The sequence below is a fragment of the Sciurus carolinensis genome, chromosome 4 (assembly GCF_902686445.1).
Source record: "Sciurus carolinensis chromosome 4, mSciCar1.2, whole genome shotgun sequence".
Taxonomy (NCBI): domain Eukaryota; kingdom Metazoa; phylum Chordata; class Mammalia; order Rodentia; family Sciuridae; genus Sciurus; species Sciurus carolinensis.
Genome location: NC_062216.1, coordinates 18,719,049 through 18,863,227, shown reverse-complemented (window position 1 = coordinate 18,863,227; position 144,179 = coordinate 18,719,049). Strand labels below are relative to the sequence as shown.

The window sequence follows — 144,179 nt, the reverse complement described above, 5'->3', positions numbered from 1 at the left end:
CAAAGCAATGGAACCAGCTGACCATGAACTGAAACCTCTGAAACTATGAGCCAAAAAAAATCTTTCCTTCTCTAAAGAAGGAAGAGACATTCCTTAGGTATTTTGCCCCAGCAATGGAAAGTTGACTAACACACCTATGATATCTGATAACCCATTACTTATGGCTTTTATCATGGTAAATTTCTATAACTGTTATTAGGGAGTGATCACTGAAGCATAGAAAAAATGGCATTCTAGTTTTAAGATTTCTAAAATTGTAGCTGTTGGCATAAACTTTCCAAATCAGAGCCAGGCTAACAAGTTTTATATTCTTGCTCCTCAACTTACTGCTCGTATGACCTTGAAAAGTATGAAAATAATATATCGCTATGTAACAAATTACCACAAGGTTGGCAGCTTTAAACATCACATATTCATTATCTCATGGTTTCTCTGATTCAGAAATCAGGGTATCACTTAACTAGGTTTCCTTCTTTGGGATTTTTTTTTTAAAGGCTGAAATCAAGGTGTTAGCTAGGGCTGTGGTCACATTTGAGACTGGACTGAGGAAAGTCCATTTTCAAGATCACGTGGTTGTCAGCAGAATTGAGTCCCTTGTGGATTCTTAGACAGAGGAAATCAGCTTCTTGATAGCTTTTAGCAAGACCCCTCTAGAACCCTTGCTGTGTGGGTATCTCCATATGGCAAGGTACTTCATCAAGGATAATATAAGAAAGAATCAATAGACAATCCTCACTACCTCAAAAAAAAAAAAATAGAGTTAGCTCGCAAGATGGAAGTGATCATCTTGTATAATATAATCAACTGAAGAGACATCCCACAACCTCTGCCATACAATGCTGTGGCACGAAGCAAGTCACAGGTCCTACTGCATAGGAAGCAAAGATAACAGAAGACCATTTAAGAGTCTGCCTGCCAAAATATGTCAATTTATTCAGGTATCTTTTTAATATGTAAAATAGACTATAAAAGATAGTAATAGTACCTAGTAGTACCTACTTAATAGATTTGAATTAAATCAGCAAATCCACTAATACATGTGTAAGTAATAGAACTTGCCTTGTATGTAATAAAATTTTATTAGTTTTATTTTTATTCTTGTGGTTCGAACTTAAACTAAATATTTGGTCACACTCAGACCCTCTTTCTTTGATTAAGCAGCTATGCATCATGTTTGCCTCTTTCCTAATTTAGAATAATGTTACTTAGCTATGAAGATCTGTTTGAATACAGTTCATCCATGTTTGCTTCATAAAACTCAATATTATATATTTATTCATTCTCCACCGCACTGCCATGCTTCATTTATAGAAATGGGTGTTTACATCTAGTTTTTATATGTATGCATGTTTCTACCTACAAGATAAATTATTTGATTGGATTTACTCTTGATTGTATCCCTACAAGGGTTAAAGTTCAATAAAGATTCATCATATTGAACCAAAAGTTAGACTTTGGTCAAAAATTTGGATATGATCAGAAAAAAAAGAAAAAATATTTCAGAAAGAATGATGGAACCAGTGTAAGTTGAGTAAGATACAAGAAATTTGTGTGAAAATTGTCTCAGGAGAAGGTAAGATTTATAAAACCTACTCTGCTCTGAGTGCTGGTTTATTCCAGTTTTCTTCTCTCACAAACTTCTTATTTCATAACACAAATCCCCTTACCAATTGGAAGACATTAACATTCATGCCTATCATGAAAGAACCTGTTATGCTTCATGCAAAACCTACAATAAGTTTTGACCAACATTTAACATAATAAATAAATTAGACAAGTTTATTTAGAAAACAGTGAAATGGTTCCTCTTGGTCATGTTTCTGAATATTTACCCACTTTTCTTCACTATTTCAAGCATCTAGAAATATTATATGGCCTTTCTCACCAAAAGGTACATGTCCAACCACTACCAAGGTAATCCTGGATCAGTCTCTTTGTCTCATTTAGAATCCCAAGCAGTTTTCAACTGATGATCTCAGGGTTATATGATATTCTTTTACATCAGTGCTAGGGTGTGAGATCCTGCCTCCCATCTCTTGGCTTTCCCCTAAGAAGAAAAGAAATTTGGATATTAGATAGCCACAAGACAAATATTCAGAATATTTTATTAATTTTAGACCTAGTATTTCTCTACAAGGTCACAAGACCCTTTGTTTCCAATGTTATATTACATTTTAATTTAAAGATTAAAATTTTAATTCAGTCCTTTAAGGTAGATAATTACAATTTTGTTAGTTTTATAAGAGTAAAAGCAATTAATGTGATATTGAAAATAGATTGCCAATTTATTTCTAAGTTCCCACAGAGAAGAAAATTTGTTTCTGATTGTAGCGTACTAAAAACTTAAACACAAACCAAACAGTTGGGATTGAATAGTAATACTCTAAAAACTGATGTAATAATAAATGTGTCTTCAGTCTTTAGAACTCTATTTTTAAAGTAAAGTTTTGAAGAAACGTTCCCAGAATAGTAGATTAAGGATGTACAAAATTTCATCACTCCATAGCAGCAGAACACAGGTACAAATCACAAAATTACCATTTCAGAACTCTGGAAACTAATCAATGGCTTGTGACAAGGTGTGAATTAAAGTCTTAAGTAACTAATGAGTAAAACAAGAACTCCCTTGGGAAATTTGAAAACACTGATCCTAAACAAACTGCTACATATAAATCAATAAATATGGAACATGTCTTATTTCATTCTCTGAAGTCAGTATTAACTCCAATATCTAAGCTAGCAAAGACGTTCTACACATAAAAAAGCTGCACAACCCTATCTCTTGTGAACTCAGGTGCAAAACTCAACTAGGTAAAAACAAACCAGGTCCCACAAAATATAAAAAGTATTAGGTACCATAACTAACCGATTTCTCCCAATTAGTGCAAGGTCAGTTAATATACAAAAATCAGTCAACATGATATATCCTATTAATAGAATAAAGAACAAACACGACATGATCATTTTAGAATTTGACAAAATCCAACCATTTTTTCACGATAAACTTAGAAGGAAAATGTTCCCAACCTGAAAAGGAGCATTTCTGAAAACTTCAGAGCTTGTTTTTTTTTTTTTTTTTTTTTTCATATTTCTTGTATTCCTGCATTGGGTCTCATGCATCTGTCAGAGTTTCTCTTCCACTCTTATGTGTGCGCCTTTTTAGAGCACATTCTTCACTTGCCAGAGTGTCCTATGGCGATCTGGACTGAGACCCCCTTTGTAGGTGTGGTGTTCAAAGCCTTTGTGTTACTTCTGCTTTTGCTATAGCAATGGATGTCTGTTAGGACCTGAGGGCTCATCCCTAGCCATTTCTACTTGGAGCCTGGTTATTAGTTTAGAGGTATCTCTCTCTCTCTCTCTCTCTCTCTCTCTCTCTCTCTCTCTCTCTTTCTCATTAAAGTATAGATGAGTGTCATTAATCTGTGTGTGCCAAGGTATGCTGTCTTTTTGTTGAACTCAGATCAGCGGGAAATTTTTACCATGAATTCGTAATGTCCTGTAGTTCCCCAGCACCTCACAAAACAAGGGGAAACAAACAATAGCAACAATCAGTGCAAACAATATACAGCATTAAACTAAATAGTTGGTTCCTACTATGACATCTACAATGTTAATTACCACAAGACAACAGAACTTGCCAACAGCAAAAACACCATGTAACCATGAACTATATCTAACATTAAAGCAAACAACAGGTGTCAACTATGTCACCCATAGCAGTAATAATTGCAGTAGTACTAATGATGGGGACAGGGGGTACACAAACCAATTAGTGCTGAAAGGTGGCAAGAATACATTTAATTAAGAGAAAAGAAAGTGAGATAGGAAGGTAGAAAAAGTGAACAGAGAGAATGCAGAAGAGAGGTAGGTGATGGTTATAAGGAAGGAGGAGGAAAAATAGGAGTAACAAAGTAAAGGGGGAGGGAATGCTTCATTTTCACAGTTGCCTATTTTTTATTTTTTAGCACTGGAGGTGAACCAGGGGTGTTTAACTGCTGAGTCACATCCCCAGCCCTTTTTATTCTTCGAGACAGGGTCTCAATAAGTTGCTTAGGGTCTCAATAAGTTGTTTAGTGCCTCACTAAGTTGCTGAGGCTGGCCTTGAACTTGAGATCCTACTGCCTTGGTTTCCCAAGTCACTGGGATTACAGGTGTCTGTCACTGTTTCTGGCTTTTCTTTCTTTATTTATTTTCAAATGCAGGATGGCTCAACAGATGATGCCTGGGTGGGGCCAGACAGGAGGGGCAGTGCGTAAGGCCAGGATGTGGACCATGGCCTGGTGGAGGGGGGACATGCTAATATGATACTGCCTATAACTCATAATTCACCAGCAAATGCCCCCAAAATATTGAAGTGGAGGAAATATTGGAGAGAACAAAAATGCCCACACAAAAACCTATATACAATGCTCACAGCAGAAATATCCAGAAGAGCCCAAAGATAGAAACAATCCAAATGCCTATCAACTGATACATGGATAGATGAAATGTGGTATACTCAAACATTGGATGATAATTTGTCAACAAAAGGAATCATTTATTGATAAAAAGGAATGAAGTACTGATTTATGCTACATAAAAGATGAACCTTGAAAACATTGTTAGGTAAAAGAAGTCAGTCAAAAAGGCTATGTATTGTATGTTACCATTTATATGAAACATCAGAATAGGCAAATGCACAGAAATAGAGGTAGATTTATTGTTTCTGAGGTTGGGGGAAAGAAAGTGGGGAGGGCCTACTAAAAGAGAAAGGGTTTTTTGGAGGTCTATTATAATGTTCTGAAATTACAGAGCAGTGATAGTGATCTTTCAACTTTTAATGTAGTATAAACTTGAGTAGATTAAATTTATGGTATATTAATTCTATTTCAATACAGTTGTTATTTTTTTAAAAATGAGTTGAACAATATTAAATATTTTTAAAGAGGAAGGGAAACATTTATACCTGTATCAGTCCATTTTACATGACTATAATAAAATACATGAAGTTGCATAACTTTATAAAGAAAAGAGGTTTATTTAGCTCACAGTTCTGGAGCCCAAGGTATGGTGCCAATATCAGTTCAGCTCTGGTAAAGGCATCAAGGCAGATAGTGAAAGTGCCTGTGAGAAGGAGAGATCACATGACCAGACAGGAAGTCAAGGAGAGTGATTCTGGGGCCAGACTTCCCTTCATAATGATCCTTCCCTGAGAGTTAACTTGGGGACCCATGAGAACTGCCCTTCCAAGGGCACACCCCCAATGACCCAAGGACCTCCTGCGAGTCCCCACCTTTTAAACATCTTACAGCATTCCAACACAACACTGAGGACTAAGCTCCCAACACTTTGGACCTTGACACTCAAACCATATCCAGCTGTAGCAATATCCCTGTGAAAAAAAATATTTTTGCTGAATACACCATACTTTTTAATTTTTAAATTGCCAAACATTTATCCAATCAGATCATTCCAATAATTGTGATCATTGCTTGTCCATATGATTATGTCTGAGCAATTTTAAAATTCATTTATTCTCTTAATTCTGCTGTATCAAAGTCAGTTATGCTTACCAAAATTGTCAGATTATATAGAACAAATGTGAAAACAGGCTGGAATCTATTCACTTTAGAAAAAGGTAGCACGACTTTCTATTTATTACTGGACCCACTGTTCAACTTAGATACATAATAACCTAAGTACATAACTTCTCTTGTAAGAATGCCCTCACTCTAAATTTCAAAATAAAAACACTTGCTAGGCAAGCACAGTGCTGCATGTCTGTAAACTCGGCAGATTAGGAGGCTGAGGCAGGAGGATTGCAAGTTCAAAGTCAGCCTCAGTCATTTAGTGAGGACCTAACTAACTTAACGAAGCCCGGTCTCAAAATAAAATAGAAAGGGCTGGGGATGTGGTCCAATGGTTAAGCACCCTGGGTTCAATCCCTGGTACCAAAAACAAAACAAAACAAGCAAACAAACAAAAAAAAATGCTTTGCCAGGAAGAAGGAAAAAGCAAGATAAGCTGCAGCATCAGAAAAAAAAAAACAATAAAAATGGTTTTGCCTCCACGTCACATTAGGTTGCTTTCTTTCTTTGAAAATAATTTAAGTGAAGTCTTTTTTAAAAAATCAGAAAACAAGTTCCTAAACATTTCTAAACTGGAAAAATAGTCGTGGACAGTTTGTTTCAAACATAATGAAATTCTGCTAGGTTATCCAATAATGATCCATTTATTTTTTAGCCACCTGGGAACTGTGGGTGGTGTGGGTTTTCCAACCATCTCTTGATTATGTCCTTGGAAAGGAATAGCAGGTGCCATGCCAGTGTTCCTTTGGTAGACTCTTAATGCCAACTAGACCAGGTTTGGTATCTCTGTTAATGTCATCCCTTACACTAACAAATTCAGCCGTGGTCATTAAATAGTATCTTGACACGTAATGATGGGGTTACTGCAGCATTCACAGAACTGTGGCCAGTACAATAGGACTGAAAATAAGGTGGCAGTAAGCTTGTTTTTTCCTCAGTTCTCTGAGCTGTGTAATCCACCGACAGGAGCAATGTGGTTGAACTCCTCCCTCTCCTAGAGTTCCATTAAAAATCAGGTTGCTGAAATATTTCAATACCAATGCATTTCAGTTACAGAGACTGAAGTGTAGGACTCACAATATCATCTCATTTGTTTTTTGAATACAATTAGTCTTAATCACTAGTCTACATATCCCACAGTGATTAATTTAATTAGCTACTTTTTAAATGTCGTAGATTCACCCAGAGGCCTTTGAATGATGAGCTTAACTTTAAAAAGTTAAGCAAAAAAGGAATAATAAATCCACTCTTCCCACCAGAATTTTAAAGTATGTCTTTGGTGTCTCTTAATTTTTATTTATACAATCCTAGAATAAGATAAGAGTAACTATATTTAAATATATACATAATTTATTTCTGAGTAAAAATAAAGCAGATCAATAAAGAAAACATTTTGTCTTTCTAGCCTAAATTTATTGAAAATTCAAATGTAAATTTATTTTCAAGTTTTTGAGCAAAGCTTAAAAGAGTCCATGACTCCAAAATTTAAAAAATCAATGGATACAGCTATCCATTGCTATATCCAATCCCACAATGATAACATATAATTAAAACATGTTCATACATTCATTCGATCACTCACTAATTAATAATCGTCTGTTATGTCAGATACTATATATGGGTCACACTGGCCGACTACATAATTTTTTTAATAATATTGATGATAATTGACATTGGAGGGCTTCTATGTGACAGGCACTGTCTATTCTATTCCAATTTTATAGATATGGAAACTGAAATACTAAGTGGCTAAGCCACTTGCCCAAAGTCACACGTTTACAAACGCAAAACTGAAATCCTAACTGAGGTAACCTGGTTCTCAAGCTCTCATGCTTTGCCAATTCACCATTTTTATTTCTTTAGATGTTTCTGTTTTTTCCCCTTAACCCTCTGTTTCTGGTTAAAGCATCCCTGGTTCCAGATCACATTACTGTCAGGGACGTCACAGAACCCTAGTCCCGCCTTCATTATCTGATCCTGTTTCTACCTTTTTCATGAGAATATTAAGACTCTCAATGGCATTTTGCAATTTTGTCAACTGAGTCATCATATTTGACCAGTTTGAGTAACTAGACAACACTACTCATCTTATCCTTCATTCACTCTGACAGTTAGTGATGTTGCTAGAAAACCATTTAATTTCCCAAGGGTTAGGATCATTTTAGTCACACATCTCAGACTAAGTCATGATCCTTTTCAAAAATAAAAAGCAAGAGATATCATAATCCGCAAGGCATATGTACCTCAATAAAAAAACATTTTCAGGGACTTGGTGGAAACTCCATTGTATCAAAAAGCAGGCAATACTTTAGATACTGTGAATGTGGGCATTTTTAATCAATGAAAATAAATGCACTTTTTGTTTCCACATGAAAGGGGAACACAAGTAAAAGGTATTAAATAAACATCACAATCATGATAGGAAATATCAGTATTTAAAAATGGTATAAATTTACAGATAGTTAATAATGGGTCTATTTCTTGGTTTTAATTCACTCTTCCTTTTGAAAATGAAATGATGTTTCAAAAACTGTTTAATCTACTCTGAAAGTATGAAGCTAACATTATTAACATCAAATATTTTCATGTCAGAAGATAAAGGGTGCAATCATGTTACCTTAACCCCAAAAGAACCTGGTGTCTTAGAGGAACCTGTCATCGATGTCCCTATAAGGTTGTTTGCTAGGACACAGCAGGGACAACCTTTCTGGAGCCTTATACTGGTGCACTTTCTATCACATTGGCTCTAGACTCCTCAGGAGTAAGAGAGATTACAAGGTCATCCCTACAACTTCCTTCCTCTCAGCACAGTTGTTCTAAAACCTGAGTATATGAGAATTACCAAAATACAGATTTCTGAGTTCTTTGTTTCAATGGTCAAAATTAGGATTAAGGAATCTGCACTTTAACAGTCATAACTGATGAGTCAGTTGCTAGTTCAAAGGCTGAAAGTGAGAAATACTCCCATATGCTAATTCTACTCCCATTTTTCTTTTATGTAGGCAAATTACAGGAATCATTAGATAAAGAGCATAATGACCAAACTTTGAAGTTTTGAGTAAATCCGTGGGCAACGCAGAACTAAAGGCAGAAGAGTTATTTAATTGCCAAGGCTACATTTTGAATATGAGTAGCTTGCTATAACCTGTTTTATCTTTTTTACTGCAATGTTTTTTTGTTGTTTTGTTTTGTTTTTCTCCTTTAAAATTGCAAACTAGGCTGGGAATTCAAAAGCAGTATTCTTTATAACATTTTCCATTCCTACCCAAACCCCAACAATTAGAAAAAAATGTGTTTCATGTTATTTTTGACATTGCTAATTTTTGTCACTGAAGGAAACTAGCAGTGAAAACAAATAAAATGGAAATTTTCAAAATTGAATCATCAAATTAAATGTAACTTCTGTTCTAGAAAAAGACAAGTGATTTTCAGAACTCTTTCTAAACTATTTGCTTAACATTTGTTTCTAATTCTTCTCTGTTGGGAGATTCATTTCTAGGTGCAATTAATAATTTAAAGTTGTTTCCTAGTTCACCTCAAAAAAAGTGGCCATCTTTGGAAATTTAACTCTTAAGTATATATGCTACTGTGGTAAAAGCAGACTTAAGAGTTTATTAAATGGTGTAATTACTTCTTAACATACCTGGTACTCTTTAAGTTATAAAACTTGAAATTGAGAATAATTATAAACTGCTTTCTTTGTTCATATAATATCTTTGTTTCTGACTTTTGTTAATTTATTTAAATCTGATTTAATTAATTGATTTATTATTTCTCAGAAATAATGAGGCTATATCTAACACTTTCAAACAATAAGTTCTTTAAGGCCATGTCTGTTCCATCTGTGTCATTTCTCCGTTGCATACATAAGGTTGTTTAACAGATATTTATGTAAGTTTAGGAGACATACAAGCAGCAATCAGGTTTTGAATTTTCTACTTCAGGCAAATTAGCTAACCTTTCATTTTATTCATCTGTAAAGCATGAATAATAATAATTTTATAAAAACTGCCTTTACAGAGTCAGTAATTGAATGAGATAATGTATTTAAAGCACTTTATATGGTGCTAAAATAATACTAAGTGTTCAGTTGAAGTTAGCTATTAATACATGAAGGAAAAATTATAAATTGTTTCTAATGGCCACATGTACATTATAATGGCAAGCTATAAGAAACCACCTAAATATATATCTAGTGGAAAGTGGTTGAAAAAATTATGATACACATACACACACAAAGGAATGCTCTTTCACCATGAAGAATGATAAAGTGCTTTATGTACTGATATGGAATTAACTGCAAGAAATGCTGATATTTAAAAGCAAAACAAAAATAGCACAATGTGTGTGTTATATGCATATATGTATATATAAACATAGATGATATATAAAACAGTGTGTGGGCTGGGATTGTGGCTCAGTGGTGGAGTGCTTGTCTAGCATGTGTGAGGCACTGGGCTAGATCCTGAGCACCACGTATGAAACTAAATAAAATAAAGTTATTATTTAAAAAAGTGTGTGTGTGTGTGTGTGTGTGTATATATATATATATATATATATATGTAACTTATGCACATTTACATATGCATTAACTATTTTTGTAAATACCCACACAAAAAGATTTTACTCTGCTGCCTGAAAGGAGGGGAATTTAGACCTTGGACATCTTGGACATAAGAGTAGGTGGGTGAATTTTCCCTGTATTCACATATGGTTTCTAAGTTTCGAAACAAATATATTATTTATCCAAAAATGACTAAATACAATTAAAATTCTTTTGAATAGCAAACAGGAAAGTGAGTTTAACCTAAGATCAGAAAAAGAAAATAATAATTGCTAAAGAATTACTAGTCATCCATGATAAAAGGACACATATTGTAGAATGACCTATTTATGGGAAAAATTTTAAGGTGTGTGTATGAAAACTAAACAAGTAAAAAAATTCTTTATTTCATATTAATAAGCTTATTTTTTCCTTGTGCTACTGTTGGAATAGTCATTGTTTTTTTTCATGCAAAAAACATCTTTGAAAATGCTTATAAACCTCAGTATTATTATACTATTTTTAAATAATCTATTGTCATATTTATAATACCATTTAACTAGTGAAAGTTGACCAAGAGTATTTGTGCATAAGAATTTTTCTTAAATATCTGTATTCCTCCTGTTCCATATGATTAAGAATGACTTGATTTTTAAGTTATTTATGAATAAGGAATAAGTTGTTACAAAATCCAATGTCAGAGTCCACTCAAATCAATGCTATGTTTCCTCTGATATACACTGTATATACATCTACAAGTGATATGCAAAGATAATTTCAGGAATATATTATTTAATCATTTAAAAAAATAAATCAACATTTTAAAAAATTTAAGAATAGTATAAATCAAAGTCACTGCAAGAATTGTTGGCTTGAGTAACCATGAGTTTGTATTTGAGACTTGTTATATAATTGCAAATGAATTCTGTTTGTGCTAGAAAAACATTCTAATAAGAAAATATTCCTTTCTTCTTGTAAGCAAGATTAGTCATATAATAGAGACATTGTATGTTGAGACTAAAAAGTGATGCTGCTTATCATAAGTGAATGGAAAAATAGGTTAATATAATTTTTAAAGTGTTCTTTAATTATGGGTTTTTGTGTGGGAGAGGAAACAGCTTTTCATACACATCAAAGACATTGAGCTTATCTCAAAAAAATCAAGTATATTAAATTAATTAGCATATGTAGGAAACACTTTACTTGTTCCTGGAAGCAGTTTAATCAATTCTGTTTAACTCTAAAAACATCACATAGTAGGAAAAGATCTCTTAAGCCAGATACAATCATACTCCCAAGGACAAATGTTTTTACATTTGACTATCGAATTAACAAATTTTTTGTATTAAAAAGGATGTTAACACCGAAGTTGAAACAAAAACGTATAGATTCACTTAAAGCCCTTTAATTCATGCCTGGCTCATCATAAGAATTCAATATTTGTTGACATTGTCAGGTAATTTTGGGCAATAGAATCTGAAATCTAAACTCATGGGAAAGGAAAGTCATATCTTTCTTCACTTGTATTTAATCGAACTAGTTATTCAAAAAAGTACATATATTTTAAGTACAGCCTAAGGAATTTCCACAAGATGAGCATGCCTACCTGGACCAAGAAATAAAGCATTATCTGATTTTAGAAACTCCCTCACACCCCAACCTAATTGTCACCCTCTTCTTTACTTTCCAGAGGAGCCACTATTTGACATTTAACAGCAGCGTTCAATTTTGTGTAGGTTTGAATTTTCTATGAATATAATCATAAACGGTATTCATTTACATTAGGCTCGTATTTTCGGTAAAAATTTGCCCCAGACTTAGCAGCTTGAACCAACACAGATTTATCATCTTGCATTTCCCACTGGTCAGTAGTCCTGCATGGCTGGAGACTTTATTCAGAGTCTCATGTGCCAAAGCTGGTTTTGAACTGGTGATCCTTCTGACTCAACCTCCTGAGCTGCTGGGATTACAGACCACCTCACCTGGATTATGGAAATAATTCTGAGAGCCTTTGATTTTAACCAAAAATATTTTCTTCTAGCTGTCCCTTTCAGGTTTTCTCACTCTTTCATTATCTTTGTGCTAGTTCATGCCTTTATAAGTTGTAGGTACTTGAAAACAATGCAAAGATTTTCCCCATAGAAATTTTATTTTACTAGGTAGAATAGAATTGATTACTGCTTGTGAATAGAGGTATTATGCATCTACTTGTAAATTTATTTCAGCATTCCTTATTGCCTACATATGCATGGTTCTTTGAATTTTCCTTTGAAATTGGTTATAGCAGCTCACTGATTCCATCATCACTTATTGAATTGAATAAAATCTTTGATGTGTATCATGTTATAATCCCATGGGTCTTAATTTTACCTTTTAAAACGAATCTATTCTTTAGCACAAGTTATAATACTTTATTTTGTATCATATGTATGCCTATTTTATAGAAACTAGGACAAATTACTATTCAATTGGATTCAAAGATTTAAGCATATTCTAAATTTTATTTAGGTACATTTGGAGTCATTTCTGTGATTGATTTGTTCCTACATCCTTGGACAGGAATGAAATTAAATTTTAAGTTACTATTGTGATGAACAACAAAGTCTGTTTTATGATATCCATGCATCCATAAGGCAACAAAAATATACATTTAATCATAGAATTTGATTCCCTCATTTTGATAATTTTGTTACACTTGTGACAAAATCCCAGGTTCATAACCCACCCCACTCTTCCTTTTCTGAAAGTTTTCCACATTCCAGAGATACTTCTATTTTCAACCTCTGAAACACAACTTGTATATTCCTAAATTCAGAATCTTTGTACATGCTATTGGTTCTATCTGGAAAGTCTTTACTACCTATAATTCTCCCTTTTATTACTTCCTATCTCCCTTCCTTTCCTTATCTTTACTTTTTTTACCCTTTCTTTCCTTTCCTATTCTCCCACGTCTCCTTTATGCATTCCTATTCAGTCTTCAGATTTTAATTCATGTTCCTCCCCCTCCAACAAACTTTATTTAAACTCAATATTCTGGGTTAAGGCTAGCATTTAGGAAAGAAGACCAATTTTTGTTTTGTTTCTTGCAGTGCTGGGGATTGAAACTGTGCATGCTAGGAAAGCATTCCCATAGCCCAGAAGACCAAATATCACATAGTATATTTCAGAACAAGCATATATAATTAGGAAAACCCATATCTAGTATGTTTTTTAAAAGAACAGTATACACAGGATAAACTTTCTTATATGATTCTTAATTATGGCTCTGAATAAGGATGCAACCTGAGCCTATTACTATTTATATTAAATATTTAAATATAAAAATATAATTTTATATAATAATATAAAATTTAGAATATGCTTAAATCTTTGAATCCAATTGAATAGTAATTTGTCCTAGTTTCTATAAAATAGGCATACATATGATATAAAATAAAGTATTATAACTTGTGCTAAAGAATAGATTAGTTTTAAAAGGTTGAAATATTTCTCTAAAAATAATACTGCAAAGATTGTGTATTTCACAATTTATGTTGTCATAGGTTATTCCTTAATTATGGCACTTACAACAAAACTTGACATACCTTTATGTCTTTCTCTCTGTGATCTCTTTAAATTGAAATGTAATAGAAGGTTTTTAATGCTTCAATAGTGATTGAGGATGCTTAAAGTCAATGTTTTTAAAAAATATTTTTGGTAGTATGGCCATTTTGACAATATTAATTCTGCCTATCCAGGAACATGGGAGATCTTTCCATCTTCTAAGGTGTTCCTTAATTTCTTTCTTTAGTGTTCTGTAGTTCTCATTGTAGAGGTCTTTCACCTCTTTTGTGAGATTGATTCCCAAGTATTTTATTTTTTTCGAGGCTATTGTGAATGGAGTAGTTTTCCTAACTTCTTTTTCTGAAGATTCATCACTTATGTATAAAAATGCATTGGATTTATGAGCATTGATCTTGTATCCTGCTACTTTACTGAATTCACTTATGAGTTCTAAGAGTTTTCTGGTGGAATTTCCTGGTTCCTCTAAGTATATAATCATGTCATCAGCAAATAGGGATAGTTTGAGTTCTTCTTTTCCAATTCGTATCCCTTTAATTTCTTTGGTCTGTCTAATTGCTCTGGCTAGAGTTTCAAGGACGATATTGAATAGGAGTGGTGAGAGAGGGCATCCCTGCCTTGTTCCAGATTTTAGGGGGAATGCTTTCAGTTTTTCACCATTAAGAATAATATTAGCCATGGGCTTAGCATAGATGGCCTTTACAATGTTAAGGAACGTTCCCACTATCCCTATTTTTTCTAGTGTTTTGAGCATGAAGGGGTGCTGTATTTTATCAAATGCTTTTTCTGCATCTATTGAAATAATCATGTGATTCTTGACTTTAAGTCTGTTGATATGGTGAATTACATTTATTGATTTCCTGATGTTGAACCAACCTTGCATCCCTGGGATGAAACCCACTTGATCATGGTGCACTATCTTTTTAATACATTTTTGTATGCGATTTGCTAAAATTTTGTTGAGAATTTTTGCGTCGATGTTCATTAAGGATATTGGTCTGAAATTTTCTTTCCTCGATGTGTCTCTGTCTGGTTTAGGTATCAGGGTGATATTGGCTTCGTAGAATGAGTTTGGGAGGGTTCCCTCCTCTTCTATTTCATGGAATACTTTGAAAAGTATTGGAATGAGCTCTTCTTTAAAGGTTTTGTAGAACTCGGCTGAGAAACCATCAGGTCCTGGACTTTTCTTTGTTGGTAGGCTTTTGATGACTTCTTCTATTTCATTACTTGAAATTGGTTTATTTAAATTGTGTATGTCCTCCTCGTTTAGTTTAGGCAATTCATAGGTCTCTAGAAACTTGTTGATATCTTCGAAATTTTCTATTTTGTTGGAATATAGATTTTCAAAATAGCTTCTAATTATGTTTTGTATTTCAGTCGTGTCTCTAGTAATAAAAGAAATGCAAATCAAAACCACCCTAAGATTCCATCTCACCCCAATCAGAATGGCGATTATCAAGAACACAAGCAACAACAGGTGTTGGCGAGGATGTGGGGAAAAAGGTACACTCATACATTGCTGGTGGGGTTGCAAATTAGTGCAACCACTCTGGAAGGCAGTATGGAGATTCCTTAAAAAACTTGGAATGGAACTACCATTTGACCCAGCTATCCCACTCCTTGGCCTATACCCAAAGGACTTAAAATCAGCATACTACAGAGATACAGCCACATCAATGTTCATTGCTGCTCAATTCACCATAGCCAGATTGTGGAACCAACCTAGATGCCCTTCAGTTGATGAATGGATAAAGAAACGGTGGCATATATATACAATGGAATATTACTCAGCCATAAAGAATGATAAAATTATGGCATTTGCAAGCAAATGGACGAAATTGGAGAATATCATGCTAAGTGAGATAAGCCAATCTCAAAAAACCAAAGGAAGAATGATCTCGCTGATAAGTGGATGATGATACATAATGGGGCGTGGGAGGGGTTAGTTTTAGGGTTAGAGTGAGGGTTAGGGAGGGGGGCAAGAATGGGGGAAGGAAGGACTGTATAGAGGGAAAAGAGGGATGGGAGGGGTGGGGGGAAGGGGAAAAAAATAACAGGATGAATCAACCAACATCACCCTATGTAAACGTATGATTACACAAATGGTATGCCTTTACTCTATGTACAAACAGAGAAAGTACATGTATCCCATTTGTTCACAATAAAAAAAAAAATCTAAAAAAAAATATTTTTAAGTGAGGAGGGTCCCCAAAATAAGAATATTTGCCAGTCTTGAAACAATATTTGATTTACTGGATGCAGGTATCATGAGTTCTGAGGTGGAGTGCATTAGGTTTGAGATATCTACTAATTGATGTGCAGTAAAGACCATTAATTGTCCTTTATATTTTCTTGCTCAAGACATTAACTATCCACTAAATATTCTTCCACTTAGTCTATAATGTGAGTCACTGCTGGTAAGGAGATGCACACTCAGGGATTTCATTTCCCAACCCATTTCATCTAGATGAGGCCATATCATTAGTTTTGATCAATGGTAAATAAAACATGGTGCTAGGTGCCATTTCCAGGCAAAGTACCTTTTTTCTATGATGTTTAGGTGACTCCACAGGCAACCTTTCACTTTGTAAGTTGTGTAATCATTTGTCACACAGATTTCCATGCTGGCTTCCAGCATGGAACACAATAACTGCTGATTATTGTGTTATAAAATAATTTTTTAAAAAGGTAAAATTATAACTCATACAGATGTAAAATTGAACACACAGTAAGATTTCATTTTACTCATTTAATGAGGTAACTATGCAGATGTTATAATGAGTTTAAAGGAAAGGTCCAAAATGCACAAATAAATATGAAGTAAAAGAAATGCTGAAATAAATTGAAAATGGAGGCAGAACTGTTTTTTGAGGGAGAGGAAGGAGGCTGGAAAATCAATTAAATCTCTACCAGGATATAACTTACAAGTACATCAGTTACTACAATAAAAGAATTATAAAATAGACAACAAAATGTGAGAATCAGATAACCCAGAATGATTGATATTTAGGCACTGGACGACTTTCCACTAAAAGACAAATTGTGTGGAAAGAGATGAATCAGAAGCCAGTCTGCTGCTTAATGCTCTTATTTCAGCCAAGTAACAACAGCTTACACAAATATGTTTTAAATTGTTTTAAGTTGTTTTTATTTTAAACATATTGTCTTTATTAGGTTCATTAATAAACTAAGATATACATTACTTCAAGTTTTTCTGAAATATTTTGAGAATTACATTTCTACATACAGGTAATTTATTTTCTTTTTATCATCTGCCTTTACTTTTCATATTTAAAAAAATTCTATGAGGAAGTTAATAGAATTTTGTACCAAAGATATCCATGGGAAAAAAGGTTAAGATCCTCTGCTGTATGAGAAAATAATTGGGAAGGCATGTTAGTAATGTGAGTTGGTTGTTATTGGCTATGTTTGGCAGTGTATTAAAAGAAAGAGATATGCTTAGATCCAAATTGACCAATTTGCAAGAAGATTGAAAGTGAATAGAATCCAGAGAGCGAGGATATTTCAGAACTGGAAAAATTTCCGATACCAAACAATCTTGTAACTGAAAAAGATTGAGTAGTAGAGGCTCATTAAATACGTGAATTTAATATCCAAGCATATTGTTTTACATTTCCTCTAAGTGACTACTACCAAGTTAAAAAAGAAAAGCATTGGATCAAGAAAATATAAATAAAACTGATCTGAGAAGTACAATCTAAAAACAAAATTTGGGTATGGCTTCAGTACATGCAACTGGAAACAAATCAGTAGCCTAAAACGTTTTGATAAATCATATTACTAAAGAAAACATAGTGCTGAACACTTGTAATACTAGAAGGCTGAGGCAAATTCAAGGAGACAGTCTTAGCAATTTAGTGAGATTCGCTCTCAAAATAAAAAACTAAAACGACTGAGGATCGGAGCTCAATGGAAATGTGTGCCTGGGTTCAATCTCCACTACCAAACAATAACAATAAAACCCTTTGTAGTCTATTTTTGACTCACTAAAACATCCACTGAGCTCTCAAACTTGCAAAAACAGGAAGAAGACTGCACAAGAAGTCCACCCGCAAGGAAGGGCAGGTATTTCCAAATCCAATCAGATGTGGCCATCAAGATGATGGGCCAGAGAGAACATCTTTGAAGACATTGTGGCCCATGGAGACAGGGTCATGGAAGACAATGAACAAATAAATTCTTCCTGGAAAGCAGGATTAGACTCTGAGTAAGAAATTTCTCTCCTTACGTAAATAAAAGAACTCACAATGCCTACCTAACCTTTAGGTTTTCATCATTACTATGGACCCACAGTAACTGCTAGTCTCCCATTCTTTCCTTGTCAGAATGTGAGCTTTTGTTGTAGGTTTTCGCCTGCCTCATCACCATGTATTGAATGTTTTCATGTATACAGTAGATAGATAACTCTTCTGTTAGTTCATATGTTTCAGAGCACAAAGAACCATATCCACCATTTCTAGAGAGACTTGTTCTTCACCAAGAGATACTAGTCTCTTCACTGGATGCAGGAGATGTATGAAATTTTTAGTAATAATCTTCAAAAAGCAGTGACTATATTTTGTATATAAGAAAGGGTTTGGACATTTATCTGGTGGTAAGAAAGCAGTATGTGGCAGAGATGGCCAACAGTTCATCCAAGGTTTGTACTCCTCTTAGTATAATATAGTCATTGCTAGTGAGTAGCTTTTCAGCTAGAGATAATATTTCCCAGGTTGTACTGAAACCGCATGGGGCCAATTGACTAGTTTTTACCAATGGAATAGTGAAGAACACGTTGTGTGCTATTTTGGGCAGAGGAGACCCAGATATACATATCCTTTTTGTACTCTTTACTCCCTATCAACTGAATGCAGGATATCCTCAGGTCTCTGATAAGGGTGAAAACATAAGAAAAAAGGAGTCTAGGACTTCTACCATGATGAAGGATGCCTGTGGAAACACCCCAAAATGTACCATTTCTATAAATGGAAAGTAAACATTTGAAATTTGGAAGGTTAGTTTGTTGAGGTAGCTAATGTTGCTCCAACTAATAAATTACACAAGAGAAGATCTTAGGCAGTTAGATGAGTCTAGAGCTCAGAAAAGAGGTTGAGGCAAGACACATATATGTAAAAGTTAATATATACAACGTTTTCAAAGGCACACAACTAGAGTGGGTATTCATGAGAACTATAATCAAGCATCAGCTCTGAGAGTTCCAACATTAGAGTTTAGTTAGAAAAATTGAACTATTCAAAGGATCCTGAGACTGGCTGTGAAGCAGCAAACAAACAGAGAAGCAACAGAAAGTTGTGTTCCAGAAACAGGAAGTAAATTATTTCAAGAAGCAGAGAGTGGTCAGTGGCATCTAACACTGCTGAGAGCCCCAGCAAGATATAAGATTAATACTCAGTCCACTGCATTTAATAACTCTGAAAACCATTTGAAAAAAAAATAATGTCACTAAATTCAATGGGAAGAGAAGCCCAGCTTGAGTAGTTGGAGAATAAATGGGAAAGAAGACAACCAAAAAGACAAAGTCAAAGGGAGTAACTAGGATGGGAAGCAAAATGAAGGGAAGACAATATTGAGGTAGACAGGTGTTCTGAGGAGGATAGGAAGGACCCATTAGGAAGAGGGGGCTGCAGGAGAGAGAGGAAGAGGAGACATGATCCAGTGTGTTATGGCTGGGTTGACTTTTGAAGGGAGCTGACACTTATTCCTTTGTGTCAGGAAGAAAAATACATACAATATGAATATGGATACATGTAGTTTTGTTGATTTACTGATTATTTTTGGTTTAGAGGATTTTTAAAATGTGGAGAAGTAATCACTAAAGAGAATGAAGAAAGGCCCATGAGAACTTATGAAATGGTCATCTCAGAAAGGGTAAAATTAAAACTTCTAGTCCAAAATGAAAGGATTTCAAGGCACTTCTAAATAGCAGTTTGATTCAGTTATGACTTTTTTTTCATTACAGTGTTATTTATTAGTGGGTGGCAGGTGAGCAATTGGATTAGATAAGTATAGTACAAAAAAGTCATACTGCAGAATATTATACAGATTAAATATTTTTTTTGAAAATATGATTTACAACATGGAAAAATGCTTCAATAAAATGTGTTTACTAATTGCAACATGATTAAAACCCCAAAATATTTTTAAAGTATTTATTGAAGCAATACTAAAAAGACATAGACAAAGTATTAAGAGTAGTAACCTGTAAAGTAATAGAATCCTTGAAAGATTGTCTTGACTTTATTCTTCAACTTTTGAACTTTATTTTATTTTACCTTCAGTTTTGTTGTTGTTGTTTGTTTTTGTTTTTAATTGGACTACATACCCACTGAAGTCTGTGCTCTTTTTATTTTTTTGTTGTTTTGAATAATTTATTTATTTTGATTCATTGTACACAAATGGGGTAAAACTTGTTTCTCTGGTTGTGCATGAAGTAGAGTCAGACCATTTGTGTAATCATACATGTACATAGGGTAATGATGTTTGTCTCATTCTGTTCTTTTTCCTTTCCCCAACCCCTCCCACACCTCTTTTTCCTCTATACAATCCATCCTTCCTCCATTCTTGCCTCCCTCCTACCCCCCATTATGCATCATCATTTGCTTATCAGAGAGATCATTCATCCTTTGGTTTTTTGGGATTGCTTTATCTCACTTAGCATGATATTCTCAACTCCATCCATTTGCCTGAAAATGCCATAATTTTATTCTTCTTTATGGCTGAGTAATATTCCATTGTGTTTATATACCACAGTTTTTTTATCCATTCATCAACTGAAGGGCATCTAGGTTGGTTCCACAATCTAGCTATTGTGAATTGAGCAGCTATGAACATTGATGTGGCTGCATTACTGAAGTACACTGATTTTAAGTCCTTTGGGTATAGGCCAAGGAGTGGGATAACTGGGTCAAATGGTGGTTCCACTCCAGGTTTTCTAAGGAATCTCCAGAGTGGTTGCACTAATTTGCAAACCCAACAGCAATGTATGAGTGTACCTTTTTCCCTACATCCAACACCTATTGTTGCCATTGTAATTGGGGTAAGGTGAAATCTTAGGGTAGTTTTGATTTGCATTTCTCTTTTTACTAGAGATGTAGAACATTTTTTCATATATCTGTTCATTGCTTGTAGATCTTCTTCTGTGAAGTGTCTGCTCATTTCCTTAGCCCAGTTATTGATTGGGTTATTTGCATTCTTGGTGTAGAGTTTTTCGAGTTCTTTATAGATTCTGGAGATTAGCACTCTATCTGAAGTATGTGTGACAAAGATTTTCTCCCACTCTGTAGGTTCTCTCTTCACATTACTGATAGTTTCCTTTGCTGAGAAAAAGCTTTTTAGTTTGAATCTATCCCAATTATTGATTCCTGCATTTATTTCTTGTGCTTTAGAAGTCATGTTAAGGAAGTCTGATCCTAAGCTGGCATGATGAAGATTTGGACCTCCATTTTCTTCTATAAGATGCAGGGTCTCTGGTCTGATTCCAAGGTCCTTGATCCATTTTGAGTCGAGCGTTGTGCAGGATGACAGATAGGGTTTAGTTTCATTTTGCTGCATATGGATTTCCAGTTTTCCCAGCACCATTTGTTGAAGAAGCTATCTTTTCTCCACTGTATGTTTTTGGTATCTTTATCTAATATGAGATAACTGGATTTATGTGGATTTTTCTGTGTCCTCTATTCTGTACCATTGGTCTAACTGCTTATTTTGATGCCACTACCATGCTGTTTTTGTTACTATTGCTCTGTAGTATAGTTTAAAGTCTGGTATTGTGATACCACTTGCTTTGCTCTTCCTGCTAAGGATTGTTTTAGCTATTCTGGGTCTCTTATTTTTCCAGATGAATTTCATGATTGCTTGCTCTATTTCTATGAGATACGTCACTGGGATTTTAATTGGAATTGCATTGAATTTGTATAGCACTTTTGATAGTATGGCCATTTTGACAATATTAATTCTGCCTATCCAAGAACATGGGAGATCTTTCCATCTTCTAAGGTTTTCTTTAATTTCTTTCTTTAGTGTTCTGTAGTTCTCATTGTAGAGGTCTTTCACCTCTTTTGTGAGATTGATTCCCAAGTATTTTATTTTTTTGAGGCTATTTGTGAATGGGGTAGTTTTCCTAAATTCTCTTTCTGAAGATTCATCACTTATGAATAAAAATGCATTAGATTTATGAGCATTGATTTTATATCCTGCTACTTTACTGAATTAATTTATGAGTTCTAGATGTTTTCTGGTGGAATTTTTTGGCTTCTCTGAATATAGAATCATGTCCTCAGCAAATAGGAATAGTTTGAGTTCTTCTTTTCCTATTCGTATACTTTTAATTTATTTGGTCTGTCTAATTGCTCTGACTAGAGTTTGAAGGACAGCATTGAATAGAAGTGGTAAAAAAGGGCATCCCTGCCTTGTTCCAGTTTTTAGGGGGAATACTTTCAGTTTTTCTCTATTTAGAATGATATTGGTCATGGGCTTAGAATAGATAGCCGTTATAATGTTGAGGAATGTTCCTACTATTCCTATTTTTTCTAGTGTTTTCAGCATGAAAGGGTGCAATATTTTATCAAATGCTTTTTCTGCATCTATTAAAATAATCATGTGATTCTTAATTTTAAGTCTGTTGATATGGTGAATTACATTTATTGATTTCCGGATGTTGAACCAACCTTGCATCCCCGGGATAAAACCCACTTGATCGTGGCACACTATCTTTTTAATAAGTTTTTGTGTGTTATTTGCTAAAATTCTGTTAAGAATTTTTGTGTCTATGTTCATTAGGGATATTGGTCTGAAATTTTCTTTCCTTGATGTGTGTCTGTCTAGTTTTGGTATCAGGGTGATACTGGCTTCATAGAATGAATTTGGAAGGGTTCCCTCCTCTTGCGTTTCATAGAACATTTTGAGGAGTATTGGAATGAGCTCTTCTTTGAAGGTCTTGTAGAACTCAGCTGAGAATCCATCTGGTCCTGGACTTTCCTTTGTTGGTAGGCTTTTGATGACTTCTATTTCATTGCTTAAAGTTGATCTATTTAAATTGTGTATGTCCTCCTGATTCAGTTTGGGTGGATCATGTGTATCTAGAAACCTGTTGATATCTTCAAGATTTTCTATTTTTTTGGAGTCTAGATTTTCAAAATACCTAATTATGTTTTGTATTTCCATAGGGTCTATTGTGATATTTCCTTTTTCATCCCAAATTTTAGTAATTTGAGTTTTCTCTCTCCTTCTCTTTGTTAGTGTGGCTAAGGGTTTATCAATTTTGTTTATTTTTTAAAGAACCAACTATTTATTTTGTCAATTCTTTTGATTGTTTCTTTTGTTTCAATTTCATTGATTTCAGCTCTTATTTTAATTATTTCCTATCTTCTACTCCTCCTGGTGTTGTTCTGTTCTTCTTTTTCTAGGACTTTGAGCTGTAGTGTTAGGTCATTTATTTGTTGATTTTTCTTTTATTCAATGTGCTCCATGAAATGAATTTTCCTCTTAGTACTGCTTTGATAGTGTCCCAGCACTATCTTTGTTTTATCTTTGTTCTTGTTTACCTCTAAGAATTTTTTTTATTTCCCTCCTGATGTCTTCCGTAATCCACGTATCATTCAATAGCATATTATTTAATCTCTAGGTGTTGGAGTAGTTTCTGTTTTTTATTTTGTCATTGATTTATAATTTCATTCCATTATGATCTGATAGAATACAAGTTAGTATCTCTATCTTTTTGCATTTGCTAACATTAGCTTTGTGGCATATCATATGGTCTATTTTAGAGAAGGATCCATGTGCTGCTGAGAAGAAAGTGTATTCGCTCATTGATAAATGGAATATTCTATATATGTCTGTTAGGTCTAAATTATCGATTGCATTATTGAGATCTATGGATTCTTTGTTCAATTTTTGTTTGGAAGATCTGTCCAGTGGTGACAAAGGTGTATTAAAGTAACCTAGTATTATTGTGGTCTATTTGGTTCCTGGAATTGAGAAGGATTTGTTTGACATACATGGATAAGCCATTGTTTGGGGCATAAATATTTGTGATTGTTATGTCTTCCTGATTCATGTTTCCCTTAAGCAGTATGAAATGTCCTTCTTTATTCCTTCTGACTAACTTTGGCTTGCAGTCCACTTTTATATGATATGAGGATAGATATCCTCACTTTTTTACTGAGTCCATGTGCATGGTACCTTTTTCCTATCTTTTCACCTTTTGTCTGTGGGTATCTTTTTCAAGTCTCTTGAAAGCAGCATATTGTTGTGTCTTTCTTTTTAATCCAATCTGCGAGTCTGTGTCTTTTGATTGATGAGTTCAGTCCATTAATATTCAGGGTTATTATTGAGATATGATTTGTATTCTGGGTCATTTTTGCTTATTTTTGGTTTTTAACTTGGTATCTCCTTTATTTGGCTATTCCTTTAAGGTAGTTTCTCCCTTTGCTGACTTACATCATTGTTTTTCATATCTTTCTCATGGAATATTTTGCTGAGAATGTTCTGTAGTGCCAGTTTTCTATTTGTAAATTCTTTTAGCTTTTGTTTATCATGGAAGGATTTTATTTTGTTGTCAAATATGAAGGTAAGTTTTTCTGAGCATAACATTCTTGGTTGGCATCCATTTTCTTTCAGAGCTTGAAAAATGCTATTCCAGGCACTTCTAGCTTTTAGGGTCTGGGTTGAGAAATCTGCTGATATCTGTATTGGTTTCCCCCTGAATGTAATTTGATTTTTTTTTTCTCGCAGCCTTTAAAATTCTATCTTTATTTTGAATGTTAGGTATTTTCATTATAATGTGCTTTGGTGTGGGTCTGTTGTAATTTTGTACATTTTGTGTCCTATAAGCCTCTTGTATTTGAATTTCCATTTCATTCTTCATATTTGGGAAATTTTCTGATATTATTTCATTGAATAGATTGTTCATTCCTTTGGTTTGTTTCTCTGTGCCTTCCTCAATCCCAATAATTCTTAAATTTGGCCTTTTCATGATATCCCTTAATTCTTGGAGATTCTGTTCATGATTTCTTACCATCTTCTCTGTTTGGTCAACTTTGTTTTCAAGATTAAGTATTTTGTCTCCAATGTCTGAGGTTCTGTCTTCCTGGTGTTCTATCCTATCGGTTATGCTTTCTATGGAGCTTTTAATTTGGTTTATTGTTTCCTTCATTTCAAGAATTTATGTTTGTTTTTTTTCAGAATCTGTATCTTTTTATTGAAGTGATCCTTTGCTTCCTGCATTTGCTCTTTTAACTGTTGATTGGTGAGATCATTCAATACTTGCATTTGCTCTCTTATCTCATCATTTGCTTCTCTGATCATTTTAATTATGTACATTCTGAACTCCCTTTCAGACATGTCTTCTGCCATGCTGTCATTGGGTTTTATTGATGTAGCATCTAGGTTTGTTTGGGACACTTTCTTCCCTTGTTTTCTCATATTGTTCAGGTATCTTCCCCTCTAGGAGTGCAAATCTGAGGTATTGCAGTGTCCCTGCAGGTTTCCAATAACTCACTTCCTAGTCTTCAGTAACCTGATGTCTTGGAGGAACTTGATAATGCAGTGACCCAAAAAGGATGCTGGCCCCCTGGGATGGTGGCCTCCAGGTGGGGTGTATCCCCTGTTTGTTGGCAGAGGTGCCTCCACGTGTTGACATATGGTCACCCGCAGGGGCACTAGACTGCGAGCTGGGGCCTTGCTGGTCTGGGCCTGGGTCTCTGGGCCTATCCCCCACCCCCGGCAGGGAAGTCTTGCCCAGTGGCTCTGCACTGGGCCTGGCTCTTTGGGCCTACCTCCCTGGCAGGGACAGTTATGATTTTATAGCATGTAATCATTCAATCACAAGTTATATGGTCATATATATTTTTTCTTTTACGCTGTAAATGGAGCAAAGATAGCTGGATTCAACAAAGGGTGTGATTTGTTTTTTTCTAGTGAGTTTATGAGTGAGAGTAAGTGAAAGATTTCTGGGATATTTGCATGAAAGTGATATGATGGCCATTGAGTATGAGTAACTAGGATATGAAGAAAGGAGGAAATTGTGATATTGAAAAGGTAGATTGGGTGAAATCAAAGAGTTGGAGCAGACTGGACTATTAGAGTAATTGAACTGGCAGAAGCTACCAAAGTTCAGTGAGCAGGTCACAGTGTGAGATGCATGAAATAGGAATTTCTGTGATAATTCAGTTACAGGTAATGAGAGGGCCTATGGTAGGAGTGGCTGGAAAAGGTGGTAGAGAAAATTGAAGAAAATGGAATGCGAGAAGCCAGTTTATTCACCCTGGCAATGAGCAGCAAAAGACAAGGATTTCAACACATCGGTGAATGAAGGAGATTGATCCAGAGAATAGTCTGTGACAGAAAAGAAGTTGTTGGATGGCATGTTAAGAAGATAAGCTTCAAAGAAACCATGATTTTGAAGGAAGAAGCAACAATAAGAAGGAAGTTCACTAATCCTCATACTTTGACTTGTGGCACATGCACAATGGAGACAAGACATGCTTTGTATTTTTAGTACTGTCTTGTACATTTGGGCTTCAAAACTAAAGAGAGTGGAATAAAATCTGGATATTAACCAAATAATCTTCCTTCAAAAATTTCTCATATGGTACCCTGTACCCCTTTCCCACGTGGAGCTTCTTTCAGAGCACAACTTATCTCAAAAAATGGATTCACTATAGGACCTTGTTTTAGTCAGCTTTTTCGCTGCTGTGACTAAAAGATCTGACCAGAACAATTTTAAAGGAGAAAAGTCTATTTGGGGGCTCACAGTTTCAGAGGTCTTAGTCCATAGAAGGCAGCTCCATTCCTCAGGGCTTGAGGTGAGGCAGAACATCATGGCAGAAGAGTGTGGCAGAGGGAAGCAGCTTGCATCATCAGGAAGGAGAGAGAGAGAGAAAGAGAGAGAGAGAGAGAGAGAGAGAGATAGAGAGATAGAGAGAGAGTCTACACTCTCCAGATACAAAATGTATACCCCAAAGCTACACACCAATTCCCAACTCCTCCAGTCGCACCCTACAACTTCAATTAATCCCATCAGGGATTAATTCACTGATTGGGTTAAGACTCTTACAACCCAATCATGTCTCCTCTGAACCTTCGTGTGTTGTCTCACATGTGAGTTTTTGGGGGACACCTCACATCCGAACCATAACAGACCTGAACACAGATTTTTTATAATATACTCTCAAAATTTATGTATGCAAATTATCTTGAAAGAAAAGTATGTGGTTTGGAAAAACTAAGCTTCTCAGACCAATGACAAGATTTGGAAAACTGTATGGTAATATAAGAATCTAATTTCCTGTGTAGACTTGGTGAAGATTTTTATAAGCAGGGACTTTTATTTCTGGCAATAAAGAGTTTAAGTGTTCAGAGAAACCTTTCCAGTATAGCACATATAAAATGCTAGAGGTATTTTTGAAACATTTTTTAACATTAAAAAAATGAAAAATTTTCATAGAATGAAAACAATAACAAAGTAAAAATCTACACTGGACCCGAGAGGTAAAGTTGGAAATTGTGTGCCTTGGGTCTGGTGCTTCCCCTCACTCGCCTCTTCCCTTACTGCTTTTTCTATCTTCCTTCCTTCCCACCCTCCCACTCTTTTTTTTCCCTTCCTTTGCTATCTATTTCTTCTCAAGCTTCTAGATTTTTTTTTCAGATTGGATTTCTCTTATTTCTAAATCTCCCAATTTCTTTCATCCTTTATATTCTGTGTACATGGCTAATTTGTGCTGTTTTTGCTGCTGGTGTCTTTTCAGCATCAAGGAAACATCATTGATGTACCCTTCTGGATCAACTAAATCCATTAAAAACTTTCATTGAGTTTGTTTTGTTCTTTTATAATGTAAAAAACTATAATTAATTTTTAGCATTGTCATAAATACTTTTGCAGTTATTTCTTTTGAAGTATCTATGATGAATTCTTTTATCTGAAGATATTAGGTAATGAAACTTCCATCACTGATAGCTGCTCCAATATTCTGCCACCTTATTCTGTACTATTCATTTTGCTACATTTATTCATTTGACTGGAGGCATTTCTTTTATTTGTGCTCTTTTGGATATGCATCTTTCTGCATTCATCTTTAATTCCAGTATTTCTTGCATGCAGAGGTTTTATACTTGTAGGCTCAGTAAGGAGAAAGCGTTATGCATTACTATTATGTGAATACCTTCTTGGAAGTGCTTTCATCTTATTCTGTATGATACTACTTCTAATACACTGGGAATCTGTTGTATTTCTCTAATAGTAAATACCATAAAATATCAACTACCCTGATTTAATAATTAACACACTGTAGGTGAGCATCAAACTATAATGTTATACTATATAAATAAGTACAAATTCATGTCAATTAAAAAAATTCTTTTTAAAAAAATGTAAGATGCAAAAAAGCAAGAGTAAAAAGTAAAATCTATTTAAACAGTATCTTTATATTTACATTCTGAAGTTCTACTTTATTCAGATGCCTATTATGTTAATCAGTTTCAAAACATAAAAATTTCAGACTATAATTCCAAACACCCTAAGGTCCAGGAACAGATTTGTCCTCAGTATTTGCTCCTACATTAGACTTAATCCAGCTGAAATTGCCTGCTGAAAAAGACATTTCCTGCTTCTGATGAGCACTGCAGAATTCCTGTTATGGGGGGAGATGGAAAGGAGTTAAATATCTTACATAAATTTTTTTCAAGTTCTGAAATGTATAGTAGTGTATTGAAAGCTGAATTTTTAAGGAACGTACCTAGCTGCTTTCTAGACTTCATTTAAAGATTCATAAAGATCAAAATTAAAAGGTACAGAAGTCCAAGGGTAATATTTTTGCTGTCATGAGCAAAACACACAGAAAATGGTGCTGTAAAAGCATTCTCTAGTTAGACACAGATTGGTTAGTCTATTGTTAAGCACATACTTATTCATTACACTCCTTACCTCCTCAGAAGAAAGACACCTCCTTGTCCTGTCTGATACTGGTCTTCTCCATGGAACTTGTTTTTGTCAATGGAATGTGGGTGGAAGTGATAGTGTGCACATGTTAATTCAGATCTTAAAAGTCATTGTCTATTTCTATGTATTCCTCTTGACAATTCAGACTTCTTCCACTTTTTGGACTCCAGAATAAACATATATAGGTTAGAGCCACCTCTGACACAAACCTACAAATTGATTCACATGATCTTTAGTGGGAAAAATAAATATTCATTTTTATGACATAGCAATTACAGATTGTTTTATGTGCAGTCCAAACTGACTAATGTAAATACCTAAAAATTAATCAGAGTGCTCGGTATATTCTCCTTGGACATTCTGTTAGATATAAATTAGCCCCTTCTAGCAGGGCATAGTGGTGCATGCCTGTAATCCCAGCAGCTATGGAGGCTAAGGCAGGAAGATCACAAGTTCAACACCAACCTTAGCAACTTAGTGAGACCCTCAGCAACTTAGTAAACCTTGTCTCAAAATAAAATATAAAAGGGCTGAGGATGTGACTCAGTGGTTAAGTGCTCCTAGGTTCAATCCCTGGTACCACAAAAAAAGTAAATGAATAAAAATAAAGTAAAATAAATAAATAAATAAAACAAAACAAAAGCTTATCCCCTTCAACACTGGAATTTAATATATGTTGTTTCTTAAGATTTACTTGTCTTATTCATAGCTGCCTACCCATTCTTTCTCAAAATCTAGTGTCTTCTGACCCTCCTCACTGTTCATTTTACATCTGCTTCACTCAAGGTACATTTTTATATTTGCTTAAGTTCTATATTTCTGAAGACACAGGTATTATAGTGAGGGGATTCTGCTAAAATACTTGAAATCATATATATTTGGAGCAACTGACTAGCTTAAATGAGAGAAAAGAAAATATAAACACGATGACTAACAAATAAAAAGATGATAGAATTGAACACAAACATATCAGTTATTAACTTAAATAAAATTGAACTGATTTCTTCAATTACAAGGCAAAGATTACCATATTGGAAAACAGTAAAAACAAAGTCAACTGTATACTGCTTCCAAGATATTCTCATAAAATATAAAAGGTTAAGGATAGTTAAGAAGAAAGGTATTGAAAGAATACACCATGTAAATATTACCAAAAAGGTTTGTATGACTATATTAAAATAAAACTAGTAGACTTCTAGGCAAAAATCCACAAAATCTTAGTGTAAATAATATTACACATACACACATCTCTCTCATATAAATATTATAAATAATTTTTATAAAGATAGTTACTACAATGTGATATTGGTGAAACAATATCACATTGTAGTAACTACAATAGAATAAAGATCACTGAAAGGCATCCACAAATATATAAACACCAGATTTATGGTTTAGATAGACATCTTGAGGAAGAAAAGCAAATAGTATAGACTACCAAATGGAAGCTTAACTGCATGATAAAACCAGATATTAATTAATAATAATGTGTAAAGAATTTACAAAAAGAAATGTAGTTTGAATTCTTAATACAGAATTTCTAAATTTAATTGAAAAAAATGAATATTCCTCTAAAATAAAAGTTCAACTAAAACAATTTCCCTCCTAAGATCCTAAATTGTCCCGTAGCTAGGAGAAGCTCAGCTGAGTTTCAAGGAGAAGAAAATGGTTAGAAATCCAGGCCAGCCATCAACACAGTGTCTGGTGACAACATGAGGGTCGTGAAGTTGAGGTTCAGGGATAAGAAATAGGATTCCGTCAAGGCCAATACGTGCAGTTATACAGTCTGTGAACACAAAGGTATCCAGCAATGGAGTCAGTGAGGGCTAAATTCCAATCCTGTGAGTCTCAAATCCTAGTTTTTCTTCCCACAGAGGGTAACTTTTTCTAATTCACTCAAAAATATTATGTAGACTAGTGATAGTTATGCAATTACAGTAATCAGCAACACAGACGTGGCCACAACCGTGGTGGACACATGGGTAGAGTTTTTGGCATGATTGTGAGAACAAGGCAGCAGCCAGGTGATTAAATTTAGTCATGAAGTCAGAATGAGAGGAGCAACCCTGCTTGTCCTATAGTCTCTCAGATCTCCCTTCTCAATTACTTCTCATTATGGACAGATTTGCTCCCCAGTCCTGGGGCAAGGGCAGTGCTGAAGGCAGGATTCAAATGGCTCCAAATCAAGTATAAAATAAAGGGAGAGAATAATCAAAGAAGTCATTATGTCATGTTCCAGTTTGCCTTCGCTCCAAAACTCCAGATTAATGGACAACAAAACATTTTGCTACTTGCCTGTTGACTTTCTCAAATCCATTCTTCATATCAGTACCATATCATATCTGCCTCAGCTATCAATTCTTTGCTGAGAACCTTCTGCTGACTCCCCACTATATGTACATGGAATAAATCTTAAAGTGGCTTACAGATGCATACATGACATGATGCACTCATATTTCTTGAACTCATATTTTATTCTGTTCTCCACATCTCAAGTTATATTCTGTAACCACAAACCAAGTGTCCCAGAATTTTCTAAGCAGTTCTGTTTTCCTAAAATGCCAAATTTGCTCCCACTTCTTCAAATCTTACCTTATATCCACTGCCTTTGTGTTGGCAATACTACCCATCTATATCTTCTCAATTCCCTTCAGTTTTGCTCATTCCTTCATAAAGTATCTATATAATATTCACTAAGTCATATTCACTACACTCAAAGCTGGAGATAGAGAAATAAAAAATAGGCAAAGTCTTTGACTTAAGACTCCTTTCAGTTCATTTGGGAAATCTAACAATGAAATTACAATCATATGTCATGACCACTACACCAGCACAAGGTATTATCACTATTTGGTTTTTGCTTTTTCTTCTACTGAAGTATAAATTCTCTGTTTTATGGTCTCTGTATCTCTACTATCTAGTGTACTCTAAGTATACACATTGTGATAGATGTTCCAAACATATTTGAATTAAACTGTTCTGCCTCTGTTGTCTCCTCCTCATGGATTCCTGTTCTTGCTAGTGAGGCCAGTTTTCTCATTTTCTTTTGATCACATTGTCTCCTGCTCACAACTCTCTGGAAGCTTTTATAAATTCCTTAGGTTAATTTACAAAGCTTTTTATTTTATCAATCCTCATGATCTTATAACTTCATTTCCTTCCATTATCTTCTGGAACAGGTGTTTGCTTTTTGGATACACTGAATTTGAGATGCCTCTTAAACATGCAAGATGAGATGTGAAGTAGGTGGTCGAATATGAGCCTGAAGTTCAGTGAGGGGAATTGAAAGTGGAATGAAGTGGACATGTGAGTAGGTAATTCCTTCCTAATAATGATTTTCCTTCCTTTCATGCATTAACTTTCTATTGGTAATGTATTCTAAGGTTTTATGGAAAGTCTTTTTGGAGGGGGGGGATTCTGCAAGCTCCAGTGTTCTCCAAATACTTCTAAAATTAGTGACAAACATAAGACTTCTGAACAAATAAGTTTTATTTTTTAAGAGTTTTTTCTCACAATGAATCTGGGGAAAATCTAACTATTTTGAAGTAATTACCATCAAATAACCACTGTTTTGAGCATGAATCTTTGGGAAAAATTTGTCTGAATCATATTTTACTCTAATTTTTCTTTTCACTAGCATCTAATCTAAGCTACTAAAGAGGTAAGAGCAGATTTTAGTTCTAAAGAGAACACATGCAAAGCACAGATTTGTAATAATTACAGTTAAAAATAAAGAAAAAGAAAGAATAATGTACTGATTAAATAAATATATGACATGGAAACTGATTCTATTTGTGACCAGGAGTGTCTTCAAGATCCAGTAATACAAAGGAAATAAACTTACAACTGTCTTCTTAAGTGTACCCTCAAGCTAGGATTTAACAAAGATGCTGGTGAATTATTATTATCCTTTTTAAGTATCACAATCCAACAGAAAGATTTCAGAGGACTAAACATTTCTTCAAATGCTACATCTTTTTCTAGAAATGTATTTCTGAGTACATTTTCTTTCTGCTACTCTTCCCTCCTTTTCTAATTTTTTTTTCTGTCATTTCTTTTACTCTTTAACTGTCACTGGAGTCATAGACAGTTTCAGATATAGTGGGAAAATGAGAGTAGTTTGACAATAGAGAATCAGTGGGAGAAAAAAAAAAGGCACATCAACTAATCCCTAAGAATTTTTTAAAAATTTGTTAATTTTTTTTATTTTGATTAAAGCAGAGTGAAAATAATAAGTTTTCTGACCTTAAAAGCTTAAGTTTGCATGCAAGAATTCCTTGCCATTTAATTGACCAGAGTGGCTGCTGGGTATCTGGTTTTGAACAGGATAACCTAGTAATTGAACTTTTTCTATGAGGAAGGATCCCTTGCAGGAAGCTCTGCTGATTCCTTGTCATGCTGGGATACGAGAGTCTCTACTTAGGCTGGAATCCTCTTGTGCCTTAAATCAAACCTTTCTAGGGAGTAGCCATGTAGCTACTCCCTCCGAAGGCCCTGTCACCTCCCCTTGAAAGTCCTGTCACCTCCCCATTCTATCTACTCATGAAACACAGATGGCTTTTTTCCTCCCTCCAGTCCTTAGGGAAAGGTTTTCCAGCTCCAGCAACTTCCTCCATCTGGCTACTTGATGCAATTTTGGTCTTGGAGTAGGAGTACCAGGAATATTCTACTTCAGAGTTAATATTCTGTCAAACAATTGCATTTCTCCATTCAAAACATAAACTGAATAAGCTTTAATTTGTTAATGACATCACTTGTCTGCACTCAAGCAGTGTAATTTAATGTGTACTATAGATTTTTGTTAGACATGTTTGTATCATGTCTTTCTAAAATGTAATCAGCAAATTTTCATCAAGCCTGTTTGGAAATGTTCTTAGAGTCACACAGAAAGTTAATGGCCAAAATTTTAAAATGCACCTAGAAATATTGGCAATTTACTTTTTGTTGAATTTGTGCATGGAAAATTTGCACTATTATTCATATCAAACTCCATTGGTGGAAGCAGATATTGCTTATTTCAGTGTAACTGACCAAATCAAATTTTAAAAACTGTTAATGTCATTTTTAGATATAAATTAGCAAAATCTTTTTTTATGTGAATCTAATATAATTATTTTGGGGAACTATTAGCATTTTAAATATATTCCGATTATCATTTTCTAAATGCAATAATTATAGATTTTCTCAGGAAAAACATCCATTACTACAATTTCAAGGGATACCTATATTTTGTGCATTTAAAAAGAAAATTACATGTTTCTGAAGGTAGAATAAGTTCATACTTGTAGCCACAGGGTTTTCTAGCACTAGAAGGGATAACTTTACACATCTTAAAAGCTAAAAATATGTAAAATTCTCTGAAGTATCTGCTTGAATGAAGGTTAAAGACTTTTGCAAGTGAAAGAAAAATTAGGTAAGGTAAGTTGTGAGACCAATCCCTACATGAATTTTGTAGTCCATGACCTAATGGCCAGAAGGGAGGATTAGATGGTGAAACCAAAGTTTCTGAATATCTGCAGATTTATATCTCTTACCCTCCTATCTCAAAATTGCAATTGGAAATAACCTCAGTTCTCAGATCTCTGGAGATGATATTTAAACTTGTGTCAAGCCTCTTTGCAGGTTTAGTTTTCTCCATGACCTTTTAGCATACTATAAACTGTACTTATTTATCTTGTTTTTTGTTTGTCCTCTCTCTTAAAACCCATGAGAGCAGGCATTTTTCCTTACTTTGCTCATCATACTATAAAGAGTGGCCAGAACAGTGTTTGATACATGGTAGATATGCAGGAAATATCTGCTGATTGAATGAATAAGGAAGAGAGGTAGTGAACTGAGTTAGATATTATTTTCTCATAGGTAAGAAACATCCTTTAATCACAGGAATAAGATGGATTAAGTATTTAAAGATATAAGAGAAACAATATGTTAGAATTAATACTTTTGTGTTCAGAAGGAAAGTGTACATCAAGGTCTTACATTTTAGTAATTTTAACAAGAATTTGGTTTACTAGAATGAAAGTCTCATTATTTAAATTTAATATGTAAAGCTGGATAATTTAGACTGGTGGTTTTTAATATAAAGTATTACTAATTTGTGCATACTGTTAGGACAACTAGAGAACTTAAGAATCACTTAAGAATTAAATCTATTACATTTATAAGAGTTATGTAAGTAATCAGACAGGATCTATTTGAAGAAAACTGCAGTACTTAAGAAGGAAATCTAATACATTAAACTCATAAATACAACTTGAAATTGTGAATGTATTTAATTGTTTAAACAGTTATAAACATTATCCAAAGTTCTCTTAAAAGTGTTTATTACTTATAACTCAGCTACCTGGGAGTCTGAGAATGGAAGATGGCAAGTTTGAGGCCAGTTTGGGCAACTCTATATAGTTAGTCTAATTTGACAGTTCATGGCATTGCTACTAGATATAATTTTTTAAAAAGAAAAAAGTTGCTATAATGTAAATGCATTTAAGTTTAAAAAAATTGAAGCAATCAGTATTCTAAATATCATCTATCAAACATATACATTATTCTCTCATTGTTATTTTCATCAATTTAAGAAAGTTTCAAAGAGTAGATAGAATATAATAAATAAAACATTGATAAAGAAATAATACTATGTTGATTAATGAATAGCTTTAATATATTGAAAAAAGATATAGTAGGAAATTATTAAACACTCCTCAAATTTCTATTTTTCCCAATTTAATCTAATTTATTACTATATGTTTGCATTTTCCATAATACTGTAGAGAGATAACAATAGCAATATATTTTTCTTTCCAAGTCTAAACATGAAATTTATTTATGTTTCTATTATACACCTTATAACAGAGCCTAAAGGTAATTTTATGCAATCATTTTAACCACCACCTATCACAGGAAGTCAGGTATGGAAAATTCTCATTCTTCTGGTTGTACATGATGTAGACTCACATCAGTCATGCAGGCATATATATACATAGGGTAATAATGTCAGAGAATGCAATCTTTTTCTAGAAAAAAATAAGTTATTATGAAAATACTATAAGCTTAATTTGGCACAGATTTCAGATATACAAACCTTTGAAAATTATTTTAAGCCCTAAAGTCAAATAATTGCCAGAACCAAAATCAATCTATTCTGATTTTTAACCTGAGCTAATGTGTTATTTGCATTCTGTTCTTCTTAATGTTTTCCTCTAATTAAAATTCTGTCAAAATTTCAGAGATGATTCCCTTGCTCCACTTGATATTGGTAGGAATACAGATGGAATATTGTACTCAGTTTGAGATTTAATGTTTCAGTAGAACATTGAAAATCTGGAGAATAATTTTGTTTGCATGCATCCACTCACTCATGCATATGTCAAATACTTACAGAGCATTTGCATGGACCAGGGAACATTAAGTGGGGGGATATCTTCTTTAGGACTTTGAAATCTATTGCAATTTTGAAAAGTTCACTTATTGTCCCCTGAGATGACCTCCAAATGTGTAAAAATCATTAAAAATATTACTTGAGTTTGTGAAATCATGAAATTGAACAAACTAGCTCTAGAGCTTTAAAGAGGAAACTATCACCTATAGAGCTTGCTTAACCACAGAAAGCTATATTTAACTTCACAGGCTACTTTGCAGTTCTTAGATGCCATAAAATTCTGTTGCCTTAGCTAGAACTGGTGTTTGCAGGAAAATTACAAAAAGAAATTTCATGCATATGACACTGACTTCTGGTAAAAATTTAAAGACCATATCATAAAAACTAAGTGATTTGGCTCCCCAGTATTATTGAGGGGGGTGCAAAGGGCAAGTATTCCATTTCTAGGTCAGAATTTATTTGATACTTTAATTGCTATGGCACCAAAATTTATGATCACTAAGATACAGAAACTAAACAAATGTTATAACTCCCTATGGTCCTATTGGAAAAAAGGAAAAAAAAAGTACTTTCAGTAATTCTAAACCTAACTTAGAACTAGAAGTTCTGGACAAAAATAAAATAAAATCTATTTGAAGCTGCAAGAAAGCTGCCAAATGACAGATTTGTGAGACCAAGATCCCAGAGCAAATGGAAGTTTTGAGAGGTGAACCCAGGATCTGCAAATTCCAAAGTGACGACTGAGGCTGTAAAACTTTATGGACACATGAAATTCCAGTGACAGAAAACGAGTAAACACTGCAAGTTTTATGCTAGGAACCTGAAGCATCCCATACTAAGAATCAAGAGTAAATCAGAAATAAGGCCCAAATTAGAATCATCTCAGTTGCAGATAAGAGTTAAATGATTTGGGATTCATAGCACTTCAGTAAAAGAAGCAAAAGTAAAATCTCTCTATGGAAAAATAATATCATCTTGAGATTCAAAATATCTATAATTTTCATATATAGTTTCTAACATTAAATGAAAAATCATCAGGCATTCTAGAAGACAATAATTAATCAAACACCAAGGGAAAAATAACCAGGAGATCCAGTAATGTAATTATTAGACATAAATTTGTAAATAACTATGATTAATATATTCAAGATGTTAAAGGATAATATAGTCATCTTGGCAGAGAAATGTAAATCACAAAAAACCAAAAGGAAATTTTGCACTGAAAAATATAGTAGTCAAGTTAAAGAACTCAATGAATAGGCTTAGCAGGCTGAACAAAATTGAAAAGAGAATAAATGAATTGAAATATAGATCAGAATAAAAAATGTCCAGATTGAAGTATGAAAGACCAAAAAGATAGAAAAAATATAAAAGAGAGAGGGAAAAGAGGACAATAGAGGAATGTGAAGCCTCTATAACTTATGGCTGAAGACATTAAATACAGTCAAATTCATAACCACAGTGACAAACTTCATCTTGAAAAGTGGTTTACTGGTCCTATGACCTAATATAACAACGGGTCTGGTTTTTAACAAAAGAATTACAAAGTATGCTAAAAGACAAGAAAAAATCAGTCTGAAGAGACAAAACAAACATCGGAATTAAATTTAGATGTGACATAGATCATGAAATTATGAGATAGGGAATTTAAAATACTGTGATTAATATATTGAATGCTCTGGTGGAAAAATAGACAATATGCAAGACCAGATGGACAGGAAAGAAGAAAGATGAAAGCGAAGCTCTATAAGAAAGAATCAAAAAGATGTGTCAAAAATAAAACACTGAAACAGAAATGAAGGGTGCTTTTCATGGGCTTGTCAATAAACTGGATGTGAGAAGATCAATGTACTTGAAGAAAGATTGATAGAAATTCCTCAAAATAAAATGCCAAGAGGAGAAAGAGCAAACATACAAAAACAGAATAAAACACCATGGGAACTGTCTGGGAAAAACAGACTTGGTAATGTAAAATATATGGATTGACCCTGGACCCCTCATTCCATTTCTAGGTTTGTCTTCGGTTCTTTATAACAAAATATTCTGCGGGAAGAACAATGGTATGGCAAAACACACTGCACAGAAATATCCTGCAACACACTTGCGTTTAAGTGGGACTTGGTGGATTTATGACATATCATCTGTTTTTAGCTAAAATACCTCAAATAATATGTACAGGTGACTTAAAGAGAGTACCATAAAAATAACAACAACAACAACAAAACTCTGGGTCTGATAGTGATACCAGTAAAGTAAGCAAGAGAGTAACAAGAAGACAGCTGAGCTGAACACCTCCATTGCTCCTGAGTGCCCTTCTGTAAACTCTACTACAAAAGGATGAACGGTAGCAGTCTAATAGGTCTTATGAAGTAAGGCAACAATGTCCAAAATTATCAAGAAGGCTCACTAGCATTCGTAATTTAACTTATTCTAAATATACAATGTGTAGTCTTACCTTATGCTTTTGTGATATCTCTTTTTCAGCTATCATAGTCATGAAAATTAACTGTCAAAATAAACTTGAAGGTCTGTAAAATATATAATTAAGAAATGGAAATAATGCCTATCTGGATATTTTATAATATTAAGGCATATTTGTTATACTTTTATATTAATATTCTTGTGGTTTATTTAATAAATACATATGTTTAAGAAATATATTGAAATATGTACAGATTAAATTATAAGACATCTAGAATTCATTTCAAATAATCCAGGGCAGTGGTCAGGGAGTCTAGAAAAACCAAGAAATCTATAAGCTGATAGGGACTGAAATGGATGAAGAGTACAGAGGGTCTTGCAGTATTTGCTCTACTTTTAAAATTTTCCACAATTCAACAGGGAAAACCTATTAGTCTCATCTTTAGTTTACTGTATTAGAGTGTTGACACACTATTTTCAAAGTAATAAAGTACATTCAACAGCATTGCTCTCATTAAATTAGTAAACTGATAGTTATTTTATGTTAACTACCTCAATTTAGCTATTCTACAAGGTATACATATCAAACATGATGTGTACATGGTAAATATATACAACATTTATTTATCAATTAAAAAGTTAGAAAATAAGCCTTGTATGGTGGTGTATTACTGTAATCCCAGAGGTTCAGAAGGCTGAGGCAGGAGGATCATGAGTCCAAAGCCAGTCTCAGAAACTTAGTCAGGTCCTAAGTAACCTAGCAAGGTCCTAAGCAACTTAGCAAGACCTATATTTAAATGGACTTGGGATGTGGCTCAGTGGTTAAGTGTCCCTGGGTTAAATCCCTGGCACAAAGAAAAGAAAATTAGAAAACTTTTGTCTACAGAAATTGTGATATGTAACTATGCATTTGGTTTCAGAACAGAGTTCATTAGCAACCAATTTTTTATTGCAGTTACAAGTACTTGGAAAGTCTAGTATTGCCATGAAAATAATTATTTCTTTGAACTACATTGAAAAGTGCTTATCAAATTTATTAAACATTTTGAAAAATGAAAATACCCTGAATGTGTTCAGAAAAAATCAAAATTGTTTTTATGACTAATTAAAATTTTTGCATTGCTTTAAAATTTGTATTATATTAATAGTATGTTTTATTTCACCTAAACTTTCACTTAAAATTTATCATGTTGTTACAAAATGAAAAAGAATTTAAAAAAATAAATTTATCAGGCTCTCATTTTTACTTTTGTTGTGAATTTTAATTCACTTAATATAATTTCAATGTAATGTACTCATGTAACTAACAAGTAACTGAATCTGCATGTTTTGGAGATGCATGCAAATCATTTTCTGATGAGAGGCACACACATTCAAAAACAAAACAAAACTGGAGATCACTACTCTAGAAGGTATTAATTCACCATGCAGTGCAATATTTATATTGCAATTTATATTCCTGTCAATATTCTCTCAGCCTCTGTTGAGAAATACTCTAGTGCTGTTTTAAACTCACCACCTTGTGAGTTTAAAAGAATCTGGCTACATTGTTGAATTGTGCTGCTTGCAGTAAATAACCAAATGAGCAAACATTTTTTAAACTGGCACATCCTGATAGAAGGTGAAAAATGGATGAACTACTCTCATATGCAGGCATGATTGGGAAGTATTGAGGAGTTAATCACATGATCCCTGAAAAATGCAAAATGCTCTTGTCTAATTTTATCAGAGCACCAGACTTTCCTTGACAAATAGACTGCAGAGCCAATTAGGCCAAAGTACCACTTCCTCACTCTATCATTCAAGTATTACCTTTCCAATGATGCATATAGTAAATAATCCACTGATTACCATCATCATTTAATTCAGAGACCTTGACATATTTGAATTTAGAATATAGAGGGAAAATAAAGCATTTCCTATAAGAACTTTCCTTCAATCATCAGGAAATCTCAACAAAACAGGGTGGAAATAATTTTCTCTGATCCAGCAAACAAACCACAAACATCTGTTTTACAGTTTCTTTCCCAAATCAGAAGGGTTGACAGCTGCTACATTCTAATTGGCTATTTCATTATAAAACTATTCAACGATTGATTGACCTCTGTTTAACTTTGATATTGCTTCATTCAAAAGAAAATATTTTTTTCTGGGAAAAGCAAAATCAATTTTAGTGTCCCCAAGACTGAATTATAGACAGCAAATAGAAATACCAAAATTGGCCTGTAAACTACATTTTAGAAAAAGGGGGAAATTAACCCTGGCTTCAGACAAAACTGAAGATAAACAAAAATCAAGAGTAAGAAATGTGTTGAATGCATTACCTTCGAATCCACCCTCTGTTAAAGCCGTTCCAACAAAAACCTCAGTGCCTTAATACCGTCTCTCTTGTGCCTTTGTGCCTGCTATTCCTGTCTCAGTTCAGCATAGGTGAGCCGAGTGGGTGGCAGCCCTGTTCACAGCACTGCGCTGGTGGTGCAGAGGATGTCTAAGATTAAGCAGAGATTCTGAAGCAGTATCAGCCAAGATAGTTCTGAGATGTGCGGCTGGATAAAAAGACAACATTTAATAGGGACAATAACAAAAGGGTTAAAAGATATGTGCCCATGAGTGCAAAATCTGAGGAGATATAATTGAAAAAAATTATAAGAGGTTGCTAGAAGAATAAAGAGTTAAACAAAGAAGGCTACAGAGTTTGATTTGGGTGTAGCAGTTCAACATGTCTCTGAGAGTCCTTCTAAGTGGATCCTGCCTCTGCTAACTGGAGGCTGACATGCAAGGCACAGTCACCCTCCCGTCTATTCCTTGATCCCTCCGCAGTAGCCATAGATGTGCTGGGTTTGGTCTGTGAAGAGGAGGGGAACAGGTCGTTGGTGTGCTGCTCAAGGCATTGAAGCTGAGTGTCAGAACTGACCTGGAATAGAATGTACGAGGCAATTTTCAAAACATTTATCATGTGTCAGTCAGGTTTTCATCGTTGTGAAATACCTGACAAGAAAAACTTAGAGGAGGAAAAGTTGATTTGGGACTCACAGTTTCAGAGGACCAGTTTGTGGTTAGTGGACTGACTCCATTGCTCTTCCTTCAGTCATGCACCGCCTGCCTATAGTTACTGTCACAGGAAAAGAGCTGTCTCCAGAGAAGGGTCCAAGGAGTTCCTAGAGAGAAGGGGAAATTCAACCCAGAACCAGGGGGGTTCTTGGCATACATGTTGAAAAAGAAATTCAGTACATGCCAGTCAAAGGCATAGACAGATGTTTTTTTGGGAAAGTAGAAACCACATTTAAGGGACAATAAGGTATATCTCAAGAGTGAGAAGGCCTGTCTTGAGCTGGGAGTCCAGTATTTATAGAAGGGTTGTATTAGGGGCAGGATTGGAGCCAGGATGCAACCGAACAATTCTGTGCCAGTTTTCCCTGCATTTATGTATTTCTCTCATCTTACAAGGATATGGGTTGAGAGACTGTTGCTCAAGATTATATATATGCTTTCTTCATCTCAGTATTTTTCTGTCTTTATCCTAAATTGCTATTTCAGTTACCACTCACTTGGTCATTCAAATTATTAATCCATCAGATGGATTAATTTGCTAATTGGATCATAGCTCTCAAGATCTATTTATTTTACCTACCTCTGAACATTCCGACATTGCCTAACATGTGCTTTTCAGGAGACACCTAATGTCCAAACCATAATGCAAAGTATAAAGTGAGGAAAAAAAGATCAATATGCAATATGGCAGGTTTTAAGCAAGAAAGTGATGAGATTAATACTGTATCACTGCTGTGGGTCACTTTGCACTAGTTTGTGTCTTTGTTCAAATCATTGTCTGCTCTCAGAGAAGCATTATTTTTAGCAAAGTTTTATGGGGTTCTTGACTTTGCTGTAAGGGTGTGCTACTGTGGTAACTATTCCAGGTTTCGATGGACAGATGGTCAGGGATGTCTGGAGGCTATGACTGTGTAATTGCTACTTTGAACATGGACTGATGCCATGTAATTTCAAAAACAGCTTCACTTTTGTCTTCTACCATTCCACTGGGAGCAATCTTTATCTGTGAAAACTTAATACCTCTTATTTTGATTATCCTTTGCGGGGGCAGGGCAGGCAAAACATATTCTATGGCTTTTGTGAAAATGAAATGAAAACTAGCCAAAAAACATTAGAGTTAAAACAGAAAGACAAATTGGTCACTTGGACATTTGCTTTACAATGCATAGTTCCTTTTGAAAACTCATCATCTTCCGTAGGACTTAAAGCCAAAAACAGACTGATCTCAAAGTTTAATATCCAACATGGGATGAATTTGAAAATCAGTGCTAGCCACAATCACACAGAGATGAAAAACATAATAACTATGTTATTATGGACAGGACTGTCCATAGCAAACTCTGAAGGGTGCTGACCTTAAAAGAAACATCTGACAGTATTTGTGAAGGAAGTTAAAGATTTGAAATGGAACAGTCCAATATGGTAGCTGCTGCAGCAGAATAGTCTTTTGAGTCTAGATAGATTTGTCCATTTAGTCCCTGTATTAGTTGGAATCGTCAGGCCTTATCTGGAAGAACATATAAATGTAAAGTAATTAACATTAGATAAAAATAGAATTTAGTTTCTCAATTGCCTTAGTCATAATTCAAGTTCTCAATAGTTAATGTGGCTAGTGGTTACTACATTGGGGATGAATGTACAGAACATCCCATGATTGCAGAGGTTTCAATAGGATAATACTAATCTGGAATGTTGTCTTTGGAGAATGTTTTATTATATGGGTTATTTGTTTTTGAAGAGGTGGAGTATTGTTATTCATTACTGAAAATTTATTTTGTATGTAGTTTGCTCTTTCTAGTCTCTGGTCTTAAATGATGGACTTTTGGGTAGCCGATAAATAACATTCCTTTATTCTCCTCCTGAGTACCAAGCAGTTTGGAAATATGACTCAAGCATTAGTTGGATGGGAGAAAATTTACCTTAATTACTGATAAAACTGATTAGAGAATTTTGTTTTAAATCTGTAGCAAAATGGACATCTATGATTAGACAGGTTTGCCTGCTCAGTCACTGTTTCAGCTAGAATCTTCATGCTTCCTCTGGAGGAACATAAAAAATATTTACCAGCTGTATAACCTTGGGAAATTCATTAAACTTCTGTTATGGTTTAGATGAGATTTCCTCCAAACACTCATGTGAAAGATGATGCAAGAATGCTCAGAAGTGAAATGATTATGAGAGCTATAACCTAATCAGTGGATTAATCTACTAATGTGGATTAATTGTGTGGTAACTGTAGGTAGGTAGGTGGAGCTAGAGGAAGTAGGTCACTGGGGATATGCCTATGGGGTTTATATTTTGTCCCTGTGAATGGAGCGTTCTCTCTCTCTGATCCCAAGTTGCCATGTCCTGCACTGCTTTTCTCTGCCATGATCTTCCACCATGATGTTCTGCCTCACCTCCAGCCCAGAGCTCTGGGTTTGGCCAACCATGGAATGAACCTCTTAAATCATGAGTCAAAATAAATGCTTCCTCCTCCTAAGTTGTTCTTGTCAGGTCTTTTGTTCATAGCAGCAAAGCAAAAAATGACCTTTCTGAGCTTGAACTTCTGTAACTGTAAAATGGGGTTAATAATTATATCTACTTTAAAGTTTTATGGAAAGAAGTTAGTAAATTTACACAGTGCTTAGAACAACAGTACCTGGAGTATGCACGTGTACACATGCACACACGCGCACACACAAATGCTATTTATGTACCTTACTTGTAGGGCATCCAAGTTACACGGATATTTAGTCTGTTCTGCTTAGTTTCACTGGTCCAGCACTTCAACTACTTTTACACAGGTATAGATTCATTTTATTTTCAGCACTGTGCTAGTCTAGGGATATTTCTCTCCCTCACATAGCCACTAGGGCTAAGTTCTTAAACTTTAATATACATGCAAATTATATGGGAAATCTCATTAAAATGCAGATTTTGATGTCAAAGGTCCGGGGCTAAGGCCTGAGATTCTGCATTTGAACATGTTTCCATATGATGCAAAGCTGCTCATCTGCCACAGCATTTTTAAGTAGCAAAGCACTACACAATAGTGAAAAATGGTTTTAAAAAGTTATCAGGTCCTTTTTTCTATTTTGTAAAATTTCTCAATCTTTAGAATATATAGAGATTGGTAAACTTAAACGTATGTTCTCACAAACTTTATTTTTGAACTTTAAAGAATATGTTATTTTACATGTTCACTTTGAAATGTGACTTGGACTTTAACTCACAATTTAATTCACTGTAAATTCTCTTTTAATTTTAGTGATCCTATAAGCTACTCAGTCTTTCGACGGGTTTTGTTAGATTTAGCCTTAGGCTAAAGACTTCAGGCTAAGTTTAGTAGCTGTTAGAAATAATGCAGTAGACAGGCAGGCTCTGAAATACTGGAGGTAAATTCAGGACATTTTGGAACATTCAAGCACTTAGAAAAAATACCCATTGTAAAAAGAGTGACCTATTTTGAAGCTAGGCATAGGTATAACTATTCTTATTCTGCAATCCAGAGACCATACCCACTTCATAAACAAATATTTTTATCTGCAACTATAGTCTTTCTTATATAATCAGATTAATTTAAATTGGATGGACAAATTAAATATTTTCTGTATCTTTATGTGTAAGGCATCTTCCTTGCTGCAGTTGTACCATAAAGCTATTATTTGTTTTCTTTCTTTCATTCTTCTATTCAAAAACCTTTATAGAATTTATTATGATTCTGGGAGCTGAAGAAACAGCTGAAATTCAGACAAAATTCCGGGATTCATGAGACTTAATTTATGGGAAAACAGAGACAATGAAGAAAGAAATAAATACAACAACTTGAAAATAAGTACTATTTAAAAGGAAACAATGAACCTAATTTAGAGAGTAGTATTGGAGGACTCTTAGATTGGGTATTCTGGAAAGCTCTCTTTAGAGTGTTATATTTGAGTAGAGATAAGAGTAAAAGAAAATAAAGAGTAAATAAGCCATGTTATTATGAGAAGAGAGAAAACCTAAGTGAAAATGCCACATGAAAATAATAAACTTAGTGAGTTGAAGGGTGATCAGGACCCATAAATTTATGGAAATAAAGGAGAGCAAGATGGTAAAAGATAGAAGGGGAAGTAGCCTCCACCTCAGGTAGAGCTTTGAAAACCAAAGCTGGGAGTCTGAATTTTATTTCAACTGTTATTTCAAATATTTAGGGTTTGAAGCATGAAATTAAATGATCCTATTTATTTTCCTATATGAAGTTTTCCTACTTTCTCTGATTAACAAATTCATGGTTCTTTTTTGAAGTCCCAGCTCAAATATCACATTTGTTGTAAAGTCTTCTTCCAGGTTGCAGAAGCAGCGGGCAGGGGATGGGGTGGTCCCAGTTTACTTTCCCAGGGGCCCTTCTCCCCTTTGGTTCCATTTGAGTCAAAGTTGAATCTTAGTGGCTGTGATCCTCACTCGGTTTGTAATGGTCTTATAAGATGAAAAGTGGGAATATCAGCAGCCAGGACCAGGTAACAGAAAGGGGGTCAGATGACTAACTTACATACATCCTTCACCATGATCGAATTCTCAGGTTTGGGCGATCCTTCCCCCTTCTTATTCCAGTATTTTGGACTTTCTTTGATAAAGGGATAAACCTTCTCTTAAGGTTCATGGAAGATTCATCTGTTTGGCGGTAGCTTTGTCTCCTGGAAATCCCTGGGGCCAGTTTGTATCATATTACTACGTGAAGTGTATTATGGGCCTGTTAGATGCTTGAGTGGGCTTTATGACTATCATTAATCTTATAGTCATGACATGTTTCTAGTAGTATACTGTACCTTCCTTAGCTTTCCCAGTACCTTCTTTTTCATTGTTCCCATGTGTACTCTGCTCTACATGCCTCTAATATAGTACGTATTACTTGTTTTACAATTTCTCTTTTCTATTCAATAGCTTAGTTTCTTAAGGGCAAGGGCTATGATTTATTTACCTGCCTATATGCACAGTTCATATGCTTAAATTATCCCTGAATTTTTTTCTGGTCTTAACCCTTCTATTGAATTCCAATCTGTTTTTAAATGTCCAATGGCACACAAATGACTGTCCAGTTTTTACTCAAACTCAAATTCATGTGCTCATTATCTCTTACGAACGTCTCCATTTTTATTGTTAATACCGACTTTCTAGTTTCATTGATCATAAATTTCAGAGTATGTTGATTCTATCCAGACGTTTAGAATTTCCTTTCCTCTTATTTCATAAGTTCAACCCTTGGTCCAGACTTCTATTACTTAATTCCTGGAAAAGCAACAGACTTTTTGTTGCCTAGAGGGTCCTTCCAACTAAAATTTCTTCCCTCCTCAAATCTGTACTGCTTATTTCTGCAAGGTCATTGTCAATGAAATATTATTTAATTCTTATATTCATGCATTGTTCAATTTTTAACTTTTTTCCATACTAAATATACACATGACATGACATTCTCCTCTATACAAACTTATTTAATGCTCTACGAACTAAATGAGATAGTATTTTACTTTCCATGTTCTGAATAAGGATATAAAGATTTAGGTATGTTAGGTTACCTTGAGGTCAGTTACACCAACACCCACCTGGTAAAACAGAAATTTAAACAGTTATAATTATCTGGGAACTCTTGGTTTTACTCAATCACAGCAATAGTATGTACTATTTCAAACTTAAATTTCTTCTTCACTTAGGAGGATTTCCATGATACAGCTCACCAACCCTGCTTACCTTCTCATCTTCTATTTCATACCTCAAATTTCTTTCTAGTTATCTCCTGTATATTTACCTTTTTTACTTTAGTACTAGATTGTAAATTCCTTAAAATTAGGATTATGTAGTCACTTGACTCTACCAGTATGTTCCACATCCACAAATTCAATCAACAAATGCTTGAAAATATTTTTAAAATTTTGTCTACACTGAATGTTTTGTCACTGTCTAAAAAATATGGTACTATAATAATTAACATGTTTGTTTTGATATTTAAGTAATCTAGAGATATTTAAAGTATACAGGGAGACTGCATAGATTACATGTAACTATTACACCATTTTATGTAAGGAACTTGAGCATCCTCAAAATTTGATATTGGCCCTTGGGACCAATTCCCCTTGGACACCAAAGGTTGACTCATTATATTTTGCCTTAAATTTCTGTGAAGGTTCTACTATGGATGATCCACAATAAATCCTCTACGAATAATTTATAAAATCTTTAGCACAGTGCTTGCTATTATATGCATGCTTAGCAAATTGTACCAATGATTATTACTTGAGTAACAGACACATCAAATTGAAGATCTAATAGGAAACCAGAAAATTCTGTCTTCCTCAGTGGTAAAAACTCTTTGCTTTCTCTCCTTACAATCCAAACTAAAGGTGTCCCAGGAAATACTGGGACTAAAGGTTTCCCAGGTTAATGTCATCCCATCTTTTCCAAGCAGAGTCAACTACAATACGAACATCCACATAACATGAGAAAGCAACAAAATCTCACTGTTATTAATATGTGGGGAGCGCTTTGGAAAAAAGAGAAACGGAATAATTGAAAGTTTGGTTTTTTTGTTTGTTTCCAGCACTGGGAATTGAACCCAGGGACACTTTAACACTAAGCCACATCTCCAGCCCTTTTTATTTTTTGCGACAGGGTCTCCCTAATTGCTGTGGCCGACTTTCAAATTGTGATCCTCTGGCCTCAGTCTTCTGAGTCCCTGGGATTAGAGGCGTGCACCACTGCGCCCGGCTTATTTATTTATTTATTTGGATGTATGAGAAATGTGCTTTTTATCTATAGATCCACCAATCTAACTTCAATGAAATCACCAGAAGGGTCTTCTCAAGACTTCCTGGTTTAAGATGGCATGGTGACAACCACCTGTCATCACAACTACTGGGGAGGCTGAAGCAGGAGAGTCGAAAGTTGGAGGCCAGCCTCAGCAATTTTGCGAGGCCCTAAGCAATCTGGCGAGATCCTTGGGTGGCTGGGTAGTAAAGCGTCTGGGGTCAATCCGTAGTTCTGGGGGGCGGGAGGCAAACAAAAACAAAAAACATCCTGGTTTAGGATTCTACTGCACAGAACGCAGTACTCTCCAGAAACTTCTCCTGTTCCATAATCCCTGCTTCAAATCGGCGCTCCGAGTAAACTGGCTCAGACCCAGGTAGAGAAAGTCCTGCCTTCTGCCCTTTCTGGTGAGCTGAAGTTCTGGCAGCAACGAAAGCTACGGACGACGGCCTAGTTCTCCAGAGCCCGGGAGGCCCGCCCCGCCGAGAGCGCAGTCGCGCGGTCGCGTCACGTTACGTCACACGCTCTCCCGGAAGTGCCGCCGAGTGACGCCGGGGGCGTGTCTTCAGGCTTCTCCGCGTGTAGTTACCTGTGGAACGCGGGAGGTTTGGCCCGAGCACGCTGTTGTCGTCCGCCCAGGGAGTTTGATTTTCTTTGGAGGGAGTCGTGAGCTTGTCCGCAGGCCCGGAACTTGGCGGCCCTCTCGGTGGCTGGCGCGGCGCGATGGAGGTGGTGGAGGCTGCCGCCGCTCAGCTGGAAACTCTGAAATTCAGTGGCACGGGCTCTGGGGTTGGCCAGGGTCCGGAGGGGCCGTCTCTGGACTCAGCTCCTGCGGTAGGGTCGCAGCCGCCGCTGCAGTCGCAGGACGGGTGCCCAGACAGTGTGCGGGCGGTGGAGGCTGAGCCTGCTGCGGAGCAGCCACCGCAGCCTGCCCTGAGCGCGGAGGCGGGCGGAAGCCCCGCGCCCCAGCCTGCGCCTGAACTGCTGCGCTGCGCGGCCGCTGATGCAGGCCCCGCAGCCCCAGGGCGGGCGCACACCCCGCACTCCTTGGAGACCTCGGACTCGGACTCGGATTCGGACTCTGACAGGTGGAGTGCCTACGAGCCCAGGAGCTGCGGGGATAGGGCTTGCGTGACTGGCGTGGGGAGCGCCACCTCGATCCAGAGGGTGCTGGGTTGGGCTTAGAGGGCGGCGAGTAGCTGGTAGTCAGGGCGCACGTGTTGACCTGGAGTTCGCACTGCCCATTGCTCATCGCCATTCATTGCAGATCGCTTAGTTCTGACAGTGCTCACTTCCTTTCTAAATTTGGTGTCCAAAAAGGCTTTATGTATAGGGAGTATAATTTTCAGTTAGAATGTAGAAATTTGTGGTTGTTTCTTTTAACTCTGGTTTGGCATGTACCGTTGTGGCTATAACTTTTGAGTTTGGTGTCAGGTCTGAATTATAGGGTGTTTTTTTTATTATTATTATTTGTATGTGTGTGTTTGTTTTAATCAAGTTTAGCGTGTAGTCTTGGTTTTTGGATCAGATGAAATGAGGATCAATAAGAGTGTTTTGTGTGTTCTGAAGTTGGTTCCTGACAATTGTGTTAATTTGTAGAATCCATGTAGGGAGCACAAGTTCATGAAATTAACTAAACAGTTATTTAGGCTTTTTTTTGTGCTCCTAATTTGTTTTATAAGATAACCCCTCCCTGTGTCTTGTGGGAGAAGACTTAATATGTGGGTTGTTATTAAACCTCTTTGAACATTATCTACAAATATTTGAGTAATTGGGGACCAGTACTGAGGACACACAGTGAGGAGGAAACGAGTTTCAGGGAAATGTAACTAAGAGTAGTGGGTATGGAGAAGAGTGAAGAATTTGAATAGAGCAGGAAGGAATAAATAGAGAAGAGGGGCAAGTAAGACAGCTATAAACAAGGCAGGATATTTTGGCAGTTCTAAGATTATAATCATGGGATTTTAGAGTTCCTGTCACTGGTAAAATGAAGTAAGTGCTAGATGATCTGGGGTCAAGTTTGAAAGCAGGCAATGAGGTATGTCATCCCAATAAGAGAACAACAATATTAGGACACTACTTCTGAGCCTTTGTGGATGATGGAAGAGGGTACCAAATATTTGAAAAAGTAAAAAGCGGTACAACCATTGACCTGTACTAGTTAGACAATGTTTTGACACATGTACATGGTCTTTGGTTTCAGTAACCCAGCGTGGTTTTCAAAGAATTGTGGTAGAGTACTAATAGACTAATAGAAGCAGTTTTAGAAATACCCTGGGAGCTAGGTAAGGAAGTAAATTTGGTGAGTAGGGAGTGGTTTCAGAGGAGACAATATTGGAGTTGAAACTATAAAGAAAATTTTTTTGGGTTGAAGGAATTTCAGAAAGGAAAATAGCTCAAACAGTGGCGTGTTGTGAAAATGTAAGGGCTTGTGGAAAGTTATATGAGTTTTTATGATAAATATGGGCTCCACATGTGGAATGGTGGGAAATGAGATTGTGGAGGTTACCAGGAACCTAATTGCCAAGGGCTCTTTAAGATCTCATGCTAAGGAGCATGACTTTTATCGTGGATACAGTACAGATTTACAGAACTTTTTTTTTTCTCCTTTTTTCCCTGTATTTTTAATTGGTGTATTACAGTCATACATACCAATAGGATTTGTTGTTACATATTTGTACATGCACATAATACACGATAATTTGGCCATTATCACTTCCCAGTACTTTTCCCATCCACCCCACCTCCCACCCCTTGGTTCCTTTCCTCTACTGATCTCCCTTTGATTTTCATGGGAGCCCCACTTTTCTGTTTTGTATTTTTCCTCTGTAGTTTCTATATATGAGAGAAAAGTATGACCTTACCTTTAGTTTGACTTATTTTCACTTAACATAATGGTCTCTAGTTCTATCCATTTTCTAGCAAATGACATAACTTCATTTTTTGTTATGGTTGAATAAAACTCCGTAGTGTATATATGTCCATTTTCTTTATCCATTCATCCATCGAGGGACACCTAGGCTGGTTCCATAGATTTGACTATTATGAATTGTGCTGCTATAAACATGGGTATGTATGTATCATAGTAGTATGATGACTTTAATTCTTAGGATAAATAAGGAGAAGCGGTATAGCTGGGTCATATAGTGGTTCCATGCCTAGTCTTTTGATGAACCTTTATACTGATTTTGATAGTGTTTGTACTATTTTACAATATTCCACCAACATGTCAAAGTGTTCCTTTTCTCTACATCCTCTCCAGCATTTAGTATTATTTGTGTTCTTGGTGACTGTCATTCTAACTGGTGTAAGATAAAATCTCAGTAGATTTTTGATTTGCATTTCCCTAATGGCTAACAAGTTGAATTTTTTCATATATTTGTTGGTCATTTGTATTTCTTCTTTTGAGAATTGTCTTTAATTTGTGTGTTATCATTTATAAATTGGGTTATTTGAGTTTTTTGGTGTGAAGTTTTTCTGCGCTCTTATGTATTCTAGATATTAATCCTCTGTCAAAAGAGTACAGATATTTTCTCCCATTCTGTAGGTTCTCTCTTCATATTCCTAATTGTTTCCCTTGCTGTCCAGAAACTTTTAATTTGATGCCATCCCATTTATTAACTCTTGGAATTATTTCCTGAGCTCTAGGTGTCCTCTTGAGAAAGTCTTTGCCTGTGCATATATGCTAGAGAGTTGACCCTATGTTTTCTTCTAGGAGTTGCTTCATTTCTGATCTAATGCCTAGGTTCCATCCATTTCGAGTTGATTTTTGTGCAGGGTGAGAGATACAGATTTAGTTTCTTTCTTTCTTTCTTTTTAACATATGGATAACCAGTTTCCCCAGCAACATTTGTTAAAAAGACTATCTTTTCTCTCAGTGTATGTTTTGGGTACCTTTGTCAAGGATCAGATGACTATAGATACATGGGTTTATTTCTGTGTTTCTGTACCATTGATCTATGTGTCTGTTTTTTATGCCAGTACATGCAGTTGTTACCATAGCTCTGTAGTGTAATTTGAAGTCAGGTATTGTGATGCCTCTAACATTGCTTTTTTGGCTTAGAATGGCTTTGCTATTCTGTGTCTTATTCTTCCAAATGAATTTCGGACTGCTCTGTGAAAAATGTCATTGACTTTTATCTTGGATACAGTATAAGTTTTAGAAAAACTTTTTTAAACTTTCCATATGATTGACTGTTTTCTTAGTGAAAAGTGGAAGAAACTGGGCACAGTGATGCCATGCTTGTAATCCCTGCTACTTGGAAGACAGACAGGAGGATCACAAGCTCAAGGCCAGCGTGGGCCACTTGACACCTGTCCCAAATAAGAGGGGAAGGAAATGCAATTCAGTGCTTCTGGATTAATCCCCAACACACACACACACACACACTAGTACAAACCAGTACAACCACCACCTTGATTTAACAGTTATTAACATTTTGTAACTGTTCAATATGTTGCTGAACCATTTTCAAGTGGTTAATAGACATCATGAGACTTTAAATATCAGCATGTGTTCTTGAAGGGAAACAGTCTCATAAATACAATACTGTTATAAAATACTAATACATACAATACTATAATATATAAAATTAATAATTCTCTCTTATCTAATGTACAGCCATAAACAATTCTTTAAAAGCAAGAGCATGAACTGATTAGGATGAAGAATCATAAAAATTCTAAAAATAACAGCAGTGGGTTAAAGGTTGATTATTGTAGAGAAAGTTTGCTCAACTATTAGAGAAGACAAGTTTCCCCAGCAGTCTAAGGAAAAAAGAACTCTTTACTGGCAACTAATCAGTCTGGTCATTGGTGACCAATAAAGGTGCTTTGCTTAGAGCACCCCTTTAGGCAGTGATTGTCACTTGCTTAACTGTATTCAGGACAGACATGGACATGTGACCTATTGTAAGTAAGAGGATCTGGGGTATAGCAGGGATTTGAAATGTTATTGGTATAATACAGACTACTTCTCATTGTAGTAAGCTTTGAAATACTAACTTTTGAATTAGACTTGCAATAGTAAGTAGGTTAAATTAGTTGAATGATCTTATTTTAATAGCATTATAAAAATATTTGACCCACGTTTTCAACTTTTTCCTCCCTGTACAGTGAAACAGATTCAGATAGTTCAAGCTCCTCCTCTTCCTCATCATCTTCCTCATCATCTTCCTCTACTTCTCATACATCACTTCCTCCAGTGCTGTCAGATGGAGATGATGATTTACAAGTTGAGAAAGAAAATAAGAATTTTCCTCTTAAAACAAAAGATGAATTACTTCTTAACGTAAGTACTTATATTTGTTAAATTTAATTTTCATGTTTTAAAATACATTATTATGGTACTGATATTGGTTGTTTGGCCTATGTCTTTTCCATAAATTTGAAATCTGTTCCCAATTTATTGAGCATGTTTGTGCCATGCTTTGACTTTCTTACATAAAAGAGAGGAATGATTTGGATAATTTCTGAGGTTGCTTCTAACTTTGACATTTGTCGATGTTGGGACATCAACTTCATTCTGGTGCTTTATGTTTTTTCACTTGGTTTGGAAGACATTTCTGTGTGAGGGCGTATCTCGGGGATAAAGCACTTGTGTAGCATGTGCAAGCCCCCCTGGGTTTGATCCCTAACACTACAAAAAGAAAAAAAAAAAAAGGTACTTCTGATGTAGATTTATTTACAGACTTGCTTTGTGTTTTGTCCACAAGTCTGAAAATTTTCCTCAGTAGCAATTGACATCTTTTTAATTGGTTGTTTTTCTATAGGTAGAAAGCAAAATTCAATAGGTTAAGCTTTTTAGGATTTCCATTCACTTGAAATTTTAGAGTTTTTTTAAATTACAGTTGGAGAAAACTTGTTTTTTCTGGAATGGTATATATTGGTGCTTTATAAATTTGATTGACACAGTTTCTCTTGTGAGATTATATCCTCTTAAACTGTAAGCTGTCCCTAGGAGGATGATAGTAGTCTGGTTGAAACATACAACAACCCAAGAGGAAAGTCGCAGAATTTCAGAATGTAGACTAAATTGCTGCATGTTTTTACTCCATTCATCCATATACTTTAGTTATTATTGATGCTATTTAAAAATTTAATGATCACTATTCATAATTATTATGTAACAAATCAATAAAGATAATTAAATGTTAGATTTCAAAAAATGTAAAAGCCTAAAGGCAGTCAAGGTACCTTTTTCAGGACTGGATTCTGCCAATATTTGTTAATTTTTTCTCAAAATAAAAACTTTCCAATCTCATTTATGCTTTATGCATTGAAAACCTTTGCATTGGGACATATTTTCACGCTACACAATGTGTTGATATCTTTTAATGGTCTTTTACGCAAAGCTCCCAATTTATGTAATTAATTTCTGAAAGTATCGTTTCATCTTTTGGAAGTTCCTTCTTAGTGTATAAAAACCAACAAATAAAAGACCAGAATATTTTGTAAATGCATTCATGTCATTGTCTTATTTTTCTTATTAGGTCTGGAATTCTTACCTTGGGAATCCCTAGAAATTTATGCAGAATTGTTACCATATCTGCTTAAGTATTTTTCTAGATAGAGTGCCCATATTTTCACCAAAATTCATAAAGGGTCTATGGCCACAAAAAGGCTTGGATATTCTTTGAGGACTGAGTTCATATCTGATCTTTGTGTTTCCTCTGTACCCAGTAGAGCATTTTACAGATAATAGGGTCTAAGTGAAAAGTGCTAATGATTATAGAATGAGTATCTGAATAGGCATCTTACATTTGTTCATTCGTCTAAAATTACTGCACACCTGCCATATGCCAGATGCTGTTAATAAGACTGGTTCAGTTTCTGCTTTCGTAGTATCTAATGGATACTGGCACAAATTTAATTGCCAGAAGTGCTGTTGAATTGTGTCAGTGTGTGTTCAGCTCATCAAAAGATTCCATCTTTACTAGAAAAATGTGTTTATAGATTTTAAAACTTGGAACAGTGAACTGGTCTTTTCCTTTTTGGGTTACTTCCAAGGAATCTTTGGGTAGGATAGAAGAAACAATTACAGTTTTTAATTTTGAATTCTTAATTAGCCATTCACTTTATGTTTACAAGTTTAGAAAGTTTCTAGTCCTTTTACCAATCTGCTGCTAGAAATAGATGGGAGAGTATGAGTTCCTGGGGATGCTCAAAATCTGACTCAGGGTCCTGAAAGAATATATTAGGGTTCCTTCAGGAATTCAGCTCTGAAGCTCAAGGGAGGAGGATTACTTGGTCCTGAATACCAAGAGTGGTATGGCTACAAGTTCTCAGGGTCTTTAGGACTCTGCCTCTTTTTGTGTTGCTCTTTAGGGCAGTTTGGCCACTAATGTTAATATGTGCAAGTCACGGGGAAGACTTACTAGCTTCCTGGGGGCCTGATACACAGCCTTGAACAAAGCATTGAGGTCAGTGGAATGAGTATTTGGATTGCTTGGGCATAAGTCTCCTGTTTGTGTAGGTTACTGTGTAGGAGAGTGTGAGATCCTGTGTAGGAAAGTGGAAGATTGAAAGAACTCATGGGCTAGTGAGAGAGGGTGGGAACGCCTGAGAGCCAGTTGACAGGAAGGGAGTGTGAATGTGTGTATTTTGAGGCGGGTGGGGGTACGTGTTACCTGCCCCATATAAACCATATGGAATGGTTTCTCTCTCATAGGAAAAGGAAGGCTTATATCCATTGTAGGAGAAGCTGGGTAGTCAGCATATTAGTTATACTCTCTAGAGGGAAGTACTTAGAAGTGATCATGATGTTTGACTTATGTTAGACTCTTATGGTTGCAAGGAAGAGACTCAGATTACTTCAGGAGAACACAAGGGTTTACTGCAAACTTGCTTGGGTGGGAAAACCCTGCGGACTAAGGCAGCTATTAGTACTGGTCACACTGTTCCTTTTAAGTGCCTCTTAAACATTCTTGTTCACTGAGTGTCATTCTTTCGTTATTGACTGGGTTCCTCTATTTACCTGCAGATTCATCTTTTTAAATTCTAACTTTCTGGATTTCAGTGTCCCTGGCTCTAAATTAGGTACCTTTTACGTTGAACTTTCCCATGACTGACTAGCTTCATATTCTTGGCTGACTTTGGAACAGTCCTATTACTTAGATTTGTTCTTTTAGTTAAAGGACACCCCCCTTCCTGGAAGCGGCCCCTCTTTTGCTAACTGGCTCTGCCTGCTGTTGAAGGTGCTGTTGTGGTCCGGACTCTTGATGTAGCACTTGCCTTTCAGGAGCTGCTGGCTCTGTGCAGTCTTATTAATTTAACGACCTCAGGAAAGTCAGAAGAAAATGAATGAACTATCCTTGCCATGTTGTCTTTACTAAAAGTTATACGTAAATTAAAATGCTACAGTTAGTAAATAGCAATTTTAGAGTTTGTAATTAGACCCTCAGGGATCTTTAGGACTTTGACATGTGCAATTTAACTGTTTCATGCCCTCATTTTTCTGAAGTGTGTCTCATCTCCTAGGCATTTTTCTGTAGTTATTTAGAGATGCTAAGCTTCATTTTACCTTCATTTATTCTACTCATCCAGCAGGAATGTTGCTTTTTAGGGTCTGTTTCTTCTTTCTTTTTATTAATTTTTTTTTTTTTTTATGTTTACAGACTGCATTTTCATTCATTGTACACAAATGGGGTACATCTTTTCATTCTATGGTCGTGCATGATGTAGATTCATACCATTCATGTAATCATACGTGTACATAGGGTAATGATGTCTGTCTCCATTCCACCATTTTTTATACCACCCCCCTCTCATTTCCATCTATGTAATCTAAAGTTCCTCCATTCTTCTCACACTCCCCACCCCCCACCCCCATTATAGATCATCCTCCACTTATCAGGGAAAACATTCGGCCTTTGGTTTTTTTGGGATTGGCTTATTTCACTTAGCATGATATTCTTCAGTTCCATCCATTTACCTGCAGATGCCATAATATTCTTCTTCTTTATGACTGAATAATATTCCATTGTGTATATATACCACAGTTTCTTTATCCATTCTCTGTTGAAGGGCATCTAGGTTGGTTCCACAATCTAAATATTGTGAATTGAGCTGCTATAAACATTGACGTGGCTGTGTTACTGTAGTTCGCTGATTTTAGGTCTTTGGGTATAAACCAAGGAGTAGGATAACTGGGTCAAAAGGTGGGTCCATTCCAAGTTTTCTGAGAATTCTCCACACTGCTTTCCAGAGTGGCTGCACCAATTTGCAACTCCACCAGCCATGTAAAAGTGTGCTTTTTTCCCCACATCCATGCCAATATCTGTTATTGTTTGTGTTCTTGAAAATAGCCATTCTAATTGGAGTAAGATGAAATCTAAGAGTTGTTTTAATTTGCATCTCTCTAATTACTAGAGATGTTGAATACTTTTTCATATTATTTATTAATTGCCTGTATGTCTTCTGTAAAGTGTCCAGTTCCTTGGCCCATTTATTGATTGGGTTCTTTGTATTTTTGGTGTAAAGTTTTGTAAGTTCTTTATAAATTTTGAAGACTAGTGCTCTATCTGAAGTGTGTGTGGAAAAGATTTTCTCCCACTTTGTAGGCTTTCTTTATACATTATTGATTATATCCTTTGCTGAGAAAAAGCTTTTTAGTTTGAATTCATCCCATTTATTGATTCTTGCTTTGATTTCTTGTGCTTTGGAAGTCTTACTAAGGAAGTCTGATCCTAAGCCAACATGATGAAGATTTGGGCCTACTTTTTCTTCTATTAGGTGCAGTGTATCTGGTCTGATTCCTAAGTCCTTGATCCATTTTGAGTTGAGTTTTGTGCAGTTCGAGAGACTGAGGTTTAATTTCATTTTACTGCATATGGATTTCCAGTTTTGCCAGCATCCTTTGTTGAACAGGCTATCTTTTCTCCATTGTATGTTTTTGACTCCTTTGTCTAGTATGAGGTAACTATATTTTTGTGGGTTTGTCTCTGTGTCTTCTATTCTGTACCATTGTTCTGCCTGTCTATTTTGATGCCAATACCATGCCGTTTTTGTTACTATTGCTCTGTAGTATAGTTTAAGGTCTGGTATTGTGATACCTCCTGCTTCACTTTTTCTGCTCAGGATTGTTTTGGCTATTCGAAGTCTCTTATCCTTCCTGATGAAGTTCATGATTGCTTTCTTTATTTCTATGAGGAATGTCATTGGGATTTTAATTGAAGTTGCATCAATAGACTTAAAGTTAAGAATCATATGATTAGTTAAATAGATGCTGAGAAAGCAAATTTGATAAAATATAGCACCCCTTCATGCTTAAAACACTAGAAAAAATAGGAATAGTAGGAACATACTTCAACATTGTAAAGGCTATCTATGCTAAGCCCACAGCCAAAGTCATTCTAAATAGAGAAAAACTGAAAACATTCCCTCTAAAAACTGGAACAAGACATGGATGCCCTCTTTCACCACTCCTATTCAACATCGTCCTTGAAACATTAGCCAGAGCAATTAGACCAAAGAAATTAAAGGGATATGAATAGGAAAAGAAGAACTCAAGCTGTCCCTGTTTGCCGATGACATGATTCTATATTTAGACAATCCAAAAAACTCCACTACAAAACTTCTAGAACTCATAAATGAATTCAGCAAAGTGGTAGAATATTAAATCAGTACACATAAATCTAATGCATTTCTATTCATAAGTGATAAATCCTCTGAAAGGGAAATTAAGAAAACCATTCACAATAGCCTCAAAAAAAATAAAATACTTGGGAATCAGTCTAACAAAAGAGGTGAAAGACCTCTACAATGAAAACTACAGAACAGTAAAGAAGGAAATTGAAGAAAACCTTAGAAGATGTAAAAATCTCACATGTTCTTGGATAGGCAGAATTATTATCATCAAAATGGCCATACTACCTAAGGTGCTATACAGCGTCTGTGTCTTTAAAGTTTTTTCATTGTTAGAGAGTTAGAGCCCAAGAATCTAATTGCATTTAGGTTAAGTATCCCTAATTTGAAGATGTACAGTCTGAGACTTTTTGAATGTCAGTGTGACACCACCACCACCATGAGACTTTGAATGTCAAAACTACATCATGAAACTTTGGTTCACATGCAAAATTATTGAAAATATTGTATAAAACTGTCTTTAAGCTACATGTGTAAGGTGTGTATGAAACAAATGAATTTTGTCTTTAATTTTGCTTTCCATTCCTAGGATACCTCATGATGTATATGCAAATATTCTAAAATCTGAAAAAATATCTGAAACACTTCTGGTACCGATCATTTCAGAGGAGTGGTACTTATTCTATACTAACTGTACAGATTTTTTATTATAGATACATAGGAGCTACAGTGAAATAATTTTAAGATTGTTCTTTTAAAATTAAACCTTACATGAAATCCTCCCTGCCTTGCTTGTAACCAGATATTGTCTTCTCAAGAAGATCTGATTGTAACTCAATTAAAAGAAAAAAAGAAAAAAAAAAAAGAGGAGGTGGTGAGGGGAATGGGGGGGGGAAGAGGAATTAGTGAGTCACAAAGGCATTGAAAAAGGAGTCTTAATTTACTCTCTTCATTTATATAATGTGGTGTTAGATTTAACCAAGTGGAATTGTTCTTTTAATCATAAACTTTTCTTTAGTACTGAGGTTTATGGATAACCTGCAGTATAACACGTAAGGCAACACATATTACAGCTTTGGACTTACATTAGATTATATAGAATTTATTCAGTGTTTAATGAATTTAAAAATTAGGTTCTTTTTAAAGTTTTTATCAGCAGTTTATGCCCTGAATTCTTCATTCAAATATATCAAATGTAACTGAAAATTTTGAATCATAAAAGCATTTGTGCTTGTGATATTCCTAAGTCTTAACCAGAAGTGAATTTTATAAATCATGTCTATTGTTTTCTTTTCTGAAAACTTGAAAGACTTTACCTACTATTTTAAAATTATGACTGCCATGCTTACGGGAATAAAAAAAAGGATAATAATGCGTATTTATATATATAATATAGGATAATGAAAAATTTAATTCTGGAAGTAATTTGTGAGAAATTTTATTTTCATAATTTATGGATTACCTGTTAAACAAGAAGTATACTTTATATATTAGAGTTATGTAATATATTCTCTTGCCCATGATACAGCATAGATATACATTCTAAAACATCCTGATAATGGGCATTAGGAAATATCTTGGGTCACCTCACGTGGTTACAAGTTTCGTTGAAATATTTCATATCTACTTGATCTCCTAGTGCTGTGAAATTGTATTTTACTTTGCTCTGCACCTAATTTTTTTGTGGGGCGATACTGGGGATTGACCTCAGGGGCACTTAACCACTGAACCACATCCCCAGCCCTGTTTTGTATTTTTTTTAGAGACAGGATCTCACTGAGTTGCTTACTGCCTCACTCTTGCTGAATCTGGCTTTGAAACTCAATCCTTCTGTCTCAGCCTCCTGAGCTGCTGGGATTACAGGTGTGTGCCTCCTGGCTTGCATCTAACATTGATTGAATGTGTTGTTTTCAAGAACAGATATCTTTTTTCTAAGGTTTGTTCTAAATGCAAGCTTCTTTCAATTTAAGCTTTTTGTGACTACAAGTAAATTTGGAATTTACAGTCTATCCTAGAATGTGTTGGTACTGTTAACATTCTTCTCAAATGCCTGATATTTAGACAATGGCATATATATTTGAGATTGTTTTTTCATTGATACTTTGTGCTCTTCATTACTCATTTTTTTTTTTTTTTTTTTTTTTTTTTGCCGTGCTGGGGATCAAACCCAGGGCCTTATGCTTGCAAGGCAAGCACTCTACCAACTGAGCTATCTCCCCAGCCCTACTCATATATTTTAAAAAATAAAATTTTGTTCTTCATTGTACAACACTTTCTAAAAAGTTTATGTGAAACATGGATGATCTCTTTAACTTTCAAATAAGTACTGTTTTATTCAGTAGAGTGTCCATATATGTCTTGTGTATACACATTATATAATTATTTTATTTTATTTTTTTTTCAAATTTAGGTTTCTTCTTTTATTTATTTATTTATTTTTTTATTTTTTTTACGTTTACATAGGGTAATGATGTTTATTTTATTTTTCCCCTCCCCCCACCCCTCCCACCCCTCTTTTCCCTCTACACAGTCCTTCTTTCCTTCATTCTTACCGCTCTCCTTAGCCTAACCCTAAACCTAACCCTAAACCTAATGCTAGCCCGTCCCACCCCCCATTATATGTCCTCATCCGCTTATCAGCGAGATCATTCGTCCTTTAGTTTTTTGAGATTGGCTTATCTCACTTAGCATGATATTCTCCAATTTCGACCATTTGCCTACAAATGCCATAATTTTATCATTCTTCATTGCGGAGTAATATTCCATTGTATAAATATGCCACAGTTTCTTTATTCATTCATCAACTGAAGGGCATCTAGGTTGGTTCCACAATCTGGCTATGGTGAATTGAGCAGCAATGAACATTGATGTGGCTGTATCTCTGTAGTATGCTGATTTAAGTCCTTTGGGTATAGGCCAAGGAGTGGGATAGCTGGGTCAAATGGTGTTTCCATTCCAAGCTTTCTGAGGAATCTCCACACTGCTTTCCAGAGTGGCTGCACTAATTTGCAACCCCACCAGCAATGTATGAGTGTTCCTTTTTCACCACATCCTCGCCAACACCTATTGTTGCTTGTATTCTTGATAATCGCCATTCTAATTGGGGTGAGATGAAATCTTAGGGTAGTTTTGATTTGCATTTCCCTTATTACTAGGGATGTTGAACATTTTTTCATATATCTGGTGATTACTTGTACATCTTCTTCTGTGAAGTGTCTATTCATTTCCTTAGCCCATTTGTTGATTGGATTATTTGTATTCTTCGTGTAGAGTTTTTTGAGTTCTTTATAGATTCTGGAAATTAGCGCTCTATCTGAGGTATGGTTGGCAAAGATATTCTCCCATTCTGTAGGCTCTCTCTTCACATTTCTGATAGTTTCCTTTGCTGAGAGAAAGCTTTTTAGTTTGAATCTATCCCAGTTGTTGATTCTTGCTTTTATTTCTTGTGCTATGGGAGTCCTGTTAAGGAAGTCTGATCCTAAGCCAACGAGTTGAAGATTTGGACCTACTTTTTCTTCTATAAGACGCAGGGTCTCTGGTCTGATTCCAAGGTCCTTGATCCATTTTGAGTTGAGTTTTGTGTAGGGTGAGAGATAGGGGTTTAATTTCATTCTATTGCATATGGTTTTCCAGTTTTCCCAGCACCATTTGTTGAAGAGGCTATCTTTTCTCCATTGCATATTGTTGGAACCTTTGTCTAGTATGAGAAAATTGTATTTATTTGGGTTTGTGTCCATGTCCTCTATTCTGTACCATTGATCTACCTTGTCGGGGTTTCCAGGACCCCCAGCCTTGGGCATGGTCAAGATGGCGCCTGACGCTGAGCCAAAAGCGGCCAGCTATACAGTAAACAACCAGCGAATTCCAATGATTGGCTAGTTAACGATGTGACTAGAGCATGCCCCCCTCGTGTACCTATCCTATGCTTGCAGCTGTCCCCGTTTACCTCGTGTACTCTCCCCTGATTGGTTGAAGTATATATAAGCCTGGTGGGTGGGAGAGTAGAGAGGCAGAAGCGGAAGAAGAGGCGAAGGCTGAAGCTGAGGCGGAAGCTGGGAGAAGCTGAGAGAAGAGAAGCTGGGAGTGCGCGGAAGCTAGGAGTAAGGGAAGTGTAGGAGAGGGACTGTACATAATAAACTTCCAAAGCTTCAGACGTTTGTCGTGTCTCTCTCTGCGGGCAGAGGGAGCGCGATAACTGGTGCCGAAACCCGGGACATGAAGGGAAGATGAAGGCCTTATAAAAGAAAACAAGGTAAGATATTTGAAAAATTTTTTTTTTGTATACAAGTTAAACCGGTTATAAAAAAGTTAAAGGGTATCAGGATACGCTATCGGCAGTCCTGGGGACACGCAGAGTGCGGTCCGGTTGAAAGGTATCGGGACGCGCCATCAGCGGTCCTGACGCGTAGAACGCGGGTTAAAAGGTATCGGGATCCTGACGCGTAGAACGCGCGTCAAAAGGTATCGGGATACGCCATCAGCGGTCCTGACGCGTGGAACGCGGGTTAAAAGGTATCGGGATACGCCATCAGCGGTCCTGACGCGTGGAACGCGGTCTAATTAAAGTGAAAGTAGAAACACGTTTGAAGCGGTCCAATTAGGGTGTAGGTAGTACGTGAAAAGCCGCTATAAAAATTCTAATGCACACTTGATAGTTTTCCTTTCAGTAATCTCGTTGCTCCTGGCAGCTAGGCCACTGTTTGATTTTGTAACTGCCATAATTAAAGCTATTCAAATTAGTAACAATGGGGTCTGAAACGTCTAAATTCAGAATGCAGCAACCCCTCAGGGAGTTATTAAAAAACCATGGGGCGCCATTAAAGGAAAAAACAGCTAAAGTATTTCTTGATACTGTGGAAAGGATTTCCCCTTGGTTTTTGGATGAGGGCCTTTTGAATACCCTACAGTGGGAACAGCTGGGGAAAGACCTTCGTATAGCGGATAGGCAAAATCCTTTGCCAGTAGGCACTATGGCTATTTGGTCTCTTATTAAATCCTGTCTGCAAGATAAAAACAAAAAACCTTCACTCACCGAGCCTTTAGCTGAGGGAAGACAGGTTTTGGAAGAAATAAAAGAGGAACGCTCATATCTTTCTCAAAATTCAGAAAAAGGAACTAACTCAGATGAGGAACTATCGGAAGGGGAATTATCAGGGGAGGAACTGGAAAAAAGAGTACAAAGATTAAGACTAGATAAAAAGCCCCCTCTAGTGCCCGTGTTGCCTAGTGCACCTCCCATAAATAGGGAACCCCCTCATGAAGCGTCCGGTTTCGGGTTACGCTCAGAATGGAGTCATCTTGGATCTGTAGCGTATCCTGTTTTTGAGGATGCTCAAAATCAAAGATTCCACCAACCCTTAGACTTTAAAATAGTGAAACAGTTAAAAGAAGCAGTTAGCACATATGGTCCTCAGTCAGCTTTTACTATAGCCTTAGTAGATACCTTGACATCATTAAACTTAGTGCCCCAGGACTGGACTACTCTTGCTAGGGCCGCTCTGTCTGGGGGACAGTACCTTATGTGGAAAACATCATGGCAAGAAATATCTATGGATACCGCCCGCCGAAATGCAGCAGCGGGGAATCCCCAAGTCGATAGGGACATGCTTATGGGCGTAGGACCTTATGAAACCCTTCAGGCACAGCTTAATTATCATCCAGCAGTCTATGCGCAAATTGCCATGGCTGCAACCAAGGCCTGGAAAACATTACAAGGAGCAGGAGATTTGCAGGGCCAGTTGTCAAAGGTAACTCAAGGGAATAGTGAGCCCTATGCGGATTTTGTCGATAGGCTAATTCAAACAGCATCACGCATCTTCGGAGATGCAGAGTAAGCCATGCCCCTAGTAAAACAGTTGGCTTACGAACAAGCTAACAGGTGGTGTAGGGAGGCCATAAGACCATGGAGAAACAAAGACTTGTCCGCCTACTTAAAAGTGTGTAGAGATGTAAATGATACTTCGGCGCAGAGCAGTGCCTTTGTAGCAGCCATAGACAGGCAAACCACCTTGTTGTCTGCTGCACTTGCACAAGCCCAGGGGAGGTTCCCTTCAAGAACTAATAAAGAGCCTTTAGGATCATGTTTTGTGTGCGGACAGAAGGGACATCTAAAAGCCACTTGTCCAAACAAAAGGCCACCCTTTGCCCGGGGTGGGAACATCTATACAAAGAATAACCTGGGAACCGGACCTGGGCTATGTCCAAGATGCAGAAGAGGAAGTCATTGGAATAGTGCCTGTCAGCCTATTAGAGATAGGGAGGATAATTTCCTAGGGTTGAATCCTAAACTTCAAAAAAACGGGAGACAGGGCCCTCCCCAGGGCCCGCAACAAATATACGGGGTAATTCAACAAGTTCCCCGACGGTGGTATCCTCCCACAGAGAAGGGGAGCGCAGAGCCACCTCAGGAAGTGCCGGATTGGACATCTGTGCCACCTCCAGACTCGTACTAACCCCAGATATGGGGGTGCAGATGATTGATACTGATTGGCATGAAAAAATCCCACAGAACAGTGTAGGACTATTACTAGGTAGAGGTTCCTCAACACTAAAAGGACTTATAGTACACCCAGGGGTTATTGATCCTGATTTCACTGGACAAATAAAAGCCTTGGTCTCTTCACCAAAAGGAATTACGGTCATCTCTCCAGGGGATCGCATTGCACAAATGCTTATATTGCCCAGTCGACATTCTTTGTGGCCCAGTAAAAATACAAATAAAAGACAAGGAGGTTTTGGATCAACAGGAACCACTTTAATAAACCTTACTATGGATATGGGACAGAGGCCCCTCCTAAAATTAAAAGTGGGAAATATGGAATTTACAGGTTTATTAGATACGGGAGCAGACAAAAGTATTATTAGCGCAATGGTCTGGCCAAAGCACTGGCCATTGATCACAGCAGCTCAGAGCTTGAGAGGCTTAGGAGTAGCAGAAAGCCCCAATCAAAGTGCTTCCTCATTATCGTGGAAAGATACAGAGGGACACACAGGAATATTTCAGCCATATGTCTGTAATGTTCCTATTAGCCTATGGGGACGAGACGTCCTGCAGCAAATGGATATGAAACTCACCACTGATCAGACTTACCAAGGGACTCCTGTAAGAAATATGTTACAAAATATGAACTATGATGATAAAAAAGGATTAGGAAAACATAGTCAAGGATCTACCCAACCACTGCCTTTTCTTCCACCAAAAAATGATTCTCATGGATTGGGTTTTTCCTAGGGGCCACTGATAAACCATCAATCCCTATAATATGGAAAGATGATAAGCCTCGCTGGATTCCACAGTGGCCCCTAACAAAAGAGAAGCTAGAGGCAGCTCATAAGTTAGTACAAGAGCAGGTACAAGCAGGTCATTTACAACATTCTACCTCCCCTTGGAATACTCCAATATTCTTAACAAAGAAAAAATCAGGAAAATGGAGGTTATTACATGATTTAAGAGCCATAAACGAACAAATGTACCCTACGGGACCCATCCAATGTGGACTCCCTCTTGTCACTGCACTACCAAAAAATTGGCCTACTATTATTCTGGATTTAAAAGATTGCTTTTTCTCTATACCCTTACACAAAAATGATTGTTGGAGATTTGCTTTTACTTTGCCCTCTCTTAATCACACTCAGCCTGACCAGAGATTCGAATGGACCGTGTTGCCTCAAGGTATGGCTAACAGTCCTACTATATGTCAAATATACGTAGATAAAGCGTTAACAACTACTAGACAAAAGTTTAAGAGATTGTTGATTTATCATTATATGGATGACATACTTATTTGCCATCCAGAAAAAGAAGTTTTGTTAGAAGCATTACAATTTATCACTCAAACATTAGAAAAGAGAGGACTAACGATAGCTCCTGAAAAATTACAATTAGAGGAGATCCAAGAATATCTGGGTACAAGGCTCACTGCTACTACAGTCAGACCAACAAGGTTGACCATCAGGACAGATCAATTGAATACCTTGAACGATTTTCAGAAACTCTTAGGTGACATTAACTGGATCAGATCCTATTTAAAATTATCCACAGGGGAATTAAAACCTTTATTCGATATATTAAAAGGTAATCCTGACTTGAATTCCCCTAGGAAACTTACTCCCGAAGCACGGATATCCTTACAGCTAGTAGAGAATAGACTTCAGCAGTGTTACGTTGATCGTTGTGATCCTACTCAACCATTAAGTTTAATCATAATCTCAGAGAAGCATACCCCTTTTGGCATAGTTTGGCAAGGAGGACCTCTGCAAAGTATAAATCTCCCTAGCTCTCCGGCTAAAACATTGCAATCATATCCCCAAGCTATTGCTCAGGTAATATTCAAGGGAATAGAATCATGCATTACTGTTTTTGGAATCCATCCGTCTATTATTATAACTCCTTATTCCACTCAGCAAATTAAATGGCTAATTAATAATGATGATGATTGGTCAGTATTATATTGTTCCACTTCAGCTCAGTTCGATAACCATTATCCCCAACATCCCTGGATTCAATTCTGTAAAAATACTCCCATAGTTTTTCCAAAAGTGACTAGTGTCCAGCCTCTTAAAGACTGTGTAACCATTTTTACTGATGGCTCCAAAAATGGAGTAGGTGCAGTACTTATCAGTAAACAACTTCACACCATAATAGTTCCACCCAACTCCGCACAGGTTACTGAACTTGCAGCTGTAATATTAGCCTTTAAATTAGCAGATAATCAGCCATTCAATCTTCTATCTGATAGCTTATATATCGTTAACGCTTTACAGGTTCTTGAAACGGTACCTCATATTTCTTCCATGTCCACGGTAGCTTCTTATTTTACTACGCTACAAAACCTTATCCTACAGCATAAACATCTATTCTATGTAGGACATATTAGAGCTCATTCTAATTTACCAGGACCTTTGGCCAATGCTAATGACTTGGTAGATATGGCCACCAAATCGATCTTTGTTTTTTCCATAGAGGAACAAGCAAAACTCTTTCATGAAAAATTCCATGTAAATTCCACTACTTTGAGCAGAAAATTTCCTATATCTAAATGTATGGCTCGACAAATAGTAAAAAATTGTCAACATTGTGCTCCTTTAATCCCAGTACAATCCTTTGGAGTTAACCCCAGGGGATTGCTGCCTGGTCATATTTGGCAGATGGATGTAACCCATATTTCTGAATTTGGTACTGTTAAGTAAATACATGTGTCAGTAGACACTGCTTCAGGGGTCATTATGGCTTCTGCTCATTCTGGAGAAAAGGTAAAAGATGTCATTCAACACTGCCTACAAGCATTTGCTGGCTGGGGCATACCTAAAGTTATTAAAACAGATAATGGTCCTGCTTATACTTCCAAAAGCTTCCAGTTGTTTTTACAAACATTTAACATCCAATCAGTCACTGGCATCCCCTATAATCCTCAAGGACAGGGCATTGTAGAAAGAGCACATCTTACTTTAAAAAATTGTCTAAATAAACAAAAAGGGGGAATAGGAGCCTCCTACAAGTCTCCTAAAGATAAACTTAATTTAGTTCTTTTCATTCTAAATTTCTTAACTCTGGATAGGGACGGCTATTCTGCAGCTGATCGACATTATAATCCCCATAATACTCCTCAAGTATGGGCAAAATGGAAAGATATCCTGACAGGTTGTTGGAAAGGACCGGATCCAGTCCTTCGTTGGGTCCGAGGGTCTGTTTGTATTTTCCCACAGGATCAACAGACTCCAGTCTGGATTCCAGAAAGGCTAATCAGAGTTTTACAGCATGCAAGTGATGCTGCTCCTCCTCGCAATGGCGAGTCTGAGCCTTCCTCCAATAACAAAAACTCAGACGGAAAGGCAAACCCGGAACCTATGGGCCATTGTTAGCCTGGCCATATTTTTCACTTCTAACTAACACATTTTTTATCCTTCCTTTCTTGCTTTTCACCAATTCCTCTACAAGCCTGTCAATTCTACTGATGATTTTTCAGGTCGTGCTGTTTTTGGTGACAAGGATATCTCTAGTCTTTCTTTGCTTTAACAGGAGGAATTTCTGCACTTTGCCGTTGGAATCATACTACAAATCAGACCCAGAGTAGAGCAACTCGTTCTGCTGACCCTAGCTGTAATATTGCTTTTCCTCCCACGTCAACTTGTGTATTTCCTCCCTTTTATGTTTCTACCAACTAACATTTCTAATAACACCTCTTAACTGTTCACTAACCGTGTGCTATCTCTCACAATACTGGAATGGTTCTTTTGCCACCCGTGCAATTTGCACATTTCTATCTTCCTACCAGTCCTAGTTTCTGTTGCAGATGTAGAATTGCCAGTGCTATTGTCGAGAAGCAGGAGAGGCTTTGACATTGCAACAGCCGTGATCATTGTCATCACAGTCCTTGCAGTAGCAGCATTGACACAACCATAACAACGATCATTTGGTCGAAGATACAGCTGCAGCCTTACAGACCATAGAGACTCTATCAGAAGTGGACTCACTATAAGAACAAGTGAATACCTTGCAAGAACTTTTGGGACTGGGATGCGTTTATTCCCTGAGAGCTGTTTTGTGTTGCCCGTATTGTAACTCTACTGGGATGTATACTGTTTCTGTATTTAATATGGCTATATGGTTTTTCTTCTGTTTATAGATTTGTCAAACAGCGGGCAGGCTTAGGAGCTATGGTGGTACTCCTCTGCCTTGGCCCTCCTTCTCTTCATTCGTTTTGGCATGCATCTACGAGCTAGCCAATAGAGAGATCAAATTATCTTTCATCAGGCCATGACCGCCCTAAAGGCCGACAGCCCCCCATTAGTATGGCTCTTGATGCTGGACCGGTAGTCAAAGACGGGTAATGAAGGAGGTGGCTGTGTACCAACCTAAGACAGGAGCTGCAGCATGCTCTGCAGGCTCTGATGACGGGTAAGGACATATGCTGACCACTCAGCCTAAGACAGACACGGTCCCGAGCCTTAGTTTAATAGTAAAGAAGGGGGATCTGTCGGGGTTTCCAGGACCCCCAGCCTTGGGCATGGTCAAGATGGCGCCTGACGCTGAGCCAAAAGCGGCCAGCTATACAGTAAACAACCAGCGAATTCCAATGATTGGCTAGTTAACGATGTAACTAGAGCATGCCCCCCTCGTGTACCTATCCTATGCTTGCAGCTGTCCGCGTTTACCTCGTGTACTCTCCCCTGATTGGTTGAAGTATATATAAGCCTGGTGGGTGGGAGAGTAAAGAGGCAGAAGCGGAAGAAGCGGCGGGGGCGGAGGCTGAAGCTGAGCTGGAAGCTGGGAGTGCGCGGAAGCTGGGAGTAAGAAGAAGCTGAGAGAAGAGAAGCTGGGATGTGCGCGGAAGCTGGGAGTAAGAGAAGTGTAGGAGAGGGACTGTGCATAATAAACTTCCAAAGCTTCAGACATTTGTCGTGTCTCTCTCTGCGGCCAGAGGGAGCGCGATACTACCTGTCTATTTTGGTACCAATACCATGCCGTTTTTGTTACTATTGCTTTGTAGTAGAGTTGAAGATCTGGTATTGCAATACCCCCTGCTTCGCTCTTGCTACTGAGGATTGCTTTAGCTATTCTAGGTTGTTTATTCTTCCAGATGAATTTCATAATTGCTTGCTCTATTTCTGCAAGGTACATCATTGGGATTTTATTGGAATTGCATTGAATCTGTATAGCACTTTAGGTAGTATGGCCATTTTTGACGATATTAATTCTGCCTATCCAGGAACATGGGAGATCTTTCCATCTTCTAAGGTGTTCTTTAATTTCTTTCTTTAGTGTTCTGTAGTTCTCATTGTAGAGGTCTTTCACCTCTTTTGTGAGATTGATTCCCAAGTATTTTATTTTTTTCGATGCTATTGTGAATGGGGGTAGTTTTCCTAATTTCTCTTTCTGAAGATTCATCACTTATGTATAAAAATGCATGGATTTATGAGCATTGATCTTGTAACCTGCTACTTTACTGAATTCACTTATGAGTTCTAAAAGTTTTCTGGTGGAATTTCCAGGTTCCTCTAAATATATAATCATGTCATCAGCGAACAGGGATAGTTTGAGTTCTTCTTTTCCTATTCGTATCCCTTAAATTTCTTTGGTTTGTCTGATTGCTCTGGCTAGAGTCTCAAGGACGATGTTGAATAGAAGCGGTGAAAGAGGGCATCCCTGCCTTGTTCCAGTTTTTAGGGGGAACGCTTTCAGTTTTTCACCATTTAGAATGATATTAGCCATGGGCTTAGCGTCGATTGCCTTTATAATGTTTAGGAATGTTCCCACTACCCCAATTTTTCTAGTGTTTTGAGCATGAAGGGATGCTGTATTTTATCAAATGCTTTTTTCTGCATCTATTGAAATAATCATGTGATTCTTAACTTAAAGTCTGTTGATATGGTGAATGACATTTATTGATTTCCGAATGTTGAACCAACCTTGCATCCCTGGGATAAAACCCACTTGATCGTGGTGCACTATCTTTTTAATATATATTTGTATGCGCTTTGCTAAAATTTTGTTGAGAATTTTTGCATCGATGTTCATTAAGGATATTGGTCTGAAATTTCTTTCCTCGATGTGTGTCTGTCTGGTTTAGGTATCAGGGTGATATTGGCTTCATAGAACGAGTTTGGGAGAGTTACCCCTCTTCTATTTCATGGAATAGTTTGAGGAGTATTGGAATGAGCTCTTCTTTAAAGGTTTGTAGAACTCGGCTGAGAACCCATCTGGTCCTGGACTTTTCTTTGTTGGTAGGCTTTTGATGACCTCTTCTATTTCATTGCTTGAAATTGGTTTATTTAAGTTGTGTATGTTCTCCTCGTTCAGTTTAGGTAGTTCATATGTCTCTAGAAATTTGTTGATGTCTTCGAGGTTTTTCTGTTTTGTTGGAGTATAGATTTTCAAAATAGCTTCTAATTATGTTTTGTATTTCACTCGTGTCTGTTGTGATGTTTCCTTGTTCATTCCGAATTTTAGTAATTTGAGTTTTCTCCCTCTTTCTCTTTGTTAGTGTGGCTAAGGGTTTATCAATTTATTTATTTTTTCAAAGAACCAACTATTTATTTTGTTAATTTTTCCGATTGTTTCTTTTGTTTCGATTTCGTTGATTTCGGCTCTGATTTTAACTATTCCTGTCTTCTACTACTTTTGGTATTGGTCTGCTCTTCTTTTTCTAGTGCTTTGAGCTGTAGTGTTAAGTCATTTATTTGTTGATTTCTACTTCTTTTTTTGAATGCACCCCATGAAATAAATCTTCCTCTAAGTACTGCTTTCATAGTGTCCCAGAGATTTTGATATGATGTGTCTTTGTTCTCGTTACTTCTAAGAATTTTTTTATTTCCCTCCTGATGTCTTCTGTTATCCATTCATCATATAATACTGTATTATTAGTCTCCAGGTATTGGAGAAGTTTCTGGTTTTTATTCTGTCATTTATTTCTAATTTCAATCCATTATGATCTGATAGAGTACAAGGTAGTATCTCTATCTTCTTGTATTTGCTAATAGTAGCTTTGTGGCATAAAATATGGTCTATTTAGAGAAGGATCCATGTGCTGCTGAGAAGAAAGTGTATTCGTTCTTTGTTGGATGGTATATTCTATATATGTCTGTTAAGTCTAAATTGCTGATTGTGTTGTTGAGATCTATAGTTTCTTTATTCAATTTTTGTTTGGACGATCTATCCAGTGGTGAGAGAGGTGTGTTAAAATCGCCTAGTATTATTGTGTTGTGGTCTATTTGATTTCTGGAATTGAGAAGGATTTGTTTGACGTATGTGGATGAGCCAATGTTCAGGGCATAGATATTTATGATTGTAATGTCTTGCTGATTTATGCTTCCCTTAAGCAGCATGTAATGTCCTTCTTTATCCCTTTTGACTAGTTTTGGTTCGAAGTCCACATTATCTGAGATGAGGATGGATACTCCAGCTTTTTTGCTGTGTCCGTGTGCATGGTATGTTTTTCCCCCTCCTTTCACCTTTAGTCTATGGGTGTCTCTTTCTATGAGATGAGTCTCTTGCAGGCAGCATATTGTTGGATTTTTCTTTTCAATCCAATCTGCCAGTCTGTGTCTTTTGATTGATGAATTCAGGCCATTAACATTCAGGGTTATTATTGTGATATGATTTGTATTCCCAGTCATTGACTCATATTTGTTTTTGACATGATTTGGTTTCTCCTTTATTGGCTATTCCTTTAGGCTAGCGCCTCCTGTTGTTGATTTGCATCATGTTTTTCATCTCTTCCTCATGGAATATTTGCTGAGAATATTCTGTAATGCTGGCTTTCTTTTTGTAAATTCCTTTAGCTTTTGTTTATCATGGAGGATCTTATTTCATCGTCAAATTTGAAGGTAAGTTTTGCTGGGTATAAGATTCTTGGTTGGGCATCCGTTTTCTTTCAGGGCTTGGTATATGTTGTTCCAGGCCCTTCTAGCTTTTAGGGTCTGGATTGAAAATCTGCTGATATTCTTATTGGTTTCCCTCTGAATGTAATGTTGATTCTTTTCTCTCGCGGCCTTAAAATTCTGTCTTTATTTGTATGTTAGGTATTTTCATAATAATGTCCTTGGTGTGGGTTCTGTTGTAATTTTGTATGTTTGGAGTTCTATAAGCCTCTTGTACTTGGTTTTCCATTTCATTCTTCAGATTTGGGAAATTTTCTGATATTAATTCATTGAATAGATTGTTCATTCCTTTGGTTTGTTCTCTAAGCCTTCCTCAATCCCAATAATTCTTAAATTGGCCTTTTCATGATATCCATAATTCTTGTAGATTCTGTTCATGATTTCTTACCATCTTTTCTGTGTGGCCAACTTTGCTTTCAAGATTAAATAATTTGTCTTCAATGTCTGAGGTTCTGTCTTCCAGTGTTCTATCCTATTGGTTATGCTTTCTGTGGAGTTTTTAACTTGGTTTATTGTTTCCTTCATTCAAGGATTTCAGTTTGGTTTTTTTTCAGTATCTCTAACTCTTTATTGAAATGATCTCTTGCTTCCCATATTTGGTCTTTTAACTGTTGATTGGTGCGATCATTTAATGCCTGCATTTGCTCTTTCATCTCCTCCTTCAATGCCTGCATTTGCTCTTTCATCTCCTCATTAGCTTCCCTGATCGTTTTAATTACGTACATTCTGAACTCCCTTTCTGACATTTCTTCTGCTGTGCTGTCATTGGGTTTTATTGATGTAGTATCTAGGTTTGTTTGGGACATTTTCTTCCCTTGTTTTCTCATATTGGTCAGTTGTCAGTGGGACCCTGAGATATTGCAGTTTTCCGCTATTGGCTTATAGTGTCCCGGTAGATTCCAGTGTTTCACCTCCCAGCCTTCAGTAGCCTGATGTCTTGGAGGAATCTGATAAAGCAGCTCATCCGAAGAAAACTGCTCCTAGCCCCCTACTGGTTCCACGGTTTGGAACTGGCTCTGTGCGGAAATGCTCTCACTGTGGGCCTGCACCGTGCAGCTGGCCGTGTGGGAGGAGCCCACCGCCAGAGTGTGGAAGGCTACCTTGGGAAGACTCTAGCTGCCCTGCCCGGCTCCAATAAGCCACCTCTATCTGGGCTGCCACCCAGGCAAGCTTTACTCAGTGGCAGACTCACCCGTGGCTGTATTTCAGTCCAAGTCTCTCAATGCCTCCCTTCTTAACTCCTGGGTTCTGGAGCGACTGGGTTGCAGTCTCCCTCTAGGCCGCCATCTTGGATTGCCCCGTGAAGAGAGCCTGCAGCCTGAGTGGGCAGAGCCGCCTGAAGAGGTCTTTGGCTGCCCTGCCCTGATCCCAGAGGCTGCTTGCGGATCGAGGCTCTCCGCTGGTTCTTTGCCGGAGTACGCTGCGCTGTAGGGGCTCCGGGACTCGGAGCTTGTTCTGGTCAGAAAGGCTCTCACTAGCGGGCCAGTTCCGTTCCGAGAACCTGGAGAAGCTGGCTGCGTGGGCGGGGCCCACCGCCGGAGTGCGCAGGGCTGCCTGTGGATGACTCTAGCTGCCCTGCCCGGCTCCGATAAGCCACCTCTATCTGGGCCTGCCACCCAGGCCGAGCTTTACCCAGTGGGCAGACTCACCCATGGCTCTATTTCAGTCCGAGTCTCTCAATGCCTCCCCTTCTTAACTCCTGGGTTCTGGAGCGACTGGGGGTGCAGTCTCCCTCTAGGCCGCCATCTTGGATTGCCCCACATTATATAATTATTACTATGGAAACGTTCCATATTTTAGATTCCTCCATTCTCTGGTAGATTTTAATGCGTGAGTTCTCTTGTTTGCCGTAGAGGATAAAGACAAATGTCATTTAAAAGAGTGTGTAACTGGATGGTGAGCATACATATTTAAGTTGAAAGAAAAGTAACACCAGAGTTAATGCATAATGTCAAAAAGGACAATAGACACCATAGGATCAAGTGGAAGGGGTAGTGATTTGCACTGCAGAGATTAAGGCATGAGGGCTTGAACTGAGATTGGAAGATGGATAGGCTTTGGTTGGAAGGTGACAGTGAAAGAGCATGTTAACTTGCCAAGGAAAGACCAGTTTTGTCACATGACAGTTGTATTCCTAATGTCATTTAACATCGTAGGATCCCAGAGAATGTTTATTTGTTCATTCATTTATCTCCATGCAGCTAATATTTTCAGTTCTAACCAAGCACTTTTTTCACCTTTCACCTTTTAAGAAATTTGGGCTAATGAATGTGGCATTTTGCAGTTACTTGGAGGTGATTTCTCTAAGTGATATATAAATCAGTGTCTTAGAATTGATGAAATATAAACTCCCCACTTAATGTAAAAGGTATACTTAGAGTTAAATTTACTGTTGGATTTTTTTTTTCCTTATTGAAATGGACTGTAATTTTATTTTAGCTTTTTATTTGAGTCCGTTTTTGAAGATATTTTTATAAACATTTCTATGACTAACTTTAGAAAAACAGGATGGAAACATGTTCATAAAGTGAAAAATACAAGACATTTCAGAGAATTATGATTTTAATGTTTTAGGTGAAAATATTTAATGGACCATCTACATTTAATGTCAGAGACAATAGGGTAATAAATGAGGGCAAATTAATGTTATTGGTGATAGCTACAGAAATAGCTGCATTCTATAGAGACTTGTAAACTTACTCTTCCCTGGAGAAGTTGAAGAATTAGTAATTAAATATATTAAATGTGGTCAACTTGACACAAAGTGTACAGACCTAATTCCATTCTTTTTTCCAATGTGTCTTACCAGCTATAGGAAAAAAAAAAATTCCAATCATGGATCTCAATACTCCAGGGATGGGATCCTACTTTCCAACTATATCTGAAAAGTGAAGGCTCACCTAATAGTATCAGGTAATTGGCTGCCATGTGCATGTCCTCTATTCTTGGGTAATAAGAGAAAAAGTGGCTAGATAATTTTATTCCATCTTCCCCACTTTTCTCAATTCTTCCCAAATGAATATCCAAAAGGATTATTTTCCATTTGGAATGTTTGATTCCTTTTCCTACCACTCTGTGCTGCCCTTATTCTGCTCTCATGAGTACAAACCCTAATTCATGTTCTTTAGATATTTTGCTTTAGAAGATAACAAATTACTGATTTTTTTTTTTCCGTGCCCAGTTGGTAAGCCTTCAGAAGAGCTAGAGAAGTCAAGACCAAATTGTAAAGTATAAATGTCATTTTCTCAGAATGCCTCTTTGTACATAGTATCTCCTGTTTTTGTGCTGGAGGTTTTAGATACTTGTTTTGTGATTGGCATGTCTGTAATTCACTTTTCAATAGGAGGATTTTTAATGTTGTATACTACTTATTTGAATATTTTACTTAACTGAGTAACCTTGTAGCCCATACAATATTTAGAGTTGAGAATTAATCATATTTTTATAGCACAGACTTTGATTACTCTTTCATGTATGTTCCAAAATTGTGGCTAAGATCTTAAGTTTTTTTTTTTTTTTTTTTTTTTTTTGATGCCATAGTTATGGTGTCTTATCACAGAATTATAGTATTATTTGTTCAAGTCTGGCATATAATTTTTTTTATTAATTATACTGTCTTTCTATTCCTGCACTTCAACATTTTAAAAATGGTATCAGCATTTGTACTGTTTAGAACTTCTGCTAAATTTCTTCATTTTCATGATAAGGAAACGTACCAGAAAATAAATCACTTTCCTTGAGGACACAGAGAGGAGAAGCAGATTCATCATAGCAAACAACACTTCAGATTTTCATGGTTTTAGTAACAGTGTTCATAGCAACATTGGATTCTGGTCATTTGAACTTTCTCATTATTTAGTTTTTGAATAACAGTATGTAGCCTATTTTGTCAAGATGAAGGATATATGTATCAGTTTTCTTAAATTTATTTACTTGGATCAGATTACCTCTTTAAAAGTCTGTTGACTAGGAAATACATTATGCATTTCTTTAGTATGTTGAATTTTGGTATTTCATTTACTGAGGGCTGTGATATGTCTGACAATTTTTATTTCCATGTTTCCTTTTTTTTTTTTTGCTGACAATGTTAATGAGATTTTTTCTTCTTTTCCATGACTGTTTTTTTGTTATTACATAAAGAAGTATTGGGTGACTATGTTCAGAAAAAAATTTTTTCTGTTCTTTGACTTTGAACCAGTGAACCACTTATAATACTAATTTTAAATGATAGTGTAACATTTATTTCTAGTTGCAGATAATGCACATTTAGAACAAGTGTAGTTGTATTTTAATTTTCAGAAACAAGATATTATAGATGTATCTCAGATCTTTATTTCCCAAGTGAAGTATTTAGGTTAGTATTAAGACTTAGGATACATGTTATAGTGTTATCTTAAAATTATAACTGCATTAATGGCTGGAAGTACATTGATGCTGTTGATGCCTTTACATGTTGTGTAATGATGGACTCTTGATGTGTGAGAATGTGTAGCAGTGCTTATAGATCTTCAGTGATGGAATGGTTCCATGTCCATGTTCTATTATATTAATACCAGCTCTGGTGAGCACTTCAAATGTGGCAAGTGTGACTGGAGACTGAATTTTAATTAATTAAATTTACAAATGTAGTTAGTGTCTAGAATTGGATATGTAAAATAAAAGGTGTCTTTTTCCATTCATTTATCCTTTTCACAAGAGTTGTAGGGTAATCTACATTAATACTTTAATCTCCCTAACCTTCATTAAATCAACTTTTCTTGTCTTTTTATTTTGAACATACTTGGTTTTTTGCTCATTAACTAATGAAGGTGTTCTATCCCAGGCCTCCTTCTTCATCTCTGCCTTCAAATTTTTCAGTATATCAGTATCCCTCTTAATTCTGATTCTTTAAATCCTGGGTGCAGTGTCAAAATGGTAATGTCCCTCAGTATGTGATCTGGCCATTTCTCATTATTGGTATCTGTGGTTCTCTTCTCTGTCACATGTACACCTCCTTTTCAGACATATGGAGAAGCAAAGTGATTGATTTTTATTTCCTTTAAAGGAGATTATGTGGCTGAGAGATTTACTTATTATTGTACCAGGGGAAGCTGCTGTGTTATCAGAGAGCATGTGTTAATCTAATAATTGTAATAATGTTTGCTACTGCCAACCGGAGGTATCTGTGCATCAATCCTAGGCAGTTAATCTTCCCTGGATGCCTGCCTTTTAATTTTATTTTGAAAAGGTGAGTTCAGGTCTTTTTTCATTCCTTGAAAAGTCTGTATTGAATTATATTTCTATTTTCTGATTTCTTTCTCTAAAAGTCTGAAAAAGACTGATTTCTGAAATTTATTAGCTTGGTCTGATATGGTCAGTTCATTTAATCGATATATAAGGGATATCTACTACTATGCGCCAGCTATCTTCCTGGTGCTATTAGAATAAGTACAACTGACTGGGTCCTAGTTATTGTTGAATTTATGTCTAGTTAGGGAAATGGACAACTAAGTACGTAACAAATGAAATGTTTAAACAATAAGATGTTTTGATAAAGAAAAGCAGCAGGATAATTTGGTAAAGAGTAACTAGGCTTGGAGATTGTCCAGTTACTTTAAATTTAAAGTTAGGGAAAAGATGGTGACATTTAGCATCCAAGCGTTGACACAAGATTTGATATGGTAATCCAAGGAACTTTCCCTTTGAATCTTGCAGAGAGATCTGAACATTCTGCATCTTCTAAAGTTTTGTATCTTTGGATCTGTCAAAAATCATCTTGAAAGCATACCTCCTGGTTGAATTCCTGTTGATGGAGTTTGGAATATTTTACTCTCTTTGTTGTTCTCTCCTAGTATGCTCATTTAAAGTAAACAAATAGATCTGTCTTCCTTTAATTCAGTCCCCCAAATATCTGCCATTTTCAAAGCAAATATGTACTGCTTGACTTTCTAGGACTTTCAAGCAAATTCTGTAATAGGCTCACAACTTGGTATTATACAAAGCTGGTTTCATTTACTTATCTCTGATGTGGTTCTTGTACAATATTTAGTTCATTATATATCTTTTGTGTTCTGCAGAGTATTTGGAGTGGAGATTTTATTCTTAGCACTTTTCTAGGTAGGCTGCTACCATGCCTTTGCTGGTTTGTTTAGGAGTGCTTAGGAAACTATATACATTCCTATTACAGGCTTCTGGGTTACTCAACTGGAATTGAAAGTATGGTGGTGATCACAGAGAGCAGTGTCTATGTCTGTTTTTTTTTTTTCTGAGTTTGATTCTACATGAAATGAGAAGTCCTCCCTATTTTGTGGCCAAAACTTCATTCTTCTAATACATAGTATCAGAAACAAGGTAGCAACAGGAATAATGGGGCCTGCCAAATGCTGTCCCTGCCTCATCACAAATATTCTGTCTTTATACATCTTTTTTTTTTTCTTCTTTACGCAGGTATTCCTTAGAACAGAATATCAGGACTTCATTAGACCCTGTAGACTGAGCTGCTCAGCCTACAGAAAATTATGTTATAATGATCTCAAACGATAAAAAGACAATTGATAAAATTCAGTGCTTTAAAAGAAACTGTGCTAAATAGGAATAGATGTATACTCTCTCAACATTGAGCCGAGATTCCAAAGAGAAAAATTTTAGAAGGGCAAATAAATGTTATGTCAGGTGATCAGTGTACAACTACACAGTAAAGTTCAGTGTTAAAATCATATAGATATTTATGTTTTGGTATACAAAGATATGCAGGTTATGATAGGTGTAAGAATGGTAGCTTGCATTACAATATGGATATTTTAAGTTAAAAACATTTTCAATTTAGAAATGTGGTTTGTTTGCATAATAAATATATTTGAAAGTTGAAAAATACACATACTGATAATAGTAGATGTCCAAAGGGGTGGATTTGGGTAGATGAAAAGGATAAAGTAGGGAAATTCATCCTTTTTACTTTGATTCTTCCTGTACTACTTGAGTTTTTCTTAAAAGCAAAAACAAAAACAACCCAAACAGGAACAGTATTTCTTTTTATAATTTAAACTGCAAAAACCAACCCAAAACAGTTGCAAAGTTTAGATTTGTATTAAAGCATAAAGATTGTATTACATGGGCCTTTATTCTTAGTAATAAAAATTCAAAACCTAGAAACTTCTCTGTGGTTAAATAACACTTATTTATTTGGAAATAATATTGATTTTGTGCATATGGTATGCTCTGCCAGTTCAGAAGTTTTCAAAAACCATGTAACAGCACTTTCTCTTGGAGTCTTCCCTACCCTTCTGCCTGAACACACCTGACTTGATTTAACCAATAGGTTTTTGTCAAAATCCATAAATAAATAATGAGAATTATTAAATGTCTTTTGCCACTTGTAAGAGGTGTCACTGTCAGAACTATAGTATCACAGTTGTCCTGTAAAATATCATTGAAGCTATCCTCTCTGTAGTCCCCCAACAGTATAGTTCTCCAGTCAGTTTAACAAGACGTGTGGGGTTTCTTTAGCTGAAAATATCTTCAAGAAGGCTGTTCCATGTCTGATACATACACAGACCATTTTCAAACAAGGATCTTGCCCAGAAAATCTTTCCATATTTAAATATGTTAAAGTGGCAAGTGGTTGTTCTCTCCCTGCAGGTTAAAACAAATTATTTCCTTCAACACAGGCAGGCTCTTAACTGTACAGGGGCAAGTTACTGACTTGACTTCTACATTGTAGAAATTAGTGTGACTCTTTGTAAAGGATCCTGATTTTAAAAATGGCATGGCCCAGAAGCAAATATTTCAGATGTGTATTTCTCAGATCTGGTTAAATTTTGTTGTTGTGTTTTTGAAAACTTGTCTCAAAGTTTCCACAAGGGAATATGATCACTCTTGGTAAGTTCATCTTCAGTACACTTTGTGTTATTTAGGGTTTCCATCTTTTTCAACATTGCTCTAAAAGTCCTCCCAGACTAACTCCTAACATGCCATTGGTAGGATCTTTGCACTTTCAGAACTTCTTTAGGAAAAAACCTCATTCCAGGAGTTAATATAATTTGGCAAAGGTCAAGAATAAAAAACTCTGTTTTTTAAATTTAATGGTTAGTGGCAGTTTTATTTCTTAGATTCTCTTCAACTTCATCTCTATTCAATATTTAGTTTCTATAGCAACTGAGATAGTTTTAGCTGGTCAAAAAAGAGAAATTTTTTAAAAATTTATTTTATTTTTAAAAATAAGAATTTATTTTTTAATTTACAGACGATACCAACCTCACAGCTCTCTCAGGCTACATTCTGTTTCCAAGAATTCTGTGTTTAACTGACAGGTTTCATTGCCTTTTTTTTTCCCGAAGAGGCAAGATGATCACCTCTTCTCCATACAGCCCCAGAAAAGATTGTAGGCTGCTATTGTAGGCTGCTATTTAGTCACAGTTGATATTAATCAAGTTGAAAAGACACTCAGAGAACTCTCTAGAGGAATTGCAATTGCTAGTAGAGTTATTTCTCTCCTAGTGGAATATCTCAGGGTTCATTAATAATAATAGCTTTGTTTGTGTGTCTCTTGTTGAAGTGTGATTGGAAAAGTCTGGAATGGTATTTATTTCTGTACTCTAACTAGATTAGATGTAGGGTGTATATTAGACCTGTGGAGATTCTTTTGTCACTTAAATTGGAGAAGTGCCATCAGAAGTCCATGAAGCCAGTAAAAAGGATAACACAAAGAGATGTTTTAAGTGCTTGACGTGACATCTTCAGAAATGTATATAACATTTTAAATGGAAAATGTTTTTCTTTTATAAGTTGTTGAAGTTGGAGTAAGATTAATGCTCTTTTTAAATATTATAGGAGTTGCCTACTGTTGAAGAACTGACTATTATTCTTCCTGAAGATATTGAATTAAAGCCTCTTGGAATGGTTTCAAGTATAATTGAACAATTAGGTATGTAAATAATTTTATTAACAATGTTACTTGTGCCCAAGCTTACACTAATAATTAAATTAAGGTCTTCATGGCTAACAAGCTTTTTTTGTTTTATAATTATTTTATAATTATTTTACTGACATACTGTCTTCAGAATTATCTTTGATTTTTTAGTTTTGTATTGCCACTATAACAGATAACTGCAAATGTAGTGACTTACAATAGCACAAAATTTTATATTTATTATGGTTATTATATCTGTTTTTGGCAGTACTGGGGGTTGAACTCAGGCCCCGAAGCTTGCTATGCAAACTCCACCACTGAGCTACATTCCCAGCTCTTTTTATTCCTTTATCTTGAGACAGGATCTAGTTAAGTTGCTGAGCCTGGCCTAGAGCTTGCGATCCTCCTGCCTCAGCTTCTAGAATAGGCATCTGCTGCTATGCCTAGCTCAGATTTATCTTTCAGTTCTTGTAGACCACACATCTATTTGAGGCTTTGGATCTCTTACTGGGCTAAAATTCGGTGCCCAGCAGGGCTGAACTGCTTTTTGTAGACTCTTGGGGACAATCCATTTCCTTGTTCCTTTTGGCTTTTAAACTTAGCCTATATTTTTTAGATCATGGGCTATCTTCCTTCATCCTCAAAGCAATTGGTGTGGCGTCTTTGTTTGACCCTTTGTCCATTATTCCATCTCTTTCTGACCATACCCTGGGAAGGTTCTCTTCTTTTAAGGACCTCCTTGGATTAGGCCTACCTTTGTAATCCATGGCAATATCCCCCTTCTCAAGGTTCTTAAATTTAATCCCATCTGTAAAATCTCTGTTCAAATGAAGGAGGGTATTTATAGGTTTGGGAATTAGAACATGAGAATATCTTTGGGGGGAGTCATTCTGTCTACCACCTTAAAATTTTACCATACAGCATGTAAATTGGAAAGTGTTGTGATGTAATATGGATATTAATGACATGAAATATGAAGAGAACTGGATGGTTTAGATATGTTTGGCTCAAAGTTGTGAGGAAGGCGTATGAGAGTCTTGAAGTTCATGTGGGTACCATTAACTCATAATGAAATTGGGAATAGAATGCAGAGCTGACAAAGTCATAGGATTTTAAATTGTGAGAAGAGAGCCCAAGAGCCCTCTTAGTTTAGAGAATCTAAAGGGCCACAGAAAAATTCAAGTCACTTGCTCTTAAGATCAGTTGTCTAAATCATTGGTTGAAATAGGACTCCATCTTTTGACCTTTTTAACATATCAATCAGTGTTTTAAAAATTAATTTTGTAGTTTTAAGTTTATTAATTAAAATTTGGGTTACTAAAACTCTATTCATTGTTCCCAAGTCATCATGTGTACTAGTTTTAAGTTTACCTTGTGGTTCTTAATAATCTAAATAGATAAATCAAACAGATAATTACTTTCTAATAGTATGAGTTGAGCATTTATTAGTTTTGATGTTTGTAGACAGATAATAGGTCATAATGTTGTTCCTCAAGGAAAAGTCAACTATATGATAGACATGGAATAATACTTTGTAACATAAATGTGATCAACACATGAAATATACTAATAAATTTTCAACTTACTGGGTAATAAAGAGAGAATGAATCAAAATCAGCCTACTATTATTCTGTACCACCCTGTTTTAAAAGCCTAAAATATCTAACTTTATTTTAGCCAAATTAAAAGAAAGAAAACTATTAATACATTAGGCAAAAATAATCTGAGTCAAGTAAGACCGGAGATGAAAAGAAAGAATTTGACATTATACTGTGTAGTTCTAAAAGCCTTACTGAGTTTTTTGGTTTGTTTTGTTTTAATTTAAAAAATAGAGACTGATTAGATATTATCCATCCATCTAGATGGAAGTGGAGAGTGTTACTGTCAGAAATGTTAAATAACTGATGTATCACTGCAAAAAGAAATTAAACATGAAATAAATTATTTAAACATTAGAGCAACAAGTAAGAAAGAATATGCCAGTGGGATAATGCCTTTTTTTTTTTTTTTTTTTGCTTTTTGAGAAGGGAAGTTAAATGAGATGGTAAAAATTACTGTGAACTCTTGCTCTTATTTCATCTGTTCATGGGAAGATGTTTTGTTAAGCATTTAATTTAACTTTGTAATTTATCAGTAAATAATCAATGCTGTTTAGGAAAGAATTCTAGAATGAGGAACAAGACTGATTTCTTTTGTAACTACATGTGATTATACTATTTTTGGCAAAATTGTTGGAGAAAATGTACACTTGGATTTGTTGACTCTGAATTATTCAAATTTTTCATTATACTTATATTTTTAGTTTTGGAATTGTAACTTTTTATATTAAACAAAAGTATCTACAGATTAGCTCCCTATGCTATTGCATTATATTTGTTTACTGGAGAGAAGTAGTTGCTAAGGTATATGCTACCCCTGCCTTAAGTTTCATTTTAAATTATGTTGGAATTAAAGCTTATTAAAGCTTAAATTCTCACCAAAAGTCTACATTATCTTCTGATTAAATATTGAATTTTTTATGTTTTCAGTAATAATTGAATCTATGAGTAACCTACCTCCAGTTAATGAGGAGACTGTAATTTTTAAAAAGTGATCGACAAGCAGCAGGAAAGGTTTGTAAATTCAAATCCTACAAATTGTTTGTCAATTTTTTTTTTTTTACTTCCCCTATTGGTGCTAAGAAGAGTTTATTAATTTTAGTAGATGAGAGATCTAGAGCTCTCGTTTTAATACATTGTTGATTTCCCTAAGTACTTTATAAGTCTGTAAATCTTTGCTTTGGTTTAATCTTTGCTCCATAAGTCACAGAATCAACACACATAACATTCTTACCAGATCCTTTGCTAAGCAGGAGGTATACGTGCTGAGTATGGACACACAGTTCCCTTCTCTCCTAGTTTGCAGACCTGAGTGAGGAAGACTTTCCATAGGTGGTAGGTTCCTCATTATTGGTTTGTGAATCCCAGTGAGTTTGTGACTCTTAAATCTATTCAAGTGGGAAAAGATTTCAGGGACTGCAGTGAAGTGTCACTGTAAGTACACTCTAGGGAACTATGGATATGTATATTTTTGTAACCACTGTAAGTTTGGGTCCTTTTTAACATTTTCTTTTTTGAACTGGGGTTTTAACCCAGGGATGTTTCACCAATGAGCTATGTATGTTCCCAGCTCTTTTATTTTTATTTTGAGGACAGGTTCTCACTAAATTGCTTAGGGCCTTCCTAAATTTCTGAGACTGGCCTTAAACTTGGGATCCTCCCATCTCAGCTTCAAGTCACGGGGATTACAGGCATGTGCTGCCATGCCCAGGCCTTTTAACATCTAAGTAGTGGAACAAGCCTGCATGTCCATCCTTAATGTGGAAACCACACACTTTACTAATGAACACATAGGGCAGTTTTGGGCAATAAGCGTAGGACATGAACCTAAGAAAGTTAAGAATATAAGTACTATCAGGCATAGTGGCACATGCCTAAAATCTCAGTGATCCAGAAAGCTGAGGCAGGAGCATCTAAAGTTCAGACTGGCCTCAATAACTTATTGAGATCCTCTTCAAAATTATAGAACAACTAGAAATGTACTACTGAAGTTCAGTTTCCAGCACTGGAAAAAAAAAAAAATGTAAGTACTAATCAAGAGTTCATTTGTTTTGGCAATAGAGACAGAGTTTTTAATTCACCTCAGTATTTCAGTGAATTAAATAGTCCTTTTCATATTATATGTGCCAGTAAGTGTGTACTGACAAACCAAGAAACCAGCTGTTCTCTTTGGTGAAATAACTTGTGGTGGTTTTAGTTTTTCCCAAATGAGCAATAATTGGGAATAATGACCTTTTGTTTTAAGTAACTTTTTCTACTGTACATTCTAACACAACTTAGAAAGAGTCAGGTTATTTATCAGGGTCCTGCCACCTTTCACCACCTGAATGGTCTTTTAGGTTGACTGGCCAGTTTACCAAAGCCGTGAGCCACCTAATGGCAAAGCAGTTGTGACAGAACTAATTAGTAAGGAACTAATGTTCTTGCATTTTTTTGAGAAAGTTTGTGAGGTGAAAGAGGACTTGTTAGTGTCTAAAGGATGGTGCTGTGGCTTTTTTTTTTCTAAGTGGGTCTAGTGTTTTCAGTTAATAGGAAGACGTACTGAGGTGTGGTACAAACTCGCTTACTGCCAACGTCTTTGTAAGGGGTTGGAGATAGACTGTTCTCAGGGAGGGTTGAGAAAGAGAAAAGAAATGGGAAATGAGTAGATGATCACACTGTGAGAACTATCCATGCCATCAGTCTCCTTCTCTAGGAGAAACCTGTTTTCTTCCCTGGCAAAAACCAAACTTGTCTTTCTGCTTGTGAAAAAGAGGAGAAGAGGAGGAGAGAGGAGAGAGGGGAGAAGAGGCATGGGAAACATATTTCTTGATTTTCGGAAGATGAAGTTATTGAAGCTGAACATTTCCTTAATTTCTTTTATGATATTCATGACAGTTGTCTTTTTCTCTTACTAGCTTATTTTAATTTCAAAATACCCAGACACTTTGCTAATTAAAAACTCTAAACTGACATTTAATATTCCTGATATATTTGAATTTTCAGACTTTTTAGTATGACTATAATAATCAGCTCGTGTCATTTGTCTTTGAAAGGAGTTGGATAAAAATATAACACTTAAGCCTTTAACTCTAGCTAGATGGCATAACCTCCAGGCAAAAATCACATCTATCTTTAAGTTCTACCTAGGAAGCTTTGTAAATTTGAGAAATGACAAATCATTAAAAATATTTAATTGTGAATCTGAGCACCTTGAAATGATTTCCCAAAGTAGAGGTGGTGGTAGGAAGGGTTAGAATGTGAAACAAGCCAGTGACCAGAATAAGAAATTGAAGCCCTTTTAGATCATTGTCTATCTTATCTAGATACTAACTCAGCTTTTTACCTTCAGTAGCAAGCCATCACTCATCCTTCCTTTGTCCTCTGCACTTCAGTCACAACAAGCACAGTTGTCCACAGTGATATTTATGTTCCTTGTAGCCTACCCCTGCCGGTATGGGGGATTGAACCTGTAATCTTGTGCATACTTGGCAAGTGCTCTATCACTGAACTACATCCCCACCCTCTTTATTTTGTTTTATTTTATTTTATTTGAGACAGGGTCTCACGAACTTGCCCAGACTGACCTCAAACCTGAAGTCAGTACTCCTGAGGACTAGTACTCCTGACTAGTCCACCTGACTACCTGGGATTACGGGCATGTGCCACTACACCTAGTTTCTTCATCTTTTTTAAAATACTGACACCTAATAAGGGAAATAGACTTATCTCCATTTTAAAACTGAGGAAACTTGCTAAATAGAACAAAATTGACCTTAGTACTCAGGTTCATTTCCTTCCTACCTCCCACTGCCATCCCCACTGATGTCAGGAGGACAACTTAGATTTGTAATTTCTGGTTTGCTCTTTGATTCCAGTAATGATTAATTCTCCTTGGTAGTAGTGAAATCTGTTTCCTCTCCAGTGTCATTGGTAGAGAATTTTTACTGATTTTTTTTTTAAAAGGTAGTTTATATTATAGTCATTGTAGCTAGAATATGATAGGTTCCTAAAGGTCTCCATGTTATATGGATGCAGTGTTGTTTTTTTTCCTCCCTCAGTTCTCTCGGATACTTCAAGTTAACTTGTGATATGATACACATAGTGATTGAAGTAATCACTTGATTTAACCAGTGCTTGGGATACCTTACCTGTCTGCATTCTTTCATTTTTAATGTGGAGTTTAAAAAGCACAAATGATTGCTACAAGGCAGTTCTAATTCTGAAAGGGTGTGAAAATTAATTTCTCACTTTCATTCACCTTCTCATAGTGTGGTCAAAAGCTAGCTCAGTAGAGCAGGCCAGTGGCAGTTTAGAAGGCTGTTTGCAGGATGGCAACATGCAGATATTAGCCTTCTGCACACACAGTTCACCAGTGCTATTTCTGTTCCTGGAGATTCCTTGATATATTCTTGTTACTTAGAGAATCTATGACTTAACTAGTCCCTCAAAGACTGACTCATATGTATATGACATGGTATATGTGGTGGTGAGGGAGAAGAGAGTATAACTCATTCTCCATTCTAGAATATTGTCTGTGCATGTCAGTCTGCTGGCTCAAGCAGGCCCCAGCACACTTGCTGGAACTTTGGCCATGCTGCATACAAAATGTCTAAGCCCAGCCTATGCTACAGAAATGAGAATTTGAGGGGACTGCACACACTCCATTACTACTGTGCTTTTCAGCTTTTTCCCAAAAGATTCCATGTATATCTGTACCATGTTAACCTCTGTGTGACAGAAATCCTTTATATGAACACTTCTGCTACAGAATATGTACTATTAACTAAGGTATAAAGCTGCTCAACTACCTCAAAGTAAATGTCTCCATTGTTACTATCCTAAATTTTGCTTTTTTGCACTTTCCTGCAGTCTATTATTTCTTCTGCTTTTATCTCAAGTTAAGTTTTATGGAAACTAAATGGTTCCCAAAGTTGAGTGGAATGACTAAGCAGGGATACAGGTTCCTCATGATAGAACTGTATAGAAAACATGGGCTGGCCAAGGTTCTGCTGTGTTTAAAGTTTCTCTTCACAGTTTAGCAATTAGATATATCTATACTTGCAGTTGACAGTTACTTACAATATTATCAGATTCTTCTTTTTTATAATTCTGTTAGCTAAATTGCTTAAGTGGACTTGGCCAAATTTCCTGAGACTGAGGTAGGATTCAGATCAATATTGGTGCATACTACATCTCAATTTCACAACTCAGCTTTCTGTTCCCTGCTGATGTGGTATTATTTCACTTTAAAACTTTACAGTGATTCCATTATAGCTGTGGCTCATAATCACTTCAGATCCTAGGAACAGACAGCTAAAAAGTATGCTTTGCTATTGTCTTTTAAGAATTGAATGTCATTTATATTTTAGTTCAAACCAGACTTTTTATAAACCTGGCATAATTTTTTTCAGTGAAATCATTTTTCACAGTTAAGAATGGAACAGAAAACAAGTCCCTGGGAAATAGCCTTTTGTACCAGGTTGCCAACAATGATTATTTACCTTGTGGTGAATTCCTGGGCATCTTCTTTAAGGATATTTTTTTATTTCTATTCAGAATCGGGCTTTTCTGTATTTCTCAAGGGAGTTAAAAATGTGTGAATATGTTGTAAGACTTTAAGTGAAAGTATAAACAATGAATTTTAATGATATATGTAATATAGGCCAGTAAAATTGATGGTGCCAAACATCCCTTCCATCCTTCCACTTATTTTTATTTTTATTTTTTAGTCTTAGAGATGGAACCCTGGGCCCTTTATACTGACATATACCCTCAGGTCTTTATTTTATTTTTTTTTTTATATTGAGACAGAGTCTAAGTTGCTAAGTTTGTCCTTGAACATGTGATCTTCCTACCTCAGCCTCCCAAGTCGCTGGGATTATAGGTAGTCTTGTGCCACTGTGCCAGCTAGAGGTCTATTGTGTTTATATAAACCCGCTCAAAGCTGATTTCTTGTTTTAGTAGATTGTTTTAATTTAAAATTTTTATAAATTCTAAATTATTGATGCTTAATTCTAGAATACATTGGCATTCTAATTGTTTTTAATGCCACTACTTGTTTGTAGGGTATCATAACCTTGCTATGTTAGGTGTTTTATGCCTTAGTGAAAATGAACAAAAGCTTGTGTACTGTGCTGCATATCACAAAATGAGAACACTTAATGTCAAAATCAAAGATGTAGTAAAATACTTTCCAGTCGGTATAACTTGCCCAAGGATTTAGTAATTTACATCCGTAACTTTAATAATGGTCATACTTACATTTTGATAATTCGCTTCTTCCAACCAATTTTTAGCAAGTTTTTTAATCATAGAGATTTACATATGAAGATGTCCATCATGGCATCATGTCTTATTTTGGACAACTTGGAAGTTGTCAGAATGTACAGTATAAGACAAGTTAATAAATTGTGCTATATAGCCACTAAAATTATCTACTGCTTTTTAAAAAGTCATGGTTTAATTTTTTTTAAATGTCTAACACTCTGTGGAAAACAACAGAATGATCTGCAGAACCTTTAGTTCTCAAATGCAGATAGAATCTTAAGTTCAAAAGTTACAGTTATAATACTTTGTACCTTACAACTTAAATAGACAATAATTTTAAATTTTATAATTTGCATCTAGAGGGTATCCCACCGAATGATTTTAATTTGTTAAGGAACAAATGGAATAAATCCATAAGAAGGAAATTTGGGATGAGCTGCATTTACAATCAAAATATGAAGACTGAGTATATAAAAAGGACAAGTATAAGTTCTTATTTTAGCAGGTACCAGTGACATTTTTAAAAAGAAAATAATGCTAACTTTTCACATCATTTCCATGTTAAAACAGGCCTTTATGCTTCTCCTATTTTGTAGATATTTGAAATATTTGGACCTGTTGCACATCCGTTTTATGTTTACGGTTTAATTCTTCAGATCATATTGAAAGTAAAGGTATTAAAATAAAGGAGACTATGTATTTTGCTCCATCAATGAAAGACTTCACTCAGTATATATTTACAGAAAAACTAAAACAGTAGTACTTTATTGACATATTATCCTTCATTTATCTAACTTATTTTAAGAATAATTCTTGTGAATGTTAATTTTTATTGTGAGAAAGAATCTCACTAAGTTGCCCAGGCTGGTGTCAAATTTGAAATACTCCTCCTGTATCTCTAGGATTACATACATGTGCCACCAAGCCAGCCCATAATTTAATTTTTTATCTAAACATGCTATATGAGTTCAAGTAGGATAGATTTTTCTATAAAAATACATTGAGTGCTTTGGGAAAGATGTAATTAAACATACAGTCAAATTAGGAATGGAACAAAAGAAGAGGGAATCTTAAATCCATAAAGACTTTGCACTTATTTTGACACAAATTTGTTTGGTTTTAGCTCTCCTATTATTGGAAATTTGAAATACAGGCTATGTATTTTTATAGATGTGATTTTTCAAGGAAATTTAGTCAATGAGTAACTTGGTTCTTCCTCAAAAGTGTTCGTCCATGCTGCAAAGCACCAGGTCTCTATTCCACTTCCAAGTTAAATCAAGTCACTGAATTTCTTTAGTTATTCAGAGGTGAAATTTTAGTCTTTAATTGATTAAACTCATGTTTAAGAATCCACGGTAATCATGTGAAGGAATATTTTGTCCAGTTTCTTCAGATTGTGTAAGGTTAATTTTCCTAAATAATTGCTGGCAGAAAATGAATTAAATAGACATTAAGTCATAAAGGTTTTACTATGTTTTAAAATAATGCTTTAAATAATTAACATTTCCATCTGCTCTGAATATTAAGATGCTGCTGTGTTTATACCATAATCTTGCTTTTAACAATAAATATTTTAGCTTAAAACAGATAATTGAAAGGTTTTTCTGAAAATGTTTATTAAATAGGTTTTAAATAATACGAGTAATCTTTATTCTTAATTTGCAATTCTCCAGGAAAGAAATAAGAATAAACTACAGCATTGGAAATAGTCCTGTCCTGCAGAAACCCCATCACCTGTGCACTTTGGTGTCTCTCTTGGGAACTCTGCACTACTTAACTTACCGACCCAGAGAGGCTAATTCAATTGAGCTTTCCATATAATGTCTGTTTTGTTAAAAGTATTTCTGGAATGTTGTCTGATTTTTCCTTTAGTGCATTTTTGATTCCTGTGGTAGATGTAGTAGTTGGGGGGACTTTTCCCAATTACCTATTTGAACTCCAGGCTAAGGGCATTTCAGGTCATGAAATATGATATATTCAAAAAGGAATACTGGATCTGTGTTAAATGCACAGATTGTAAAATGACTATTGAATGAATAAATACCTTTTGAGTTATGAAAATACCTCGTATATAATGTCAAAGATCTGAGTCAAATATTTAAAGCAAACTTAATGATGTTCATTTTGTGCCACCATACTGACATCTATGCATTGATTTTAGGGGGATTAGTTCCTGAGACCCTCACTTATCTAGTTTAAAGCAGTCAGGAAGGACATCTAGTCCTAACACTATACTATTTTAAGTAATTGGATAACTAAGATATGGTCTGAAATCATGAAATTAATAAGATTAAAAAGTTAAGATTTTAAATGAGATTTAACAAATTATAATCATACTATCTTGTTTTTTTTGTTGTTGTTTTTTTTTTTTTTTTTGTGGTGCTGGGGATCGAACTCAGGACTTGTGCTTGCAGTGCAAGCACTCTCCCGACTGAGCTATCTCCCCAGTGCTATCATACTATCTTATATGTACTTTTCTTTGTGTTATAGAGTTACTTTCCACCAGAAGTAATTAAGTTTCAGCTCCATTTACTGCTTTCACGGTCTGTCTCTGACTATACTATCCTTCAGAATTTTCAGTGTTCTTCTCCCCCAAATTAGTCTTTCTGTCACCCTCCATGCTTTGAGAATCCCTGCTGAAATAAGTCTGGCTACTTAGAGTGAGTTGAAATGAGGAGAAGAGGATTTATGTCAATAGCTCTAGCATCAGATTCATAAAATCCTGGAAAAGGGAACACCCCATATCTTTGCATCTGTAGCATCTGGAACAGCTTCTGATTGTACTCAATGTTGAACAAACATTTCTTGAACAGAGTTTTGTGCAAACTTCAGGTATCATGAAATAAAATCATTTCATCTGCACACCACAATCTTGGTTTCTCTTCTTAATTCCCTAATCCTAATACTTATATGGGTCTAAAATTTTGTGTTTTTCTTATGAGATTCTCACATCATTTGAAATAAGGTAAAGGATACATAAATGGTCTTTGGTTTTTTGCTGTTTCATGTATTGTAAAATTGATAGTTGAAACTCATCTTCTACTTTATTCTCCATTCTATTAATGTTATAAGCACTGTTAACAGTATCTGTTTGATAAGTAGTTTTTTGATTTCTTTATTAAAATTCTTTTTTTTCAGAGATAGGGGATCAGATGCATCATGGAAGAATGATCAGGAACCACCACCCGATGTAAGTATTAGGCTTCTTATTGAATATTTTACAAAGTAGGCATGATGTAGTCTAATACTACATACATATAGTATATACTTCATACTATGTAGTATATATACTACATATAGAATATACATATAGAATACATACTTATAGTATGTATTCTTAATACATACTATTAAGAATAAATATTTCCTCATTTACCTTGTAGTTTCCTATTTTATCAACTTTGTTGATAACTGGTAAGGCATAATTATTATGTCATTATTTTTTAAAGTTTTTATTTTTCATAAATTTTAATTGTTTTAGTAAATTTATCAATTGTGACATGAAAATATTTATTATGAAGCTTTTAATAATATGATGTCCTTCATATAAATCATTAGAGGCTACCTACCTCCCCTAATTTGCAGCATAATTACCTTCCTGAATCAAGATCCCCTTGATTTATATTTTTATATCCATTCCAGCAAGGCATGGGAAAATGGGTTGATAATCTAATCTATTTAGAGATGTGGAATTAATTTGGGAATGATATGAAAATGAATTAATTATTAGTAGAATTATTTGGTTTTAGCTTTCCATAAAGATGTTAAAGTAGATTTTCTTGTGCTCAGTTCTGAAGTTTTTCAGTACTGTTGATTTTTGTTATTTGCAGATTCAAATGATCAATTTAGATATTCTCAAACAATGCCAAGATCAGGGTGTATATTAACTTCTAATTTCTAATTTTGTTGAGGTATAAATTAGGTTTATACCTACACAGAGAATTTTATACAGGTATGAGTCACTTTACTAGGGAATAATCTTAGCTCATTATCCACATTGAAATGGGATTATATTTTCTAGTTAAGGTGTATACATGTGATTCTTATTAAGAAGGCTCTGTACATTCAACAGTCTCACTTGTTAGGTTTAGAGCATTTATTACTCAAATTCTGTTTTGAAGATTGAATCAGATCTTGAATGTATCTCTTGTGAAATCCAAATATTCTAATACATCCCTGTTGTTTCAGACCTAAGCATTAAAGTTATAATTCTGATAATGTTAAATGCTTATGAAATTGGTTTCATAATAGGTTAATTATAAAATTAATCCCATGTGCTTCATGAGTTTGTTTTGTCCAGGTGGCAGACTGGATCACGAACTGTTTGGGATTTAATTTTATAATATTTGTTGATGACATTTTGTAGTTCAGAATTATTAACTGATACTGATTGTAGATTAGGGTTTTGAGACTTAATCTAAAAATAAATTCTGTGCCATGAAATAGAAAGCTTATATATAACAGAATATTAGAGAAATAGTGCACTGTGAAAATGTTGGGGATGCATTAAGGTCCTAAAATTACTTAGGAATGCATCTGATTTTATATCCATTTCTAACACAAATATGAAATTTGTAGCTGAATAAATTTTTAATGGATACAAATTTGAAAACAAGAAAAAGTAAATCTTAGCAAAATTTTATCAAAGTTATCTCTGAAATAAACTTTTCCCAATTAAATTCTTTACCTTCTTCCCTCTTGCTTTGCATTGATACATAGTATTTTAATGGCATAATAATGTTTTTATTAACTTTTATAATTTCATCTTCTTTGATTTCACTGTATAAGCAGCTTTCACTTTGTCTTACAGAATCATTTTGACTTTTTGTACACACAATGTACTTCAATGGCTGTGCACATATCATTCCCACTTCCTGAAGATTTCCTTTCCCTTATTTTCACAGCTAACTATGAGATATTTATCTTGGGCTTTTTTCTTTTTTTAACCAGAATCTTTCTTTCCTTTTTTTCCCCCTCTTTATCCAACGCCATACTCTTTAAAGCACTAAGTCATAATACTTACTCATTGTATTGCTGGTTTATCTGTTTTCTCATTTGACTAAATAGTTTCAAAGAAAAAAAATGACTTCCATTTGATCTTAATACTTTCTTGTGTCTGGTGGATGACAGAGTTTAAAAATCTTAATACATTAAGATCCATAATAAAAAAAAAATCACTCATTTGAAAGTACTAAAATTTAGTTGATGTGTTTGAATTTGATTATGGTAGGTATATGGTCTTTAGGAATATTAGAACTTAGGTCTTGTAGTTATATATCTGTTATGAAAACCTTTCCTGCAGTCCTATCTACATAACATCCCTATGATTTTTATACCCTGACTTTGCCTTTTTTTTTAATTATTGCTTATTATTTCTCTGAAATTATATTATAAAAAGATTTAATACCGTAAACCTGTAAAGAGTTTAGAATGAGACATATAATGGGTATGTGTGTGTTTTTAAATAAATGAGTTACGAAACAGCCTTATGTTTATATTAGATCTGATGATGTGTGAAATTTGTTTAGTCTTGACTAATCATTATCTTGGCATCCTTTGACATCTGGAATTGTGATCAATCTTCAGTGTAGGCTGGAGGTCAGACTTCTGGCCAGGGAGTACCCACATCTTAAGATGTAAAGTTACCTGTCTAAAACTTTCTAGGAATTAAACAGACCAGAACAAACAGCCTAACCTTGAGTACTCGACTCAATTAATGGCCTGTATTAATGAAGAATCATTAGGCAATTGTAAAAACAAAACAAAAAATTTAGTTTTTACCATGTCTAATTAATTGAGATATCATTGGATAATATGAAGTACTGAAAGGAGAAACTTGTTTTCAAGGTCACTTGGTAAATAATAGGTTTTATAGGTTTGTTCTCAGTCTCTTAAGTATGAATTGACAAACCTGTGTGATATAAATCTATACTTTTATCTGCAAGGCCTTAGATTTCAGTGATGATGAAAAAGAGAAAGAAGCCAAACAGAGAAAAAAATCTCAGATTCAAGGCCGGAAAAAACTCAAATCTGAATTTAATGAGCCAGGTGAGTGACTATAGTATATAGTCTTTCTTTTCCTTCATTTAGATCTGTATAGGTTTATCAGTAATAAAACTGAAGGAAACTTCTGTGTTCTGTGTTACTTCTGGCATCCAGGAACCATCAGACAAGTCGTACAGTTCAGCATGGGATATGGGTGGGAGAGAGTCACAAGGGGAATAGTCAATGATAGCTTTTTAAAATTAAACTTTTAGTGATATAAGAACTAGTAGGAGATATGCTTTATACATTTTACCCAGTATCCTCCAGTTGTCACATCTGCAAAACTTGGTAGTTTAGAATCACAGCCAGAATTTTTGACATTGATGTAATCAGTATACATAACATTTCCATCACCAGCAAGCTCCCTTATGTTTTATTTATTTTATTTTTTATTTTTACAGACTGCATTTTGATTCACTGTGCACAAACGGGGTACATATTTTCGTTTCTGTGGTTGTGCACAATGTAGATTCATACCATTCGTGTACTCACACATGTACATAGGGTCCTGATGTTTGTCTCATTCTATCATCTTTCATACCCTGCTGCTTTTCCCTCTGATTTCCCTCAACATAATCTAATGTCCTCCATTCTTCTCTCACCCCCTCAACCCTGCACCCCCATTATATATGATCATCCCCTTATCAGGGAATTTTTTATAGTCATGTTCATTTCCTTCTATCTCACTTCCTCAAGTCATTCCACTTGTCTATTATCCCTTTCTCTAAATACAGTGTCATTTCAAGAACATTAGGTAAATGGAGCCATGTAAAATATTAAAATTAGGGATTTACTTTTGCCACTGACTGTAATTTTCTTGAGATCCATCCAGGTTGTTGTGTGTATTATGATAGATATACTTAGTAGATCTTTCCTTTTCATTGCAGAGTACTGTTCCATGTTGGGACTGTACCACAGGTTGTTGAACTATTCATCTATTAAAGGATATCTGAGTTGTTTTAATTTTATGTTCATTAGGGACAAAGCTTCTATAATTTGTGTGCAGGGTTTTGTGAGAAAACATTTCCATTCCTCTGGGACAAGAATATAATTGCTAAGTTATATGATAGTTGCATTGCATGCTGAGTTTCTTAAACCATCATACTTTTTTTGGTTGGTGGTACCATTTTAAATTCTCATCAGTATTAACACTGGTGACTCAGTTTTTCTGCATTCTCACCAACATTTAGTGTTGTCATTTTTTATTTTCGGTTTAAGTGATCACTTATTGTGGTTTAATTTGCCTTTTTCTAATGGCTAATAATGTCAACCATTTTTTTTTTTGTGGTCATTTTTTATTATATTCCCTCTTTGATGATAATGTTTGTTCATATTTTTCTCCATTTCTAATTGTATTTCTATTATTTTCCTTTTGAATTATTGGAGTTATTTTAAAATAATTTTTAGATATCAGTCCTGTAACAGATATGTGACTTATATATAGTTTCTTCAATTTGTAGCTTATCTTTTCATCCTCTTTACAGAACAAAAGTTTTCAGTTTTAAGGAAGCCAAATTTATCAACTTTCCTTTTATGAAGTCTAGTAACTTTTTGCCTAATCATAGATAGTAAAGATTTTCTCTTTTTTCTTCTCAAAAGTTTTATAATCTTCTGCTTCATATTTTATACTCATGATTCATTTTGAGTTAAATTTTGAGTAGGATAAGAGATTCTGATTGGTGTTGACTCTCTTGCTTATGGATGTCTAATTGTTTCTTCACTGTTGAAAAACTGTGATACTCCAATTAATTCCTTTTGAAGTTTGTCAGAAATCAGTTGACTATATTTGTGTTGATCTATTTTTGGTTTCTCTGTTCTGTTCCATAACTTATGTTTCTTTATGACAGTTTTGATTATTTTAGTTATATACTAAGTCTTGAAATAGAGTAGAGAGACACCTCCTACTCTATTCCTATTTTTCAAAATGATTTTAGCTCTTCTAGGTCATTTGCCTATCCTTACAAATTTTAGAATAATTTTCTCTGTATTGACAAAAAATCTTACTGGAATTATGATAGGAATTGTAGTAAATCAGTTTATTGATTTTGACAGAATTATCATCTTGACTCTGCTGACATTCCATGAACATGGTACACCCCTTCATTTATTTAGAGCATGTTTGATTCTTTTCAGCAGCATTTGTAGTTTTCAGAACACAAGTCTAATACATTTTTCCTGTTGATTTTCTTGAGTATTTCCCACTTTGTCTTCTAGTTCAATATTTCTTTGTTCCCTCTATTCTCTTGTTGACCCCATCCATCAATTTTTTAAGACTTTCATTTTTTTATACATCAGTATTATGTTCATAACAAACTTGAGTTATGAATAAGGCTGATAGACACGTCTATGTTCAAGGTTGTTGTGTGTGTGAATATGTTTTCAACTAATTTGAGTAAATACCAAGAAGCAAGATTGCTGTATCATGTTTTTCATAACCTTAGTTAAAAAAACTTCCAAACTGTCTTCCATAGTGACTGTACTGTTTTACTTTCCTATCAGCAATGGATGGGAGTTCCTATTGCTTCACATACTTGCCAGCATTTGCTCTCAGTGTTCTGGACTTTGAAAATTCTAATAGGTGTGTAGTGGTATCTCATTGTTTTAATTTGCATTTCCCTGATGACATGTAACAGTATCCTTTCATTTCTTATTTGCCAGTGTAATATCTTTGGTGAGGTATCTGTTAAGGTCTTTGGCCCATTTTTTAATCAGATTCTTTTCTTATTGTTGAGTTTTAAGGATTTTTTTAGTATATTTTTAATAATAGTTTTTTTTTTTTTTTTAAATCCGCTCTGTCTGCAAATATTTTCTCCTAGTCTAGCTTTTTACATCATTTTCTTGACAGTGTCTTTCAGAGACCAGAAAAATATAATTGATGATTTTTTTTTTTCATGTATCTTTGGTGTACTATCTAGAAAGTTGCTATGTACTCAAGGTCATCTAAATTTTCTCCTATATCATCTTTTAGGAGTTTTATAATTTGCATTTTACATTTAGGTCTGTGGTAACCTTTTGAGTTAATTCTTATGAAGGGTAAGGTTTCTGTCTGAAATCTTTTTCTTTTCTTTCTTTTGTTTTTTTCCAAAGGATGTCCAATTGTTTCATCACCAATTGCCTTTGGGCCCTTAGAGTATCTTTGCTCTTTTGTCAAGTATTAGCTGAGTGTATTTATGCAGGTCTGTTTGTAGACTCTCTGTTCGGTCTCACTGATCTGTTTGTTCTTTCACCATAGCACATGGTTGTGTCTGCTACAGGTTCATAGTAACTCTTGAAGCTGGGTAGTGTCAGTCCTCTAATATTTTCTTCTACTTTAATATTGTTCACTTGAGTTTTTATTTTGATTATTATAATGTTTGTATCTAAAATATTTGTTTCTTGACTTTATATCTTCTATTTTTATCTGAGATTTTCTAATTTTCATTTTGTAAAGGTATTCATAACATTTCTTGCTGAAGCATTTCTGTGACTGTATTATCTTTCTTAATTCTAATATCGTTGTATTGCTCTGACTGATTTTTCCTTTTTCATTGAGCTTGAAATTTTCCTATTTTTCTTAATGACGAGTTAACTTTTTATTGAAGTTTGGGTATATTGGGTATTATGAGACTTTGGATCTTATGTAAATCTTCCATTTCAGCCCACATTTGTCTGTTTTTCAAATACTATTCCGGTAGGGAAAGGATGTAGACAGAGCAAAGCCCAGGTTTTCCTCTTAACCTCTGTTGGCACTCAAATATAAAAGGGTGCCTCTTTACTGTTGGACAGGGGTGAAGTTCTGACACCCCACTAGATCTTCTCTAGTGCCTGGTAGGAATAGGGGTATGTTGCCACTGACACCAGTAAAGTAAGACCTTGTTCCCACTGGGCAGAATAAAAGTCCTGACTCCTCGGGTCCTCTCCTGTACCACCGCAGTGCACGAAGGGAAGAACACAGTGTTGCCTGCCGCTGGGGGAGGTGGAAGCTTTGGTTCTGTGTGTGCTCTCCACGGTCCTTGTGAGGAGGTCTTGTTACCACTGCCGCGCTCGCCCTGACCTGACACTGTCCTGGCAGCATGGTTGGGTGTTTCATTACAGGTGGTCAGGGGAGAAGTCTGAGAGTGTAGGTGGAGATGTACTGCAGTTGTTCCTGTGGAGTTTGACTGGAGACACTGCCTTCAGGGTTTTCTCTCTTGCCTTTTCCCAATCCTTTGACTTTTATGTTTTGCCTTTTCATTTCATTTAAAATTGACAACTTCAAACTTTACATTTTTTTTAACTGCCATATTTTGGTAATTTTTAAAGAGCCATCATTGAAATTTCAAACAGTTTTTTGATATATTATGCTTAATTTTAATTTTGGTTTTATGTATTTTTTTCCCCCCCTCAAAGGTGAAGATTTTGCTGAAGTTCATCAGAATTGGAATGCTTATAGTCCTTCAGAACACTCAAAAGGATATCGCAACAGGGAATTCACACGAGGATTTTCTAGGGGTAGATACCCTCGATCTTGCCACAGCAGGCCTCCAGCTCAGCAGTTTTATAACTCAGAACATATGGTATCTCAGGAGACTTTGGGATTTCCACCTCAGAGACAAGATAACCCTATTATGCCACAATACTCTTTTCCTCCTCCAGTGTTTGACATGCATAACTTTCCACTCCCTCCACCACCTCCACCACCCGCATCTGTAAACATGGGCTGGCCTGCACCTAACATGGCACCTCATCCAATGCTTAACTTACCATACTCCCTGCCCCCGCCTCCCCCTCCTCCTCCACTCCCTCCCCCTCCCTCTCCTGGAGATAGTAATTCTCATTTTGGATCTTACTATTAAGTGCATGTATGCATTTCCAGTGAAATGTAGACTTCCATATTACACGCTAAGGGTTTTTTTTTTAAGGAAAAGAAAGTGATTATGGAACTAGATTTTTTAAAGCACTGTAAAATACTAAATGTTTCAGTTGTAAGTTGATATATATTTGTAACATGAAATTGTATTCATTTGAAATTTTCAGCTTAACTACTTGGGAAAATCCAATTATGTAATATGTAATTAAAACTTTGAATCATGCTTTCCTCCACCCAATAAACAATATATATAGTCTTGGATATAGAACAGATTTCATCATGCATTGAAATATACTGAACACTGATTGCCTTTTTTGGTATAGTCTGAAAATAAGATGTTGAAGTCCTATTGAGAGTCTTTAAAATAAACTATTTTTATAAACTTATACTTTTGGAATTGATTTGATTTTAAATGAAATTTAGCAGTAATTGTTTAATTTTTTAAAGCAATTGAGTATATAGAGGAGGAAAATATATCTTGGCAGAAACTCTGACTATAAAGTGACTGTTTATTAATTATGCATAGGCAAGCTTTCATTATCTATGCAGATTCTGTTCAGAAGGTTTTTACTATTTAATCACTTCACATTAAGATGTATTTAGGGATTATATCTTCCATATCTTTCTCCCAGATTCTCACATGCCTGGCACAGATTAGGTGCTTGATAAATATTTATTGAATGACTGAATGAGTTTAGAGTTTTTAATTAAATAAGCAGTGGCTCTTACTTTATATCAAGTGTAAATGTATAGGAAATGATGGGATTTTAGAGCTAAATTAGTCTAAACTATTTCTTATTTAATAAATGAGCCTAACTAAGTTTCAAAAGGCTCGGTAATTTAAGGTCGTTTAGCTACAGAGATAGCGAGGAGTCGAACCTAGGTTTTTTTCTCAGGCTAGCACTTTCACTAAATTGATAACTTCCCAATATTTTTATTCCTTAACATAGAAAATATTTGTATGACACAAGGGTGGGTCTGAAGACCACTTATCACAAACCCATGAACTCATGTTGCATTGAGGTCCCACCTTTTCCTGTAAACTGAGGGAACTCGGCAGGATTCTTAGTGCGTAAGTTGAGAAGCGCCACCTTGGTATGCTTGGACTTTATCCTATATGTGCCATTCTCATTTTTCTTTCTTAAAATGTTTTTGCAGCTTTTCTTTAGAAGTTTGCTTTATAGTTTATGACATTGTCTTTTTCTGGTCGGTAGAATATGTCCGATTGTAGAAGTAAATGTGATTATATCTAAAAGCACTAAAAGAAAACCCTTTTCTACAAGAATGGGAAGAATACAAGATGGTAAGTCACTAAGTGGTTGTAGTCACTACAGCATTTAAAAAATCAATTTCTGTACCTTGGGTATACCTCAGATGCTTGTATCTGAGAACATTTAATATCTAAAGAAACAGAACTAAATTATTCTGTTGAACCCATGTTTTCATTTAACCACTTAGACCCAATTTGCCTTTCTTCCTGTAGTTGATTCAGGGTTTTTGAAACTTTGAGGCGTCTAGAAATACCTGAATAGTTTGTTAAAAATAACATTCTTATACTTTATCTCCAGCTTTGAATTTAGTAGATAATAAACCAGGTGGATGATTTCAGGAATTTATTCTTTTTTGCAAATATTTCAGTATAAATTTATACTCCTAACTCCTTGCCCATTCTCTTTGGAACTTCTTTGAGTTCTGTTTGGCTAACAGTAGAGATGTGGGTTTTGTGGTGACGAAAAGAGAACTTAAACCACAGCCAAAAAAAAAAAAATTGTGTCCTTGGTTCTCTTTTGTCAGCTACTTTTGTCTTTGAATCTAACTACTATGATTTACTATGATTTTAATATTTCCCTCCCAAAATTCATATGTTTAAGCTTAATCCCCATTGTAGCAGTAATAAGAGGTTAGACCTTTGGAGATATGATCATGAAGGCTTCACTCATTAGCAGATTAGTACTTTATGAAAGACTGGAAGACTAAGGGCTACCTCAGTTATCTTGTGCTCTTTGATTTCTCCCACTGTGGGAGGACCCCCTGAGAAGAATGTGGCAACAAGGCACCACCTTAGAAGCAGAGCACCCCTCACTAGACACCAGAGAGGCTGATACCTACCTCCCTACCTTCCCTACCTGAAAACAGTGAATTTCTATTACTTATAAATTACCCAGACTCTGGATTTTGTTAGAGCAGCACAAAGACACCAACTGCCTAAGCTAATATTTTTTAAAATTAAGATGAATAACTTTTTCCCTTCCTTTCTTTTATAGAAGAGATAGGCCCATAGTAACTTAATAGAAAATAGTAAGGCAGTTTGAGAATTTAACCACAGGACATACCTTCCATTCTGTGCCACTGTAACCAAATAGCACAGACTGGGTAATTTATAATGAGCAGAAATGTATTGGCTTACAGTTTCAGAGACTGGGAAACACAATGTCAAGGTGCTCATGTCTGGCCAGGGGCTTATTGCTGCATAAGCATGTAGCAAAAACAAGAGGGCAAGAGGAAGCCCTTCTATAATGTCATCTATCTCATTCAGAAGGTGGAGCAGGCCCTCCTAGGCTAACAACTCTTAAAGGTCCCTCCTCTTAATACTCTCACAATGGCAATTAAATTTCAACATGAGCTTTGGAGGGGACACACATGTAAACCATATCAGGACATTTCATAAAAGCAATGTTTTGTGTGGTTAAGTCAAATAACAAAATGTACCATGTCTTCTATGTAGTGAAATGATTAGTGGTTACCAATCCTAATGGGACTTAGGAAAGTCGTGAATCATAAACCCCGGCAAGTTATCTGTATTGAAGTCTTGTTTATGGACAATGAGGAGTGTAGCTCGCTTTCTCATTGTCTTCTACTTTTCCCATCCATGTTGTGATTTCCACCCTCTACACACACACCTATTTCTTCATGTGCTACTTTTGTTGCTTGGTTAGAGCTGGTGAACATGACATACATTTTTTTTTTAAATTACTGTCATTTTGGTGAAGAAGAAATGAGTAGAGGGACTTGGACTGTAGCTCAGTAGTAGAGTGCTTGGCCTCATGTGTGAGGCACTGGGTTTGATCCTCAGCACCACATTATTTAGAGATATTGTGACCATCTACAGCTAAAAAAATATTTTAAAAAAATGAATAGAATTCTGACTTCCAAGTCACTGGAATTTTAAGATATTTAATAGGTATGAAGAGGTAATGTTTAAAATCCCCAGGTGCTAAAAATCTTCTGATGTTTTAAGGAGGGTTCTTAAAATGGCAATAATACTATTGAGAGAGCATCTCAGACATAAAGCCATTTTTATTTATTCCCTTTTCATAATAATGGCTGGTATTTGGATTTGATTTTATGAATTTATGAATTTTAAAACAAATTAGTTTCAGTGTTTTCAACTAGTTCAACTAGTTTTTCCCATTATGGCTTCTGTTACAGAAACAATCCCTCTAAACTGGATGACTCAAGTCAGGGAATATGAGCTAAAGTGAAGTGAATCCTTATTTGTCTACTTTTCACTCTTTCCCAATCGTTAATTTAATGCACCTAAGGTAGGCATGAGAAAATTTTTTTCATAGGATACTATCTTTACATACTCAGGGTATTTAGAAATTTTCAAAAATCTGTAGTCATGTGCTTCTGTAAATATACGGAAAGTAAGTTCATATATTAGAGTCTTTAAAATAAGAGTTAAAAAGATAAATATTTTGGAGAATTGCTTAATTCATATATTCATACGATAGGTTTATAAAAGATTTATTTTGACATTGCATGTTTGTCAGTGTTGATAAACTGTGAGGTCTAATATATGAAAAATAATTTTGGTAGACTGCAAGCTGGGAAATTTAAAGAAATAGTTATATCATTTTTGAGAATTCTTTTCAGGTAATGTATTATTCATAATTTAAAACATTTAGCATAATAACCTACACATTTGTGTTCTTTTCTTCAGATAAATTGCAAATTTTCTAAAGTCTGTCTTCACTTATTATTCTGTGACTTAGTCTGATCTGAAATGTATGTAGATATAAATTAGGATATGAAAAATACCTTATGGATGTCAAAAATATCTTGTGCATATGGATTATATGAATTATGTTCTAGTAAAACAAAATATTTTCTGTACTATGGTTGATATTAAAGTTGAAAAGCATTTTCTTAATGTTATCTATTAGACCAAAGTACTTGTTTTGAGCTACTACCAGCAACAACATCTTATTTTTGACTTCTGTGCACTAGGTACCTAAATTGTTATTAGTGGGTTAGATGTGTACAATTACTTAGTGTCCTGAAATGAGGCATAAATTTGTGTATCAAATGGTAAAACACTTAATAAAAAAATCAATGAATAAAAATATTGAATATTCTGAATACTTAATAAAATTATGTATACCATTATATGTATTTTATACATTATATATAATGTATGTGTATATTTACATTTGAAAGCTAGTACAAAAAGCCCATGCATATTTAGTTGTTTAGTACCTTTCATTTTTGCTTATATAAGACTGATGAAATGGGAATAAATTTTGCATTATAGTACTTTGTAGTTAATCAAATTACTCTATCCTTCAAACAGAACAAATTGATTTTGTTCATGTGGTAAAAGCTTTTTATATTGAGGATAAATGGGCCAAATATTGTTTCTAACAGGGGATGTTAGCCAAATAGTAATAGAACAAATACAAAGAAAACCTATTAGCATAGAATCCCTGTACAATGTGATAAATAGATGATGGTGTTCTGTAGTATTTGGGTGATAAGACAGTCTAAAATAATCTTAGTACCAATAGCCTATTGTACCTCTTTGACACCCTTTATCATGTGCTCCCATGACGTACAAGAGTGCTGGGAAGCATTTGTTCTCTCCCCTCCTACAACTCTTGCAAAATATCTGTTTGATTATGTGTCATGCAGTGTTTTATCTCAGACATGATTTGGCACTGTCAGACACAATTATGGAAACTGTCGTACTGTCTGATTCATTCAAAGTGAACGATTAATTTTCTTTTACAGTTTGGTTTTTGAGTATAATTGCTGCTATATTTGTTGGCAACAATGTAAGTTTAAATAGCAGATAATGGGCAGAAAAGTATTTAAGGGAAGAAGAAAATGGTTGTAGGCATTACTTTTATTAATGCTTTCAAATACTGTTATTTTGAATTAAGAGATATAGATGATTTTATATGGCTTAATCTAATGTATCAACTATGATATATTTCTTTCCAAATGGAACATCTTCATGTACCATAATTCCACAGCTCACACTTAGGGAAATGCTTTGATAGAGAGTAGCAGGCTGAAATTCATGGTAGCACACATACCTCAGATACCTCATCTTGCTGAGAAGACAATTATTAGCTCTTAGGCCCAGAAGAAACACTCAATCTTTTGTTTTAGGTGGGAAATTTATGGTCTTGAGTGTGGCTTCTGTGGTTCCTAACCTGAAGTTTTTGTGTCCTGAATCTGTGAGATACACATTTTTTTCTTGCAGAGAGGGTCTGTGACTTTCAACTTGTTTCTAGTGATATCAGAAGGGAGACAAAGAAAAGGGCTGAAAGACACAGAGGATCCCTCTGAAGGTTTTCCCCTTTCAGAGCAGGGGTAGCATATGTAAATGTTGCTCACATTTGATGATACACAAGGTTTTTTCTAATGATTATTATGGACACACAACATGTCTACAAACCAGTTTGGGAAACATTAAGTTAATAAACCAAAATTTTACTCTATAAATATGTCTTTTCAATTTCTTTTTTTTTTAATTTATTTTTATTGTAAACAAATGGGATACATGTTGTTTCTGTTTGTACATGGAGTAACAGCATACCATTTGCATATTCATACATTTACAAAGAGTAATGATGTTTGATTCATTCTGTTATTTTTTTCCTCCCCCCCCTTCCCACCTCTCTTTTCCCTCTATACAGTCCCTTCTTCCTCCATTCTTGCCCCCCTCCCACCCCCCAATATGTGTCATCATCCGCTTGTCAGTGAGATCATTCGTCTTTTGGATTTTTGAGATTGGCTTATCTCACTTAACATGATATTCTCCAATTTCATCCATTTGCCTGCAAATGCCATAATTTTATTATTTATAGCTGAGTAATATTCCATTGTATATATATATACCACAATTTCTTTATCCATTCATCAATTGAAGGACATCTAGGTTGGTTCCATAGTCTGGCTATTGTGAATTGAGCAGCTATGAACATTGATGTGGCTGTATCTCTAGTATGCCGATTTTAAGTCCTTTGTGTATAGGCCGAGGAGTGGGATAGCTGGGTCAAATGGTAGGTCCATTCCAAGTTTTCTAAGGAATCTCCACACTGCTTTCCAGAGTGGCTGCACTACTTTGCAGTCCCACCAGCAATGTATGAGTGTACCCTTTTCCCCACATCCTCTCCAACACCTATTGTTGCTTGTATTCTTGATAATCGCCATTCTAATTGGGGTAAGATGGAATCTTAGTGTAGTTTTGATTTGCATTTCTCTTATTACTAAAGATGGTGAACATTTTTTCATATGTTTGTTGATTGCTTGTAGATCTGTGAAGTGTCTGTTCATATCCTTAGCCCATTTGTTGATTGGGTTATTTGTATTCTTGGTGTAGAGTTTTTTGAGTTTTATATATTCTGGAAATTATTGCTCTATCTGAAGTATGAGTGGCAAAGATATTCTCCCACTCTGTAGGCTCTCTCTTCGCATTGCTGATAGTTTCCTTTGCTGAGAGAAAGCTATTTAGTTTGAATCTATCCCAGTTTTTGATTCTTCCTTTATTTCTTGTGCTATGAGAGTCCTGTTAAGGAAGTCTGATCCTAAGCCAACAAGGTAAAGATTTGGACCTACTTTTTCTTCTATAAGATGCAGGGTCCCTGGTCTGATTTCAAGGTCCTTGATCCATTATGAGTTGATTTTTGTGCAGGGTGAGAGATAGGGGTTTAGTTTCATTCTGTTGCGTATGGATTTCCAGTTTTCCCAGCACCATTTGTTGAAGAGGCTATCTTTTCTCCATTGCATATTTTTGGCCCCTTTGTCTAGTATTAGAAAATTTTATTCATTTGGGTTTGTGTCCGCATCCTCTATTCTGTACCATTGATCTACCTGTCTATTTTGGTGCCAATACCATGCTGTTTTTGTTACTATTGCTTTGTAGTGTAGTTGAAGTTCTGGTATTGTGATACCTCCTGTTTCATTCTTCCTGCTAAGGATTGCTTTAGCTATTCTGGGTTTCTTATTCTTCCAGATGAATTTCATGATTGCTTACTCTATTTCTGTAAGGTATGTCATTGGGATTTAATTGGAATTGCATTGAATCTGTATAGCACTTTTGGTAGTATGGCCATTTTGACAATATTAATTCTTTCTATCCAAGAACATGGGACATCTTTCCATCTTCTAAGGTCTTCCTTAATTTCTTTCTTCAATGTGTTGTAGTTTTCATTGTAGAGATCTTTTACCTCTTTGGTTAGATTGATGCCCAAGTATTTTATTTTTTTTGAGGCTATTGCAAATGCAGTTATTTTCCTCATTTCCCTTTCAGCTGTTTCGTCGCCTCATTTCCCTTTCAGCTGTTTCATCGCTTGCGTATAAAAATGCTTTAGATTTATGCGTGTTGATTTTATAGCCTATTTTGCTGAATTCATTGATGAGGTCTAGAAGTTTTCTGGAGGAGGTTTTTGGATCCTCTAAATAGAGAATCATGTCATCCGCAAATAGTGACAGCTTAAGTTCCTCTTTTCCTATTCGTATCCCTTTAATTTCTTTTGTCTGCCTAATTGCTCTGGCTAGAGTTTCGAGGACAATGTTGAATAGAAGTGATGAAAGAGGATATCCATGTCTTGTTCCCGTTTTTAAAGGGAATAGTTTCAGTTTTTCTCCTTTAAGAATGATGTTGGCCATGGGCTTAGCATAAATAGCCTTTACAATATTCAGGTATGTTCCTACTATCCCTATTTTTTCTAGTGTTTTGTGCATGAAGGGGTGTTGTATTTTGTCAAATGCTTTTTCTGCGTCAATTGAAATAAACATATGATTCTTATCCTTAAGTCTATTGACATGATGGATTACGTTTATGGATTTATGAATGTTGAACCATCCTTGCATTCCAGGAATGAACCCCACTTGATCGTGGTGCACAATTTTCTTAATATGTTTTTGGATATGGTTTGCCAATATTTTGTTAAGGGTCTTTGCATCTATATTCATCAAGGATATTGGTCTAAAATTTTCTTTCCTTGATGTGTCTTTTCCTGGTTTGGATATGAGGGTGATATTAGCTTCATAGAATGAGTTCGGTAGGGTACCCTCCTTTTCTATTTCCTGGAATACTTTGAGAAGTATTGGAATGAGTTCTTTGAAGGTCCTGTAGAACTCGGCTGAGAATCTATCTGGTCCTGGGCTTTTCTTGGATGGTAGATTTTTAATGACTTCTTCTATTTCATTTGCTTGATATTGATCTGCTTAAATTGTGTATGTCCTCCTGGTTCAGTTTGGGAGGAGCATACATCTCTAGAAATTTGTCAATGTCTTCAGTAGTTTCTATTTTGTTGGAATACAGATTTTCAAAGTAGCTTCTTATTATGTTCTGTATCTCAGTGATGTCTGTCATGATATTTCCTTTTGCATCATGTATTTTAGTAATTTGAGTCTTCTCTCTCCTTCTCTTTGTTAGTGTGGTTAAGGGTTTGTCTATTTTGTTTACTTTCTCAAAGAACCAACTTTTTGTTTTGTCAATTTTTGAATTGTTTCTTTTGTTTCAATTTCATTGATTTCAGCTCTGATTTTAATTATTTCCTGTCTTCTGCTACTTTTGCTGTTATTCTGTTCTTCTTTTTCTAGGGCTTTGAGCTGTAATGTTAAGTCATTTAGTTGTTGACTTTTCATTTTTTTCTGGAATGCGCTCCATGCAATGAATTTTCCTCTTAGTACTGCTTTCATAGTGTCCCAGAGATTTTGATATGTTGTATCATCATTCTCATTGACCTCTAAGAATTTTTTAATCTCCTCCCTGATGTTTTTTGTTATCCATGTTTCATTCAATTGCATATTATTTAGTCTCCAAGTGTTGGAGTAATTTCTGTTTTTTATTTTGTCATTGATTTCTACTCTCAGTCCATTATGATCTGATAGAACACAAGGCAGTATCTCTATTTTTTTGCACTTCCTAAGGGCTGCTTTGTGGCATAACATATGGTCTATTTTCGAGAAGGTTCCATGTGCTGCTGAGAAGAAAGTGTATCCGCTCGTTGATGGATGGAATATTTTATATATGTCTATTAAGTCTAGGTTATTGATTGTGTTATTGAGTTCTATGGTTTCTTTGGTTGAATTTTGTTTGGAAGATCTATCTAGTGGTGACAGCGGTGCGTTAAAGTCGCCCAGAATTATTGTGTTATGGTCTATGTGATTCTTGAAATTGAGAAGGATTTGTTTGATGTACAGGGATGCACCATTGTTTGGGGCATAAATATTTACTATCGTTATGTCTTCCTGATTTATGGTTCCCTTAAGCAGTATGAAATGTCCTTCTTTATCCCTTCTGACTAACTTTGACTTGAAGTCCACTTTATCTGATATAATGATGGAAACCCCCGCTTTTTTTACTGAGTCCATGTGCATGGTAGGCTTTTTCCCATCCTTTCACCTTTAGTCTGTGGATGTCTTTTTCTATGAGATGAGTCTCTTGCAGGCAGCACATTGTTGGGTCTTTCTTTTTAATCCATTCTGCCAGTCTATGTCTTTTGATTGATGAGTTTAGGCCATTAATGTTCAGGGTTATTATTGAGATATGATTTGTATTCCCAGTCATTTGGCTTATTTTTGGTTTTTAAGTTGGCTTGGTTTCTCCTTTGAGTGGTTTTTCTCTAAGGTAGTTCCTCCCTTTGCTGACCTCCATTGTTGTTTTTCATTTCGTCCTCCTGGAATATTTTGTTGAGAACATTCTGTAGTGCAGGCTTTCTATTTGTAAATTCTTTTAACTTTTGTTTATCATGGAAGGATTTTATTTCATCTTCAAATCTGAAGGTTAGTTTTTCTGGGTATAGGATTCTTGGTTGGCAACCATGTTCTTTCAGAGCTTGAAATATGTTGTTCCAGGCCCTTCTAGCTTTTAGAGTCTGGGTTGAGAAGTCGGCTGCTATCCGTGTTGGTCTCCCCCTATATGCAATCTGATGCTTTTCTCTCACGGCCTTCAAAATCCAATCTTTATTTTGAATGTTAGGCATTTTCATTATAATGTGACTTGGTGTGGATCTGTTGTGAGTCTGTGCATTTGGTGTTCTGTAAGCCTCTTGTATTTGATTTTCCATTTCATTCTTCAGGTTTGGGAAATTTTCTGATATTATTTCATTGAATAGGTTGTTCATTCCTTTGGTTTGTATCTCTGTGCCTTCCTCAATCCCAATAATTCTTAAATTTGGTCTTTTCATGATGTCCCATAGTTCTTGGAGATTCTGTTCATGATTTCTTACCATCTTTTCTGTTTTGGCCACTTCATTTTCAAGATTAAATATTTTGTCTTCATTGTCTGAGGTTCTGTCTTCCAAGTGGTCTAGTCTTTTGGTGATGCTTTCCATTGAGATTTTTATTTGGTTTATTGTCTCCTTCATTTCAGGGATTTCCATTTGGTTTTTTTTGAGAATCTCTATCTCTTTGTTGAAATGATCTTTTGCTTCCTGCCCTTGCTCTTTCAGCTTATTGGTATTATAATTCATTGCCTGCATTTGCTCTCTTATCTCATCCTTTGCTTCGCAAATCATCTTAATCATGTATAATCTGAAGTCCTTTTCTGACATTTCTTCTAACATTCTGTCATTGGATTCTATTAATATAGAATCTAGATTTGTTTGGATCATTTTCTTCCCTTGTTTTTTCATGTTGTTCATGTATCTTCCCCTCTAGCAGTGCAGATCTGGGGTATTGCAGATTTCCCCCTATAGGCTTATAGTGGCCGTATAGGTTTCCAAAACCCTTTCTTTAAGGGGAAATCAATATTAGCAGTGCCCAAATCAGACACTATGCAATCCTAGACCAAATAGCCCCTATGAGGACAATAACAAAATTGTCATAATAAACAAAATGAGTTCAAATATTATCTTCGGTAAAACAAACAGGTTTGCAATACCGTTTGTAGTTTCTAATGGAGGACAGAGAATGTGGCTGTTAATGGGATAAGAAAAGAATATACAGAAGTTCTAGAAAATAGAAAGGGTGAGAGTGTAATCAAAAGAAATTGGATGTTAGCATGCAAAAAAGGGAGAAAGAGACTCTGAGGGAACAGGTACACAAAAGAAAAAGAAAGCAAGAAAAGTAAAGAAATAAAAACTTAATTTTTTTTAAAAAGGAGAGAAAAGAAAGTCTACTATATAACAGTCATATACTAATGAAACCTCCCAGTGTTCAGTAGCCTGATGCATGAGAGGTACCTGACAATGAGCTTCAAGCCTCCATCAGGCTTCACAGGATGGGATTTGCCCCACCCAAAGATCAGAGCTACGGCTTCCAGGATTATCCAAGATGGGCGCTCTGGCTTCGAAATGTGTTGGCAAATGGGGAGCTGCAGCTCAGGGTTGGACGTGGTCTGCTGGAGGTTCTGGAGATTTGATGCAGTTGGCCCGGCAGGGGTTCTGGAGGTCCAGTGTGTTTGGTGTGGTTGTGGGATCCTGGATGCCGGGTGCAATCAGTTGGTCTGGGGTCCCAGTGATAGGGCACAGTCAGTTGGTCTGGGGGTCCTGGCGGCAGGGAGCAGTCAGTGGATGTGAGAGCCCCAGAGGCAGGGAGTGATTGGTCGGGCTGAGGGATCCTGGAGACGGGGCTCAGTCAGTCCGACCAGGGTTCCTACTGGGCCTGGCTGTTGTCTCAAAGTGGCGGCAGCCACGTGTCTGTCTTTGCAATTTCTTAGATAATTTTTATGATGGTAAGAATGTATGTGTGAACCTCTTCAAAAAACTTGGCGTAAACAATGTTGAGTTTCAAATGACTGTGTAGGAAAAAATTCTAAATGATGGTAGCCATAAGTAGGGTAAATAATTAGTGGTCTTAGATATCTAGACAATCTCTAGCATATGATTTTTTCCCAAAAGGGAATTTAAGTTTAGATTATGAAGGGAAATGCTTATACTAAAAGAAAGGGGCACTAACTTCAGCTTAATAAATTTAATTGTCTCCATTTTTCAGAACTCATTCTAGGCATACTATGACAAAAGTGAAATTTCAATGAGTTCACAAAATCTAAGGATATTCTTCAAATACCAAAAAAAAAAAAAGGCTGTAGTTAATGCAGAAAATAATCCAGAAAAATTTTTAGAAGAGAAATGGAGGCAAGGCCAGAATGACATCATTCTCTTAGGCCTAACTGGCTAACATATCTTCATTTCCTTTCCTTGGGTAGAGGCTTCAGCAGATTGTATATAACTCTTAGTGTTGCACAAGTTATGTTTGTTATAGAAAAGCAAAAGGAATAGGTTGACCTTACAAAAAAGTGGATTCAGTCATGCTAGTTAATACTTTTTGAATTTATCTAAAGTTCTAGACAACACCTCCAGATACTTTTACATGTAGTTCTCAAAAAGACAAGATCTTCATGGTTGTTCCCAGTGTGGACAAGCACCTGTACCTGTTGCAAATGCTCATTTTAAGAGTTTTCATTTCTGTCTGTGAATGCAGCATGTAATAGAAGAATAGAGGACAGTCCTCATAAAGTGATCTGCTTGCATTGTAACACTCACTTGGTTATATTTGGTTCCTCCATATGGGTCTTCCCTATTGGAGTATTGTCTCATCATGATACCTAACACAGTCATCAAAACCTTGTTTCTAGATACTAATTTGTCAGTTCATCACCGCTGGGATTCTCCTTTGGGTTTCTAAGTAGAGTGGTTTGTCTGTGCTGATGTCATGTGGTTGCTACCAGCATTGGGCAGTCTTTCCAGTTAATGACTTGAAAGTGTTTCTAGGGTATTGTAATCCTGTTTTAGCAAAGAAATCCGGGGCATTTGTTTCTTAAAAATGGCTTAGATCAGTGGAAAATAGATTCATTTTTTAAAATATTTTTATTTTTTATTTTCAGTTACATATGAATAGAATGTGTTTTAGCACAATTTTTTTTGAACTTTAGTTTTTAAAATGCATTTTTTAACTGACACATAGAAATATAAAAATTGTTCATGCTCATGCGGTACCATGTGATGTTTCAATGAATGTATGCTTTGTGTAAAGTTTAAATCAGATTAAATATATCTCCTGAAACATCATTTTTATAATAAAAACATCAGAATTCTTTTTTCTAGCTCTTTGAAGATGTAGTACATTATCCATTATCTGTAGTCACCCATCTTTGCAATAGCACACCAGAGCCTCTTAATCCTCTTTATAGCTTAGTACCCATTGATCAGCCTTTGCCCACTTCAGATTCTACTCTCCTCAGGCTCTCAATTTCTATGAGATGAACATTTTTTATATTCCAGACATGAATAAGATCATGCACTACTTGTCTTTCTGTGCCTGGCTTATTCCATTTAACATAATGACCCCCTGGACTGGTTGTGAGAGGATCCTTTCAACTCTGATTTTGAAGTCATAGCATTTTAGAAAAGTAGTAGTAATGGTTTTTCCTCAGGATAATAAGATTTCTTAAGTCACATTTTAGATGACTTCAGAATCTGGCTACCAAACTCTGTTAGAAATGATACAACCCTTAGAGTTCAACAGTAGGAAATACACACACCAACAAGGATGCCAGGTGCTACCATATGGATGTGTGTGTGTATAGGCTGTAGTGGGAACATAGACGTGAGAGAGTCAATTCTTTGTTGGTAGGGATGAGAAGACAAGATAGGGAAATAATTCAGAGAGAACGTGATTCTCAGGCTGAATTATAGAAATTTTGAGGTGAACTTGAGGACAGGTGTGTAACTGCAAAATGGCTCATTAAGTTTTGAAACCAGCAGACAGATAGGTGTGAGGAGATGATTTTGTTCATTTCTTACAGCCTGTGATTGCTGACATGATATTGAACACAGAGTTGTCTGACTCTGGGATCTAAGCTCATAACCACCATTTGCCTCACAAGTCAATGAAATTTTTGAAAAGTTTGAATTGAGTAATAGAAAAACAAATGTTACCAAAAAGACTAGGAAAATAAAAATTATGAGTCACTAGTGATAAGAAATTCTTCTAGAAATGTATCGACCTATATTCAATACCCACATGTCTTAGTATTGATCACACACACTTAGATAGTTCAAGGCCAATTTAGCAGTACAGTTTTCTTTTCCTATTCATTCACTTACAGTTTTTATCTGTTTCTCTCAAAATTCCATAATAAGGGTTCGTGTGGTAGCAGTTTCATAATTGAGGTGCACATTTCTAAGCATTTCATTCTTGTATACACCATTGAGTTAAAATTATATATTCTGGTACCCATTAAAGTAATTAGTGGGAAACAATCATTTTTAAAATAATTTGTAAATCAGTTGTTTCAAAAATCGATATAATTAGTAAGAAATTATAGGTTGTTTTTCAAATCCATATACAGGTTCTTAATGATCCAACTCCAATATCAGTCACATACTGATGATGTAGTAATTGTTGGTGTGTTGTATCACTTGTAGGAATTTATTTTGACTATTTTCAGCAACAACATAGACTTCTAAGATCTGTTTAGTAGTATGCATCTTTTGCATCTTAATTTTTTTTTAATTTTAGAGCAGACAATTTTGCTTTAAGAGGTAATTTGGTATGATATGATTTTTACTTATATGATGATTTGGCAAACATTTATATGTAGTCTTTTGTTTCGCTTTAAAAATGTTCATACAATTAGATCTCTACAAATAAAGTTGATAGGGAAGAGTTATGTAAAATATTTACCTACAAAATTTTGTGGTACTCATGCACAGTAAAGATGCACAACAGCATTTTAATTAAGAATGAATATCACATATTGTTAATAACATTATTTGACCAGTGGTCATATTTAAAGAACTTATGACATTTTTTCTCTTTTAAGATTTTTACCTGTTCAAAGCACTTCACAGATGAAGCGATACAAATGGTCAACAAATATATGAAGAAATGTTCAACATCTCTAGCAATTAAAGAAATGCAAAATAAAACTACACTGAGATTCCATCTCAGTTCAGTCAGAATGGCAATTATCAAGAATACGAAAAACAGTAAATGTTGGCGAGGATGTTGGGAAAAGTTTGTACTGATGCATTGCTGGTGGGACTACAAATTGGTGCAACCATTCTGGGAAGCAGTATGAACATTCCTCAGAACACTTGGAATGGGACCACCATTTGATCTAGTTATCCCCCTCCTTGGTACATATCAAAAGGAGTTAAAATCAGCATACTACAGTGACTCACTCATATCAATATTTATAGCAGTTTAATTCACAATGCTAAGCCATGGAACCAAGCAAGGTGCCTTTCAACAGATGAATGGATAAAGAAAATGTGGTGTATATATACAATGGACTATTACTCAGCCTTAAAGAAGGAAGAAATTAAGTCATTTGCCAGTAAATGGATGGAACTGGAGACTATAATGCCAAGTGAAATAAGTCAGTCCCTAGAAACCAAAGGCTGAATGTTCTGTCTGATATATGGATGCTAACACATAATTGGGGGAAAGGGAGAATAGAAGTTCGTTGGATTAGACAAAAAGGAATGAAGGAAAGGGAGGGGGATGAGAATAGGAAAGAGAATGAATCAGACATAACTTTCCTATGTTCATGTATGAATACACAATCAGTGGAACTCCACATCATGGATAATCACAAGAATGGGATCCTAATTAGAGTAAGTCATATTCCAAGTATGTATAATATGTCAAAATACACTCTATTGTCGTGGATATCTAAAAAGAACAAATAAAAAAATGAAAAATTATTTTATCTGTTCAATCACATAAATCAAATCCAACCCACAGGATGTGTCTGTCAATTCATCAAAACGTACAAACAGTAAAAATTGAGTAGAATACTCTTTTCAGTATGTTAAATGGGCAAAAAAAATGACAAAGGGAAACATCATTAAACTGGGTATGGAAGAAACTACAAAAATTATCATTGTTCTCCACTATTATTAGTATTAAATTTTATAGAGAGTAACAACAAAACTTATAAAGCCTTTCATACCTTTGGTCCTAGATAAAAATACTACTCACAAAGTGAATTAATAACATCCAGCAAATATTTAAGAAAAGGTACAACAACATTACTAAGTAGGGTTTATTTCAGGAATTCAAGGTTGGTTTAATACAAGTCACTCTAGCAGTTCCCCCTTCTTCCTTTCTACATCATTTTCCCTTATTGGAAAATTTTTCTCATAATTTTTTAATTCTTTTTCTAGATTACTTCACCAGCTACTGACTTGTTTCTCTGCTTTCTTTTGCAAAAAAGCTTATTTAACAATATTTGTAATCTGTCTCCATTTCCTCCTCTACCTTTTTCTCTTTAACTTATTCTAATCAATCTTTTTACCCCCACTGATTAGTGGATACTGATCTTGTCAATGTCATCAGTGACTTACAATACAAACTGTGATCTGAACTCAGTCGTCATCACACTCAGTGTCTGCATGGTTGATAAAATTTTCTAATTTCTGAATTTTTTTTTCACTTGCTTTCTAGAATATCCAACTCTTGTTTTTTCTTCATTTTCACTGATTGCTCTTTCTCAGATGGACCACCAACTGCACAATGCCAAGAGATGCCATTGACCTCCACCAACATTCAGATGGTTACCCTGGAATCACATAGTGAGGTGGTTCTACTTCTCAGTCTCTTTCCCTGCTTTTTTTTTTTTTTTAATCAAACAATTTATTGACATGTTAGGCCCAGAAGTTATACATACAAAATATGAAAGCTCAAAGAGGCTCAAGGTTTAAATGTACTCTTCACAGAGGAGAAGGAGAAGGGTGCGGGCGAGCTGTCATAGACAATTGTAGAAGGGTAGCAAATGGATTTTAGAAGAAATGAATGAACCCAAAGAAAAAAATAATAGCCTGAGACAAAGTTCCTCTTGGTTCTGGATATGGTGCTGATTTTCAGTCTCTTTCTCTGGGATATCTTTTTTTTTTTTTTAAGATTCATTGTACACAAATGGGGTAAAATTATTGTTTCTCTGGTTGTACACGAAGTAGAATTACACCATTTGCATAATCATACATGTACATAGGATAATGATGTTTGTCTCATTTATTATTTTTCCTTCCCCCCACATCCACTCCCCATCCCTCATTTTCTTCTATACAATCCATCCTTCCTCCATTCTTGCCTCCCTCCCACCCCCCATTATGTATCATCATCTACTTATCAGAGAAATCATTCAGGCTTTGGTTTTTTGGGACTGGCTTATCTCACTTAGCATGCTAGTCTCCAGTTCCATCCATTTACCTGCAAATACCATAATTTTATTCTTCTTTAGGACTGAATAATGTTCCATTGTGTATATATAACACAGTTTCTTTATCCATTCATCAATTGAAGGGCATCTAGGTTGGTTCCACAATCTAGCTATTGTGAATTGAGCTGCTATAAACATTTATGTGGCTGCATCTCTGTAGTATGCTGATTTTAAGTCCTTTGGGTATAGGCCAAGAAGTGGGATAGCTGGGTCAAATGGTGGTTCCATTCCAAGTTTTCTAAAGAATCTCCACAATGCTTTCCAGAGTGGTTGCACCAATTTGCAACCCTACCAGCAATGTATGAGTGTACCTTTTTCCCCACGTCCTCTCCAACACCTATTTTTGGTTGTATTCTTGATAATAGATATTCTAAATGGGATGAGATGAAATCTTAGGGTAGTATTGATTTGTATTTCTCTTATTACTAGGGATGTTGAACATTTGTTAATATATCTGTCAATTGCTTATAGATCCTCTGCTGTGAAGTGTTTGCTCATTTCCTTAGCCCATTTGTTGATTGGGTTATTTGTACTTTTTGTGTAGTTTTGTAAGTTCTTTATAAATTTTGGAGATAAGTGCTCTATCTGGAGTATATGTAGAAAAGATTTTCTCCCACTCCGTAGGCCCTCTCTTCACATTGTTGATTGTTTCCTTTGCTGAGAAAGCTTTTTAGTTTGAATCTATCCCGATTATTAATTCCTGCTTTTATTTCTTGTGGTTTGGGTGTCACGTTAAGGAAGTCTGGTCCTAAGCTGACATGATGAAGATTTGAACCTACTTTTTCTTCTATTAGGTGCAGGGTCTGTGGTCTGATTCCTAGGTCATTTATCCACCATGGCCAACATCATTCTAAATGGAGAAAAACTGAAAGCATTCCCCTGGAACAAGGCTTGGATGCCCTCTTTTACCACTTCTATTTGACGTCGTCCTTGAACTTGTAGTCAGAGCAATTAGACCAAAGAAATTAAAGGGATACGAATAGGAAAAGAAGAACTCAAACTATCCCTATTTGCTGATGACATGATTCTATATTTAGAGGAGCTGAAAAATTCCACCAGAAAACTTTCAGAACTCATAAATGAATTCAGTAAAGTAGCAGGATATAAAATCAATGCTCATAAATCTCATGCATTTTTATTCATAAGTGATGAATCCTCTGAAAGAGAAGTTAGGAAACTACCCCATTCACAATAGCCTCAAAACCATAAAATACTTCTATCAATCTATCAAAAGAGGTGAAAGACCTCTACAATGAGAAAGAAATTAAAGAAAACCTTAGAAGATGGAAAGATCTCCCATGTTCTTGGATAGGCAGAATTAATATTGTCAAAATGGCCATTCTACCAAAGGTGCTATACAAATTCAATGCAATTCCAATTAAAATCCCAATGACGTACCTCATAGAAATAGAGCAAGCCATCATGAAATTCATTTGAAAGAATAAGAGACCCAGAATAGCTAAAGAAATCTTTAACAGGAAGAGCAAAGAAGGGGGTATCACAATACCAGAACTCAAACTATACTACAGAGCAATAGTAACAAAAACAGCATGGTATGGGCACCAAAATAGGTAGATCAGTGACACAGAATAAAGGACACAGACAAACCCACATAAATACAGTTATCTTATATTAGATAAAGGTGCCAAAAACATACAATGGAGAAAAGATAGTCTGTTCAACAAATGGTGCTGGGGAAACTGGAAATCCATATGCAGCAAAATGAAACTAAACCCCTTTCTGTCACCCTGCACAAAACTTTTTCCTGCTTTTTAATGCAAGAGTTGTTGTAGGACTTTTCCATTTTCTGCGTGTACATCTCTTCCAGACTTCACTCAAACTCAGAAATCTACTAAGTACCAGACAAACTTACCATCTACCTCCTCTGCCCTGATATATTCCTTCCTTACTTGACTGATACTCATCTCTTTGTTAAACATCAAATCAATTTTTCAGCTTTTTAAATAGAATATATTCAACAGGACACCTTGAAAAAACAAGGAGTAGGTATACAACCAGCTGGAGTCATGTCCAGGAATCTTAAAAAAAGTAAATAAATAAAGACTTTTCACCAGATACATTTAGATAGGAACTTTCTGAGAAGCTGTCAAAAAATAATTAATGGAGCTCATCTTTTTAAATTTTTTTCTTGGGTTTAATATGTGAAAAGGAATTCAACTCCTAGTAATGGTAGAGAGAAAAGCAAATTCAAGCAGCTCTATCAGTTTTTATGTAGGCCTTTAATCTGATTTTCTAAACATTAATAAATCCCTGTGGATTGTGGTTCTTGATTGCTGGGACATAAATGTAAACATCTATGTTATAGAGTAAAGTGCAGCCACTGTGCATTTCAAAAGTACACACTGGAGCTTAACCACAAGGCAGCTTCAAATCTGTCTTTACATCCTTTCCACCTCCTGTGGAAATACACTGAAATACATATGAACCACTTTTACTTAACCTTAGCTTTCCAGAGCAGGGGGGATTGTAGACAAAATCCGTTTGCATGCAAGTCACTTCTAAAGCTGACATGTTGGTATTTGCAAACAATACCATGGCTGGGGATGGTGACGGCAAGTCTGGTAACCCAGTCCAGCATTCTTACATATGAAATGAGTGATCTCCACATGTGCCTGCTAAGTAGACAGGATGCCACCTCAATTAACATTTGCAGTAAGTAAAGGCCAAAGTAACGTAAGGATGGCATCTGTGCAGTCTAAGAGCGCAGGTGTAGTAAGAAATTTTGTTTGCATTTCCTCTGGGATCTGAAGATCACATTCCTATAACTGCCCTTTAAACTTCACCTGATACTATTTTGAGCCCCTTTTAATGTCAATAACATGCAGAGCATGAAGGTGATTCTGAGAAACACTTTTCTATGTAAAAGAATGTCAGGTTTAGCTGCCCACTTCCAGAAGTGGAGCTCCTGGGAGCCAGTTGTGTTAGGTTTTTTTCTGGACTCTGAAATAGGATCACATCACTGTCTCTTGTTACCACCTGGACTCTGTATATTTTATTCACTAATTCTTATAGGAATACTTTAAGCAATTATTAATCTCATAATAAGAGGATATTTTTTTCTTTCTAGACAAAAGGGTTTAGACCCTAGAAAATAATGAAGTTTGAATGAATTCAGAGCATATACCTTTTTCTCTTCTCTCCCCAAACTGAATAAATAACAATTGTAGGTCAAGATTTCAGTATAGTCCAGTTCAGTTACATTTAAATTTATGGTATAAATTCTTCATGGATTTTATGTTACAATAAGCAATGTAAAGGTTGAAGGTATTGAGAAGGAAAAAGAAAGAAGTATTCTTGAGTTGTATATGAAGCAAAATAATTGAAACCAGCTATATTCTCTCATCCCTTGCAAGATTAAGCCTCTACCTGGGGAAAAAAAAAAAAAAAAGAGTGAAGGAAAGTTCCAAAATCTTACGTGGCTGGAGTTGTTTCAGTGAGATGCGTGTTTCTGCTCCAAACAGAAATGCTTTGGAATGCAAAAGGTACAGATAGAGAAGTTTTAATAATTTATTGTCAACAACAGCGAAGGTTTGGAGAGAGGAAGGAGGGAATGCTGTCTTCCTTCTTTCAGTAAGGAATTCATCAAAGGAAAAAATACCAAGCCCTTTTCTTGTGAGGAGCTAACCTGAAAGGGAGGGGACCCAAAGATGGGCAGAGTGATCACTTAGCACCAGCTTCTTGGAGCTATGTGTTCTCTGGCTCATAATGTCTGACATGTGGGAGTCTAGTTATTGAGTATTTATTAAATGAATGAATGATAGAAAAAATTAGATAGTACATTGTTTCCTGTGCTGTTTTAATTGAATATATCTTAATATTTTATATGACACTTTTAAATCCCCATTTTTTTTTATTACTTGTATGAAGCATAATGAAATAAAGTTGCTTTAATTATAAAGGTTTCTTGGTTTTTTCTTTTTTTTTTTTTTTCTGATACTAGGAATTGAACCCAAGGGTGCTTTACCACCAAGTTGTACATCCCTAGTCCCTTTTTTATTTTTTTATTTTTATTTTTTTTGAGACAGGTTTCTCTAAGTTGCTAAATTGCTGAGTCTAGCCTCCAACTTGAGATCCCCCTGCCTCAGCTTCCTGAATCACTAGAATTACATGCATATGCCCACCCCTGCTAATGGTAAAGATTATGGATCAACTAATATGAAAGAGGAAAAGTTCAACTAAATGAAAAAAATACAGGTTAGTATAAATCTTTTAACAATTATTACCTAAAAGTATGACTGACTTTCTCATACTGAATTCAGTGATTCAATATTTGAATAGTACTTTGTTTTTAGGAAATGATGGGAGATTTTAATAATTGAGGTTGAGGGAATAAAGATACTATCCAGGTGCCACCTATTAAAATAGGAGATTTCAAAAGAGACAAGGTTAATCATTGACTAGTATGTTTTTAAAAATTATTGGGAAATTAAAAATGTACTGTGTATTATTATCTAGATATCTTCACCTGTTCCTTCCCACCTTCCTCCACGTCCTGTGTCTTACCTTCCACAACACTCACTTGCCTGTAAGCAGTTATAATGAAAATACTGAAGTCAAATGACAAGACCTCAAAAGTCAAGGACCAGTGACTTCAGGTACTGTGACTTCTCAGAAAGAAATTATTTCCTTACCGAGGTATCGATGTATGCAAATTGTGGTGTATGCAAGGGAAAAATATTCGGTTAATGTTCTCCACACTCAAGCAAGCTGTTTAAGCTTTGAAATATATGTTATAGTGATATAGATAAAGGATCTGGAAAATAATATCTAACATTTCAATTACTATAGCAAGTGTTATCAGAGGGGATGGTACGACTCCCAAGGTTATGAAGCTTAATTCTTGGTGAAGAATTCTTATTGTTTTTACATACAGATATACATACAGCAATTATATATATATATATAGTATATCTAGGGTATTTCAATTTTATGGTGAGAGAATTAAAAAAAAAAAAGCCTAAAAAGACTCTTGGGAGGGGCAGTAGCAATGCAGAAAAGGTCTAGGAAACACTGTTGTACATTTGGCTTTTAGTTTATTAAAGATTTTTATCCTCTCCTAGGTTCTGACTAACGGAACAAATTGTAGAGAACTAAAAGCCCTGCGGGAACCAATTTTTAAAGAGTTGAACCAAAGCAGGACTCTCAGGTAAAAGCTTGTTTATAGATTGTGCTGAGATCTGAGGCTGAAGTGAGGTGGCTCTTGTTGGAATTGAAGTCCAGTCATTCCTGCAAGACCGTCTAAACCTGAAACAGAAAAAGGGAAAGCTCTGTCCTGGGGAGAAAATTGCACGGTAGAGCACAGTGTCCCTGGACCCACAAAGCACCAGAACACAGACACCCAACTACTGGCCCCAGTGAACAGGCAAGGCCCTGCCCCGGGCCCAGCTGTCTCCATCTCTTGCAAAGGAAAGATACTTTATTTTACTTCCCTTCTGGGAAGTGTTAAGTGGGTATTTCTTTTTGTGGGGATGAAATTTTGTTTATTATAAAGTGAAATGTTATCCAGTATATTAGTGGTCTTAAGAAACTATCATTTCCAACAGAATTTGACAGAATATCTTCTCAATTCTAGAGATGTGAGAATATTAATTGGTCTAATATTAAATAGCTAGCACATTAAGAATCATAGATAATATGATTACATGTAATACATATCTAGATTATATATACAGAGATTACACATAATAGAGAAAAGTGATAAATTTCAGCTTGTAATTATTCCATGTTTTCCTCTGATTTTCACTTTGTGATCTAATTGTAGGTCACATCTAGTAAGCATTTAAAACTATACATCAGTTTTAGGTGCTAATTTGATAGATTTTATATCACTTATTGCTTATAGGAAATCTGTTATATAAAAGCTATTATTATTTACATTATAGCATAAACTGCAGCTCACAGTGATTAACTTACCAAAGTTCACACAGTCAACAAATTGCAAAGAGTTCAGATCTGCATCAGACTCCACTCATTCCTAAACCCACGGCTCCAGTCTTAACTGTCGTACCAACTACCTCTGAAGGACTTACCAATGTATAGCAGCACATGCCAGGAACACTAGGGACCCTGCAAACTGGTGATTAAAAAGGAGGCGGTGCTAATGTCTTGGTATAATAGTGCAAGAGCAACTTTTAATATCAGGGATGGAGAAAGATGAAAACTTTCAGCTACTGTTTTTTGGGAGTTTTGTTTTGTTTTTTGAGATGCATAATTTCTCAGCATATGACAAAAGCACAGAACAAATTGTTGAGGATATAATTAAGTTGGACTTATACATAAATAGCTTTCCTAGTCATTTATACTAAATCATCAGAATCTCACAAAACGTAAGTGATCACTGTTGACACTGGAAAATTCACTCTGCCAGCATTCTTAGGGGAATACTTGCTCTGAGGTCATTCAGAAAATGAAATATTTCATTTCCATTACTTTGTAAGTTTTTTCTTAGTTATCTTTATTACAACTCCGGCTAATAAATTAATGAGCTCTGAGTCTGAGATGAGTAAGTCTCCTTAAATATAAATGTCTGTCCTTGCTAATGGAACACAACTGAGTAATTTCAGAACTAAAAATATCAACATCCTTCTGGGTGAAGTGGCACATTTCTGTGGTCCCAGCAGCTCGGGAGGCTGAGGCAAGAGGATCTCATGTTTGAGACCAGCCTTGGCAACTTAGCAAGACCCTGTAAATTAAAAGGACTGGGGATATAGCTCAGTGGTAGAGTACCCTGGGGTTCCAATACCATACACACACACACACACACACACACACAGAAGAAGGAGGAGGAGGGGGATGGGAGAGGAGGAGGAGGAGGAAAGAAAATCAACATCTTATATCTGTTGTTTGTGTTATATTTAGTAAGAGGAACACAATCAGATCACATGTATGAAATATAACAGGAAACAGTAAAATATTTAGTATATCCATAGACACCTTTACAGCAGTATCTTATCATTAGTATTTTCTATTTCATTGGAAACGCACTTTTTCGAGATGCTTCGAGATGCTAAGTGCACCAGAGATTGCAGTAATAGAAACGGCAGCTGAAACGGCATGTTTATTTACATGTTGTCCAAGGAGCACTTGAAATTACCCAATGCGTGCCTCTATTGTTGTATGTAGAAGAGTTTGACAGAAAGAATATTTACTGCAGCAAGCCACAATTTAATCGTGAACAAATAGCTAAGAAACAAACATTTCAAATAAATACATAACAACTCTAACAATCACAACTTGTGTGATTCAATCAACATGAAATAGAACTGCTGTCACTTTATTATATAAAGTTGACAAGGACTTTATATAAGTGAGATAAAATACTAACAAGAAGAAAAAAACATAAATTCCCTGTGAAAGACTGAGTCATTTTAAATAGTAGGAGATTAGGCCTAACTGGTTTTTGACATTTTAGTGCTGAAATATTCCTGTAACTTATTTTCTCTTCATACCCCTCTTTTCTCTTGTACCCCTCTTTTTGCTTCATAAGTTGGAAATAAAGTCAGAGGAAGTTACAGTCAGAAAGGAGGGAACTTATTTTCTTTGGCAGTTCATCCTAGGACAGATGAAAGAGGAAGAAACTGATTTTGAAACCACAGCCTGCCATGAAATAAAAGCTTGAGGAGTTTACCCCAAAAGTAGTTGCAGAGATCGGTACTTGTAAGCTCTTGATACGTCAGTACTGAAGCATCTGAAAGGAAGTGTTTTTCTGAAGCTAGAAAGAAAAATGGCAAATAAGAAGAAAAGTTAAATCAGAATGGCACCGATTTTTATTTAGTTTTTGTTGCTCAACTTAGAGGTATTTTTCTGTAAGATAATATACTTAACTGGGGAATGCTTAAGCTATCCTGATTTAGTCAGGTTTCATTCTGAAAAGTAGAGTGGAATCCATGACCTCAGCAAGGTGGTGAAGTAGGAATTCTCCAGCTCCACTTGCCTCCCAAGAAAAATTTCAGTTTGCTCCTATCCACCGGGAGGACCATCCTCTTAAAAATTGAATCGCTCTGAGATAAGCCTTAGACACCCTTGTGGTCTATGGAACTGAATGAAATCTGAATTAAAAGGGTAAGAAAAACAGTCTCACCCTGCTTGTGTTGCTGCTTTCTTCACCCTGTGTTGGCAAAGTCCCAGATGGAAAGGATTTCCCTGGGTCCACAGTTTCAATGCAAGCAATGAAGAAATCAAAAAGGAAATTGAAAAGTGTCTTTAGAACAATGAAAATGGAAACATAATAACTAAACTTATGGAATGTAGCAAAAGCAGTTCCAAGAGGAAATTTCACAGCAATAAGCAACTGCATCAAAAAGAAGAAAGATCTCAAATAAGCAGCCTAATGTTACACTTGAAGGAACTAGGAAAAGAAGAAAAAGCTAAGCCCAAAGGTAGCATAAGGAGGTAAATAATAAAAACAAAAGCATGCAATATGAAAAGCAGTAGGGAAGATCAACACTGTGAAGAGCTGGGTTTTAGAAAAGAAACAATTTATGAACTTTTAGCTAGACTGAGAAAGAATGATGATTCAAATAAAATTAGAAAAGCAAAAGAAGATATTACAATTAATATTATGGAAATACAAAAGATTCTGAGACTACTGTAAACAACTATTCATCAACAAATTGGATAACCTAGAAAAAAAATGGGTCAATTCTTACACATTTACAATCTACCAAGAATAAGGCATGGAGAAAATAGAAAATCGGAACAGAAGGAATAAGTAATAGAAAGTTGTTCATCAAAGGAAAGCCTAATACTTGATAGCTTCACTGCTGAATTCTACCAAACATTTTAAAGAACTAATATTAGTCCTTCTTCTACTTCCAAAAAATTGATGAGGAGGAAATGTTTCCAAACTCAGTGAGGCCAGCATTAACCTGATAAAGTCATACAAGGACTTTGCAAGAAAAGGAAATTATAGGCCATTATTCCTGATGAACATAAATACAGAAATCCACAACAAAATACCAAGAGAATGAATTTAATAGCACATTAAAATGATCATCCAATATGACCAAGTAGGAGTCATTCCTGAGATGCAAGGATGGTTCAAAACAGGCAAATCAATAAGTGCAATATATGACTTTAACAAAATGAAAATAAGAAGTATGAATATCTCATTACACATGTAAAAAGCATTTGGCAAAATTCGACATCCTTTCATGTTTAAAATTCTCACCAAACTCAACATAATATGAATCATGTATGAAAAGCCCACAGCTAGCATTCTAATCAATGGTAAAAATTTGAAAGTCTTTTCTCTCAGATTTGGAATAAAATAAGGATGCCCCTCTTACCACTTTCATTCAAAAGAGTACAGTCATGTGTCAATAATGGGGATACATTCTGAAAAATGCATTATTAGATGATTTCATTATTATATTAATAACATAGCATGTACCTATGCAAGATAGGATAGATACAGTGTCATTAGGAAATATAATCTCATGGAGCCAGCATCATATATACAGTCTGTCACTGACAAAAACATCACTAGGCAGTGCTCAACTGTATTGGAAGTCCTTATCAGAGCAACCAGAAATAAAAGTCATCCCAATAGAAAACAAAGAAGTACAATTGTCCCTGTTTTTTCTTATGTGTATAAAAACCTACAAGACTCCACCAGAAATCTGTTGTAACTAACGAATGAATACAGTAAATTTGCAGTACACAAAATAAACACAAAATTACTAGCATTTTAATACAATAGCAATGCACCATCCCCCTCCCAAAAAAAAATCAAGAGAACAGTATCACTTACAATAGCTAAAGAAAATATAAAATGCATAGGAAGAAATTTAACCAAGGACATTTCAATTTGTTGAAATGTTTGAACATCCATCTTCATTTCAGAACTATTCATATTAACCAATTTATATAGAATCCACTTATATGTCCATTAATATATGAATGGATAAAGAAAATGTGGCATATATACATCATGGAATCATATTCAGCCTTATAAAAGGAAGGCCATCCTGTTATTTTTGACAAGGTGGATGGAATTGGAGAACCTTATGCTAAGTGAAATAAGTGAGGAATGGAAAGGCAAACATTACATATTCTCACTTAATATGTGTTTTTGTTTCTTTCATCAATATTTTAACGTTTCACTCCACAGATCTTTAAATATGAAATTTTCAAATCTCAAAACAAACTCCCAGAAGCAGAGAGTAGACTGATGGTCAGAGCTGGGCAGTGGGCAGGTAATGGAGAGCTTTCCAAGGGCTGAAAAACTGTCAGCAGGAACACTCTTTTCTTTTAGTTCTATTACACAGCATGGTGAACATAGCTAATGATATTGTACATTTCAAAATTGCTGAGTGAGTTTTAAATGTTCTTTTCACCAAAAGTGGTTCATATTTGAGTTGATGAGCATGTTACTTAGATTTCATTATTTCACATTGTATTTGTAAATTACAGCAACATTTTGAACCCCATAAATTTAAACTACACACTGTAAATTTACAATTAAAAAACTGCAGAGAGCCTGCTTGTTTTTCATTCAGACAGAACTTTACAGTAGCATAAATAGATTTTGTCCTATTCCTGGGTTCTAGAACCAATATTCCTCTGCTAGCTGATGGGTAGCACTCCTTAGTTATACCAAGAGTTTCTTCAGATCACATTGTTCTTTCTTAAGCCAAGACCTCTGGAAAGCTAGTACCAATGGACTAAAACAGTTCTATTTCAAGTTGCCAAGTTTATTTTGGAGTGGCTGCACTCCAAAACATATGGAGAAAAAGAAATCATTTTATTCCAAAGTCCCCCACCCCAACACTCCTCCATCTTACAAAGTTTCTCTCTTACGCACAACTATATGCACACACAGATGCATACGGGTGCACACAGATTTACTCTACAGCTTTTCTTCTTTCTTCTGGTTCTAGCTAAACTTAAATCATATGCAGTAACTACTACATGTACAATATAAAAATTTCTATGAACTAAGTTATTTACAATGGTTGTTAACAGGAAGAAAAAATTATTTTTAAGTTTTCTCTTAAGTCTGTCAATGTAGTTATTATCTTCCTATATAACCCTATTTGAAGATCATACTTTTAAGTTTTGTCAGGTGAATAAAAATAAAACATTTGTTCGATTTATTTTATATGTATGACTGGAAAAAAAGAAAAACAGTCTTAACAAGAACTAAAACACTTGATGTTTATGAAGTAACTAGTTCTATTTTACTGAAACAAGAAGAGAAATGTCCTTCACTTTGGTTCTTGACCTTCTTTTGGTTGTTGTTAAGTAAATGGAAGTACTTATCTACACACATGGAGTAGTTAAACCGAAAAAAGATCAAATTGAATGAGTTACAGAAAAACCCTTAAATTGTTGATTTTCTTTGTATATAATCATCTTTGATTGCCAATAAGGCTTAGAGATGCTTAAAAGAAAAGAAAGAAGCAAGTATTGTCAGTGCACTTATGTAGCTTGTTGGCAAGTGGTTGAAGCTGTCTAGGATGTGCTAGATACAGGGCTCAGATGAATCCAGAAGGGGACTCGTTCTTTTTCCTCCTAAGTTCACTCCGGGGGTCCAAAAGCCACTTATTCCTTAAATTTTTATTCCAGTATCGATTTTCACATTTCATGAACTCTCTACACAATATGACTGTCTTGATGTTGGAATTTTCTCCCCAGGTAGCCCTCTCACAGAGAAGATATCCCTTAAGCATACTTTAACTACTTTCCCATTTCTGGTTTAAATTAATGAGCCAGAGACATAAGAATTCTTAACATTTTTCTTTATTGACCACTCATTTTCCAGGCATTATTTTAAGTTCTGGAGACACAAAAATAACTAAGCCATGAACTATATACTCTTAAGGATCACACACAGTCTAGCAAGAATGACAGAGAAAGGGATGAATGATTTCCATTCGGGGTACAGGTCCCTCAGAAATAATCATGGAGCACAGAAAGATGATCAAGGAGAGAACAGAGAAATGAGGCCACATGGGAGGTGACGCTTGGGCTGTGTCTTCAAGGATAAGCAGGAGTTTCTGAGGGACAAAATGATGGGATAGTCCTCAAAAGAGGCTAAAACATGTGCTAAGACAGAACAGCGCAAAAACAAGACTATGAAATAATGTCCTTACTTGCTTATATTCTGCTTGACTCTAGAAAAAAAATTGCAATCTATTTCTTTAGTAATTATTCTTTAAAAATGTGGAATTGATGACATATTTATGTCTTTTCATATATTAGTATTACACATTAAGGGTGAAATTCACCCTTAAATTCAGAACAAAGTTAACGAAATTTCATCCAAACTATTTGCAATCTGTTTTTCTTTATCTCTGTAAGAGATAAGCAATAGTTAACTGACAGAGGTGGGCCAATAGGAGCAGTTTTTATAAGTAATCTTTACTGTGACACCTACTTTATATGAACAGAGAGTTTCAAGGGAATGTTCTTAGTCTGGTGTAGTGTGGCTGTTCTTGTAGGTCACAGTTTAACACCTATAGAAGGACATTTCTACTCTTGGTTCACCTGCCTCCAAACACGCACCCAAGATGCTGTGTTGATATATCAGATTCAAGACATTGATTGCACTTCTTTTCACCAGGAGTGAGGTCGTTTTAAGTCATAAATTCACATTAATCCAGAAATGTTCTCTTCTTTCTTTTCTGTATTTTATATGGCTGGTTCAGAGAATTTGCTAACAAACTCAGGTCACAAGGGCAGAAACCTCATGAATGGAATTAGTGTCTTTGTGAAAGAGGTTAGAGAGTTTGTCCCTGACCTTGTGAGGGTGCAGCAAAACAGCAGCAGCTTCAAAGCAGAAGGACCCTCACCAGACACGGAATCTGCCCCACCTTGAACCTGGACAAACCGGGCTCCAGAACTGAGAGCCACACAAGCCAGGAGTTTGTCAATTACCTAGTTTATGGTATTTTTGTTAATACAGTATCCCAAACAGACCAAGAAATGGGTTTGGACAAAGAGATAATGACATGTACCCACCATTACAGTGTAGTAAAGAGTTTTTCCACCACTATAAAAAAACGCTCTGAGTTCCTCCTGTTTGTCCCTTCCTGCCTCCTGACTCCCGATAACTACTTGTCTTTCCTATTTTCATAATTCTCCCTTTTTTAGAATGTCGTGTGGCTACAATCACACAGTATACTTCCAGATAGGTTTCTTTCACTTAGTAATATGCATTGAAGGTTGCTCTGCATTTCTTCATGACTTGATATCTCATTTATTTTTTAACATTGAATAATATTCCACTCTCTGCATGAACCACAGTTTGTTTTTATTTGTTGTTTTTTTATTGACAGGATAATATTTGTACATATTTATGAAGTACGGTATGACAGTTTTACATATATGATGTATCATGATCAAATCAGGATAATTGGAATTTCCATCTCCCCAAACACTAATTGTTTCTATGTGTTGGCTACATTTGTACTTTTTTCTAGTGATTTTTGAAATGTAGATTGTTGTGGACTGAGATGATCATACTAGATTATAGAACACCTGGTATAGACTATAACTCCTAGAATATAATTCCTCCTTATCTAACCTGTTGTGATGATCCTTATCTGACCTCTTTTTATTATCTCTACCCCTTCACTTCCCAGTCTCTAGTGATCACTAATCTAGTTTTTTTTTAGATCAATTTTTTATTTTTCACTTGTGCGTGAGACCATGTGGTACTTTGTCTTTCTGTGTCTGGTTTATATCACTTAACACAATGACTTTCAGTTCCATCTATTTGGACATAAATGACAGTGATTCATTCCTTTCTATGACTGTGTGTATATACTTCATTGTGTGCATATACTACATTTTATCTATTCATCAATTAGTGGGCACCTTTGTTGACTTTATTTCTTGGATTATGTGGATACTGCTACAATAAGCATGATAGTTCAGGTATCTTTTATAGAATGCTTTCATTTCCTTTGGTTATATACTCAGTTGTGGGATTGCTGGGTCATATGGCAGTTCTAATTTTAGTCTTTTGATTTTAAAAGGAATTTCCATACTACTTTCCATTGTGTGTGTGTGTGTGTGTGTGTGCGCGCGCGTGTGTGTATTCCCTTCAACAGTGTTTAATAAGAGTTCCTCTTTCGTCACACTCTTGCCAGACTACTATTTTTTATCTTCTCATAATAGCTATTCTAACTGGAATGAGATGATATCTCATTATGGTTTTGATTTGTGCTTCTCTGATGATTAGGAATATGGATCATTTTTTCATTTGTATGTCTTCTTTTGAGACCTTACCTATTTAAATCATTTGCACATTTTAAAATCAGTCTACATTTTTTCTTAATATTTGTCCCTTGGCAAATGAATAGTTTGCAAATATTTTCTCCCATTCTATTGGTTGTCTCTTTGTTCTGTTGATTGTTTTCTTTGCTGTTAAGAAGCTCAGTTTGATACAATTCCATTTGCCTATTTTTACTTTTGTGCTTTTGGGATCTTTGCCAATACTAATATCTTAAAATGTTTCTACTGTGTTTTCTTCTAGTTTAGGTATAAACATTTAGGTCTTTGATACAATTTGAGTGATTTTTGTGTGTGTGTATGGTGAGAGGTAAGAATCTAGTTTTTTTCTTCTACTTATATATATCCAGTTTTCTCAGCAACATTTGTTGAAAAAAATGTCCTTTCTCCAATGTATTTTCTTGACACCTTTGTAGAAATCAATTGGCTGAATATACTTGGATTAAGGTTTGAGGTTTCTTTTGTGTTCCGTTGGTCTGTGTGTCAGTTTTATTCTACTATATAGGTTTGTAAAAGACTTTGAAGCTAGGTATTGTGGGGCTTCCAGCTTTTCTTGTTTTCCCAGCATTACTTTGTCTATTCTGTTTTTTGTGATTCCATTTTAATTTTAAGATGGTTTTTCTATTTCTGTGAAGAATTTAATTAGTATTTTGATGGGGATTGCATTGAATCTGTAGATCGCTTTGAGTAGTATGGACGTTTTAATAATATTATTTTTCCAGCCCATGAACATGTGTATCTTTCCATTCTTTGTGCCCTCTTAACTTTCTTTCATCAGTGTTTTATGATTTTTTTTATTGCAAATGTCATTCACTTCCTTGATTACATGTATTCATAGGTATTTTATCATTCAGTTATTATGAGTGGGGTTACTTTATTGATTTTTTTTCAGCAGGTTCATTATTGGCATATGGAAATGCTACCATTTTTGTATGTTTATTTTGCATCGTGTGACTTTACCAAATTATTTTATCAGTTCTAACAGCTTTCTAATGGGGTATTTAGGTTTTTCCATTTATAAAATCATGTCCTCTGCAAAAATGGATAATTTGTCTTCCTCTTTTCTGATTTGGATATCCTTTATTTATTTCCCTTGCCTCCTTACTCTGAAGACATCCAATACTATGTTGAATGAGAGTGGTGAAAGTGGACATCTTGTCTTATTCCAGATCTTAAGAGGAAACACATTTGGTTTGTCCTTTTAGTGTGATTTTGACTGTGGATTTGTCATGGGTAGCCTTCACTGTGTAGAGGTATTCACTCTATACCTAAATTGTTAAAGAGTTTTCAACCATAGAGGAACAATGATTCTTAATGATGCTTTTTCTGCATCTATTAATTATATGGTTTCTGTTGTTCACTTTGTTTATCTGATGTATTTTTCTTACTGATTTGCAAGTGTTGAGTTATCCTTGCATCCTGTGTTAAATGCCACTTGGCCATCAAGTGGTGTGCTGTCGGATTTGGTTTGCTAGTATTTTGCTGAAAATATTTGCATCTATGTTGATTAGAGTTATTGGTCTGTAGTTTTCTTTCTTCTTCCCTCCTTCCTTCCCTCCCTCCTTCCCTTCCTTCCTTCCTCTTTTTCTTTCTGTCTTGATCTTTGTCTACTTTGGTATTAAGTAATGCTGGTGTTGTAGAAAGAATTTGGCAGATTTACTTTCTTTCAATGTTTTGGAATAGTTCTAAAAAATTGTAATTTGCTTTTCTTTAAATGGTTTAATAAAATTTAGCTGTAAAAACATCAGGTCCAGGATTTTTCTTTGAAACTTTATGTTACTGTTTAAAATCTTGCTACTCATTATTGGTCTATTTAGACTTTTCTATTTCTTTTAAATTCAATCTCAATAGGTAATATGTGTCCAGAAATTTATGCTTTTGTTCTATGTTTTTTAGTTTGTATATGATTTTTTTTATAGAAGTTTCTTATGATCTTTCGAATTTCTGTGGTATCAATTGTAATGTCTTCTTTTTTTCCTTCTACTTTTATTGATTTGAATCATTTTCTCTTTGGTAGCTTAGTGGTAGAGTGCTTGCCCTGGGTTCAATCCTCAGCACCACCCAGCAATGAATTTACTCTTTTTTTGTCTTTGTTAGTCTGGGTAAAAATTTATATTTTGTTTATTTTTTAAAATTAAACCCACCCTCTTCTTTGTTGATTTTTAAAAATATTTTCTTTTAGTTTCTATTTTCTTATTCCAGTTCTGATGTTTGTTGTTTATTTCCTTCTACTAATTCTTGGATTGTTCTTACTTTTCTAAATCCTTGAGGTATATCATTATGCTGCTGATCTGAAATGTTTCTATATTTATGTATGCATTTATTGCTGTAAATTTCCTGCTTAATACTACTTTTGCAGTATCTCATAGGTTTTAGTATGTTGTGCTTTTACTTTAATTTCCCAAGAAATCTTTTAATTTCCCTTTTAATTTATTTAATAATGTGTTGCTTGTTGAGGAACATGTTGTTCAATTTCCATGTATTTATATTTTCCTTGTTTTTGTTGATTTCTAGTTTTATTCCACTATGGTCAGAGAAGATGATGCATAACATTTTTTTTTTTGCATTTAATGAGACTTTCTCTATGCCCTAACATACAGTGTGTCTATGTGCCAATGAGAAGAATGTGTATTCTGTAGCTGTTGGATTAAATGTTAGGGCCATTTGTTTAACTCTTATGTATGTATCTTTGTTGATTTTCTCTATGGATAATCATTCCAATGAGGAAAGTGAGATTTTAATGTTCCAAACTTACTGTATTAAAGTCTATCTGTTCCTTTAGATATAATAATATTTGTTTTATATTTTGGGGTATTCTAATATGGGCTACATATATATTTTCAATTATTATATCTTCTTGATGAATTGATCTTTAAAATAAATATATATCAACTTCATCATTCTTTACAATGTTTTGAAATTTAAAGTCTGCATTATCTGATGTGAGTACTGCCATTCTTACTTGCTTTTGCTTTTGTTATGATTTGGATGTAAGGTGTCCCCCCTAAAGCTCACGTGTGAGACAATGCAACGTTTGGAGGAGAAATGATTGGGTTATATCCTTAAACTAATCAGTGGATTGATCCCTGATGGGATTAAGTGAGTTGTAACTGGAGTCAGGTGGAGTGTGGTTGAAGGAAGTGGCTCATTGGGAATGTAGCTATGGGGTATATATTTTGTATTTGGAGAGTGGAGTCTCCCTCTGCTTTCTGATCATCTTGTGAGCTACTTCCCTCTGTCACACTCTTCTGCCATCATGTTCTGCCTCACCTTGAGTGAGCCCTGAGGAATGGAGCCGGGATTCTATGGACTAAGCCCTCTGAAACCGTGAGCCCCTAAAAAAGTCTTTCCTCCTTTATAGTTGTTCTGGTTGGGTCCTTTAGTCACAGCAGCAAAAAAGCTGACTAAAACATCTTTCCATTTTCATGGAATATATTTTTCCAGCCCTTCCTTTTCATTTTATGTGAATCTTTGTTAGTTAAGTGAATTTCCTGTAGGCAGCAAAAAGTTGGGTCTTGATTTTTAAATCCATTTATCCAGTCTATATCATGTGTTTAGAGAATTCCATGTATTTACATTCAAGGTAAAGCCAGTTAAAAACTTACTCCAGTACTTTTATTGTTTACTGTTTGTTTAACATTCCTTTTTCCTTTCCATCTCTCTTATTATTTATCTTTGTGGTTTAGTAGTTTGTTAAGCTGAAGTTTTTTCAGTGAATCATTTCTTTGCATCTAAAAAGCCACTGCCATACGAAAAGTTATGGAGACTTTCTCCTATGTTATCTTCTAGAAGTTTTATAGTTTTATGTTTTACATTGAGTTCTGTGATGTATTTTGAGTTAATTTTTGTGAATGATATAAAGTTTGTGTCAAGTTTCATTTTTGGCATGTGAATGTCTAGTTTTTCTTTTCATAATCATTTATTTAAAAGACTGTCCTTCCTTTGTTTTATTACTTTTGTTCTTATGTCAATAATCATATATGGGTCTATTTCTGGGTTCTCTATTCAGATCTATTGATCAGTTTGTCTCTTCTTTCACCAATACACACTGCTATCATTACTGTAGCTTTATAATAAATCTTTTGTTAAAATGTTGGGCATCTTCAGACCTCTGACATTGTTCTTCTTCAATACTGAATTGGCCATTCAGGGTGTTTTGAATCTCCTTACAAACTTTAGAATCTGTTTAGCAATATATACACAATAACTTGCTGTAGATCCAGCTGGTAAGAACTGACATCTTGATATTATTGAGTCTGCCTATCCATGAATATGGCATATCTCTCCATTTGTTTATTTCTTCCTTGATATTTTTTAAAATCAGGGCTTTGTCATTTTCCTGTTGACATCTGACCTAGACTTTTGCCATAGTCATTATTCTGCATTCTCTCTCTCAGTAATTTTCTTCTTCTCTCATCAACACTTCTTATTTCACTCCTCCTCCATTTCCAACCAACCAAGATGTCATAGCCTGTTACCTAAAGATCTCCCCTATCTACTCCTTCCTGACAGATCCCCACCGTTATTGCTTTCATAACTCTCTGTTGCCTGGAATATTTCCTTGGACTTCAAATCTGGTGAAAACTGACTCTTTCCTCAAGATTAATCATGGAGTCCCCTCCTCTGTGAAGACTTTCTCCCTCTGCAAGGCGCTTGGTCTCTTCTGCTGCACTTTGTAGCTCTTTACCTTTATTGTAGCCCTGTTATTGTTTATGCAGGCCTCATACTTTTCCTAAACTCAGCTTTTTAAAGTTCATTTTTGTATCTTCCGTTCACTTCAGTGACTGACAACAAAAGTGCAGTAAATATATTTTTTAATAATGTAAGACTACAAGAACCACAGTTTTAGTCTCTTCATCTGTTATGTTTCTTTTATTATAATGAAATACTGGAGGGGAAATTGTGATAGGAATTAATGCAAAGAAAATTAATAATCTCAAAAACTGTCTTAAATGTCCTTTTGAACATAACAGCTATGGGCTCTCATTCTAGATTTGATTCCTTCCCTTGGCTCTGCTTCTAAAATAAGGAAAGAATATGTGCTTTTCAGGTTGAACGTGGTATTATCACCTGTTACCAATCATGTAGAAAGTGAGAAAAAAATAACAGGGAAATAATATTAATTTTGTTACAGATTATGTAAACATATCCAAATGAGGGTCAATGGAGTCTTACTGATGCCGCCGTTTACTGGTGATGAGTTCTGCTCCTTCTAATGTTGAAGTTTGAACAGTAGACAAGCACGCCAAGACAAGCATATTAAGCAGGTTTTATTTAAAAGTAGTAATAATACAGATTTCTCCCTCAGAGGGAGAAAGGGGGCCATGGCTGATGTTCTAGAATCCCAAGAAGTGAGCTCGCCCTACCTCTTTTATAGGTTAAGGTCTCTTTTGTTCTCCAGTTCTCTCCCCCCTTATCTCTCCTTCCTACCTATGTGATTAGGCCTGGTTTTGCAGGTGAGATGTAAAAAGTGAAAAGTGGATGGTGGGGGTGGGGGGAGGAGATGATTCAGCCAGGCAAGGGTCCCAGGGGGCATTAATTAGTAGCTCCTTGCTTGCAGTCCTTGATAAGGGCAGGAAAATTTGGTAATCAGTGGGCTCCGGAGATCCTTTACATTCCATTCTCCCAGGGGCAGTCTCCAACTTCCAGAGGCAGATGGCTTTCATGGCCTCCATTTCCTAGATCTGACCGGATTCCCTATTTCTACACTAACTACCTATCCCCAATTCTGGCTTCAATACCTTCTGAGTTTTAAAAACATACATGCTCATCAGTCATTTGGTCATTTATTTAATAAATACAATTAAGCATTTATTTTGTGCTCAAAACTGCCTTGAAGATTTATCAACTGATGAGGACTAGGAACAATTCTTTCTTTTTGTAATTTACCTGCTTCCTAAAATTCAAAATCGTGTATTTTTGACTCATAATTTGCAAGAGCCAGCAAAGGCAAATGAATATTACTAAAGTATGCTCAAAATATCAAAACAACTTCAAAGATGGAGTCTATTACTTCTCTTTCCTGCTGGCAATGCCTTCTTTATGGCAAAAAGAATTTTTAAAAAGCTTGAATAAAATCATGTTGTCTTTGTAGAAAGAAATGAACAATAAAAAAAGATATCAAAAAGATATTTTATGTGAAGATTTATGCTTCTGTCACTGGGAAATTAACTACATTACTTTCTCCCTTCTTTCTTCACCCCCAGATTATACAGAAAGCACAGGAAAAATAATCCATAACTTGTCATAAAAAAAGGATAGCAATGCCTTAGAATTGACTAGGGTTAAAACGCGTTTCTATACAATATGTTTTATGATAATTTTCTTATTGCTCTCCTTTGGAACTGACTGATGATAAAACTAAGAGCCTTAGCGGTAAGTAGGCCTTAGGACTATATGTCACTTCCTACTATATGTCATATATACTATATGTCACTGCTACTGTCACAGACAAGTTTCCCTGGGAAACTGACTGTAAGACAGTGATTGTCATGCATGGAGTTCTTTAGGGAGTGCTCTTAGGATCAGAATGTATCTGGAGGGAAGGAAACAGTTTTGGGCAGAGGGAATCACAATAGACCCAATTTACCAGTCCTATAGCAATGTTTAGGAATAAGAAAAAATTTCAGTTACCAGAAGTTGAGAAGGAGATCTGGATCTTTATATGTCTTCCTCTGTATCCATCAACTAATCATGGACTGAGGGTTGCCCTGGAAAGACGTTCCCTTCAGCTGAGAGCAGTCACCTGGTAGGGGAACCCTGTGATCTGACAACTCTCAAAACTCTGCCATCTCGGGGAAGAGAGCTTCAGCTCTGAAAGGTGGAGGTGTGGGTGGTGCACCTCTGGATCCACTGCACTGAAGGAAGGAGGAGATGACTGCAGGCACCAGAGAATCAGGACTGATGTGACCTTTACTTTGTGTAAACAACTGCAGGCATGGGGGTTAGAAGGTGACTAACCTAAATATTTGTGCAATAGGGGCATTTAATATACAAGCTAGTAGGATACTGTGCTTCTTCATGTACAGCCATCATGTTATACAGTCTTGATCCGCCTAGCCAGCTCACTCTTCATTCATTCCCCCAGCTATTCGTGACTGTCTCTGAGAACAAATTTCAAGATATTTTTTAGATGATTTAAAAAGATATTCATAACATATCATATTATAGAGACTTAACCTCTTGCTAAAAAAAAAAAAAAAACTGATAAGTGTTGACTGAAAAAAATGATAGAACCATAGATTTGGAAGAGACTTTAAAGTCCTTGATGAGTAAATGGAAAGTTAATTTCTTTGGATTAGTGAAAATAGTAAGAGGGAATTTTGTCTTCTAAAGATAAAAGCACTTTGTATCTTTTTCCTGTTGTGTTTCTATGGAAGAAAGGGAAATTGAAGCCTGTGGGGAGTCCTTCAGCAGGAAACTGAGCTGTCAGAGGACTAACAGCCCCACCCACCACGTTCCGGGGAAAGAACTGACTGGAGGCACAAACAGAAGCTCTGGAAACATGAACACACACACACACACACACACACACACACACACACAAATTCACATGCACACATGGATTTTGATCATGAGTTGCAATTTACTAGTCCTCCAATCAACATCTATGTAATTTTAGAAGATGGAGACATAAGAGTAGTCTTTGGTATTTCTGCAGAAGAATTAGTCATCATATTACAGTGATACAGGCATACCCATGTTTATAGCAGCACAACTCACAATAACCAAACTATGGAACCAACCTAGATGTCCATCCTTGAATGAAAGGGTAAAGAAAATATGGTATATATGCACAATAGATTGTTATTCAACCATAATGAAAAATGAAGTGTCATTTGCAGGAAAATGGATGGAATTAGAGACTATTATGTTAAACAAAATAAGTCAAACTCAGAAGGCTAAGGGTCATATGTTTTCTCTCATGAAGAAGCTAGAGAGGAAGAAGGAAAAGAAAGATGGGGAATAGATCTCATCAAAATCAAAGGGAGATCAATAGAAGAAAGGGAACAAGGGATAGGAGGTGGGGTGGGGTGGGGAACATACTGGGGAGTGATATTGGCCAAATTAAATTGTTATATTGTGTATTGTTTGCATGTATGAATATGTAGCAACAAATCTTACCAATATGTAAAATTATAATGTACCAATGAAAAACGTGGAAAAAAAAAGATCAGATATTTGTTAACAACTGATGACCGCATCAATTTTACCTGTATGCTTTTCTTGGCAAATATAAAAGCCTTCATTATTTTAGAGGTACTAATGTAGTCGCTTCTTTTTTTTTTTTTTTTTTTTTCAGTTTTCTGATTGTGCACTTAATGCCTTCCTGTTCATTATCAGCAATCCACCCATCCATCCTGAATTGATAGGCAGTTTATGTGGTTTTAGGCATCCATATTTTTTTAGGCTACTTTTGTTTCTGCTCTCATTGCAAGATATGTCTCTGATGAGAAATACCTCATAGTTTAACAGAGTTTATGTTGTTGTCATGATAACTTTACTGAGCTAAATCCTGACCAAGAGCTCCTGATCTACAGGTTTTCTTAGTTTATGCCCATTATAGTTTGGATCTGTGATAGTCCCTGAAGTCTCATATGAAGAAGGCTTGGTCCCCAGTGCAGCAATGTTGGGAGGTAGGGATTTTAGAAAATGAATCATAAGGGCTATAACCTCATCCATATATTAGCCCATTGACAGCTTCCTAAATTTAATGAGGTGGTGGAAACTGTAGGAGTAGGTCCTTGGGCACATGCACTTGGGGGATGTTCCTTGTATTCACACCTCTCCCTCCCTCTCTCTCTATTCTTCCCAGCTGCCATGAGGTGAGCAGCTCTACTCCACCACCCCTGTGGTGAGGTTTCTGCCTCACCACAGGCCCAAAAGCAATGGAGCCAGCCAGCTATGGGCTGAACCTCTGAAACTGTGAACGAACATCAGTCTTTCCTTCTTTAAGTTGTTTTTTCTTAGGTCTTTTGTCACGGCAACCAAAAGCTGACTGACAGAATACCCTTACACAGCAGAATTCCCAGAGCATTACTCAGCCACCAGCAAGCTCTGCTAGGAAAAAAACCTCTCCTTGGGAACAACCAGACATAGAGCCTGGACCCTCCTCTAGTTCCTCCACTGCTCACGATGAACTCCCGTTGGGGAGACTATCAGCAGACTACCTTAATCCATTAGTTTCTAACATGTTGCTCCTAAAAATGCAAGAGGGCATGACGCTTGATCCCACGTCTCCCAGGAGACTCCTCAGCGGTGTCTTGGCCGCTCTTCATGCCCTGAGGCGGTGGGGCGGGTGTGAGCTGCTTTCTTCTCCTCATCAATGCCTGCCAGAGAGCAGTGCAGTCCTACTCGCCACACATCCGTGTGAAGAAGTGGGCAGAAGCAGCTCATAGTATCTCTGGAGAAGGAGGAGTTTCCATCTGCTGCCTTAAAGCAAATGCTTGCTATGTAAACCAACTATTTTAAAAGATTTTAGTTTTTCATCTCACCTGTATCCCTGTCCTAATGATGGAGGTACCTGAAGGTACACTTTCGAGATCTCGAAAAGCCTAGCCCTAGAAAGTGGTGGCAGCACCACATTTTAAACACGGATTGCTACTTTTTAAAGAAGACATTTGGATTTACGACTATGTATTCAGTTTGTATTGATCTGCACAAAATCACTATGAACATGGCGGCATGAACCACCATGCCCAGTTCTTAGTCCACAGTTCACCGTTCTGCAGGTCTGATCCCAGTTGGTGCACCAGCTTTCCTGCTGACAGTTTCTCAAGGCCAAAATCAAAGCACAGGCTGGGCTGTTTTTGAATCTCAAGTGTCTCGGGAACATTGTCCTTTCAAGCTCATTCACATTATTGGCATAATCAACTATAAAACTGAAATTTAATGTTTTACAGTGTGTTGTCAAAATAGTACATGACATATTCAAAACTTTACTATAAAACTGGCTTTGTGTTGGATGCTTTTGTCCAATCGTAGACTAATGTCAGTGTTCTGAGCATGCTTAACATAGGCTAGGCTAAACTATGATATTCCGTAGCTTAGGAATATTAGTTAATATATTAATTGTAAGATTGAGTTTTCTTGATTCATCCTAGCTGTTGTTGGAGGACTGATCTCAGCTCTCAGAAGCAGTTCTCAGGTTGTGTCCACGACCTTCCATCTCAGATTCTTGTCAACCACTTTCAACAAGCAAGTGTGGAAGTCCTTGTGGCACTTAGAATCTCTTCCTCTTCTGCGGTGAACCTAGAATACTCTTTACCCCTTTGGGGGCTATTTGACTAGATGAACCCCATTACATTTTGTTTTGTAATTGAGTTTACTCACTGGGGAAATGCCTCATCACATCCATGGAACCGCCAACCCTTACAGGGGAGGGAAAGTCACTGGAGGTCATTTTAGAATTTTGCCTACCACAATGTCCTTATGAACTTTCTGGAGTCAAGCAGAAATCTCAAAATACCCTAATGTCTGCTTTACCTCTGGATCTTTTCCATTGTTGTGAAATCAGTGTAGATGAGGGAATCAGGACTTTGTGTTTGTTCATTTTAGAAATGTTACTACTAGGAGGGTCATGCTGACATGGTACTGTAGATGCTTCTTGACTTATGTTGTGGTTAACTCCAAATAAACTCATCACAGAATTGAAACTTTCCTGAGTTAAAAATGCACCTGATACACCTAACCTACTTGACATCACAGCTCTTAATAACCTATGTTAAATGTACTCAGAACACTTACCCCCTTCTACAATTGGCAAAGTCATCTAACTCAAAACCAGTTTCATAATAATGTTCAATATATCATATAGTCTATTGAATACAGTACACTGAAAAGTGTTGGCTATTTAACCTTGAGATCAAGTGACTGGGAGCTATGGATCGCTACAGTTGGTCAGCATAGCAAGAGTATCATGCTGCATGTTACTAACCTGGGAAGAGATCAAAATTCAAAGTATGGTTTCTCTTGAATGCATATTGCTTTCACACTATAATAAAGCTAAAAAAAATCATAAATTAAATCATAGTAAATTGAAGACTAACTATAACCATAAACTGGTCTGTTTTTCCATTGCCTCTGCTTCTTCCACATATGGTGAGAAAGTGGTCGAATTTCTTCTTCTTCTTCTTCTTCTTCTTCTTCTTCTTCTTCTTCTTCTTCTTCTTCTTCTTCTTCTTCTTCTTCTTCCTCTTTTTCTTGTTCTCCTCCTCCTCCTCCTCCTCCTCCTCCTCCTCTTCCTCCTCCTCATCCTCCTCCTCTTCCTCCTCATGGGATAACTAGTTGGTTTAACAATATATACCCGCTGGTCTACTTTTTTCCTCACTGACCTGGAACTGCTGCTCTATTCTATACTCAATCTCTGTCCCTGTACTGGTGTGCCTGCTAGCTTGCTGATCTCCTTCATTGACCTATTTATTTACATTTGCATCAAGACTTCCTTTTCTGAGTTACTGTGGTCATTTAAGAAGATGTTAATATGGGGAAAGGTAACCCCCTCTCACTCCACAGTGTTTTTATTCTTCTGGAGTGTTTTAGCTACACTGGTCATTTGCACTTTCATGTAGGCTTTAAAATCCACTTATCAAGTTCTACAACAATCATTTATAATTGTGTTGATTTTTTCTTAGTCTGGAAGAATAAAAAGCTTTGTAATATTGAATCTTCCTAGTTCTGAACACAGTACAATTTCCACCTGTAATTT

The 144,179-nt window shown here is 35.6% G+C and overlaps 1 protein-coding gene across 1 annotated transcript; it reads left to right on the top strand.

Annotated features, from left to right (window-relative positions):
- Positions 1-48,780: 48,780 nt before the first annotated feature.
- Positions 48,781-102,862, top strand: Naf1 (nuclear assembly factor 1 ribonucleoprotein). Its single transcript, XM_047551414.1, is given in 10 exon segments — positions 48,781-49,321; positions 53,349-53,523; positions 82,005-82,098; positions 84,612-84,667; positions 84,669-84,695; positions 90,527-90,563; positions 90,566-90,686; positions 93,069-93,120; positions 95,876-95,978; positions 100,344-102,862. Coding segments are annotated over 10 exon segments (1,476 nt in total). The 5' UTR covers positions 48,781-48,956; the 3' UTR covers positions 100,790-102,862.
- Positions 102,863-144,179: the final 41,317 nt, after the last annotated feature.